Source organism: Phocoena sinus, chromosome 2 (assembly GCF_008692025.1).
Source record: "Phocoena sinus isolate mPhoSin1 chromosome 2, mPhoSin1.pri, whole genome shotgun sequence".
Classification (NCBI taxonomy): domain Eukaryota; kingdom Metazoa; phylum Chordata; class Mammalia; order Artiodactyla; family Phocoenidae; genus Phocoena; species Phocoena sinus.
Window position 1 is genome coordinate 95,414,301 of NC_045764.1, and position 115,293 is coordinate 95,529,593.

The following is a 115,293-nucleotide window of genomic DNA, read 5'->3' on the forward strand; positions in this document are numbered from 1 at the left end:
CCCATCTCACATATCAGCAAGTGCACAGCTATGCCAGGAGTTGGGGCCTGCCTCTGCTTTACTTGGCTCTGACCTCCTCCATCCGTGTTGGCTTCCTTTACATAGAAGCGCCAGGCAAACATCCAGACACCACAAGGTCCAGAGCAGGGAGAAGGGATATCTCTTCCTAAATGCCTCTTTTTCATCAATGAGGAAGGCTTCCCAAACTCCCACCCCCCACCGGCCAGGCTTCCCTCATACCTCACTGGCTTGAATGGTTCACATGACCACCTGTGACCCAGTCACTGGTGACAGAGGCCACGATTGGTTTAAAGTATTCAGCACTTACCCCTAGGCTGAGGGCGGAATCAGCTTCCCCAAAGACAGGATGATAGGAGGACAAAAACCTAAATAATAGCAGGACTTTGTGGACAAGGAAGAAGCAGTAGGTGGCTGATGTAGCAACCAATGACGTTTACTACACCACCCCATGAAACTCTTGTGATGAGCAGATGAGAGGGTGAATGAAAATGGCTCACGCAGTGCTTGGCACATGGTAATAATAACAGCTGACATTTTTGAGGACTTATAATTTGCCAGGCACTTTATATGAGTTCTCTGATTTAATTAGTGCCCTGTGAGGTAGGTGCCATTTTTATGCCCATTTTATGGATGAGGAGACTGGAGCACAGGTCAGTTAAGTAACTTGATCAAGGCAGAGTCTGAATTGAAACTCAGGCACTCTGATTTAAAGTCCTGCTCTCATGCATTCATTCTCTAAGATTTACTGCACTGAAATGGTAGTCAAATTCATTACCCCATCTCTGCCTTAATCTCAAGAAATGTGTAAATTTTGAGTTCAGTGGGATTCGCACACATGAAAAATCAGAGAGCAATACAATATAGCAGCTAGTGACAATCTCTGTGGTTTAAGAGAGGAAAGAGGTAACCAATGTACATAGGGAAGACAGTAGGGGGTGATGCCGCCAGGAAGACAACAGGGGATGGGCCTCCATGGAGGTGTGAGTTTGAGAGGCAGTGGAGAGCATTCCAGACTGCTGTAGCAGCTTGGAGTTTTCAGGAATAAAAGGCCACTCTTACATGACTTGGGCAAAGAGCAGTGGCTTTGGAATCCACTCTTCGGAGATGGAGAAGCAGAGCAGGGCTCCAGCCGCAGTTTCTGCTGTAGACTTGGGCTGGACCAAAGGTGGTGCTAGAGTTCAAACTTAAGGTAGTTGTGTACCTATCCTGGCCTCCACAGCCCCTCATCTCCCCAAGGATTAATCCCTGTGCCTGCATTTTGGGTACCTAAGCCTTCTGAGTGACTAGAGATCTACACCCAAACCTCACGTTCTTATGAAGAGTACCCTAAGTTTTCCAGGCAGAGAGGACATTAGAATGTTGATGGAATTCCATCCTCTAGATGGAATTTCCCAGAGAAATCTGACTTGAGGGAGAGGATTTCTCTCTATATCTTACACCACGTCCTGCAGCACCAACCTTCATGCCAAGAAATGCCCCCTCAAGGACATGTTCTGGGCAGGGTTTCAGGTCATGTTCTCCTAAGTCGATGTTTTTGAATCAAATCACTGTGTCTACATCCTATTTAGAGTCTTACCTATTATCATTTTCTGGTTTATCACCTTTTACCTTATTTAGTCTTAAAATTACTTCCCAAATTCCTCTGCAATCTGATATTTAGGCAACAGGTACCTTTCTAGGTTAATAAAATAGATCCAAGTTGGGAAAGGTTAGTCTTTGGAGTGAGAGATTGAGCTCAATTCGCAGCATGGTCACTTACCGCTGGGTGCCTCTGGACCCCAGGTCTTTGTGAAGCAAAGACCACACATGCACAACCCATCCCGACGGTAAGCAAAGTATAAGGAAGGCATCTAGATCATTGTCTGGCATATAATTGGTGTTTTAAATGTTAGTTTCTTCCTCCCTTCTGTCCTTTTCCCTTTATAGGGGGTAGGGAGGAATGTTCAAATGTAGTAAAAGCAAAAGAACCTGTGTGTAGTTTCTAGGATGCCTGATTATGCCACTAAGTTGCTGTGTGCCCTGGGGTGAGACCTTTACCTTCTCTGGTTCCATTTTCTCATCTACTAAAAGAGGAGGTTAGAGTCAATATTCAGAGTCACCTGTATGTTTAAGATGATATATTTATTATATACTGTGTACATTCCCCAAGTTCAGAGTCACAGGAATTCCCCTGATTCATCTGTCTCATCTAGGCTCCAGACTCATCTCCCCCAAGTGGGTGTGGCCCAGTTTCTTCCCATTCAGCTTGGCCTGCAGGGTCCTTCCTGCCTCATACCTGTTGTGAAATGGCTGTTATCTAAGACTAACAAGGACCTGCTGACCACTTAGGGAGCAGGCACGGCAGGCCCCAGCAATAGTGATCTCAGACCCGTCTAGACAGCCAGCAGTTCATTGACAGCAAAACACCTGATGGTGAGATGTCAGTGGGAGGGAATGTGAGGTCACCTCACCCTGTGGTTTGCAAACTGTGTGCTTCAGGGACCTGGAGGTTCCTCAGTGCTCCTGGCAGCTGAGGGCCAGGGAGGCAGCAACAGATGGGCCCCTTCTCACCAGAGTGGGTTCACCTCCGATTCATTCACTTCCCAGTTTTCGGCAGAGGGTTACCATGTAAATTTTAGGATTACTTGTTCTGGTTCTGTGAAAAATGTCATGGGTAATTTGATCGGGATCACATTAAATCTATAGATTGCTTTAAGTAGCGTGACCATTTTAACAATATTAATTCTTCTAATCCAAGAGCATGGGATATCTTTCCATTTCTTTCTCAGCATATAAGTCATTCACCTCCTTGGTGAGGTTTATTCTGAAGTATTTTTTCTATGTGATTATAAAAGGGATTGTTTTTTTTACATTCCCTTTCTGATATTTCATTGTTAGTGTAAAGAAATGCAATTGATTTCTGTGTGTTAATCTTGTATCCTGCCACCTTGCTGAATTCATTTATCAGTTCTAGTAGTTTTTGTGTGGAGTATTTAGGGTTTTATATATATAGCATCATGTCTTCTTCATCTAATGACAACTTTACCGCTTCCCTACCAATTTGAATACCTCTTATTTCTTTTTCTTCTCTGATTGCTGTGGCTAATACTTCCCATACTGTGTTGAAGAGAAGTGGTGAGAATGGGCATCCCTGTCTTGTTCCAGATTTTAGCAGGACGGCTTTCAGTTTTTCACCGTTGAGTATTACAGTGGCTGTGGGTTTGTCATAAATAGCTTTTATTATGTTGAGATATGTTCCCTCTATACCCACCTTGGTATGAGTTTTTTTATCGTGAATGGTTGTTGAATTTTATTGAATGCTTTTTCTGCATCTATTGAGATGATCATATAGTTTTTGTCTTTTCTTTTGTTGATGTGGTGTATCACATTGATTGATTTGTGTATGTTGAATCATGCTTGTGTCCCTGGCATGAATCCAGCTTGGTCGTGGTGTATGATCTTTTTTATGTGTTGTTGAATTCTCTTTGTTAATATTTTGTTGAGAATTTTTGCATCTATATTCATCAGAGATACTGGCCTGTAATTTTCTTTTTTGGTAGTGGCTTTGTCTGGTTTGGGTATCCTTTCAGACTTCTGACTTGCTGAACAGTGAGGTTATATATTTGTGTTGTGTTAAGTCACTAAATTCAGAGTAACCGTTATAGCAGAACTAGGAAACGAATAGAGGAGGGTGGGAATATTGCTGTTGTGCTCGGAGCAGCTGAACGATCCTATTGTATAATGGTTGGGGGGGGTAAGAATGTTTTTGCTTATCTATGTTTCTTATCTTTACCAAATTGAACACATATAACTTTTGTAATAAAAATGAGAAGTTATTATTTTCAAGAAGAGAAGTCTTCTTGAGTTTTAGGACATTTCATCAAAGTCCTAAAAGAGAGCCAGCTAGGAGTCAGGCATCTGCAGCTTAGTGGGAGGGGAAGGGTCAACGGGTGTCAACGGGAGATACAGTGTGTGGTCTGCAATGTCTCTAATACCCACTAATTTACCCAGGGTGATAATGTCCAGGGACTCTTGAGGGATGGGTAGAGTAGAACTCAGGAACACCGGGCTTCCCCCGAATTGAACTGAGAGAATGAATTGAGAAGTGAGTAGGCACAAGAAGAAGAAGGGAAAAAAATGAGAAAAAATTCTTTAGGCAAAAAAGGAAAAACCAAAATATTAACACGAAGGGGAATCCTCAGACACTTTACAAATCTGTATGAAGGAGGCAGACAGAGCAAAGCTCAACAGGCTGGCCCACACTGAGCAGACACATGACAGTGGAGGTTTATAGCAGCCTTCCAGCAGGTTCTTTAGGGTTCCTCCCAGGAAGCAGTCCTTCCTGCAGATTTTTTCCTAGCCCCCTTTTTTCCCACCAAAATATACCTGACTCATTCTAAAGATAACTGTCATATATGCTTAATCCAGTCAATGTCATGGGGGAAATAAGGAAGGAGGCTCTTTCTGGAATAGCTCTGTCTGGTAGACAATGCAAGCCGTGTCATTTTTAATCCTTGAGTGGTCACATTAACAAAAACAATAAAAAGAAACAGATGAAACTCATTTTTATAATATATTTTATTTAACTCAATATAGCCAAAGTATTATTTCAGCATGTAGTCAATATTAAAATTACACTAATGAGATATTTTTTGCTCTTTATTTCATGCTGAGTCTTCAGAATCTGACGTATATTTTGCACTTACAGCACATCTCAGTTTGGAGCAGCCACACTTCAAGTGCCCAAAAGCCACATCTGGCTCGTAGCTATGGCACAGGAGAGTGTGGTTCTCTATTAAAAGAAATTAAGGGACCCAATGACCAAAATCAGTGGGTGATTCTAATCTGGAATCTAGTTCTATAAAAGACATTCTTAGGGCAGTTGAGAACATTTGAATAGGGACTGGACAAATGGAAAAAAAATTGACTGTGGGCTAGTTATTAGATACTATTATAGAACTGTTATTAGTTATAAGTGAAATACTATGGGTATGTGAGAGAGTGTCTTTATACTTAGGAGTTTTAGGCTGAAGTGTTCAGGGATAAAATGTCATGATGTCTGAAAATTATTCTTGAAAAGAATGTTCTTGAAAGAAAGCAAATATGGCAAACTGTTAATCATTATTGAATCTAGGTTGAAGGCAGATGGATGTCCTATGTACTATTTTTTCAACTTCCCTCTATGTTTGAAATTGATAATAAAAACTTGGGTAAAAGACACACACACATACACACACACACATACACACACACACTCCCGCCCTAGACTCCATTCCAAACAGGGAAAATTTATCTGTTGAAGGCTCTTAATCTGCTGAACTAATTGTGTTAAAATAGTTTTTATGGTAGAATATTTTATAGAGGAAGCAACTTGGTTAGTAATAAGAACACAAAATTTGAAGACAAAAGATCAAGGTTCCATTTACTAGTTATGTAACTTGAGTAGCCCTTTCTTAGAAAGCTTCAATTTCCTTATTACATATAATTATATAAAATATTTTATATATAAATATTATATCACATATTAATAACACATAATATATGTAATATATATAAACTTATAATTATATGTATTTTATATAATTATTATTACTATATAATAATATTAAGATAGATAGATAATCAGACAGACTATAGCCTTAAATTGTTACACAAAGAACATCTAGTATGGCCTTTTAAAGGGAACTATGAAAGGTAAAGACTCTACAGGAATCTCAAGCTTAGGAGCCAGCGAGTGAAGAAGCTGTTTTTGTTGAACGAACCCTGATGATATCATTTTGTTATCTGTCCACCTGGAAAGAGGCTCTCCAAAGCCTCTGTCCCTGGCCACACACTCCTGAGCTGTGATGAGGAAGCCTTTGCTCTGTGCAGGTGTCAGCACCACTGCTCCAGAGTTGACAAACAGAACCACCAGCAAGGGACAGATGGGCAGGCTCGGTTGAGTGACAGCTGGAAATGACTTTGAAACCGTGAAATCCCAAATAATATCTGGAAGTAGAAAAATCCAAATTATGTGAGAAGGAGTCATCCCCATGGACGAAGAACACTTGACATACACAAAAATATTTGTTTTGTGGCTTCCCTGGTGGCGCAGTGGTTGAGAGTCCGCCTGCCGATGCAGGGGACACGGGTTCGTGCCCCGGTCCGGGAAGATCCCACGTGCCGAGGAGCGGCTGGGCCTGTGAGCCGTGGCCACTGAGCCTGCGTGTCCAGAGCCTGTGCTCCACAACGGGAGAGGCCACAACAGTGAGAGGCCTGCATACCGCAAAAAAAAAAAAAAAACCCAAAATGACATATTTAAGGTCAAGACTAAAACTGCTTTTAGGGATTGAGCTGAGTACTTGCTTTCCTAAACTACAGGACCAGGTGCAGCACAGAGCAAGTGTCGCAATGGAGATGATTTCAGGGACAATTTTGACATACCAGTTTATTGTTTTTATTACATAGATTTCTCCTCTTTTTAATGAAACAAAAGAACTCAACAGAGGGGGAGCATATAAAAATCAAATTGTATAGTATGAATCAATTATGAAGCTAACCAGACTCTTCAGGTAATACGTGCTAGACACCAGGAAACAGAAATGAGATGAAGAAAGACAAAGACAAATGCCTTACCACCTGTGACATAATCTTTTCTAGAAAGACTCGATGCTGTTTTGGTCAAGAGGCCAAGCTAGACTTTGAAGAAATGATGGAATTCTCAATTAGTTAATTGGTTCACCTTGTGGCCCAAACCGAGTCAGTTAGCTCTGTGCCACGGCACAGACTCGTGAACAATGAGCAAAGAACAGAGATGGAAAGCCCTCTGTGAACTAAGAGGAACCATCTGTCTACCAAAATCTCAGGAAAAACTCAGGAAGGTTTGCAGTTCCCCACCCCTCAGCCCTGAAAGTCTAGACTCTTTTACACAGCCCCCAGTCATGAAGTCTCAGTCTGGCATGTTTCCAGGGGACTCTCACAACCCTAACTCTCCCTCAGCAAACAAGTCCATCGTTAAGTGTCCATAAATAGGGTTCTTACAGGTCTCAGAGTTCTGGGTCCTCCTAGTCATGCCCAGAACAGGATTTGCTTTGTTCGACACCACAATTGATAAGACCTTCCTGAGTCCTCTAGATCAGCACTGGCTGAGATCTGAGTTAAACCTCCTTAGGGAACAACTAGACCTCAGCAGCTTTCAAGAAAAATGGGAGAAAAAAAAAATACATAGGGAAGAAGGAGCCTGGCAAACTGGCAACCATTTCCCTGAGTTCTTTTATCTGCTGGAATGATGGTGTTTTCTGTTTGATTCGTACCTGTAATGACAGCCATGCCCCTCATGAAATACAAGATGAGAATAAGTATAGGTAGGACAGGAGAGGGTTAGCTATTTCTTCCTCTTCCAGATGAAACTTAATGCCAAGCAATGAGCACTTCCTATCTGTAAATGGCGACTGACCTGCCAATCAAAGTGTGCTTGGATTCCAGACTGCACAGTTTCGTGTGCTTTCTCCCTGCAAAAATGAGCACCCTTGGTTCAGTCAGGGATGAAATCAGGAATACCAGGGACTGAAAGGACTTTTGTTTTAGACAATCTTTTTAAAGCCTAATTTCCTTTAGCTCTGGTCCTATTCATGTCACTCAACAATGACTTACTGTTCAGAAGGAGCTCCATCTGCCAAAAACATTGGGTCTTGAGAGTCTGAATCAAAAGCCATCCCTGACTCTCAGAAGCCTGTCTTAGGTTTGGGATATCCACAACCTTAGTAAAGTTATGGTGCAACAAATATTAAGACTGTTGTCAGTCTCAGGCAGCCCAACCCCCTGCCTCCAAGTGATAAGGGCAAAAAACACAAGACTGTTCAAAGGAAAAAAATCTTTCCCAGAGGATGAAATAGGACGGGACATAGTTAAGTTCTCAGGAACCTGAACCTATCATGCTTCTCTGTAGCAGAAGCTAGAAAGTAGGCAAGCCTTCCTGCTTACTGCATATCCATGTATTTCCTTATCTCTAGCCCCCCATTTTATAGGCATCTTGGATAGTTGGCCATCTTACCCTTCCTTCATGTATTCCAGTGTCTGTAAGGACAGGTTTTGTCATGCACTCTTGGGGCTGGCAGAGATGCCAGACATCACGTTAAACAGAAGATAAAATAAAAAGTGGTCCTCAAATGTCCTGGAAGAGAAAAAGGAAAGGCGAGACACTGACAGAAATAGCAAGAAATGGAAGTTGACGTGTCATCTGTGAGTCTTTTAGAGAGGCTGGGAACCAGGAAGAGAAGCAGCACCGCTGAGCCAGGAACTTCCCAGCATGTGATTTGCTCTGTGTTGAAAGCAAGGCACGTGAGGGACCCTTTTTCTTCAGTGCCCGGATCTGTTTCAGAAGCTGTAAGCACGTTGGGTGGGACCACAAGGTAGGGGGATACTGAGAACACTGGGTTTCTGGGATGTTCCAGGAAAGGATGGTCCAAATGGGAAATTGAGGGACTAGGCAAAATAAACACCAGAAGTCAAAATCAGACTTAACTCCTAATTTGACCAGGTTAGACCAAAAGACTGAACTTATATTGGCACCTCAGAAAAATATTCACACCTGTTGAGGGTAGATTTTAAGATTGGAGTACAGTCATGAGAATTTTTTTGAAGTATGATGAGCTAAAACTCTCTTCACACAAACGAATAAACACACAAACAAATCAACACTCTTGGGTTGTAGTAAAGAAGCCCTAAGGAATAATGCTGGAATCACTTGATATAATAATTCCCCATTTTTAAAGAGAAGACCAAAGCCCCTGAAAAAGGAGTCATGGAGAAGAAATTACAGTAGGAACTGCATTTTTAGCCCAATCTGCTAAGGAAACATTCACAGGTGTAGGCACACACACACACACACACACACACACACACAGACAGACACACACACACGAGAGGTATGATACGTGTTGTATGAGAAGTGACATAATAAGGTAACAAGGCCCCGACCAACGTATTAATAGCACATTGACAACAGTTATACTTTCACTTTTCAAATAACTGAAAGTGAAAACTTGGGCCTAAAGAAATCTTAAGTCAGTGGCTCTCCCTCCCCAAACCAATGGCCAAGTCTTTTCAGAGGCAATTCTAGTTTGAGCTGGGCCGACTATCAGCATAACTAGACCAAAATTCTGACCGTTTGATTCTCCGGCTGTGGTTGATAAGACAGCTAAAACCTCAGCACTTCATTGAGACCATCAACAATATGGTTAGCGCTGGTTTACTGATCCTCTTTACCTCACCCAGAATTTTCTAATAGGCTACAGCCAATGAGATCAACTGTTTTGGGTACAAAATCTAATATATTATGAGTGGGAGGTGTAACAAAATGGTGATAAGCTTGGGCTTCAGAATCACACTGAATTGAAACCCAGCTTCACATTTCACTAGCTGTGTGTCCTTGCATGAGTCACTTAACCTTTTTGAGCCTTAAACCCACCATCTATAAAGAGAGGACAACAAGGGTAAATCATAAATTCTCTTTGTAAGGGTGACATGAAATAATGTGTACTTATTTCTTGGCACAGTGCTTGACATGTAGGAAGTGCTCAATATGTCAGCTCATAGAATCATCGTGAGGAACCTAGGGTAAACAGAAAATACAGACAGAAAGTAAAAAGCATTCTGTTTGATCGTAGAATCTAGCTCAGCATAGCTTAACATGTAAGTCGGCCCTTTTCTGTTTGTTTGGTTGGTTGTTTTTGCTGCCTACCAACTGCGCCCAACAGTCTAGCCTACTTTCTGCAATAGCCCAGGGGCTGCCAGGTCTTTTCTGGCTAGGCCTCTGGGTACTATAGTTTCAAGTTCAAGTCTGACATGGTAGCAGTAGGTACTTACTCACTCCCTGGCACAGAGCTAGTATTCCTTATTCCCTATACCGACCGCCAGTTGGTCAGTAAGTACTGCTTTCTTAGCTCCTCCAAGCCGGGCCCTCTGGCCTTGAATGACCCTCCAGCGCCCCTAGTTTTATCTCGCCTCCCCAGGCAAACCTCCACTTTTCATGCAATTTCTCACCTCACTGCCCTCCAGGTCACCTTTCATATGCCTCCCTACTGGGTGTTCAAAAGGGACAGAGGGGGCCCCTCCTTGAAACTCACCTTTCCCCTTATATTTATACCAACATTTCTCAATAGCCAGAAGCCAGTACTCTCTCACAGCCAGAAAAGAGCACTTTGTCTTTCTTGAAGGAGACAGGCTCACTCTGAGGGCGGACTCAGGAGGCTTGGGGCCAAGAGCCCACAGTACCTAGAGGGGCCCACAAAGAGGTTCTAATTTCTTTTTAAAACCAAAGAAAAAAAATGAAGTTGATAAGAACATATGTATAATCATTGAATCCATTCCGGATTCTATTCATCTTTATGCCAACACAATCGTAAAATATACTTTAAAATATATTTTTACGGAGGAAGGGGCTCACAAATACACTGTGGCCCTGCCACTCCTGCTGAGTTGAGAGCGGTCCTATGTGGGGAGAACCGGAGGCAAACTCACCCACCTGGACCCTGCCTCCTATGTGACCCATTTATTTCCTCTGTCTGGTACAGGACAAAAAGTCACAGCGACTCAGATTTTTAAGAGGATTTTTTATATAGCACAGGGAACTGTACTGAGTATTTTGTAATAATCTGTAAGGGAAAAGAATCTGAAAAAAATATATATATATAACCGAATCATATATATGTATAACCGAATCACCTTGCTGTATACCTGAAACTAACACAATATTGTAAATCAACTATACTTCAGTTTTTTAAAAAAGAGGATGTTTTATTTTTTTTTATTCATTTTTTTTTTGGCGGTACGTGGGCCTCTCACTGTTGTGGCCTCTCCCGTTGCAGAGCGCAGGCTCCTGATGTGCAGGCTCAGCGGCCATGGCTCACGGGACCAGCCGCTCCGCGGCATGTGGGATCTTCCTGGACCGGGGCACGAACCCGTGTCCCCTGCATCGGCAGGCGGACTCTCAACCACTGCGCCACCAGGGAAGCCCTAGAAACATCATTCTTTGTCCTTTCATCCATCAATGGACACTAAGGTCGTTTCCATGTCTTGGCTACTGTAAATATTGCTGCAATGAACATGGGAGTATAGTTTTTTGGGGGGTTTTTTTGCGGTACGCGGGCCTCTCACTGTTGTGGCCTCTCCCGTTGCGGAGCACAGGCTCCGGACGCACAGGCTCAGCGGCCATGGCTCACGGGCCCAGCCGTTCTGCGGCATGTGGGATCTTCCCGGACCGGGGCACGAACCCGTGTCCCCTGCATTGGCAGGCGGACTCTCAACCACTGCACCACCAGGGAAGCCCAAAAGAGGATGTTTTAAACAACTGCCAACATTGATTATATAGAACTTGTCTGTTTCCATCATATGTCTAACCCAGACTTCTTCACACCTGCACCCAAATACAAACGATGCCAAAGCACTAACACAACATCAGGATCACACCTGCATGAGCCAGATTAAGAGGCAGCATGAGGTGACCTTCCTCAGGAAACAAAGCCTCATTTCTGGGGCACTTGAAAATCATACACAAATGGGCACTGATTGGATTTATCACAACATATGGCGATACTTTTCACTGATTGATTTAATTGAAAAATCAATTCAGCTGAACACTTGGTTGACAGGTTGGGTCTCCATCCATACTTATGAAGCCATCATGTAGACTACTCCAGCTGTACACTTTGTTCAGAGGCAAGTTTTCTCACACCCCTTTTAGTCGGGCTCACTTCCCACCTCCAAATCCAGAGGAACAGGCAAGACAGATTATTCCATCCCAATGTATACTTTCCTAAGCCTGCTATCTGCCCGTGAGAGTTTCACTCTCTATTCCCACCACAAAGAATCAGACTGAAGAAAAAGATACTTAACATCCCACGTGGGGTGGAAAACTGGGCTTTGGCACAGGGGAGTGGGCTGGGGTGTTAGAACTCCACTGTCAAATCAAGAAGTAAAATGCTGGAGGGGGACCTTGAAGATGGCGGAAGAGTAAGACGCGGAGATCGCCTTCCTCCCCACGGATACACCAGAAATACATCCACACGTGGAACAACTCCTACAGAACTCCTACTGAAGGCTGGCAGAAGACCTCAGACCTCCCAAAAGGCAAGAAACTCCCCACGTAACTGGGTAGGGCAAAAGAAAAAACAGAGACAAAAGAATAAGGACGGCACCTGCACCAGTGGGAGGGAGCTGTGAAGGAGGAAAAGTTTACACACACTAGGAAGCCCCTCCGCGGGCGGAGACTGCGGGAGGCAGAGGGGGGAGTTTCGGGACCGCGGAGTAGTGCACAGCGACGGGTGCGGAGGGCAAAGCGGGGAGATTCCTGCACAGACGATCGGTGCCGACCGGCACTCACCATCCCGAGAGGCTTGCTGCTCACCCACCGGGGCGGGCGGGGCTGCGAGCTGAGGCTCGGGTTTTGGTTTTGGACGGAGCTCAGGGAGAGGACTGGGGTTGGCGGCTTGAACATAGCCTGAAGGGGTTAGTGCACCACGACTAGCCGGGAGGGAGTTCGGGGAAAAGCCTGCACCGGCCGAAGAGGCAAGAGACTTTTTCTTCCCTCTTTGTTTCCTGGTGCGCGAGGAGAGGGGTTTAAGAGCGCTGCTTAAAGGAACTCCAGAGACGGGCGCGAGCCGCGGCTAAAAGCGCGAACCCCAGAGACGGGCGCGAGCCGCGGCTGAGGGCGCGAGCCCCCGAGACGGGCGCGAGCCGCGGCTGAAAGCGCAAACCCCAGAGACGGGCGCGAACCGCGGCTAAAACCGCGGACCCCAGAGACGGGCGGGAGACGCTAAGGCTGCTGCTGCCGCCACCAAGGGGCCTGTGTGCGAGCACAGGTCACTCTCCACACCCCTCTTCCGCGGAGCCTGTGCAGCCCGCCACTGCCAGGTTCCCGGGATCCAGGGACAACTTCCCCGGGAGTACGCACGGCGGGTCTCAGGCTGGTGCAACATCACGCCGGCCTCTGCCGCAACGTCACGCTGCCTCTGCAGCCGCAGGCCCGCCCCGCACGTAGTGCCCCTCCTACCCCCATCCCCCAACCCCCGGCCTGAGTGAGCCGGAGGCCCCGAATCAGCGGCTCCTTTAACCCAGTCCTGTCTGAGCGAAAAAACAGACGCCCTCCAGCGACCTACACGCAGAGGCAGGGCCAAATCCAAAGCTGAGCTCCTGTGAGCTGTGAGAACAAAGAAGAGAAAGGGAAATCTCTCCCAGCAGCCACAGAAGCAGCGGATTAAAGCTCCACAATCAACTTGATATACCCTGCATCTGTGGAATACCTGAATAGACAAGGAATGATCCCAAATTGAAGAGGTGGAATTTAGGAGCGAGATCTATGATTTTTTCCCTTTTCCTCTTTTTGTGAATGTGTACGTGTATGCTTCTGTGTGAGATCCTGTCTGTATACTCTTGCTTCCACCATTTGTCCTAGGGCTCTATCCGTCCATGACTTTTTTTTAAAAATTCTTTTTCTTAATAATTAAGTTTAATTGTAATAACTTTATTATACTTTACCTTCGTTCTTTCTTTCTTTCCTTCCTTCCTTCCCTCCTTTAGACAACGAATCACCCCAAATTGAGGAGGTGGTCTCAGGGAGCAGGATTTATGATTTTTCCCCCTTTACCTCTTTTTGTGAAGGTGTATGTGTATGCTTCTGTGTAAGATTTTCTCTGTATAGCTTTGCTTCCAACATTTGTCCTAAGGTTCTATCCGTCCCTTTTTTTTTTTTTCTAAATATTTTTTAATTCAATAACTATATTATACTTTATTTTTACTGTATCATCTTTCTTTCTGTCTTTTTTCCTTCTTTCCCTCCTTCCTTCCTTCCTCCCTCCCTCCCTCCCTCCTTTCCTTCTTTGCTTCTTTCTTCCTTCCTTCCTTTCCTCCTTTCCTTCTTTCTTTACTCATACTTCTACTAATTCTCCCTACTTTTTCTCCCTTTTATTCTGAGCTGTGTGGATGAAAGGCTCTTGGTGCTCCAGCCAGGAGTCAAGGCTCTGCCTCTGAGGTAGGAGAGCCAACTTCAGGACACTGGTCAACAAGAGACCTCCCAGCTCCACATAATATTAAACGGTGGAAATATCCCAGAGACCTCCATCTTAACACCAGCACCCAGCTTCACTCAACGACCAGCAAGCCACAGTGCTGGACAACCTATGCCAAACAACTAGCAAAACAGGAACACAACCCCACCCATTAGCAGAGAGGCTGCCTAAAATCATAATAAGGCCACAGACACCCCAAAACACACCACCAGACGTGAACCTGCCCACTAGAGAGACAAGATCCAGCCTCATCCAGCACAACACAGGCACTAGTCCCCTCCACCAGGAAGCCTACACAACCCACTGAAACAACCTTAGCCACTGGAGACAGACATCAAAAACAACGGGAACTACGAAAGTGCAGCCTGCAAAAAGGAGACCCCAAACACAGTAAGATAAGCAAAATGAGAAGACAGAAAAACACACAGCAGATGAAGGAGCAAGATAAAAACCCACCAGACCTAACAAATGAAGAGGAAATAGGCAATCTACCTGAAAAAGAATTCAGAATAATGATAGTAAGGATGATCCGAAATCTTGGAAGTAGAATGGACAAAATGCAAGAAACAGTTAACAAGGACCTACAAGAACTAAAGATGAAACAAGCAATGATGAACAATGCAATAAATGAAATTAAAATCACTCTAGATAGGATCAATAGCAGAATAACTGAGGCAGAAGAACGGATAAGTGACCTGGAAGATAAAGTAGTGGAAATAACTACTGCAGAGCAGAATAAAGAAAAAAGAATGAAAAGAACTGAGGACAGTCTCAGAGACCTCTGGGACAACATGAAACGCACCAACATTCGAATTATAGGGGTTCCAGAAGAAGAAGAAAGAAAGAAAGGGACTGAGAAAATATTTGAAGAGATTATAGTTGAAAACTTCCCTAATATGGGAAAGGAAATAGTTAATCAAGTCCAGGAAGCACAGAGGGTCCCATACAGGATAAATACAAGGAGAAACACGCCAAGACACATATTAATCAAACTGTCAAAAATTAAATACAAAGAAAGCATATTAAAAGCAGCAAGGGAAAAACAACAAATAACACACAAGGGAATCCCCATAAGGTTAACAGCTGATCTCTCAGCAGAAACCCTACAAGCCAGAAGGGAGTGGCAGGACATACTGAAAGTGATGAAGGAGAATAGCCTGCAACCAAGACTACTCTACCCAGCAAGGATCTCATTCACATTTGATGGAGAAATTAAAACCTTTACAGACAAGCAAAAGCTGAGAGAGTTCAGCACCACCAAACCAGCTTTACAACAAATGCTAAAGGAACTTCTCTAGACACGAAACACAAGAGAAGGAAATGACCTATAGTAGCGAACCCAAAACAATATATAAAATGGAAATAGGAACATACATATCGATAATTACCTTAAATGTAAATGGACTAAATGCTCCCACCAAAAGACACAGATTGGCTGAATGGATACAAAAACAAGACCCTTATATATGCTGTCTACAAGAGACCCACTTCAGAACTAGAGACACATACAGACTGAAAGTAAGGGGATGGAAAAAGATATTCCATGCAAATGGAAACCAAAAGAAAGCTGGAGTAGCAATTCTCATATCAGACAAAATAGACTTTAAAATAAGGACTATTAAAAGGGACAAAGAAGGACACTACATAATGATCAAGGGATCGATCCAAGAAGAAGATATAACAATTGTAAATATTTATGCACCCAACATAGGAGCACCTCAATACATAAGGCAAATACTAACAACCATAAAAGGGGAGATCAACAGTAACACATTCATAGTAGGGGACTTTAACACCCCACTTTCACCCATGGACAGATCATCCAAAATGAAAATAAATAAGGAAACACAAGCTTTAAATGATACATTAAACAAGATGGACTTAATTGATATTTATAGGACACTCCATCCAAAAACAACAGAATACACATTTTTCTCAAGTGCTCATGGAACATTCTCCAGGATAGATCATATCTTGGGTCACAAATCAAGCCTTGGTAAATTTAGAAAACTGAAATTGTATCAAGTATCTTTTCCGACCACAACGCCATGAGACTAGATATCAATTACAGGAAAAGATCTGTAAAAAATACAAACACATGGAGGCTAAACAATACACTACTTAATAATGAAGTGATCACTGAAGAAATCAAAGGGGAAATCAAAAAATACCTAGAAACAAATGACAATGGAGACACAACGACCCAAAACCTATGGGATGCAGCAAAAGCAGTTCTAAGGGGGAAGTTTATAGCAATACAAGCCCACCTTAAGAAGCAGGAAACATCTCGAATAAACAACCTAACCTTGCACCTCAAGCAATTAGAGAAAGAAGAACAAAAAAACCCCAAAGCTAGCAGAAGGAAAGAAATCATAAAAGTCAGATCAGAAATAAATGAAAAAGAAATGAAGGAAACAATAGCAAAGATCAATAAAACTAAAAGCTGGTTCTTTGAGAAGATAAACAAAATAGATAAACCACTAGCCAGACTCATCAAGAAAAAAAGGGAGAAGACTCAAATCAATAGAATTAGAAATGAAAAAGGAGAAGTAACAACTGACACTGCAGAAATAAAAAAAATCATGAGAGATTACTACAAGCAACTCTATGCCAATAAAATGGACAATCTGGAAGAAATGGACAAATTCTTAGAAATGCACAACCTGCCAAGACTGAATCAGGAAGAAATAGAAAATATGAACAGACCAATCACAAGCACTGAAATTGAAACTGTGATTAAAAACCTTCCAACAAACAAAAGCCCAGGACCAGATGGCTTCACAGGTGAATTCTATCAAACGTTTAGAGAAGAGCTAACACCTATCCTTCTCAAACTCTTCCAAAATATAGCAGAGGGAGGAACACTCCCAAATTCCTTCTACGAAGCCACCATCACCTTGATACCAAAACCAGACAAGGATGTCACAAAGAAAGAAAACTACAGGCCAATATCACTGATGAACATAGATGCAAAAATCCTCAACAAAATACTAGCAAACAGAATCCAACAGCACATTAAAAGGATCATACACCATGATCAAGTGGGGTTTATTCCAGGAATGCAAGGATTCTTCAATATACGCAAATCTATCAATGTGATAAACTATATTAACAAATTGAAGGAGAAAAACCATATGATCATCTCAATAGATGCAGAGAAAGCTTTCGACAAAATTCAACACCCATTTATGATAAAAACCCTCCAGAAAGTAGGCATAGAGGGAACTTTCCTAAACATAATAAAAGCCATATATGACAAGCCCACAGCAAACATCATCCTCAATGGTGAAAAACTGAAAGCATTTCCACTAAGATCAGGAACAAGACAAGGTTGCCCACTCTCACCACTCTTATTCAACATAGTTTTGGAAGTTTTAGCCACAGCAATCAGAGAAGAAAAGGAAATAAAAGGAATCCAAATCGGAAAAGAAGAAGTAAAGCTGTCACTGTTTGCAGATGACATGATACTATACATAGAGAATCCTAAAGATGCTACCAGAAAACTACTAGAGCTAATCAATGAATTTGGTAAAGTAGCAGGATACAAAATTAATGCACAGAAATCTCTGGCATTCCTATATACTAATGATGAAAAATCTGAAAGTGAAATCAAGAAAACACTCCCATTTACCATTGCAACAAAAAGAATAAAATATCTAGGAATAAACCTACCTAAGGATACGAAAGACCTGTATGCAGAAAATTATAAGACACTGATGAAAGAAATTAAAGATGATACAAATAGTTGGAGAGATATACCATGTTCTTGATGGGAAGAATCAACATTGTGAAAATGACTCTACTACCCAAAGCAATCTACAGATTCAATGCAATCCCTATCAAACTACCACTGGCATTTTTCACAGAACTAGAACAAAAAATTTCGCAATTTGTATGGAAACACAAAAGACCCCGAATAGCCAAAGCAATCTTGAGAACGAAAAAAGGAGCTGGAGGAATAAGGCTCCCTGACTTCAGACTATATTACAAAGCAACCGTAATCAAGACAGTATGGTACTGGCACAAAAACAGAAAGATAGATCAGTGGAACAGGATAGAAAGCCCAGAGATAAACCCACGCACATATGGACACCTTATCTTTGATAAAGGAGGCAGGAATGTACAGTGGAGAAAGGACAGCCTCTTCAATAAATGGTGCTGGGAAAACTGGACAGGTACATGTAAAAGTATGAGATTAGATCACTCCCTAACACCATACACAAAAATAAGCTCAAAATGGATTAAAGACCTAAATGTAAGGCCAGAAACTATCAACTCTTAGAAGAAAACATAGGAAGAACACTCTATGACATAAATCACAGCAAGATCCTTTCTGACCCACCTCCTAGAGTAATGGAAATAAAAACAAAAATAAACAAATGGGACCTAATGAAACTTCAAAGCTTTTGCACAGCAAAGGAAACCATAACCAAGACCAAAAGACAACCCTCAGAATGGGAGAAAACATTTGCAAATGAAGCAACTGACAAAGGATTAATCTCCAAAATTTACAAGCAGCTCATGCAGCTCAATAACAAAAAAACAAACAACCCCATCCAAAAATGGGCAGAAGACCTAAATAGACATTTCTCCAAAGAAGATATACAGAATGCCAACAAACACATGAAAGAAAGCTCAACATCATTAATCATTAGAGAAATGCAAATCAAAACTACAATGAGATATCATCTCACACCAGTCAGAATGGCCATCATCAAAAAATCTAGAAACAATAAATGCTGGAGAGGGTGTGGAGAAAAGGGGACACTCTTGCACTGCTGGTGGGAATGTGAATTGGTTCAGCCACTGTGGAGAACAGTATGGAGGTTCCTTAAAAAACTACAAATAGAATTACCATATGACCCAGCAATCCCACTACTTGGCATATACCCTGAGAAAACCAAAATTCAAAAAGAGTCATGTACCAAAATGTTCATTGCAGCTCTATTTACAATAGCCAGGACATGGAAACAACCTAAGCGCCCATCATCGGATGAATGGATAAAGAAGATGTGGCACATATACACAATGGAATATTACTCAGCCTTAAAAGAAATGAAATTGAGCTATTTGTAATGAGATGGATAGACCTAGAGTCTGTCATACAGAGTGAAGTAAGTCAGAAAGAAAAAGACAAATACCGTATGCTAACACATATATATGGAATTTAAGGGAAAAAAAGGTCATGAAGAACCTAGGGGTAAGATAGGAATAAAGACGCAGACCTACTGGAGAACGGACTTGAGGGTATGGGGAGGGGGAGGGGTGAGTTTTGACAGGGCGAGAGAGAGTCATGGACATATACACACTAACAAACGTAGTAAGGTAGATAGCTGGGGGGAAGCAGCCGCAAGGCACAGGGATATTAGCTCCGTGCTTTGTGACAGCCTGGAAGGGTGGGATGGGGAGAGTGGGAGGGAGGGAGACGCAAGAGGGAAGACATATGGTAACATATGTATATGTATAGCTGATTCACTTTGTTATAAAGCAGAGTGAATCACACCATTGTAAAGCAATTATATAACACACCATTGTAAAGCAATTATACCCCAATAAAGATGTTTAATAAAAAAAAAAAAAAAAAAAAAAAGAAGTAAAATGCTTGTGAGTTGTGTGTGAAATGGCCTACTTCAGTATTTCTTAAATATGAGTAAAATATGACCCCTTTTAAGGGGGAAAAATATTTCTTCTAGACCCTTAAGGATGTGTCTGCTGATGATACCCGTGTGAGAAGCACCTACCCATATTAATTTACAATGATTTTCTCCATCGCTCACCTGCGAGTGTCTTTATTAATACTCAGGAGTTTTCATTTTAATACTGTGCTTATCACAGTACTTTTTTGAATGCATATTAAACAGTTTTTGTACTCAGAAAACCACATCCTTTGACTGGTCCAGGCCACTTGAATCTTTCTATTAACTGGGTTTTTTTCAAGGTTTTGCCCGTGTCTTTGTAGGCGTTAAATGATTAAGTAGTATAGTGCTAGGGTGGTGCTGAGGTGCACAATGGGAGCTTTAAAAAGAGCAGTTGCATTACTAAACTAGTTTTAGCTTTTAAATGTTGCTGTTCTGACTGCAGCGCGGCCATTTGAAAAGCTCAGTGTTGGCTGGTAATTAACTCAGCCCTCTTTCCAGCAGCGCTCAACCCAAGCACCCAGAGGCTATCTTGGGAAGCGGCGTTAACTGAATCACATCTAAAGTGGAGCGAGGGACTCAAGGTGCTCATGGGGGACCCTTCAAAGTGAGAAGCCTCTCAGATTCTGCAAAGGCAATAAGATTAAGTCAGACTTGAGAACCTTGTTTATGTATTGGCAGGGGGTGGGGAGAATCAAAGTTCCTGTGTGTAGTTCAGCAAAGCACTCTGCCCTGCTTCTTCACCTCTGCATCTTCCTCATCTCTGAAACACGGGCCTCGCCTCTCCTCTTCCCTCACTTTTCTCTGGCTAGTGAGCTGTTCATGTCATCCTCTACATCTTAACCCCCGCCTCACTTCCTCTGAGAAGTCGGCTCCCCATCAACCAAGACTAGGGCAGGTGTCCCTTGGATGTGATTGCATAGCACTTACTAGGTTACCAAAACATTCACCTCAGCCTGGCACTCAAAACATTACTGTGTCCACAGTGGTTGCTACGTGCTAGGCATAGACCATGTCATATAATCATTAGCAAAGTTGCATGAGGTAGGCGTTGTTTGTACCCATTTTTACAGACATGGAAACTGAGGCTTAGAAAAGTTAACTTGCCTCAGGGTCACATTACTAGGAAGCATGAGGGCTGAAATTCAAAATCAGTCTAACTCCAGAGCTCACACTTTGAATTACTGTGCCATTCTGCCTCCCAAATATTTGTGAACAACATATTGTTTGATATTTTTTGATAAACTTGAACAAAGCAGATTCACCGACCACGTAACCTTTTCTGGCCCCAGCTTCTGTTTTTTTTAAGCTCTTTGGGCCAGAATCAGAAGGCAAGAAGTTCTATGCCAGAATGATTCAAAATAGGATTCATTGATGGACTGAATTCTTACACACGATACAAAAATAAAAGTTACAAAAGGGGAAACAATGAAAAGCAAGATTCCCCCTACTCAGAGCCACCTAGTTCCCCTTTTCCAGAGATAACTACTGAGATCTATTATCATCATGAGAGGTAGCCCTAGAGATGTATTTTGTAAACTATGATCCCAGCCTACTAATGGATCAATTTTGAGGGTCCTGACCAGCATTTGTTTTTTAATGTCATTGAAAAAAAAAAAAAAAAGATTTGAAAGGATCATGTTTCACACAGCTTGTGTTTCAGTTTGACGTGTAACACAAATGTACATCTGAGTCACAGAGTGTAAAATGTGATGTTACACTTCTCACCACGGAGTAATATTCAAAGCTGTTGGAAGGCCACCGACCGGGCAGACCCAGAAGTTGGACATTATGAAGGCCGCTTCCACAGAGAACCTCCCGCCCTTACTTCCCATGAGTCACTCTGGAACTCAGCAGCCGGACCCTGTAAAGCAGAAGTCAGATCCGCTCCCTCCTCTGTTCAAACTCTTCCAGGGACCCCCATCTCACTGAGAGCAAAAGCCATGAGACAACATATGTTTCTGTTTGTTTGTTAATATCCTAAAACAATTCCAAAATCAAATAAAACATATGGGCTCCATGATGTAAAGAAACATGACCTGTTGCGGGGAGAGGGTCCCTGAGAAGGGGCTTCAACAGAGACGAGCAGCATCCTTCAGCTGAAAACAGGAATGGATATCTTAAAATACCATTTATATGACATTCATCAAATTCCCTTTAGAGAATCCTGGGGGTACCTTAAGGAGGTAGAACGCTCTCCAGAAGAGCTGGCCCATGGACAGAGAGACTCCCAAAGAGGCGTGGGCTGCCTCCATAAGAAGATGCCGAGGACAAAGAAACATGCAGGGGTCCAACCATAAGCCCCCAAACTATAGGTCCGGAGCAAAAGTGGCTGCTTCTCACGTGGGCAGTTTCTCTAGCTTTGGTCCAAGGTGAGCAGCAGCAGGGATGTACAGTGTTCAGTGTGGGATGGCCAGTCACAATAATAAAATAATGAGGCCAATTCTCCCTGTCTCAGAAACAGAAGCAACACTCAGCAGGGGAGGAAAGGATGGTGCCACATCCCCTCCCTCCTTTTCTCTCTCCATCTCTCTTCACTCTCCCGTGGAGCTGTGTGTCCCTAAATGTGGCAGCTTTGTCCTCTTTGGTCCATATGGGTGCCTTAACCGGAATACCCCATGGTGTCCCCATGAGAGCGGGGGTAACCCAAACTCTGCAGTGGCAGCTCCTGGAAATCAGCGTATAACATCCTAGCATATTTGGACTTGTCTGTTTATTAGACACGTAAGCTCATGTGAACAAGGCTCTTGTCTGTCATGTTCTCTGTCAGATTCTCAATGCCAAGGACAACATCTGACACTAAGGAGGCACGCAGTGAATGCATCTCAAATGGATGAAAAAATGTTAGACCACAGAGTGGAAGCTGTGGTGGCCAGTAGGTACTCCAGGCATAACCAGTCATCAGGCAGATTCTGCAAGATGGGTTTGCACCCCCTGCCTCTGGAAGGCAGCCCTGCGTGTGCCCTCTGGGGCGACTTGCCAGTCTGCTATGCGTTTCGTATAACTGTGCCTTTGTGATCTAGGTGAAAAGAGATGGCAGGCGGAAGGAAATACACAAGCAAGAGCACTGAGGCTTGTGAGGGCACAGGGCACAGCAGTTACCAGCAGTGACCAAGTCACAACCTAAGAGGTCAGGTGCCTGGGAGGGTATGGCTGGAGGCCAGGCTGGACAGGTAAGGTTAGTTGTGAAGGTGAGCAGCATTAAGAAGTTTGTAGTCTATTCTGTAGGCAACTGGAGTTGGCAGTTTGGAAGCAAAGAAATGACATGATCAGGTAATTCTGAAAACAACATGAAGAAAGGATCAGAGAAGAGGAGGTTCTATAACTAGGGAGGCCATTTATGAGGCTATGACATATGTTCAGGTTCAGAGATAACTGGGGCCAAGACATGTGGCTGTGGAGATGGAGAGGAAGCCCTGGGGGACAATTTGGGGAGGCGACCAGTTGGAAATATGGTTTGGGATGTTAGATATCAAGGTTAGATATTCAGACATGGGAGTCATTTGGGTCCTGTTGAAGTCATGGAAGAAATTAAAAACACCTAATTTGAAAAAAACCCACCGGATTTGAGTAGTGGATCGTTTAGAAAATCTGATGAAAACAGGTGTTTTTAGTTTCAGAGGCTTCGCAGATACTCACCAAAAAGCCAAGTAAAAGGTCTGGGGATATCAGTTAAGAGCCCCTGGTTGAAAGAAGAAAGAATAACAGAGAAAAGGTCCCAAGGAATGACCTTACCCAAAGGGTGAGCAGAAGACAACAGTGGTCCCCAACCTTTCTCAACTGTTACAGAGACATTGACTACTGCCTATCAAAGAGTTTGGAGAAGCAGAAAAGAGGATAAGAGGACAGGAGAAAAGAAGGAGCACCTTGTTCCTGAGGTCAGAGGTGTCTCAGCACCATGGAGACTAACCACATGGCAGAAGATGAAGAAAGAGTTGGAGCTAACTTCTAATTTTTTAGGTGTTTGGAAAAGACAAATTGCTCAAGTAGGAACAGCCAGGAAAGCCTCTTCAAAGAGCTCAGCTGGCCCAGAAACCCAATCAGGTGCAAGTGGAATGCAGAGCTCTCAGGAAGCCCGGGCAGAAGAAGCCTCCTAGGTAGAAGCAGGCCTCTTTCTTTAGAAAACTCAGCAAGACTCACAAGACTTGTTTCTTGAATGAACTAATAGCTAATCATTTCTATACTTATTACGTAATGAACTGCAGGTGTATAGCTGCATACAACTGCCTGCAACTGTGTTCAGTAGTGTGTGTATACACCCAGTAGCCTATCTATCTAAACACATTTACATATATTTATATAAAGGTACGTGTTTATCCATTTGGCATGTATACATATGCATATACAGTGTAATTCTGGAAGAGTGTCATAATTTAATATTTCTTAAATATCCAAATGTTCCTTCTATGTGTATGGCTGTGACTGAGGACTTGGTTCTATTACACAATGTTCATGAGGATTCTCTGGAGAAATTTCTTACTGCTCAGGATCAAAAGAGTTGATCTTCTCTTGAGCAATTTTTTTTTTTTTTTTTTGTCTTGCATGTGACAGAAATTGAATTTTAGACAAGGCTTCCGTTTTGAACATGACTGCTAGAAATCCAGGAGACAAATCTTTGGTCCCACTTGTAGCAAGTGTTTTGGACTCCATGGGATGCATTAAAAAAAAAATTCATTTCTGGCTCCATTTTATGTACTTTAATTTTCACTTTTCATTTCATTTCATACACTTCTTTTGTGAGTTACACATCTTTGTAAGCTATCTTGAACTGTTTGTTGTGTTTAGGATAAGGTGGCACATACATATGAGGCTTTAAGGTCCAGAACATTATGGCTGGGAAGGGACTTATTAATGTGACTAGAGTTAGGGCATGTGACACTGATAATGGATATGTTATTAGGACAATCCCACAGCGATTACAGGGAGTCAGCCAGATCTCAGCCCAGGTCGTGGTTCTCTCTGCTGTGTACTAGTTGTGTGATAGGAAGCATATTATTCTCTAACCCTTCGTTTTTTTCATCTTTAAAACAGTGACCTCTTGGTATTTGGGGGAGACGGCGTACATGAGGAATGTACAGAAAGCACTTAGCACAAGGCACTTAGTCAACATTAGCTATTGCTGTCATCACTATCTTTTCGGCAAGCAGGGGTAGGCAGCCATTTTTGACCAGATCTGCCGTCAGAAAGTCCTCCCCAGCCCTGACCCCCTCTCTCCCACATCCACAGACGCCAAGCACCTGTGTCCCGCCTGACCTGCAGCGCACCTGCACACTCGCTGCCTCCCGCAGGGTGCCGAGCACGTATCTCCAGACCAGTCTTGTTAATTGCTACCAATAAAGACACCCAAAGGCACAGGCTAAGGCGGACCCACAACCGTGTGTTCGTTCTTTACCCCACCCCCAACTCTACGCTCTGATATATACCAGAGAGGCCTGCGAGGGGACGAGGGGTCTTCGGGAAACTGGACTGAAATTCGGGAAGGTGGGGGCGGGGGAGGGGGCGTTGCCCCGAGAGCCACCAGGTGAAGCCGGTTTCCCCCGGCTCCCAACCCCTCTCCTGGCGCTGGTTTGGTGATGTCGAGGGCACCTGGAGCCTCCCCGCCCTTCCAGCTCCGCTTCCGACTTCAGCCTCGGGCCGGGAGAAGCAGCCGCCAGGGGTAAAAGGCGAGATTGGAGGGAGGCGCAGGCCTCCGGGGACTACCGAGTAATGGGGGCAGTTTTCGGGGAAGAGCTGAACAGCGCCACACATTTCCTCGGCGATAACATCAGCGCTTGTCAGGTGGTTAGAGCGGGCGTGTGTGTGCGCGCGCGCGCGCAAGGAGGAGGACGAGGGGGCGCGCTCACACAAAGTTTGTGCCTGCGGGTTCGCTGCGGTCGGGCGTCCTGGGAGAGGAGGCCGGGGCGGAGGGGCCCGGCAGGGGGTGGTGGCGATGCGCCGCACCCCGCCGAGCCTGTCCCGCCGCGCTGGGTGAGGAGGCTCCTGGAGCGTGGCCGCGGCCATGGGCACCCTGGGCAAAGCGAGAGAAGCTCCGCGGTGAGTAGGGGCGCCCGTTTCCTTTCTTGGGGCGGGGGCCACAGCGCGCGCGGCCCCAGGACCTCGCCGGGATGGGAAGTGGGGTGGGGGGCCGGCACGGCGCCGCCTCCTCCGGGAAGTTGCGGGCCCGGGGTGCGGACGGCGGCAGCCGGTCGGGGTCTCGGCCGAAGTGTCGGCCGAAGTCGGGGGAGACGGGCTCGAGGGACGGACGAACCCGGAGCGCCCTGCGCGTCTCGCCCAATGGACTGGGGAGGGAGTCGGGTTGTGCGGACGCGCGGCCAGAGTTGGCCCGGCGAGCCCCGGAATCGCGCTTAGCGACCTGGTCCCCCGGCGCCGGGCCCCTGGAACTCCCACTCGCGGACTTTACGCGCCCCCTGCATCTGCCGCAGCTCCGGCAGCGCCACCTGGCGGCCCGCCCGGCCCTGCGGACGTGGGGCCGGACCCAGAAGGCCAACTAACTGCCTTTGCCAGGAGTGCACAGGGGTCAGTGAGCCACATAACCACCTGGGTGGAAACCTGCACTCCCCTCCACCCACCGTGATCCTAGAGACATGTTTTAGGAGTGTCTTGGGGGTGACAGAAGAAGAAGGAAAAGTGACCGTGAGTGAAAAAGCTATTGGCAGGAGAAGGAGGCCTGGAGGGGCCAGGCAATTTTGAGTTTGTCCCCCAAAGGGCCAGAACTAGACAACTGCCTGGCGACAGCCTGGGCTCAGCATAGGGCCGGGAAAGCTGTGCCCTTTCCACCTCCATCCACGCAGACTCTGTTGCTCCTGGCCGTGCCCAGTCGAGGCAGGAAGTGTTGCCCTGCTGGACCTTATGGATTTAAAAGTTCTTGGTCCTTTATGCCCTCCCCCACCCCGTCCTGTACCGTGAAGGTCCAGCGCTTTGCCTTGCACCGGACTGAGAGGAGGAGCTTCAGTACATTCAACTGCGTCTGTATCATGGGAATGGGGAGAGGACAGGACTGGAAGAAATCCTCACTAGACGCCAATCAAAGCCATCTTCCACTGCAAAGAAAGTTGTGGAAGCTTCCGTTCGTTCTCCTTGTCCATTTCATCCCTTACTCTTCTGGGCTGAATTTCATGAAAAGTTCAACCCGAAATTGTGACCTCCACTGAGATACCTGAGGCTGGAGTGGATTGCACCTGAACCACTTCAGAGTTTTGACAGTCTCCTTCAGCAAACTGGATGGGGCCTTAGCCAGTTTTAGCCTCAGGAAACACTTTCAAGTTGTTTCTCTAGGGCACTTTTTTTTTCTTTCTTTTTTTTTTTTTTTTTTTAATACTTGAGGGAGTTGGTGAGGAGACATTTGCCTACTTTCCTTTAAAAATACATATGCCTTTGCAGACTTAGAGGCGAATGCATTCTATGTCTAAAATAAAGCATTTTATAAATCCTTATCTACAGCCATTTCATCAGAAGAGAACACTTTGAAGGTTTGTCACATAGCAGTCAGTCAAGAGACTTCCACAGCAAAACTGCCCAGTTTCCTGGTTTATGGTACACATAACCCCATCTTCCTGACCTCTCAGGATGCCATTTGGGTTTTAGCAGTTTCTCTTCTCCCTGGTTTCTCCTGCCCAAGCCCTCTGAGTCTCAGCGGCCTCCCCCCCGACTGCGTCTCACCCTCCCTTCCCTGTCCCCTAAATACTCCCTTCAAGTTCATTCTTTCTGCTTGTATTTTACCAGTCCCTCCTAGTTCTGATAAAAGCATCTACCTCTGAGAATCACCTCCTGCACCAAAGTGGTTTCCCCTACAGGTGACACTAGGAAACATTGCCAGAATTAGAGCCAGGGCAGTTTTTGGAAGTCCTGAATTGTTGATGCTACCAACTGAGGGAGAAAATGGAATTTTCCCTGGACTGGCCAGATGAGAGACAGAGGTAGACACCCACATCCCGGCCCCAGCGGGAAGAGCTGTGTGTGGAGACAGCCTCCAGTTGCCATGGCCTCTTCTCTTGGGGCTAAGGAGAAGTAATATGGAAGGCCTAAGAGAAAAAGAGGCTTCTAACAAGAAGGACTTTGTTTTCATCTTTCCCAAGTCTGCCTTGGGTAGAGGTCTTAATGGTGAAGAGGCAGCAGCTAAGGCCAAAAGCTGACTTATCCCAACACTGGACAACAAGTGCCAGGTTTAGAGAGTCATCACTGCTTCTGCGGAGGGAAGGGAGCATGGCATGGACACAGGAGGCTTGGCTTCTGCCTGGCTCTGCACTGGTGCCCAGTCACATTGCCCTTCCGAGCCCAGACCTCCACATGTACGGGTGAAGGGCTTGGAGAATGACCATGGAAGGGCCGTCCAGCTCTGGGGTCTGAGGACTTTGGGGGACCTGAAAAAGAAGTAGGACCCAAGATTCAGCCTTTATGTTATCAGCTATGCTTTTGGAGGTTTTTACTTTTGTCTTAAGTTGAATTGACCCTTTCAGTTCCTCTTGCTAATTCTGATGTAGTAAAAGGTGCATAGTCCCAGGCACAGTAAATATTTATTAAACCAAACCAGAGAGGTGCCAAGTACAAATCCCAGATCAAGTACATATGAGTTCTACAACCTTGTGTATGTCATTCAGCCTCTTCTAGACTCAGTTTCAGCATCGTGAAATGGAGATAACGTCTCTCTGGGCTGTAAGCTTTGAAGACCATGTAAATCCCCAGCCCAGAGCCTGCCATATCAAAGGTACTCAATTCAGAGTGGCCATTATTTTCTTTCATTTTCAGTTGCTGATCTGATCTTGGGGCTATCACAGGGCCTGGGTAAAAATCAGTAATGGCCAGAAACTTAATCAAGTCCTGTAACACCAACCTGATCTTTCAGAAATCACTGCCTTGGCTTAGCAGATTCCCAAGCGCCAGTTTCTGATTGGATTTCACTGAGCCCATCCTAGGTTGGAACAGGTGGCAGCAGCCAATGCCAGACCAGCATTCTGGAGCTACTTTGAAAGGGAACTCGAAGGTCAGGGTGTTCCCTTCACGAGTCTGGCTTTGTACTGAGTGGTCCCACTGTCTTTTTAACAGGGTGGTTTCCCAAAATCCATGTGTGCCCCAGCATTTTATTTTTGTTTTTGTTTTTGCAGTGTGCGGGCCTCTCACTGTTGTGGCCTCTCCCATTGCGGAGCACAGGCTCCGGACGCGCAGGCTCAGCGGCCATGGCTCACGGGCCCAGCCGCTCCGCGCATGTGGGATCTTCTGAACCAGGGCACGAACCCGTGTCCTCTGCATCGGCAGGCAGACTCTCAACCACTGCGCCACCAGGGAAGCCCCAGCATTTTATTTTGATCTGAGTACTTCTTAAACCCCTTCTGGGTGAGGTTACATCTTATCGAGAAGCTTTCCTCAACACTCCACCTAGAACTGGTTTTCCCTCCTCTGAGAACATCACACTTCTTGCCCTTGACGCTCACAGGACAGTTATTTAAGATTTATAGAGTTATCTTTTCTTGGTCTGGTTCTGATTCTCCAACTAGATTTTTGTATTAAGGAACTTCCAGATCACCTTCATACTACAACAACTAACATATAATGAATGAATATGTTGTACAGTTTGCAAAGTACCTTCACAGACTATCTCACTGGTCCTCTCTGGCCTGTCATACATGTGTTGCTCATAGGATAAGTACTTATTGATTAATTAATGCCATCATGTGTTTATCAAATATATAGTGGTTAAAGTTATGGATCTCCGATATATTTCTTTTCTTCATCTTCTCTTTGGTAATAAACATGAAATAGCCAAAGCCACAGTAAGGAGAGGAGAATATACTCAAAGGAGTTATCAGCAACAACACGTATCACTAGTAAACCTTCAAAGATGATAGATATGTCTCTGTATGTTATGTTTATTTTTTTAATGGAAGGAAAAATAAAATGCTTAATTAACCTACTGATATCATTTTGCAAACAACTTGACTTATATTGTTGAGGTCATGACCAAAGATAAAGCTAAGTGAAAGTGGAGGAAGGTGACCTCTTGGGCTCTAAAGCCACTTCCAGATTCAGACTTGTCTTTTTGTATTCACTTCTGGAATAAAGCTCTCATAGTCAGTAAGGACTTGATAGAATAATGTTCAATGATAAAAAATGACTCAGAATGATTATCAGTAATGAAAAACAGAATCTTAGAACCAACCAAGATTTGTGAAAAAGGGCTAGATTAACATCTAAACACCACCGCCATAACCCTCACCCCCTGCACACGGGTCCCCGGTCTTTGCCTTCTCCCCCCAAATCCTTAAAGATGTTCCTGAGGCCACCTGACTTTCTACAGTAACTCTGGTGTTGCTCAAGACAAATGAATTTAGCTGAAGATGAGACCAAACTTAAATCTTAAGACCCAAGTCAGTGGTCTCAGGGCTAAAATAAAAATGTATTGCTAGGAGCTAAAAACTGCCAAGAACAGTCTTGCGTCTGCCTCTTCCTTTCAGGAGCTGGAGAAAGCAGGCCAAAGCAATCCTAACCCCAGGCTGAGGAGCCCTGTTTGTAACCTGAAGTCTCACCTTGCTATTAGTGTGAGAGATGTCTCTTTAACAGCTAACCAGTCCGTTTGGTGCCTTTACCAAGTGGGAGGGGTATGTCTTATCAGCCCAACTCCTGGGATTAATTGTCTTATCTCTACTCCTTTCCTCTTCAATCTGCCTGCAGAGCGCAGAGCTGTCGGTGTGGTCGTCCCCTGGCTGCTCTACTCTCCCTGCCTTTTCTCTTTCCCCAGGAAACCTTCTCATGGCTGCAGAGCAGCCCCTAAAGCAAGACTAGAGGGGAAGCCCTCCAGCAGCCCCCTCCCCTCCCATCCCAGCCTGGCCCAGATCACCCAGTTCCGAATGATGGTGTCTCTGGGACATTTAGCCAAAGGAGCCAGCCTGGACGATCTCATCGACAGCTGTGTTCAGTCTTTCGGTGAGTTGGCGAACTGCCCACATGCATAAAAATCGCTCTCTTACTTTGTTCTTCCTTAAAAAGTGCGTTATAGAATAGCAACCTAGATTGCATTTGGGGTTTAAAAATAGCTCTTGAGCCTTTGAAATGTTGGAGACTGTGCAGTGCCTATGGCACATGACTATGTGGGTGTAACAGGTCGTGATGAGAAGTGCGATTTAAAGCAAGAAAAGTTACTGAGGAGGAGTTTGCATTTCCAATTTTCTCAGGATGGAGGTTTTTCTTGTGATGAAAAATATGGTAAAATGCAGTGGTACATCTGGTGCTTTTCTGTCCTTGTGTTCTTGGGGCACACAAAGACTAGGTTACGTGAGCAAACGCTGTTATCAAATAGAAATTCGAAAGCCTTTGGATCATTTGGACAATAAAGTGTTAATAATTCCCCTCACAATCTTGAGGGTGGTTGTGGAGCAATAGGAAAGGACCAGGCAAAGCCAGGTGTCTGTGCCTGAAAGGTACTGGCAAATGAGCAGTTGTGATTGAGGATTGAGGATCTATAACATGAGCAGACACACGGGCAGGGAGTTATCTAGGCGTGCACTCTGTCATCACCCGTACTCACAGTGAGGGATGAGCAACTTAGTGCAGCTGACAAACGATTATCAACAAAGATGCCCTTTTTTTTTTTAATTTTGTAGGCACTTTCTTTCTTTTGATTGTTATATGTGAAGTAGTGATTGAAAAGTACTAAGTGTTTGTTCCCGTTCCCAAAAAGAAATGATGGAAGATTCATAGAGTTTCAATATCACCGGTCCCCCTCCTTGCCCCTTTAGAAAGCCCTCCATCTCCCACCGGGAAGCAGATGAGCATGTGTGTCTCAGCACGGAAGCACCACCAGCCGGCCCTGCCCTGGTGCCTCCCAGGGCGTATAGGGGAGGCTTGATCAGATCCCAGGTAGCAAAACGTGCAGGACTGTTAGAGCTCAGAGCTAGGGATTATTCATTGGCTGGACCTGTTTAGTGCTCAGTCAAACCTTATTTGTAGAATTCAGAAAAAATTGACATTTTGGAGATTCTCATTTAGTACAATTTAGCAAAACATTGAATAGTTTCGGTGGGGGATATATGTATATGTATAGCTGATTCACTTTGTTATACAGCAGAAGTTAACACACCATTGTAAAACAATTATACTCCAATAAAGATGTTAAAAAAAAAAAAGAATAGTTTTGGTGATTCCACCATTTGGTTTAAAGCAGCGGTTCTCAAATGTTCCTGCAAAATCACACAGAGGTTTTTGTAAAACAGGTTGCTGGGTCCCACACGCAGGCTGGCTGCTCTAGCAGGTCTGGGGTAGGGCCCAAGAATTTACATTTCTATCATTTTCCCAGGTGATGCTGCTGCAGCTGATCCAGGAACCTCACTTTGAGAATCACTGCTTTATTGTTTATTATAGATTTTTTAACTTGGAAAAGAGGGAGTATTTTTACTAGTTTAGCATTAAATTTTAATTAAATTTCTGTTTAGTTACACTTTAGTCTTTCAGCTGGGATGAATTTGGGAGCAGAATGAATGGTTTTCTATTTCAAAAATAATCTCTGTGGAAAATATCCATGCGAGGAGATAAGCTAGAAGATGGGGGGGGATGTGTGGAAGCATGGCTGTAATGAGCCATTATTCATCATGCACTTTACTTTCACCTGGTTCCCGACTTGATAAGCTGCAAAGTTCCTCATACAGTCGTGATAGTCTTATTTGCTGGTCTTTAGCAGGGCACTGTGACTATTTCATGAATAAGCATTTTTATTCTCTTTCCATTTCACTGTTGAGGAAACAAGGTCCAACAATATTTTTATCATGCCATCTTTCTTCCTCCCCTGCCAGTCATTTAGCTGCCCGCTCAGTTCAAGGCTGTTGCCCTAACCTTCAAATCATCATGACGTCAACCTGAAAAATACATGACCGATTCTGAGGTCCTGCAAAATAAAAAATGACCAAGCCTGACCCGCTCCCCTCAGTGAATCCTAGCAGGGCTAAAGATACTGTTTCCTGAATTATGTTGAACTGAAAAGTACCTTAAAATCCCAAAGCTATTTTTAAAAAAAGCCATTGAGTCTAACAGTCTTTTATCCATTATCATGACGTATCAATAGCCCCTAATTAAGCCCCTAACCGCATCTGGCACTCGGCTGGGCATTGCATGAGAGAATTACAGTGACCAGACCTCTATCCCATTATTCAAGCTTAGAATACCTGAGGAATGCACCGTTCGGGGAAAGAAAAAATGTACCAAAGCCAGGGCAATGATAAGGTAAGGTGTGCAGGAAGAATGAATTCTTTAAACCATGTAGACTCTGAGTGAGTTCACACCAAGGGTGAGGGCGTAGACTAGGGAGAGCAGCCATGGTCTGTTCAAACCCCTCTCGTGCAGGGCGTGGGAATGCTGCCAGAAGACAGCAAGGAGCCATCAGAGGCAAGGTTTTTGCACCTGAGGTCCTGCAGGGTTTCCTGCACAGAATTTACATCAAAGAGGCTAAAAAGAAAAGACACCCTATGTCTGGAGGGACTGGGAGATGACACTTTTGACTGTGAATTGGACTCTGGTTATCAGCGGACGTGTTAGTGGGGCAGGGGTGTGGAGCTAGAGCTGGGGCCGGGGAGCCAAAGCTGGATTGTGACAGGCAGCCATCCACGGTAGGACATTGCTTGCTGCTTCTGGAGGTCTCCTCAGAGATGATCCGAGAATAGCAGCGCGAGGCTGATGCTTCTCTTGAAACTTACCTTACTGGTTATTTCTCTGGTTAGTATAGAAGAGTTTTTGCTTAGAGTAAAACGATCTAGCTTAGTTTTTTGTTCCTGAGTTTAGAAGTCTTCTCATTTGAATACCCATGGAAAGAGAGGAAATAGCAACTACCAAAGTGTGGGGAAAGTTTTTTTTTATCAGGGGGAGTGGGGCGGGGTGGGGGGGGTCATCTCTCCCTTCAGACTCAGGTTTCAGCCACTCCTCCCAACAACTTGAAAAAAAAAAAAGGGAGGAAATAAAACCTCTTTTGAACACAAAGACTGACTAATAGTCCATTTACTTTTTACTACTGTCTCAACCTCACCTTGATGACAGATTCCTTGAAGAGGTTTGAACTGGCTACAGCTGTGCTGTCCAGTATGGCAGCCACTACCCACCTGTGGCTATTTATGTAGACATTTTAAGTAATTAAAATTAAATCAAATGTAAAATTTAGTTCCTAAGCTTCACCAGCCATAGTCCAAGTGCCTCAATAGCCACAAGTGGTGCCTGCTGCTGGACAGAGTAAGTAGAAAATATTCCCTTCTTTTGCAGAAAGTCCATGGGATAGCACTGGCCTGGGTAGATGGTTGACCGGAGAAGGGAAAAGCAGTGTGGGATTTGCGTTTTTCTAGCAGCTCCAGCTAATAGTCTGACTACTGTCTAAGGCATCCTGGGCATTTGGCAGTCTTGACTGATGGCTCTCTCTTTAGTATTATTAACCATTAATTTCAGAGGAAGGACTTATTACAAGGCTGTTAGGCATGGGCGGCCGGCGCGTACAAATTAAGGCCTCTAGCAAGCCTCCCGATGCCACATACGAGGTTTACAGGTCTCTGATTAGAAATTCAGAGCCTTGAGTCATAGTGTGTTGCTTTCACCATGAAACAACCCACTCCCACCTTCTGTTTTAACCAGAGGTTCATGCTTTACATTGTCACCATATCATTGCTTATTAATCCACTCTTCCACTGAGCATAATGAGGCAGATCATCGCAGCGCTGGTACGTTTATGTCAAATGTATGTGAATCACACCATCTGTTTCAGAGGTAGGAAAGACCTATGAGATCATCTGGGGCTTTTTATAATGTTTTCACTTGTAAGAGGGCTGCCAGCTCTGAGGGCCGAATGGAAGGCTTCAGATGTCCCAATTCTGGCCCCCTCTGAATGCAAGACAACTTCTGACAGCCTCAGAAAGTAAACTGCAAACATGTCCCAGCAAGGGACCCTCAGCAAGCAAGCTCTCCTGCTCCCAGGTCGAGTGTGGGAAGAAAACTCAACATCTTTGTCTTACCGACGGCGAGAAGGAAACACAGCTTAGCTAGTATCTTATTTATGGTGTGTTGTTTATTTCTTCCTCGGAGGGCTATATGTACCGATTTTCTTTGAAACTCAAAACAACTCTGAAATAGGTCAGGTATTAGTGTCTCTATGGACAGAGGAGACGATAAGTGGAGCCTGTGAGAACTGAAACAACTTGCCTCATGCCCCCAGCCCCCCAGCCCAGTCTAAAGAGGAAAACACGCTCCCAGAAGCCTCTGGAAAGCTGAGCTGGGCCATGCTTAGGTCCTTCTCCTAGGGCAAGCTCTCTTCACTCAGGGGGACCTGCATGCCCCACAGGACAAGTCTGCACTCTGTGCCCACAGTCTGCAGGCCTGGTGTCTCCCAGATTAGAAATTAAACTCCATTCAATGTAGGAAACATTTATTGGACCCCATCTATATACCAGACATCTGCTTGGAATTCTCAAACAAATTCTGAATTAATTTAAATTAGTGTGTGCATTGTATCTCCCAAACGAAAGAAACCTCCAGACTAATAGGTATATTTCCCGTACCACTAATAGATGTATTTCCTGCAGTTGGATGTTAAAAGCATTGTATAGACCTCAGCTTATTAAGGGTAAAACACTACATCTATTTTTAAAGTTAGATCCAAAAAAGGCAAACACACACTCGTTGGGACTGTTGTTCCCTCCGTGGCAGAGGGAAGATTCAGTGTTCCTCACCCCTCTGCAACTTAGTCTGTGCACCAAAGCCGAGTGCCCAGAGGCAACAAAAGCACATGACCAGGCACCAAGGGCCATGATGTTGAAGGACGGTCGGGACCCAGGAACCAGCAACTCCAAGGAACAAAGCCAAGTGTAGGGTCAGGAAAGCTGGCCATTGTGAAGACAGGCTCTTTGGGAAGAAGACCACAGCTGTCCCAGCAGCCTCCTCAGTGGAATATCCCATCTCTGGGAGTCATGGTTGAAAGATTTCATATGTATAGGATGGTCCTTTGGGCACCCACGTCCTGAGGCTCCTGGGCATCAGAGCAGCTCCCGGGCATGGCTGTTCTTAGCCCTCTGGAGTGAATTTGTATTCTCTGATTGGGATGCTGTATATTGGCAAGGAGCATCCTTGCTGCATCTTTGATAGACTGGCATGTCTGCCCTCTCCAGGTGTGAGGTACAGTGACTAGAGGGAATTTCCCATCTCCTCCTTTCTTAGGCCTGGCAGGCTGGGCCTTTACCTGAATTGGCCCCATTCATCTTCGCAACAACTCTGTGAGGTGGATGTTATTTTGCTCTTTTAATTAACAGGTAATTGAAGCTCAGGAATGTTAGTAACCTGTGGAAAGTGGCCAAACTCATTAGTGGGAGAGCCGCTGAGATCTGAACTCTGACATTCCTGTTCTCTCCACTCTACCAGAGGTTCTCCAGCTTCAGCATGAATAGTCATCATTGTGGGGTGTGTTCAACTTTCAGGTTCCTGAGGGTCAACTCCAGAGCTTTTCATTCAGTCGTGGTTTGAAGGAGGTGACCCCACAAACTGATTTTGAGAAATACCATCCTGTAGCACACTTGCTTCTTGGACATCCCAGAGCATTTTTCTCAGGCTTTCTAGGGAAACACGGAAAACTTAAAGAATACAAATCCTCTGAAAAACGATAGAGCAAATAGGTTTTCAACTATGTGAACTAGACAGTCATGAGGCGAAGCCAGTGTCCTGGCCATCTCTAAAGCGATCAGTTCGGATCTAACTAGAGAGAGGCCTGCCTTTGAGCAGATTTGCAGCTCTGCTCCCACTTCTGTCAGATTTTCCTGTATTTCTTTTTTTTTTTTTTTTTTTTTTTTTTTTTTTGCGGTACGCAGGCCTCTCCGTTGTGTCGCACAGGCTCCTGCCGCGCAGGCTCACGCGGCCATGGCTCACGGGCCCAGCCGCTCCGCGGCATGTGGGATCTTCCCAGACCGGGGCACGAACCCGTGTCCCCTGCATTGGCAGGCGGACTCTCAACCACTGCGCCACCAGGGAAGCCCAGAGTTTCCTGTATTTCTATCCCTTTTCAAATGCAGGAACTCTTTTGAAAACTTCCCGCCTGTCAGTCTTTGGCCGTGGAAATAAACGGAAAGTGGTGGTCTATTATTACTATGATTTGGTTCCTTGCACTCAAAGGCAGCATTCCCAATGTGCATTTCCACCTTTAAGCCACACTCAGACCTGTTTCCTGTGGTGCTGGGGGCCTGGCTACCTAGTGTATGCCAGTTCCCCATGGGTCAGAGACCCAGAAGTAGTGGTTTAGCTGAGGGAACTGGAGAGGTGCTCCTCTGAGCACTTCTTCAAAAGTGCTGCTTTTGCAGCAGACTTTTTTAAGGCCCTATATTGACATGACGGTTGTTAAGTCTGTGATGGAAACACATTAGGAAATAACGTGAAAGCAAAAATGGCTGTGTTCACTTGTTGGCTGTGGTTGGCAGTGAGACCACCAGGGAAGGTTATCTGAAGTGCAGACCCACCCCTGGCCCACCGCCTGTTGGTAGGACCTGCCTGCTTCTGCCTGGAGCTGTTACAGCTGCTGGACTTGGTGCCTTGGTCTGCAGGTAGTTTGGGCCACCAAGTTGGGGTTGTCCTAGAGTGGTTATGAGGAAGACAGCAGGGAAAGAGCGAGAGAAGAAGCAGGGTCAGCTACGCACGTCCTACACAGATGCACGGGGCACCACACTTGACGGGATGCTGTCACAACCTTGAAAGTCTTACTCTGTGAGAGCAGGCTGTTAGTTATCAGGAGTTTAGCAGGCCAATTGCTAAATACGGGCATCAATAAAAATTAAATTATATAAACTTACAGTTATATTAAAATAAAAATAAACCCTCAAAACTCATCATTTCCTAGTGTATTACCACATTTTTACTGTCATCCATCTTCTTGAGATGGCCATTGTGTCTGTATGGCACAAATGCTATATAGTGATATGCTATACACGTATAGCACATACATATCATACATATACACATAGTGGTGTGGAGATAGCTGCGTCTCTTCCCAGCTCCGTGGTCCGTGAAAGTCACGCCAGGAGCTTGACGTTCCCTGTGTTGGGAGTATTTATTCCAGGGAAATGGGCAAACACTACCAATCGGGTTTGTCTCGACCCCACCCCTGGAGAGGCCATCGTTCAGCTTTTAGCAGCACCTTCCCCCAGCTACAGAGGATGCTTACACGGCAAAGGGCAAAGGCGGGAAGCTGAAAACTGGAAATTTTACTCTGTGTTACCTGTTTAGGAGAAAGTATTATTTGCCATTGTTTTGCTACTTTCATCTAAGTATCTTATAAACAACTCTCCATGTGTTCTTCAAAGAAAAGGAACCATATCTCTTACAGATAAGGAGTCACATATCAGTGAAGTTGAGACATTTTTTTGAAGTGTCAGATCTGTGGTCACAAGAGGGGAAGGGGGCTGGGGGTGGGTGGGTGAAAGGTTGTGAAGAGGGTCAATTGTATGGTGACAGATGGTAAATAGACTTTTGGGGGTGATCACTGTGTAGTGTATATACAAATATTGAATTATAGTGTTGTACACCTGAAACTTACGTAACAGTAAAAGAAAAAAATGTCACAGTGGAAATTTAAGACTGAGAGATTCCCATTTTGGAGTCCGAAGTTATTCTGTGTTTTTGTTTTTTTTAATTTACCTCCTCTAAAAATTCTCCCTGATGAAACTTTCCCTTATTTCTGATCAACTAAACCTCAATTTTGTGACTTCTGTTCTTCATAAATGCTAACATTATACGCTGTCTCTCTTCGTTTCTGATTCCATCTGTTTAATCGTTTGCCTTCATTTCTCTCTATCTGGTAACAGGCACTATTGATACATAAAACCAAGCTTTTGTTGAGTGTGTTTTCATAAGTTTTGTTTGCTAACTATATTTCTAACTTTGTGAGCTGTCCATATCTTTGCCTATTTATCACTTGTTTAATGTTTTTATTAGAGGTTATGAAAGCTTTTTTATGGTTAAAAAAAAAAGCCTGTTAACCCTTTGATTGGCATTGCTACAGGCATGTTTTTTCCTCACTCTCATTTCAGTTTTTATGTTGTTTTGGGGACATTAATGAAATATTACATTTTTATGTAGTTAAATTGTCATGTTTTCTTTATCTTTTCCTTTATTAACTCTGAACTTGAAAAAAGAATCCCTATTCCAAAGACTTTGTGACTATTCCATCATCATTTTAATAGAAGTTTTATTAAATCTATTGTATGATATAATTCCATATTCCACTATCGTGGATGATCAGAAAAACTCTGTCAACAGTTTTTGCTGAAAAAAAAGCCTTCAGTCTTGTTTTTGAGGTTGTCATTGGCTTAAACCCAGAGCACTTGGACTGTCACTTTGTAACTCAGAGGCTCAATTTCCCCTCACTGTCAGACTCCTGAAATGATTTCTGAGACTGAAAATGTCTGGGAGAAGGCGTAATGGGGTCTCAATCATGATGTTGACTATGAACTTGTAAGTCCTTTGGAATTTGTCTTTTTTTAAAGCAAGTACTTTTTGACTATTAGAAGAGCCAGTATCCTTAGGGCGAAGACTTAAAAGACCAACCAAATTTAAATAGATTTTTTTCCCTAAATTATTAGTATAGACTGAATCTATATTGTACTTACATAGACTTTTTTATTGTGGTAAAATGTACATAACATAAAATATACCACGTACGTAGACTTTAAAATTTTTTCTAGTAATAGTTACCTTTTGAGTATTTACTATGAACAACAGTGTTTATATTAATATTTTATATACATATTCTCATTTAATTCCCACTACTTTATAAGTTCTTGTATTTACAAAGATCTAACTATAACTCAGCTCACATACTTACTTTTTTTCCAGTTTTTTTTGAGACATAATTGACATACATCACTGTATAAGTTTAAGGTGTACAGCATAATGGTTTGATTGACATATATTATGAAATGATTACCACAATAAGTTCAGCTAACATCCATCTTCTCATATTTGTATTTACAAAGATCTAATTGTAACTCAGCTCTCCTGTCTTACTTTTAAAATTTTAATAACTTTTTTTTAAACATCTTTATGGAGTATAATTGCTAACATTTTAATAACTTTTTAAATTATTTATGTTCACTATAGAAAGCTTAGACAATACAGACTAGCAAAAAGAAGAAAATTGCATTCATCCATTCTACCACCAAAAGCAAGATAAACACTGTCGACACAGTTGGGTATACTAGATTCTCTTCTATGCATGTTTATGTACTACAATCATATTAACTTTTATATGGTAGATTGATGACAATTACCTCTTTGCTTTTCATAATTCACATTTTAAACAATTGTGATCTTAAAATCAGTATTAGTATTTATAAAGAGGTGTGCTAGCACACAAAGTTGCTGTTCCATCCTAAAATTGATTTTAAAAAATAATTCTGGCATAATCTCTTCACATATGAGGCATAAAAGTGAAGGTTGCTTGGCAACTAAAGTGATTCTAATGAGGACTTAAAAACATTACAAGAAAAGAAAAGTAGTTACTCATTTCTTTCCAATGCTAAATGTGAATTATGATAAACATGATGATTATAGTTGTAATAAATGAAACAAAAATGCTCCCATTAACTTAAAAGTCTAGAGGTGAGCTTTTTTTTTTTTTTTCTTTTATGTATAGGGAAAGTCAGCAGGGTTTTGCTGAAGGGAAACAGAAACAGTGGAAAAATCTTGTGTCTCTGTTAACTTTCTAAGAGAATCTTAAGAAGTAGCAACCGGGAAAGATACATAGCAGAAGCACAAAGATGCTACAATTTGGTACGTTTGTGATTCTTCTGCGGAGATGGTGGGCAGTGGTGTGAGGGAGGATATGTTGTCTGCTTTGGTTTTTTCCAAAGAGTGGTCAGGGGCCCTGGGGAGACTGCTGAGGTTCTTATCAAAATCTTCAGGCTGAAGATGCTGCCAGGATGGAGCTTGGATTAGAGGGACACCAGCAATTAGTTGAAATGAACAAAGGGAGTAGGGACCAGAGGTACTGTTCTTGAGGGGGGAGGGGAAGCAGAGATGGGCAGTTTTAGAGTGAAGGAGAGAGTGGAATAACTGGAGTAGTAAGGCAGTCAAGGATGAAGTCACTTGGGAATTTCTGGGTTAGGGGAGCAAAGGTAGCTTTGGCTGGCTTCCCTTCATGGATGTCTGTGAACCGCTGTTTCCCCAGGACTTGTTTTTGTCATCTTGTGAAGAGCCCCATTTAAAGGAGGCACCCAGGACATTTAGGAAGCCAAGAAAAGTCCCAGCATTATGATTTATGAGTCTATCTTGTTAGAATGTAGTTACAGCCTACAGAGCATCCTTAAGTCTGGTGAGCAGTTAATCCTTTGGTTAATTTTGCATTCACTTATTTAATGCCAGGTGCATAGGGATGTTTTCATGCTCCCTTCCCCCCTTCTTCCTCCCCAGCTCACTTGCATCCTGGGTTCCAGATTTACTCCACCCAAACCTCCTTTGGTGGGTTCACCATTTCCCTCCACTCCCAGGTAGTTCAAGACACACAGTGAGTCACTCAGGCTTCTGATGTGTTGCTTTCCAGAAGACAGCTGTAGTTGCCACACTCCTGGCTGCTGGACTTTGTCTTCAGTTATTGCCAAGGATGAGCTGAGTGTGTGGTGACTGGGGTCCACCTGACTGTTTGGCACTGCTTTAAATAAACCCAGAAGGACCTATTCCCCACAATTATTGTGCCTGTGGTTCCCCCACCGTCTCTGCCCTCAGTGGCTTAGAGTCCTGTTATCTGGTCAGCAACCACCAACATCTGCCCGAGATGGACTTAACTTCAGTTAACTGAGAAAGTGTGCCCTGAAAATTGCAAGAAAGATAGAGGAGGATTCTCTGGACTAAAAGAGATTTAAGGGACATTTCAACCAGTCATAACATGTGAACCTTTTTTCTAAGTGTACACACACACATATTCGTAATTATTATATAATTATATGTACTTGGAAATTTGTATGCTGAATGGATATTTAATGATATTAAGGAATCACTATCAATTTTATTTGAGGCGTGTTAATGACACATTGGGTTTTTTTTTTCTTAGGAGTTCTTATTTTTTTAAATACATCCTGAAATAGTTACTGATGAAATACCATGTTTGGGATTTGCTTTTAAATAATACGGAGGGAAAAGTGAGTGGAGTATAGATGAATCGGCCATGTTCTGATCATTGTTGAAGCCAGATAGGTCCATAGAGGTCCCTTACATTGTTTTTGCCTACTATGGTATATGCTTATAATTTTCCATATTGAGATCTTAAAAAGAAAAGTATTCTCAAACCTAAGAAAAATAGATGATTAAGAATTCCAGAAAATTCAAAGGAATCTAGTCTAATTTTCTTGGGTGATGAAATAGAGTGCTATGTCTGTCTTAAAGAGGGAAGAGGAAAGTCAAGAATAAACATAGGGTACTTCGGTTGCACAGCACTGAAATACCTTATTCGTGTCCTGTACTTGACATCCCACATCACATTCAGCCCACTCCCTGTTTCAGCACTGAGATGTTGCATTCCCGGTATCCAGAAAGACCAAAACAAAACAAAAAAACCTGCAGACTTTAATCTTCAACCCTACTATCAGAGGCAGGACTTGGAGTTAAGTGACTGAGAGAATGTAATACTCTCCTCCCCACCCCACCTCATACACACACAAACACACACACAGTTTTGATTAGGGAAATGCCACAGTCGTGGTAGAGCCTAATCCCAAGAAGGCAGTGAGCAGATTACAGGGGAGGCCACACAGCATGGTAGTCTTTGGAATCCACTCCTGACTCTGCCATTTACCAAATGTTGGCCTTAGGCAAGTTATTTTACTGCAGTTTTCTCATCTGCAAAACAGATAATAATGGTGAAAGGTTTTAAAGGTCATTTTAGTTTGGGTGAAAATTAAATGTTTGTCTTAGGTAGGTTTCCTCAGAAGCACATCCTGAGACAAGGATTTGAATACAAATAGTTTACTCTGGAAAACGATCCTAGGAAAAAACTGGGAAGGCGGCTTATAAAAGGTGCATCGTCAAGTGGTTATTACTCTAGAATCAAGGTAGAAGACTTCAGAACTATCCTACCGAAGGCAAAGGAGCTGGGGTATTTATATGGCAAGTACTTCCAGTCATTGGTTAAGGGCTGCTTCTAGGGTGTTAATTCTCCAGCATGTTTTCTCCAGCATGTCCTGGGCTGCCGTGTGCACAGGTGGGGATGGGAAGGAGCTCCAAAGGAAGCCCTCAGGCAGGTTGAAGTTGGGTGGGCATACCCTATAATAGGAGGGCCTGAGAGTATGTGGGTGGGGGTACTGACGGCTCTGCTACAAAGTAGATGCTCAGTAAATGTTGGATGGGCAAATATAGGCTTCATCTAGGTCCAGATAGATTCAGAGCTGGTTAATAATCATACTCAAAGTGTATACATACAGACATGGGTATGGATGGATGTCGTGCTGCAGGTGTAAACACTTATGGGTGGTTCTGGACAGTTTCATCAGACTTAAACACAATTTATGTTTTTGTTAGACACACTGATGGAAATAAGTACATTAGATGAAAAGCAAAGTTCAGGGAGATCAATAAGGAAGAGCAGAGAACTTGGACAGCACTTCAATAGGAACTAAATGTCTTGCACTGAAATGTAATAATATTGCTTTATATACTAGATGGAGAAAAACTAGGGTAATTGTCATCTTATGAAAAATACCAAAGGCTATTAGTAGATTTTAAATTCAATATAAGCCTATAATGCCATGTGACTTCTCAAAAAGTTAAGTGATCTGGGATTGCCTTAATCGAAACAGACTTTCCAGGTTAAGGGACTAATACCCTGATTGAATTATAAGGTCTAGTCCTAATGCTAGAACTTTTTGCCCTTAGTGAGTTTCTTAACATTTCCGAGACTCAGTTTCTATCAACATGAAAGTTAATACATATTCTCTATACTGTTGTGAAGTGGAATCTTAGTAGAAAGAAATCATTTATGTCAAATTTTATCAAAATACCATTACAGTAGTTAATCAAAAATAGATAAATCAAAAATAGTAGATAATCAGAATGTTAGGGTTAGGATTTAGGGTTTAGGGTTAGGTTATAGACTTGAATGTTAGTGTTTCATCCTCCCAGATTAATAATGCAAACTGCCAAAGGGTGCATAATTGCATCTTGGAGATACAAGATGGAGATATCTGGTTGAAATGGCTGTGTCAAAAGAATTACCGGATGTTGTCATAATAGACACAGGCAGGTATGAAGCTGGTACATAGTACTATAATTTTAAATTTTACATGAATATGAGCTATATTAATAGGTGTTTAGTGGATAAGACCCCAAAACGTAATTCCCTCATTTTTCAAAATATTAGGACAATGACAGAAATCCAACATGAACTATCTTACAGAACTTATTGAAGGAATAAAGGTATTTCATATAACTGAAGCACAGAAGGAGTACAAGATACCTGTAGGCCTTGGAAACATCTGAAATTAGGAACTAGAACACCATCAGGAGATACCAGCATGTATTTCTGTCTCTGTCTCTTTCTTCTTTCTCTGACTTGCTTCTCTGCTTGTCAGCTAATCATTTTCTTTCACTGAAGATTTGTTTCCTCCCTGGACAGGGAATATGGCGCTAACAACTGCAAATCCTGTATCTCTAACCATTAGAGATTTACTATTTTTTTCCTCAAGTTCAGTGAAAAAATTGCCAGGGAAGAACTTTGGTTGGTTCAGTTTGGGGTAGATGGCTACTGCTTGACCCAATCAACTATGGCCACAGGGGTGGAGTAATTTAAGAATGGAGCATTTCTCTCTAGAACCACATGACTGAATTTGGGGAAGAAATTTTTCCCAAAGGAATGCAGATGTTCTGGGCACATTAAAACAACAGTGTCCCAGAGAAGACATACAGATGGCCAAGAGGCACATGAAAAGCTGCTCAACATCGCTAATTATTAGAGAAATGCAAGTCAAAACTACAATGAGGTATCACCTCACACCAGTTAGAATGGGCATCATCAGAAAATCTACAAACAACAAATGCTGGAGAGGGTGTGGAGAAAAATGAACCCTCTTGCACTATTGGTAGGAATGTAAATTGATATAGCTACTATGGGGAACAGTATGGAGGTTCCTTAAAAAACTAAAAATAGAATTACCATATGACCCAGCAATCCCACTACTGGGCATATACTCCAGAGGAAAACCATAATTCCAAAAAGATACATGCACCCAATGTTCATTGCAACACTATTTACAATACCCAGGTCATGGAAGCAGTGTAAATGCCCATCAACAGATGAATGGATAAGAAAATGTGGTACATTTATACAATGGAATATTACTCAGCCATAACAAGGAACGAAATTGGGTCATTTGTAGAGACGTGGATGGACCTAGAGACTGTCATACAGAGTGAAGTAAGTCAGAAAGAGAAAAACAAATATATATTAACGCATATATGTGGGATCTAGAAAACTGGTACAGATGAACTGGTTTGCAAGGCAGAAATAGAGACACAGATGTAGAGAACAAACGTATGGACACCAAGGTGGGGAAAGCAGGGTGGGAGGTGGTGGTGGTTGTGATGAAAGAAAAAAAAAAAAACAACGTCTGTCTATTACACCAAGATCAGACAGAGTACTAGAGTGCAGGGCATTATTAAGTTTTAGGTTTAGTCTTTGGGTTTTAAGACAGGAATAGAAGGCTAGAAAGAGTACAGAGGAGATAAATAGTTAAGGAATGATATAGAAATAAAATCTATGAGGATATAAGATGGCAGCACCTGAAAGACAAATTAGTGTTTTTTTCTGTCTTCTTAGTCTTAACAGTGTTAAGCGTATGTATGTCTTGATAATGTTATGCATAGAAGAGTTAGTATGTATATGTCCTCCCAGAGGACAGATACAGAGTAAATGGACTTCCCATTATACACATATTAAATATCAAAACACGAACTCCCAGTTCTGGCCATGATAGATTATTGGGTATTGGAATTATTTTTCTGCTGTAAACAACTATAAAACTGGACATAACATGTGAAGCAACTATTTTTTTTAACATGCATTTTTAAATTTTATTTATTTATTTATTTTGGTTAAGCCGGGCTTAGTTGCGGTGTGTGGGATCTTTAGTTGGGGCATGCGGACTTCTTAGTTGCAGTTTGCAGATTTCTTAGTTGCGGCACGTGGACTCTTAGTTGTGGCATGTGGACTTCTTAGTTGCAGCATGCATGTGGGATCTCGTTCCTCCACCAGGGATCAAACCCGGACCCCCTGCATTGGGAGTGCAGAGTCTTACCCACTGGACCACCAGGGAAGTCTGAAGCAACTATTTTTAGGTATTAGAAAACAGGACAGACTTGTGATTATGGACAAAATGAAAAGATATAAGGTAACCTCAAAACTTATCTTGGCTTTCTCCTGGCACTATACAAATTGTTGTACAGAGGACTAGAACTCAGAGAGCAGCATCTTGCCTGGCAGAGGAAACAGAGTTTGCGTTCAGGGCTTCTGGGATGGCTGGAATTTGTGGATTAGGGTATTGGAAAGAAGGGATCTCTTGTCTTTGGCCAAGTGCTAAACTGTGTACAAATATGGTAAGACTCCATGCCACCAAATTGTTACTGGGGGTCTGTGAGTCAGAGGAAGTCTTATAGTCTGGGAAATATTGCAGTTTGGAACCAGCCAGAATGGAAAGATAAAACACCTGAGGCATTCAGCTGAGACATGAAAAAGGCCACACCACAGGAATAGGAGTACTAGAGCCCTAGAATAAGAGCTACTCTTGAGCCACCCTAACAAAGCCTAAATCCAGGCCTTGACAGGATGAGTTTAAAGCTCCAGTAAATTAAATGTGCCTATAAATTAACATGATCCAAATTCTAAACATTGTATCCACAATGCCCAGCATGTAATATAAAATTACAAGACATTTTAAAAAGCAGGAAAATGTGACCCATAACCAGAAGGAAAAAAAGTTAAGAGAAATAGACTCAGAGTTGACACAGATGTTGGAATTAGTAACTAGGGAATTTAAAACAGCTATTATAAATATGTTGAAGGACTCAGAGGAAGGTAAACAGAAGAGTAACTCAACAGATAAATGGAAACAATAAAATCAGAAGACTGACAGCACCAGCTGTTGGTGAGGATGTGGAGCATCTCGAACTCTTAAACATTATGAGTGGGATTGTAAAATGATATGATCACTTCGGAAAACTGTTTAGCAGTTTCTTATAAATATACACCCACCCTGTGTCCCATCAATTGTACTCCTAGGCACTTAAACAGGAGGAAGGAAAACATGCCCATGATATGACTTATACAAGAATGTCCATAGCAGCTTTTGCCATACAGATCCCAAACTGGAAACAACCCAAACATCACTCAACATCAGAAAGAATAAACAATACGCTGTGTATACGGTGGAATACCTACTCATCAATAAAAAGGAAGGCACTGCTGATGTAGTCAACATTGGTTAATCTCAAAAGTGTTCTGCTTCATGAAAGAAGCATTACACACAAAAATACATACTGTATGATTCCAATATATGGAGTTCTAAAATAGGTAAAACTAACTTATTGAAAAAAAATAAGAAAAATGGCTTTATGGCGGGCTGAGTTGGAGGAACTGACTGGGAAGATAAGGGAACTTACTGGGTCATAGAAATATGCTAAATCTCGAGAGGGTTTGGGTTATAAGGATGTATGTATTTGTCAGAAGACATCAAACTATGTGTTAAAACTTGTGCTTTCCACTGTACCTCAGTACGATAGAAAATTTTTTTTCAAAAACCAAACACCAAAACTGGCTAGCAGAAAACTGGTAGAAATTTCTTCTGTATGAACTTTAAGTGAGAGGACATCTTTTCACAATCTATTCCCATGTGGTAGAGCTTGCTAGAAGGTAAAGCCAAGATTTTCAAGGCCTACCAGATAGCAAGTGAAGATGACTAACTTTTGTTTCATCTCTGGTTTAATCCTTTGGGTTCCTCTGTGATTCTGTGTGATCAAATATGTGAGGGCCAAGATCTGAGGGACACATGTCTAGTGACTCAGAAACCAGAGCCCCCTTCTGACGATCACTGGGCAGGGGTGGGGAGATAAATAAAACCCTGCCAAGAACATCCTTATTTAATCAGTTGACCTGCTGCTGGTGAAATACTCTTTGTAACACCCCACGAACTACAGAGGTGAAATGGCAGACTACTTGAAAGTTAATTCATGAGACCATTGTAGAAGAGGGGTTCATTGAAATTTACCAAGAACCCACACATTTCATTTTAATCATACTTGTGAGTCTGTTCCAGTTGTTTTACCAGAGTTGCTGAAATACTATAAAATGACTAATGTTCAATCCCCTTCTGGTTCTTCTCTCTGGCAGAAATACTGTGAGTGGTAAAAGGCCCAAGAGTTGGATGGTGGGAAAGGGAAAATGATATGTTTTCATATCCTGGATAAAATGCCCCTGGCCAGACAAAGTACAGCAGGGTCATCCCTGGGATTGAGCTTTCGGTGCCCCTTCATTAATGGCTGGAAAGTGATAGGCCCCGTGGACACTTCCCAGGGTTCCAGGGAAGAGGAGAGAGAGAAGACTTCCCAGACACCACAGGGCAAAGACCCTTAATCAGCAGAGCCTGTGAAGGCCCCGGGAGAACTGACATCTTTATGTTGGAGAGCATGAGGGACCCTGGTCACCAGCTTCAGGGATAAAATATCCCCTCAGAATATGGCTATGCAGGCCCGAGGGAGAGGGGAGCTTTACTAATGTACAACGGGAAACCCCCTGTGGCCCAGATCAGTTACCTTTGATCATGGTCCCCTGGCTCAGCCCACATTGCTTTCTGATGGGCTTCTGATTGTGCTCCATGAGTCCCCACCCAGGAGTCTGTAACGTTGGCACCAAATCACCTATTTGTTAAGTACTTCCCTTGGGTCTAGCCCTGAAAACGACTGAAAGACCTCACCACTGATTTCTGAAATTGGAGATGTCTTCATGAGGTCATTTAGTAGCTTATAGACCCACCCCAGGGCAAGGAATGAACTAAGCGGTCTAAAGCAGGCTAATCAAACTTGACTGACCATCATATCATTGGAGAGATTTTTTAAAAATACAAATTCCGTGTCCATCCTTGAATATTTTGATGCAATAGGTATGAGATAAAGCCTTGGGATCTGTTTGGGGGGAAGGTCGTTTGGTTTATTTTTTGTCTCGTCTTATTTTTAAGCTAACCAGCAGGTCTTGAAAAGTCAGTCAGGTTTAATATGTTCATTTACTTCTGGGTAAGCCTGAACATATGCACCCTAGGATAGAAAACCTTTGATTTTTTTTCTCCTGAAACTCTCCATTAAATTAAGACCACCTCACTAGAAAAAGAAAAAAAAAATCACCCACTAAAGCCCCCAAATTTACCAATTGTGAATTTTTTTTCATTATGTTATCTCCTCTCAGAGTGACAATTATTATACAAATATGACCAGAGGAATACTGAAGTCTCCAACACCTTAACACAGGAAGATCTTTCCTATGGTTTCCACAGGTGACCAGGTGTGTGGAAAGGTGAGAGGTAAAGGGGGAAAACACACTAAGTGGGGAAAGTATTGAAGTGCTTCCTACTACACAGCCTGCTCTATACCTATTCAGACTGGCTACAGCATTCTCATTTTACCTGAATCGCTAGCACGGATCAGGGAGGGACACATGTGCCAGCTGGTGCACACGAGAGGCCAAAGATGAAATAATGATATTGACCCACTGTGCCCAAACTCTGAGCAAGCAGATGAAGCATGAAGCCAAGGCCTTGCCAATGTTCAGCCCCATCCTTGCTGACTTCTTGTACATTTTGGGGTCTGAATTTTTTTGCAAGTGGATGATCCAGCATCCCTGTGACAGATCGGGGAAACCCTAGAGTCATTGCTCTCTTGTAATCATAGATGGCCATCTGTACGGCTCCTTGGCCTTTAAAGCAGTCGGGAAGGATGTTGACAGGGAAGGAAACTGAGAGTTAAGATACTAATGCTGACCAAGTGTGGGAGGAAAAATAATCAATTCAAGTAACTGAGCTTCCTGAATAACAGCAAACCTAGTCATGTTAGGCAAAAACCAACCTTTGTTTCATGCTCTGATATGATCTCACTGTAGCAGTAAGTGTACACACATGCCCACATACACACACACACTCACACACTCTGTAACCTTCCCTTAGTAGCTATGCAGTTAGGGAAAAGATGCAAGTAGAAATTAAAATAAGGTACTAGGTTCTTTAGAAATGATCCACCTTGAAAAGAGCCTTTAGGGCTCGGGTTGTAAGGTATAACCAGTTTTAAAAGATTGCTAGGTGAGAGGGTGCTGCTTTCCCCTTTCTGTAGACAGACCATCTGCTTTTGCAGCATTTTAAAGTAAAGATCTGAGTAAGGGCAACTCCCCAGTTTGGTATATGAGGTCCCCAACACTGTGACCCTTATCCGCATTTTCATACTTCCTGTCTGCAAATGCTTTCTAATTAAACCAAACTGGACTTCACATCCTTTCCTGAATATACTTTTTTTTTTTTTTTTTTTATGGTACGCGGGCCTCTCACTGTTGTGGCCTCTCCCGTTGCGGAGCACAGGCTCCGTCCTGATGCACAGGCTCGGCGGCCATGGCTCACGGGCCCAGCCGCTCCGTGGCATGTGGGATCTTCCCGGACCGGGGCACGAACCCGTGTCCCCTGCATCGGCAGGCGGACTCTCAACCGCTGCGCCACCGGGGAAGCCCCTGAATATACTTTTAACTCTGATCTCCAAGAGTAGAAACCATTTCTTCCCTCACCCAGAGTGTCTTTACCTCCATCTTAGTCTGTCAGTATTTGAGCCCTCCTTCAAGACCCACCTCATGCCACCTCTTCATAAAGGTTGAGCCATTTCTTCTAGTCAAATCTAGCCTTCCCCTTTCCCCACACTGCCTTAGTGTTTTGTTTGTACCTCCCTCCAGGCCCTTCTGTGTTCTGTACCATATTATAGCTGGCAGCTTTTGGACAGTTGCTGGGACAGGACCCTGGTTATCTCTGCATTCCCCACACTACGGGGCACAGCTCTCTTAGAATAAAGACCCTGGACTTGTTATGAGAACATCCAAGCCTGGAACACCATCCCTGCCACTGGTGGTGGTATTAACCATGGGCCAGTTGTTCATCCAGGGTGATATTCAAAATACTTAGTAACTGGCACGGCACAGGCCCCATCAGTCCACACAGATGCCACTTGGACAGACTGAACATCAGCCCTGTTTTTGTGCCTTTTTCATCTGCAAAGTGACTGTGTCCCTACCCACCTCACAAGGTGGATGTGATGGTCAAATGAGACCAAGCACGTGGAAGTACTGTGTAAGGTGAAAAGTGCTGTGCTCAGGCGTGTCCAGCTGTTTAGTGTTATTTTCAGTGTCACGTGGGGTTGGTGGCCCTGCCCTCGGCATCCCCTCCTACTCTGCTCTGCTCAGAGCAGGCTCCAGAGCTGACCAAGGACTTGCTGATCAGTTGAGGACATAAGTCGAAGAAATCTTGGCATCAACCTATTAGATCCCACAGAAACTCAGGATATCAGCTTCTTCAGGCATCTCCCTTTACCCTTTCAGTCCTGAAAATGTCAGTTTTTCAGTGGATATATTTTGGCAGTTCTTACCTAGATCGCAAGCCCAGGAAGCTTTTTGAACTGTAGTCTAAGCTTTTCTCACTTGAGGAGAATCGTTCTGTTGTACAATGACGTTAAATTTCAGGACCCTTAAAGATACCTGGGAATCTCTGATAGTCACCGTGTCAAGGGGATGCTCTGTCTAGATCTGTAAATGGAATTAAATGCCAGTGGCATTAACACAGATTGAAAGAAGAGCCTGAACATTAGGTCCTGCTTTATGTCCTTACAGTTTCTTGATTCGTCTTTTTACCCTTTCTTCTTAAAAACTGTGATTATTCCTTTACCATCATCTCCTTGCATCCCCTCACATCTCAGGCATAAAAATCCTTTCTACATACATCTTTCTTCCAAAGACATTTAACTCTTTCAATAAGTGCACAGCTACTGTTTTGTGTTTATCACTGGCTACTAGTCAGTATCTGTTCTTATACAGAGCAGTCTCCCCTTATCTGAGGCTTTGCTTTCTGAAGTTTGTTACCCATGGTCAACTGCAGTCTGAAAATATTAAATGGAAAATTCCAGAAGTAAATAATTCATAGGTTTCATTTTCTTATTTTTTATGGGATATTTTTAAATCTGTGTTTTTTTATTTTTATTTTTTTATTGAAGTAGAGTTGATTTACAATATCATGTTAGTTTCAGGTGTACAACAAAGTGATTCAGGTATATACATATGTATGTATGTATGTGTGTGTGTATATATATATATGTGTATATATATATGTGTGTGTGTGTATATATATATATATATATATATATATATATATACTTTCTCAGATTCTTTTCCCTTATAGGTTATTACAAAATATTCAGTACAGTTCCCTGTGCTATACAGTAAATCCTCATTGTTTATTTTATATATAGTGGTGTGTATCTGTTAATCCCAAATTCCTAATTTATCCCTCCTCCCCTTTCCCCTTTGGTAACCATAAGTTTGTTTTCTATGTCTGTGAGACTGTTTCTGTTTTGTAAATAAGTTCATTTGTACTAATTTTTAGATTCCACGTGTAAGTGATATCATAGGATATTTGTCTTTGTCTGACTTACTTCACTTAGTACGATAATCTCCAGGTCCATCCATGTTGCTGCAAATGGCATTATTTCATTCTTTTTATGGCCAAGTAATATTCCATTTGTGTGTGTGTACACACACACACACCCACACACCCCCCACATCTTCTTTATCCATTCATCTGTCAGTGGACATCTAGGTTGCTTCCATGTCTTGGCTGTTGTAAATGGTGCTGCTATGAACGGTGAGGTGCATGTACCTTTTCGAATTCGAGTTTTCTCTAGACATATGTAGTGGGATTGCAGGATCATATGGTAACTCTATTTTTAGTTTTTTAATTGCATGGCATTCCGAGTACGATGATGAAATCTCACACCGTCCTGCTTCATCCTGCCCAGGACATGAATCATCCCTTTGTCCAGCAGATCCACACTGTAGACTCTACCCACTCGTTGGTATAGGAAAAAACATACATGGTGTATATAGTATAGGGTTTGGTACTATCTTTGGTCGCAGGCATCCACTGGGGGTGTTGGAATGTACCCCAGAGACTACAGCCCTGGACTCAGAATGAGAAAATAACCAGCACAATAATTTGTAGTCCCTTCCTGCCACTTCCTAGCTGTGGGACTACAAATGAGTGGTAAGGATGAGTAATTTTACCTCCCTTGTGTCTGTTTCATCATGTGTGAAACAGCAACGTCTACCCTGCAGAGCTGTGGCGAAAATTAGAACGCCTATAGCAGGGCTCTTTTGTGCCCGTCTCAAAAGGAGATGGTTCTTATTATGATTACAAGACACTGTTCAGCAATAACCCTCAGGAAACTTTGAAAAAAATAAAAGTTTATTGCTTACAAGACGTGGAAATTACACAGCATACCTAGGGCCGCACAGCAAGGTTGGGGTGGGGGGAGGGAGAGAGGAGAGAAAGAAAGAAAGAGAAAGGGCACATGCAGGCCAGGGGTTCTGAGTATATCGGGGTCGAGGGTGGGTCTAATGTTTGATGGGCTCAGTCTTTATTGGTGAATTTAAAACATAAGGGCAGGAGTTTATAAATTATGAGGAGAGGAAAAAACAAGTAGCCCAATGGTCAGTTATTGAAATCAACCACAAAGTCTAAAACCAAGGAGCCTCAGTGCGGGGAGGTGGCCTGGCCCTTTATCTAGTCTTGTGGCTGGCAGTGTGTTTATTTGAGAGATAGCCGTCTTTGAAGGATGCCTCTTTGAAATGGATTGCCTCAAAGCAAAGTCAGGCACTTTTGCTACAAAACAGAAAAAACAAATACAACTATCACCACAATAGCCTAGCCCACCCAAGCACCAGGGATTCTCAGTACCGTCCCAGGTAGGCTGGCACCAGAAACCCTCCAGAGCTGAGATGGAAAGGATGTGCCTTTAATCTTCTCAACCCAGAACGAGCAGCAGTGGGATACAGTGGAAAGGGCCAGGCTTGAGTTGAAAGACCTGGACTCAGGTCAGGCACTCACCACGCACGTGACTTTAAGGAGCTCACCTGACCTTACTCCGTTTCCTTGTCTGTAAAATAATAAAAATAATACCCATCCTGCAGATTTGGTGTGAGGTTCAAATGAGCTAACGTGCGAGGAGAGAAGGCCCTAATAAATGCATGTTGTTGGTACTTCAGCAGTGGCGCGAGGTTTCGTGTGCTACGTGACTACTGTCGGGCAGCCTAGATATTTGGGACCCACCAGTCAACCAGATATCACAGTGGTTTGGACTTAGTGCAGGACCTTGTTCTCCCCAAAAGATATCAAAGTGCTCTCCTTATCTTGACTGATATCCTGATTATCTCTGTGCTGGGAGGGATGGAGGCAAGATAGTATCAAGCTTTTATTCTGCAAACGAGCAAATTGAGGCTTGGAAATGACAGAGCTATCCCAGGGCTTGGTAGCCTGGGTTCAGATCCCAGGACTGCCATTTACGAGCTAAATTTCGGCACGTTGCCTTACCCCCTTTTTAACCTCGGTTTCTTCATCTATCATGACCGATACCACCCACCTCGTAGAGTTAATACATGTGAAGACCCTCTTGGAACAGGGCCTGGTACTGCGCTCCATGTATGTTTAACAGCAGGAGAGCAACAGAGACCGCCAGTGGGAGAGGGAGAGGGAGAGAAAGTCAGGCCGGACTTTGAATGTAGTTCTCTTGTTCCGGTCAGATGCTGTATCTCCTCCGGCAGAACACCAGATAGTGCTCCCGGCCTTCCCATCTTCCGATTGGTATCCACTTTGTGAGTTTCAGTTGCATTTTGGCTATTTCTGTAAGATGGTGACCCAACACCAGTTCATGACTTGAGCTGTTTTGAAACCCCTTCTTATTTGCTCTTGGCTCCTGAGTAGAGGGCAGTTTTTTCTTTCCTTCAGTGAATAAGAGATTCCTCACCCACCTGTGAAGTTCTGTCTTTCAGAGTCATTCCTGGGTCCTCATGCAGATTCCTCTCTAGCACCTCAGTAAACCCTAAGAAATCCTTCTGTCTTGAGGGCCCGAGGGGCGGGTTGCACTTAGAACGTAGAACTGGAAAGAAGTTTGGAAGGCCCCTACTTACTCTGCCGTGGATTGGAACCATGCTTGCAGGAAACCACATCTGGTCTCACGGGCACGGACAGTGTGACAGACCAGCGTGGACAGCCCCTCTTTGGGTTGTGGTTAAAATGAAGTATTTCATGAAAAATCGTTGTTCCACTCTGGAATAACGAAAGCCTAGCAGGAGCAAAATAGTGTCCCAGATCCAGCAAGAGAAATCAGACCAGGTCGCCACCGTGACAGTGCTTCCCAGTTTACTAAGCGTTTCTCTGTCTTTAATCGAAGGTAATCTAATCCTAACCACAACCGAAGAAGGGGCGAGGAGGCTTTCAGAATAACTTCTGTCTGATTACAGAAGATTTTACTCAGTCCTTTGACCATACACGATGGTGTGATGATGTTTTTTGTCCAGGCCTGTTCGTTGCAGAGAATTATGAGTCGTGAAAGCACAGTTTGTGGTGAGACAGTGTTGGGGGCAGTGCCATTTTATGGCAACGTACACCAATTGCTTCAGCCCTGTCGTGCACCGGAACGAGATTAACTAGGCGTCTAGGTCTGTTAGGATCAAATCAATATTGAGAAAAGCTTTCTGAAGAAGGCTGAGTTCGTGGCTAACCAGTAAGTCTCAGACAGGCCTTGTGTTATTTCACTGGGTCAGTGTTTGGAAAGTTCCCTTCTTAATACCTATCCAGCCTGTCAACAAATATGCTAAAAAAGGCCCAGGATTTAACAGACAAGATTGAAGCGATAGGAACGCGCTCCAGCAAGCAAGGAGAGAGCAGAGGGAGGGCTGCCCCAGATTCCCTTCCCTGTTGTGTTGTGTCTTTGTCTTGCGTCCGCTGGCCTCCCTCCAGCCACCTGTGGGCAGCTCTCTGTGTCCTCGGGAAGCTGAGCCTCGGCCCTGCTGCCTGTCCGACCCCCGCCGGGCACATTCTTGTGGTGCTGTGCGGGGGACGGTCACTGTGTGAGCCAAGTAGGCTGCGTTGACAGCAGCTCACCAAGGACTCAAATCACAGCTTCTCTACCCAGCTGGACAATTCGATTGTTCCCAGGGACGTAGATGGGCCTCGAAGAAGCGGCCGCCTGCCCAGGGTGTTCAGTGGGTGCCGCCTTCCAACAACGGCTCTTAGAATTTGAGGTCATGACTTCGTCCCAGAGTCCATCACCGGGTCGCAGACTCCATCACCGGGTCGCAGACTCCATCACCGTGTCGCAGACCCCATCACCGGGCCTACCCCATACCCATCACGCCTCCTCCCTCCCCTTGTCTTTTAGTGCCGGCCCAGCCCCCTGACCTCCACACTCGGCACTGTGTCCAATTTGCAGAACTGAAGAGGACAGCTTCCCTCACGACTTCTCAGACCCCTGATTCTTGAGACGTGACAGGTCCGGATGGAGGCTGCAGTCCCCAAGGACGGCCACGGCCTCGCTCAGCAGAGGCAATAGAGCTGAAAGCTCTTTTTCACTTTAGGCGATTCGTACGCATGATTAGACATTTATAGATTGCAGTCGCTCATCCAAAAAATCTAGGTCATCCTTTACATAGAGCTTCACGCTTCGGAAGCAAAGCCGTGCGCGGGGAGGACCGTCCCCATTGCCGTCGTTTGGCTGAGGGAGTGGAGCTTCTGTTGCAGGAAGAGGGAGAGGTGGGCCACTCAGGGGCTGTGAGCTCTCAGGGCACTGGTGTTTTCACCCACGTGGCCACAGGCTCTCTGGGGTCTAGTCATCCTAGCTAAATGGTGCCAGTAACAGCCTTTGTGTTGATGTCATGAGAAGTGGTGGGTTTAAGGGTTCTGGTCTCCAGGAAGATTTTTAGTCTATACCGTGACTGCAGTGAGAAGGGCAGGGTTGGTATGTGGCTGTAGAGCTTTTGGGGGAGAAAAAGAGATATGGGTGTAAGAGGTTTAGCCTTGTAGCATGCACAGCTGGAAGTCAGAGCTCTTCCCAGTATACCTAGGCCTTACCCCGCTCACCTCCCAGCAATCCCCCGAGGAGAGGTAGATGCCAAGGAAGGAGCCCTGGGCTGGGGGCCAGAGGGCCAATCCTGTCCAGGACCTTCCACTCACCAGCCCTAGACCATGGCCAACGCACAACACCTCGGTGTCCTCCTCTTTAAAGCTGTGCCCACGGTGCCAGCTGCTCACAGAGCGGTGCGACTCAGGTGCTCAGCCCAGGTGGTTCTGTCCCTTGAGCCTCAATGCTGTGAAAACAAAGTCTTGCCCTCAGGCGTTGCCATCCAGGGAGAGCAGTGGCTCTCCCACTGCTGGGGGCTTCAAGGACAGCTGTGTGTGCACGCGCACGCTTTGTCTGGGTCTGATATACCAGGTTATCCCAGAGGGGACCAGAGCGGGGCTTAGACTTACGAGGGCTGGGAGCTTCCCTACTCCCGAATTCTCACCCTACGTTAAAATGTTCTTCCTTGGGTTAGAGCACCAAGTACTCCAAGAAGTCGCTGTTGCTATGCAGACATCTGAGAGGATCCACCCATGCGTCCTCCCCTCCTCCCCGAGGAACGTGCTCATCAGGGTTAACTGGTCAGCAGTCACCAGGCAAGGCCCAGAGGGCATGAGATCAGGAGTGAGGTGAGGAGGAAAGTGGGTTTGGGAGCACCTGGGAACGAGGTGCCAGGTAGGATGGAAGCTGAGCAGGCACCGCCCTTCCGACCCCGGGTCCGTGGATGAGAGCGGCAGCCCGTGGTGCTGAGAGCTGACTGCAAGCATCTCCTCCCAGCTCCACCGTCTGACTTCATATTGGTGGCTTGGAATCGGCCACAGTGGGGGTATTAATACCACAGAAATCTGCATGCACCACAAATCAGGGTCCCCCTCACCCCCCAGGAGAGCTGTTGTTTAAACTCTTACCAGTGCTCCCCCAGTGGCAGCCACGCGGGTTCTCACGCTTGCCCTGTGAAGCGAAGACTCCGTCCTTAGCAAACCACTTGCTTTCTCCTGGTTGGAAAAAAGATTAAGGTGCTGCCGATACATGTTGTAAGCTGCTCAGGTAGTAAAAGCTCTGAGGGTTCAAAGTATGTGTGCGTCACCACATTCTTTCTTCGCATGCACTTCCTACCCCAGCTGCAGCTGTTGGCCCTAAAAATCCAGACCAACAAACAAACAACAAACCAGTAAACTTATTTCCAGCTTGTCAATTTTTCTGCACTCTCCAAACAGGATCTAATGAGTGTAACAGTCTTGCTGTCAAGTAGAGTTTATTTCTTTGGAACATTTACCGTGTCATAATGCGTTCAGAACTCTGTGTGTATCTGTCAGGTTCTGCCTAGATCCAGTCTCTCCTGTTACTGGAGATACTGACCCGCATTGGCAGCTGCAGCCCTGCTCTAGGCTCTGGATCCAAACCTGCCCCATGGCTTTCTGATACTAGCTTTCCCGTTACCATTTTCTGGCCCCCGTTTTCAACACACCTGTTCTTTTGTGTGATTCCCTCCCAATGCTGATAGCTTGCTTACCCTCAATATACCAATTTCTGATATTCTGTCTTCGGTACATACAAAATCCCTTCGCACATCAAGGGATTTCCATGGAAACCGAAACATAGGGGAAGAAGGGACTTTGTACTGGAGTTTCTCTGGTGTTGGACAGGTTTTATGTCCATTTCGCAGCGAGTCATTGCTGCCTCATCCCCCAGACAAGCCTTCACTGTAGGAAAGTTGCCCCCACCCCTTGTCAGCAAGAAGCAGTGCCTCGAATGCAGCCGTTTGCAAGTTTGTTCTCACAGGAGTCACATCATCAGGGAGCAGGGCATCACTCTAGGAGGCAAGCAGCTTATTTAAGATTAAACCACAGAAAGGAAGAAAAGAGGCTATGGGCAGGTTGAGAGACAGAGGGCTGGACCAGATGGCCTCTTGAATCCGGAAGCTTTGGGTCACCTCACTGCAGATGGCAAGAGATGCTTCCTGAATCACCACGACTGGATAGGATCTCTCCTTCCCCTGAACTTCGCCACCATTCAGCATGATCTCCACGGGTTTCACTTCTAACATTGACTGCCTGATATCATGAAGTATGTTGGGTGTGTGTCTTATTCTCCAACTAGACAAGAGTTTTCTTATAGCTCTTCATATCTCCTTTCGTGCCTAGGACAGTGCCTTGCACAGAGTCGATTAATTATAAAATGTCTTTAATTGAAGTAGAATGAAAGTTGCTCTACAGAGTAGTTAGAGAGCCATGTCCTCTCGTTGGAAGGGTGTAAGTAGAGCCTAGTCAGCCAGTTACCTGTGATGCCTCTAGGAGGAAGTAATGCAACAGCTAGAAGGTTGAGGTGGAAGACAGCTGAAGTCTTTTCCACCGTGAGACTCTGTGATTCCATGAAGCATAGCTAACGCCAGCACTGAGTCTGATGATGGAAAACCAGTTGCTGGCTCACAGAGAAATGACTCTCCACATGGCTTTTCTGTTTGCTCTGTAGAGCAAATGGTCCACAGGTCGGGTGGATCTTTGACTAGCGTACTTCCCTAGCAGCACACATTGCTCCCCAGGTTGAGTGATGGAGTATGTAAGATGGGCAATTTATGTCCCACTGAGGTTTCAACCCTTTAAAGAAGTCTCCCCCTGAAGTAGAAGGAGAAGCAGATGGTAATGAGAAAATATGCACATTTTATTATGCATTGCACATTTTACTTATTAGAATTTTTGGTATGACACCCTGCATTTTTCAGAAGCCTAAAGCTGCAAACAAAATTAAATTATTCACTGAAATGTTTAAATCAGCTTACAGCAATTATATCAAATTATCAAAATAAAATCCAGCAGTCTAGAAGGTAGACTCCCCTTGACCAGCCACTTTGAAATCTGACTTTCAAAGGGTGGCTCTTCCCCTCAAGAAGAGAAGTGCTGCTCCGTGAGATGAGGGCGAGAGGGGAGTGCATCCTTGATGAGGTTGTAGGGAGGTCGATGGTCGAGTTGGGGAGAGATGGTGGCGGGAATGAGGGCAAGCGAACATGCCAAGAAGTTCTGTGGAAGCAGGGGCACCTACAAGGGGGTTGTGAAACAAGGTGCCGAGAGGTGCCCTCCTGGCCTTACCGTATGCCAGCCTGCCCTCCCACAGAGCATGTGGGGATTAACACGCTGTAGTGGGGGACCATCACAGGACTCTGTGGAAGAGGGGGTGTGAGGCAAAAGTGGAGAATGACTGTGACCGTGAATCTTAGGCACAGCACCCTTCTTATTTTAAAGCCAACTTGAATGATCACTATCAATCCGCCAAGGCACCTGAGAGTTTTTCAGAAATCATCAGATGCGAAAAGCTATCCTTTCAAATGTGCAGGAATTGGTTCCCATCCAATATTCCAGTGGCGTCTCTTAGACTTGTAGCCCTAGGGACTGGAAGAGATCTTAAAGCTCATCTACTCTAGCCCCCTTCCCCCATTTAATACTTGAATTCCCTCTCCTGACAAATGGCCATGCAGTGTCTTGGAGAGAGCTGGGGATCTGGAATCAAACAGCCCAGGAGCCAGATCCTGAGCTCCTCCACCCATTGTCTCTTTGGCCTGGAACAAACGACCTAATCTCTCTGTGCTTTCATTTCCTCAGCTGTACACTGTGAGCAGTATCAACACTGCAGAGGTGGTGTGAGAATTAGAAATAACCTCAAAGTGCTGAGCATAGCCCCCGGTATTGAGTAGGACTTCAGTAAATCATAGGTTCAATGCCAATTACAGTAATTGAAGAAAGTGTCCCTCCCCAGCCTCCTCTTGAATACACAGGTCTGTGATGCAAATGCTTCCACTGTTGGGCAGGCTTAATGGTTAGAATTTTCTGCCACGTGTTGTGCCCAGTTCTCTTTCCCATAACTTTTTCTATTCATCCTCTCTGGTTCTGCCACTTGTGGCCCCACAGAACAAGTCTAAACATTCTCCCACGGTTAACGTTACAAATATTTGAAGATAATTTTAATATCTCTACTGAGTCTTCTCCATGGTAAACCTATTTGGGTCGTTGAATCTTTCTGTATGTGACTTGGTTTTCATCTCACCCAGGATACGGCTAAGCCCCTTTCCCTAATATATGAGCACCCACGGAAGGATGCTAGCCAGCCACATAGAACAATTGAGATAGCAAGTCTTAGATTTTATTCATACCGAATAAGTCTGCGACTGTGTCCATAACTCCAGGAACATTCTAATGCATACCTTACAAATATATTTCAGTTTCTCCTGCTTTGTACCATAACGTACGGGAATAGAAGCACTACTATATAATTCTGTGAGGAAAGGTGCCCTATAAAAACTATATTGTCAGATGCTGACTTGAAAACTTACATCCGTATAATTGTGGTAGATTTGATTGTGTTATTACCTCCTCGCCCAATTTTACCTTCTCTGTGTCAGTGATCTTTTCCATATGACTTTGAGGTTCCTGCCCTTTGACTTGAGATTCAGCAGTGACTTTCTTCGGCCAACAGAATAAAGCAGAAGTGACAGCATGCCAGTTCTAAGCCTAGGCCTAAGAGGCCTTGGATATTTCCAGTTGTCCTACAGCACCCTGCCATCACCATGAGAAGAGCATACCCTGGCTAGCCCACTGGTCCAGGGAAGTTGGGGGGGGGGGGCATATAGGATAGGAGCCCTAGCAAAGCCCAGCCTATATCAGCCAACCCCTAGCCAACTTACAGACTCTTGAGGAAAAAAAAAAAAGATTACTGTTTTCAGGCACTGAATTTTGGGGTGTTTTGTTATGCAGAATTTTTGTGGCAGGAGATAAATATTACAGAAATTATGTGGGCCAGAAAAACAGATAGCAGTACTTACCCCACCTCACCAGAGTGTAAGCTTAGAATAAGTAATGAACGATTTATAAAACTATAACAGGCTAGATGAATACTTCTTAAAAATGATTTATCAAATTGTAACTTTGTTTCTTTTATAAACTGTGGCCAAGAAGAAAATGTGTATATATTATATATCATTAATGAAATAGCTAATGAAAAAAGCAAACTCCATATCCAAAGATACATGAAAAGTTAAGGGGTCTCCTATTTGGTGTAGTTCACTCATTTACTCAAGAAGTGTTTAATGAGTAACTGTCATGTATCAGCACTGTTGTAGACCCTAGAGATATGGTTGTGGAAAAAACAGACAAGGTCAGGTCTCATGAAGCTTATATTCTAGCAGAGACTCAGAAAATAAAAATCAAATAAAAAAAGAGAACTTCAGATCACTGGTAAGTATTGTGAAGAAACTCAGGCAGGACCATGGCTACCTTAAGTAGTTTAAGGAAGACCTTTCTGAGGATGTGACCTTGAAACTGAGACATAAATGACATGAATGGGCCAAGGGAAGAAAGGCCACACTGACGGAAATAACAAATGCAAAGTAGGAATAAGCTTGGAGCGTTCGAGGTATAAACAGTGGTATAGAGAGGAGTAATATGGTATGAAATGAAGCGGGAGGCTAACAGGGGCCAGAACATGTAGAGCTCTGTTGGCTGTAGCAAGGAGTCCATGTGTTATTACAAGTATAATGGAACCCATTGAAGCGTATTAAGCACATGACCTGATTTATGGGTTTTAGGAGCTCACTCCTGGCTGCTGTGTGAAGAGCAGTTTGTGGGTAAGTGGATAAGAGTGAAAACAGGGGGGTCAATTAGGTCATCGTGGTAATGGCTACACAGCATGATGGCAAGGATGGGGAAACATGGAGAGGTTTGAGGCATATTTTGAAAGTAGAATCAAGACTTGCTAATGTATTGGATGCGAGGAAAAATGAGAAATGAAGGATGACCACTAGGTTTTTTGTTTGGGTAACTGAGAGGATGGCTGGTGGTACCATTTCCTGAGATGAGGAAAAATGGAGGAGAAGTGAATTAGGGGACGGAGAGGTCATGAATTTTGTTTGTATGAGTTAAGTCAGAAATTACACATCTATGTGGATTCGCCAAGTAGGATGTGGGATGTAAGAATTCGGTACTCAGGGCTGAAGATGTCTGTTGGGCAGTCATGAGCATATCAATGGTATTTTCGCCAAACGACTAGATGAATTCCCCTACCTAGAAGAAAGAAGTTAAATTTTTTTAATTTAAAACTTAAAAAGTTTTAGACTCTAAAAATTGTTAGAAAAAAAAAGAAGTGGGAGGACTAAGCCACAGAGCACAGCAACATTTAAAAGCTCAGCAAACGAAGAGGAGACAGAACAAGAGCTGGAGAGGGAAGCTGAGAGAGTGTGATGTTGTGGAAGCCAAGCGAAGAAAATGCTCCAGGAAGGAGGAGAGAGTTGTCAGCTTGGGTTGGGTTGGGTTGAATGCAACTCAAGTCATAAAGTAAGATGAGGACAGAGGCATGAACCCTTGGATTTGGCAATGTGGACCTTGAAAATAAAAGATTGGAGACCTTGAAAATAAAAGATTTTGTGGAATAAGAGAGGTAGGAGAGGGCTTCCCTGGTGGCACAGTGGTTGAGAGTCCTCCTGCCGACGCAGGGGACACGGGTTCGTGCCCTGGTCCGGGAAGATTCCACATGCCACGGAGCGGCTGGGCCCGTGAGCCATGGCCTCTGAGCCTGCGTGTCTGGAGCCTGTGCTCCGCAACGGGAGAGGCCACAACAGTGAGAGGCCTGCGTACCGCAAAAAGACAACAAAAGAAAGAGAGGTAGGAGTCAAAAATGGTATGGATGAAAGGGAATGGGAGATGAGAAATTGATGACTGAGGTTTTGCTGAAAAGGGGAACAGAATGGAGAGGTGCCTAGAGTTTCAGGTTTTGTTTTATTTCATTTCGTTTTAAATAGGAGATTCTGGGGTGTGCTTCAATGCCAGTGGAAGTAAACCAGGTGAGAGAAAGAGGAAAGTTGATACTGGAGGAGAGAACGTGGACAAAGAGAGTGTCAGTGTCCTTGAGAAAAAGCAGACCCAGAGCTCAGTGGAAGCATTGACCTGTGAAGTGCCTTCCATGGTAATAGAGGAAGGCAGGCAGTAAGAGTAATAGAATGCGGGTAAATTGGTGGATTTGGCGGTGGGAAGGTGAGCGATCTTGTCGCGTTTGCTTATATTTTCTCAATGAGCTATGACTTTAACTCATCATTTGCGAGTGAGCCAGAACTTCTGAATCCTGAGCCCAAATGCACTGTGTCCTTCATTTACCATTTGGTCTACTTGGAAAGAATGAAAATGATAACCCCTCTTGTGTAATGTGCTTTAAAGAGCTAGCAAATGATCAAAGAATCCATGTATATTCTTTCATTAGATATTCTCCCCTGAATCATTCAAGTTCCCAGCAGGGAACAGAATTCACATGGTTTGTTTAAGTGAAGACACTTTAATGATGGGGGCCTACTTACAGAGATGAGAGTGGAATTAAGAGATGCTGCACCCAGAGACTATCAACAGCCAGAAGTCGTTACCACCCTCAGGAGCAAAGGGTCAAAAGGGAGATTAGTCTATAGTATTAGATCCCAGTGAGAGCTAGAGCCCTCAAAGAGGGACCAAGCAGCGTGATCACTCATTGAAGAGACCTGTAGCTACAGGCAAGTAGTGCCAAGCAGAGAGGGAAGGAGAAAGAAATACCTACTTCTCTCTCCTCCCATCTCTTGCCGATGCATCCCAATGGCTGAACCCAACTGGAAGCTGGCTAGCAAGGAGCCTGGTGATGCAGTCCATGGTGAAGGACAGAGACTGGATCTGCAGTGAATAACCAGCACAGCCCCTAACACTTCATGCCGTAAATGTTAAAAGATTTTGAAAACCACTCCAGGGGGAATCTTTGCACCCAATGCCATTGTATGGAATGCATCTTGTTATGTGGTACCAGCAGGATTTGCAAAACCCAAGTAAGGAGCTAACCATGATCTTTGATACAAATCATCATGGGTACTTGTAACCCACCCATAATCTCCAAAAGTCATGTTTGCCCATAGTCTTCCTCCTTCATTCCCATCCAGAGCGCACTGCCCGTAAAACTAGGGAAGCTTACATTTCAGGGCCCCTCGTTTGCATGAGCCCACTTCCAAGGCCATGGGGCAGCCCTAGAAATGTATTCATATGGTCATATGTTTTTGTAAAACTTGCAAGAATAAGGTATTTTAACTGTAATCTGGTAAAACTATAACTTTTTTCCCTCTGACCCCAGAAAGGACTTCCTCCTTCACCCGTTATATGCCTTTTAGGCATCACAAAGCCTGGATCTGCTTCTGCTTTCAACAGAGACTCGCATGTACCGGTGCAAATGTGATCCTTTCCCCACGATTCTACCACCTTTCTGGCAGCGTCGTTAAAGAGCCTCAAAATGGACACTTGGGGTTGGGGAGGATGCAGCTGGAGGATAAAGAAAAGCAAAGAACGGAGGGATGGATGTGTGGTGTCAGAGTCAGTGGGGGCAGGGCGCTGGGCCTGCAGAGCCCGCCCTCTGGGCCTTCCACCGGGAGTGATGGGGGGCTGGCAGGTGTCCCACCAGGTAACTAATTCCTCTCTGGGGCCTCGCTCAGAAGCTGCTCTTTATGTTTTCAGATGCAGACGGAAACCTGTGTCGAAGTAACCAACTGTTGCAAGTCATGCTGACCATGCACCGAATTCTCATTTCCTCTGCTGAACTGCTCCAAAAAGTTATCACTCTATATCCTTTAGCACAGTGCCTGGCGGTCCCCAAATGGGATTCGTTCAGCAGTGTCTTGAAATTTGAAGGATGCTTTCACTTTGGTTGGTTTGGCATAACCCTGAGTGGTTAATGGGTTCATACGTCCTTTCATGGAACGGTGTGCGTGTCTGTGTGCGTGTGTGTGTGTATGCATACGTATGTATGTGTATCTTCTGTTGGGCGAGGCAATGTTATTGATGCTGATTGCTCTGGGAAGAGGCCAAAGAAATCAACATGCAAACACAGTCTTCTTTGTTCTTGCTAGTGAAAAATAGTTTTCCTGTAGATTAATCAAAATTCATATTTATCCCATGCAAAATGACAAGGGTGCAAGCATGACTCAAGTGATAAACTGCATTGTGGCTTTCCTGTCCAATTCTTCAGCCTTCCTCAGGTTCTGAAGAGCGCTTTCTGATGCCGGAGCATCTGGAGAGTCTGCTGGTGCCTTTTTGCTAAGGCAGAGGCACTGGCTACGTGCCAAGCAAACCCTACCAGATTCTAACCTTCTTTTGGGGGTGTGAATGGAGTTGGGTGGAGAAAACGGCTGCCTTCTCCCTCTCCCTGATGACTGATGACACTGTGGGCTGTAGGTGGGCTGAGACTGTTTAGCACCTTGAAGCCCAGGTCCCTGGCACTGAGTCATGCTTTGTAGCTGTTCTAATCCTTTACCACTCTCCTCAGCCATCCCTTTTCATCTCATGGCACACAGAAAAAAACGTAAAAAGACTGAATCTCTTCTCTAAAGTGACTCATAAACCTTTACCTCTCATCTCAGAGGAGGTGTTTTCAGTGGCATTCCAAGGGTGCAACCTTGGGAGGGGTCCACGTGATGAGAGGTGCAGGTAATAATTGGATGTCTGGTCTGCAGAGAATTTGAAAACCGTAATAAAACAGACTCAGAGTTGGTCTACTTTTTATTAACTCCACGTACCAGCAATTCTAAACAATGTCAGTGATTAAATACTCCTCGCTGAAAAAATTTTGTTGCTCTAAGGGCTGAGCTGTACCTGGGGCACCTGTCTTGGTGCCCCGCCGGGTACCTGCCCCCACGGTGACAGCAGAGCTCTCTTCCTCCCCATCCTCCCTCCCACTCTCACAGAATCTTTCTCTATCAGTTATCTCCCCTCTCTCCTGTCCTTCTAAACCCTGCCTCTTCAGGGGCACCTGCCTCTCAGCCTAAAACACATTCAAGTCTCCCCAACCTAAAAATAAACTCTCAACCCTGACTCCCCTTCATTCCATTGATAGGGTTAGAAATGTGATGCACAGACTTCTTAAAATAGTCCGCACTCACTCTCTCCCATCGCTCAACTCCCACTCAGTCCTTAACCCGACTGTGGGCTCCACCCCTGTACTCAGACTTTCCTCTGATGTCACCAGTGACCTCCTAGCTGCCAAGCCTGGTGGCTTTTGTTTCCACCCTTGTTTACAGCGATGTCCGTGTAGAGGCCTTGTTGACACCCCCTGCCTCTCCAGACTCCCTCCAGGGCCCTGGGAACTGCACCTTCCCGGCTCTCCCTCCTCCTGGGCTGCCCTCCTCCACCTCTCCATCCAACCTCTTCTTTGCGTACCTCCTCGAGATGGGGATAACATCCTGGTTTCTTCTCACTGCACTTCCCCTGGGTGATTTCCCACCAGGATTTCCACCACCATTCCTCTGAGGTCTTTCAAGTCCATATTTCTCTAACCCAAACCATTTTTTTTTTAACGTTTGTACCACTTTATCCTGCAGACACTGCAATCTAATATGCTTAAAACTTAACTCATTAACTCACCACCTCAACTACTACTACTACGAGTTTTCCTTTGATACCTGTATTTTCAGTTTCAGTTCATGTTATTGCTGCCCATCCGATGGTCTTAAAGCGGCAACATCAAAGCACTCACAGTCCTCCCTGCCTTTCACCTACAGAGTCCGTCACCCAATCTCAGGGTTCCTGCATCAGAAGTGACTCTTTTCTCTCCATTCCCATGTCTCTGCCTTCGTTTGGGCCCTCACGGTCTCTCTCCCCAGCCTCTGTCCCATCCTGGGCTTCTCATCTTCACAGCCACCCTCTCCCTCGTTTATCCACCTCTGCAGTTACTTTCCTGAGAAGCGAATCAGGCAGGCCATGCTCCAGAGCCTCTGCAAATAGAGGGTAATGGCAGATTCTTGGTTGCCAGGAAATGGCCCTCCACAGGCTGGCCCAGTGTGCCCCTCCTGCTCTATCCTCAGCTCTCTCAGAAACCCTTTCCCCTCCACGGTGGACGTCTCAACATACCAGACTGGAGTGGCTCCTTTTACCTGTCAGTTAAAGAAGCTCGGATGGCTTCCTTTTGTTTCCTGTTTTTCCATTGTTAAAAGAGAGAGAGAGAAAAAATTTAACAACATGCTTTGAATAGTTCAGATGCCTGAGAGGTACAGCCAGAACTGCCCTGGTACTTCATGGCCACAGCACTGCCTATGAGGACGTGGAGCCTGAAGCTTGCAGCAAACAATGACGATTACCCCAGGTCAGCAGATGCCTGAGCCCCTGATTACTGGCCTGCGTGTGCTGCTGTTTGCTTCATCTCCTCACGTGAGAAAGCAGTGCCTGCCTTGCTCGAGGCTGCCTCCGCTGTGGCACCAGGGCTCTGCGACCTTGGGAGGCTCTGCCCTCCTGGATGGCACCTGGCAGTGTGCACTGGGGAACGGACGTGTGAAGAGAAGGGTAGGGAGCAAACAGAAGGAAGATAAACTCCACGATGAAAGGCACCATGTTGATTCTTATGTCCACCCAGTTGTCTTGAGAAAAGTGGGTTTTTTTTGTGTGTGTGTGCCTTCCTCATTAATGAGGAAGAAGTTAAATCTTTCAACAACTAGATCAAATAATAAAAATATAAACTCTAAGATGTATTTATCTAGAATGTGCCTTATGCTTGAATCTCTTTGCACCGAAGGGATGCATTTTCTTACCCATGTGGTATAAAGAAATGTAAAATGTCATTCTCACTCCTCCCTCTTATGTCCAAAGAAAGGCAAGCATTGGAGCCATTCACTTCATGAAATTTGCCAGTTGCCTGGGCTTATTTTTTGGATTACCTTTGTTCTTGGTGTGTGTGTGTGTGTGTGTGTGTGTGTGTGTGTGTGTGTGTGTGTGTGTGTGTGTTTTGTGTTTCTGTTTGATTTTGGTGCTCTCAGGGACAGATTTTATAACAGTAAATCTATCAAAATTTAGGTTTTTTAAGTTAAAGTCATTTTATGAAATGTACAAATTCCACAGCCATAGTTTTTCTTTAGGGGTTCAAGTTTAGCTTGCAAATCTTACTGTTCTTCCTATAAGTCTAGAATGTCCCACCGGGCACTTTTAAGGAACCTTGAAAAATGTTTGGTTAATTGGAATAATGGTTTTAAACTATAATTATGAATTTTATTTCTTCCAGTTTTATTGAGATATAACCGACATAAAATACTGTGTAAGTTTAAGGTGTGAAGCGTGATTCATGATAAGTTTAGTGAACATCTATCATCTCATAAAGATACAAAATTAAAGAAATTTAAATTTCTTCTCTTGTGATGAGAACTTAGAATTTTCCCTCTTAGCAACTTTCATGTATAACGTCGAGCAGTGTTCATTATATTTTTATCATGTTGTACATTACATCCCTTGTACTTATTCATCTTATAAGTTTGTATCTTTTGACTGCCTTCATACAATCCCCCTTTTTCCCATCCCCTGCCTCTGGTAACCACAGATCTGATCTATTTTTCTATGTTTGTTGTTTCTTTGTCCGTTTTTGAAGTATAATTGACCTACAACACTATGTTAGTTTCTGTTACGTAACAGTGATTTGATATGTCTATACATGTCAAACTGGTTACCACAATAAGTCTAGTTACGGATATGTCACCCTACAAAGATATTACATAGTTATTAACTGTATTCCCCATACGGTGCATTTCTTACCCATGTCTCATTTATTTTGCAAATGGAAGTTTGTACCTCTTAATCTTCCTCACTTATTTCTTTCTTCCCCCTACTTCCCTCCCCTCTGGCAAACACCTGTTTGTTCTCTGTACCTATAACTCTGTTTTGTTATGTTTGTGCATTTGTTTTTCCACATTCCACATATAAATCATACAGTATTTGTCTTTCTCTATCTGACTTATTTCACTTAGCATGTACCCTCTGAGTCTATCCATGTTGTCTCAAATGGCAAGATTTCATTCTTTTTTATGGCTGAGTAATATTCCAGTGTGTGTGTGTGTGTGTGTGTGTGTGTGTGTGTGTGTGTGTGTGTACGTACCATATCTTCTTTATACTTTCATCTCTTGATGGACACTTAGGTTGCTTCCATGTCTTAGCTATTGTGAATAATGCATTGAACACATGGCTGCATATACCTCTCCTAATTAATGTTTTTGTTTTCTTCAGATAAATACACAGGAGTGGAAATTCTGGACCATATGGTAGTTCTATTTTTAATTTTTTGAGGAACCTCCATACTGCTTTCCATAGTGGCTGCACCAATTTATGTTCCCAGCAACAGTGTGCAAGGATTCTGTTTCTCCACATCTTCACCAACATTTGTCATTTGTTGTCTTTTTGGTAACAGCCATTCTAACAAGTGTGAGATGACACCTCGTTGTGGTTTTGATTTGCATTTTCCTGATGATTAGTAATGTTGAGCATCTTCTCATGTGGCTTTTGGCCATTTGTCTTCCTTGGGGAAAATGTATATGCAGATCCTCTGCCAGTTTTTTAATCAGGTTGGTTTTTTGATGTTGAGTTGTATGAGTTCTCTGTATGTTTTGGATATTAACCCCTTATTGGATATATCACTTGCAAATATCTTCACCATTTAGTAGGTGGCCTTTTCATTTTGTTGGTGGTTTCTTTTCCTTCACTGTGCGAAAGCTTTAGTTTGATATAGTCCCATTTGGTTTTTTTTTAAATAAATTTATTTATTTATTTTTGGCTGTGTTGGGTCTTCGTTGCTGTGCACGGGCTTTCTCTAGTTGCAGCGAGCAGGGACTACTCTTCGTTGCAGTGTGCAGGCTTCTTATTACAGTGGCTTCTCTTGTTGCGGAGCATGGGCTCTAGGTGCGCAGACTTCAGTAGTTGTGGCATGCGGGCTCAGTAGTTGTGGCTTATGGGCTCTAGAGTGCAGGCTCAGTAGTTGTGGCGCACAGGCTTAGTTGCTCTGCAGCATGTGGGATCTTCCCAGCCCAGGGCTCGAATCTGTGTCCCCTGCACCGGCAAGAGAATTCTTAACCACTGTGCTATCAGGGAAGCCCTAGTCCCATTTGTTTATTTTTGCTTTTGTTTCCCTTGCCTGAGGGGACCTATCCAAAAACAATGTTATGAAGACTGATGTCAAAGATCATATACCTATGTTTTCTTTTTAGGATCATATACCTATGTTTTCTTCTATACGTTTTATGGTTTCAGGTCTTACTTTTTTTTTTTTTAACATCTTCATTGGAGTATAATTGCTTTACAGTGGTGTGTTAGTTGCTGCTTTATAACAAAGTGAATCAGTTATACATACACATGTGTTCCCATATCTCTTCCCTCTTGCGTCTCCCTCCCTCCCACCCTCCCTATCCCACGCCTCTAGGTGGTCACAAAGCACGGCGCTGATCTCCCTGTGCTATGCGGCTGCTTGCCACTAGCTATCTATTTTACGTTTGGTAGTGTATATATGTCCATGCCACTCTCTCGCTTTGTCACAGCTTACCCTTCCCGCTCCCCATATCCTCAAGTCCATTCTCTAGTAGGTCTGTGTCTTTATTCCTGTCTTACCCCTAGGTTCTTCGTGACATTTGTTTTTCTTAAATTCCATTTATATGTGTTAGTATACGGTATTTGTCTTTCTCTTTCTGACTTACTTCGCTCTGTATGACAGACACTAGGTCCATCCACCTCATTACAAATAGCTCAATTTCGTTTCTTTTATGGCTGAGTAATATTCCATTGTATATATGTGCCACATCTTCTTTATCTATTCATCCGATGATGGACACTTAGGTTGTTTCCATCTCCGGGCTATTGTAAATAGAGCTGCAGTGAACATTTTGGTACATGACTCTTTTTGAATTATGGTTTTCTCAGGGTATATGCCCAGTAGTGGGATTGCCGGGTCATATGGTAGTTCTATATTTACTTTTTTAAGGAATCTCCATACTGTTCTCCATAGTGGCTGTATCAGGTTACATTCCCACCAACAGTGTAAGAGGGTTCCCTTTGCTCCACACCCTCTCCAGCACTTATTGTTTCTAGATTTTTTGATGATGGCCATTCTAACTGCTGTGAGATGATATCTCATTGTAGTTTTGATTTGCATTTCTCTAATGATTAATGATGTTGAGCATTCTTTAATGTGTTTGTTGGCAGTCTGTATATCTTCTTTGGAGAAATGTCTATTTAGGTCTTCTGCCCATTTTTGGATTGGGCTGTTTGTTTTTTTGTTATTGAGCTGCATGAGCTGCTTGTAAATTTTGGAGATTAATCCTTTGTCAGTTGCTTCATTTGCAAATATTTTCTCCCATTCTGAGGGTTGTCTTTTGGTCTTGTTTATGGTTTCCTTTGCTGTGCAAAAGCTTTTAATTTTCATTAGGTCCCATTTGTTTATTTTTGTTTTTATTTCCATTTCTCTAGGAGGTGGGTCAAAAAGGATCTTGCTGTGATTTATGTCATAGAGTGTTCTGCCTATGTTTTCCTCTAAGAGTTTGATAGTTTCTGGCCATACATTTAGGTCTTTAATCCATTTGGAGCTTATTTTTGTGTATGGTGTTAGGGAGTGATCTAATCTCATACTTTTACATGTACCTGTCCAGTTTTCCCAGCACCATTTATCGAAGAGGCTGTCCTTTCTCCACTGTACATTGCTGCCTCCTTTTTCAAAGGTAAGGTGACCATATGTGCGTGGGTTTATCTCTGGGCTTTCTGTCCTTTTCCATTGATCTATATTTCTGTTTTTGTACCAGTACCATACTGTCTTGATTACTGTAGCTTTGTAGTATAGTCTGAAGTCAGGGAGCCTGATTCCTCCAGCTCTGTTTTTCGTTCTCAAGATTGCTTTGGCTATTCGGGGTCTTTTGTGTTTCCATACAAATTGTGAACTTTTTTGTTCTAGTTCTGTGAAAAATGCCAGTGGTAGTTTGATAGGGATTGCATTGAATCTGTAGATTGCTTTGGGTAGTAGAGTCATTTTCACAATGTTGATTCTTCCAATTCAAGAACATGGTATATCTCTCCATCTATTTATATCATCTTTAATTTCTTTCATCAGTGTCTTATATTTTTCTGCATACAGGTCTTTTGTCTCCTTAGGTAGGTTTATTCCTAGATATTTTATTATTTTTGTTGCAATAGTAAATGGGAGTGTTTTCTTGATTTCACTTTCAGATATTTCATCATTAGTGTATAGGAATGCCAGAGGTTTCTGTGCATTAATTTTGTATCCTGCTACTTTACCAAATTCATTGATTAGCTCTAGTAGTTTTCTGGTAGCATCTTTAGGATTCTCTATGTATAGTATCGTCATCTGCAAACAGTGACAGCTTTACTTCTTTTCCGATTTGGATTCCTTTTATTTCCTTTTCTTCTCTGATTGCTGTGGCTAAAACTTCCAAAACTATGTTGAATAAGATTGCTGAGAGTGGGCAACCTTGTCTTGTTCCTGATCTTAGTGGAAATGCTTTCAGTTTTTCACCATTGAGGACGATATTGGGCTGTGGGTTTGTCATATATGGCCTTTATTATGTTGAGGAAAGTTCCCTCTATGCCTACTTTCTGGAGGGTTTTTATCATAAATGGGTGTTGAATTTTGTCGAAAGCTTTCTCTGTATCTATTGAGATGATCATATGGCTTTTCTCCTTCAATTTGTTAATATGGTGTATCACGCTGATTGATTTGCGTATATTGAAGAATCCTTGCATTCCTGGAATAAACCCCACTTGATCATGGTGTATGATCCTTTTAATGTGCTTTTGGATTCTGTTTGCTAGTATTTTGTTGAGGATTTTTGCATCTATGTTCATCAATGATATTGGCCTGTAGTTTTCTTTCTTTGTGACATCCTTGTCTGGTTTTGGTATCAGGGTGATGGTGGCCTCATAGAATGAGTTTGGGAGTGTTCCTCCCTCTGCTATATTTTGGAAGACTTTGAGAAGGATAGGTGTTAGCTCTTCTCTAAATGTTTGATAGAATTCACCTGTGAAGCCATCTGGTCCTGGGCTTTTGTTTGTTGGAAGATTTTTAATCACAGTTTCAATTTCAGTGCTTGTGATTGGTCTGTTCATATTTTCTATTTCTTCCCGATTCAGTCCTGGCAGTTGGGCATTTCTAAGAATTTGTCCGTTTCTTCCAGGTTGTCCATTTTATTGGCATAGAGTTGCTTGTAGTAATCTCTCATGATCTTTTGTATTTCTGCACTGTCAGTTGTTACTTCTCCTTTTTCATTTCTAATTCTGTTGATTTGAGTCTTCTCCCTTTTTTTCTTGATGAGTCTGGCTACTGGTTTATCAACTTTATCTTCTCAAAGAACCAGCTTTTAGTTTTATTGATCTTTGCTATCGTTTCCTTCATTTCTTTTTCATTTATTTCTGATCTGATCTTTATGTTTTGTTTTTGTTTTGTTTTTTGCGGTACGCGGGCCTCTCGCTGCTGCGGCCTCTCCCGTTGCGGAGCACAGGCTCTGGATGTGCAGGCTCAGAGGCCATGGCTCACGGGCCCAGGCACTCCGCGGCATGTGGGATCTTCCCGGACTGGGGCACGAACCCGTGTCCCCTGCATCGGCAGGCGGACTCTTAACCACTGCGCCACCAGGGAAGCCTGATCTGATCTTTATTTCTTTCCTTCTGCTAACTTTGGAGTTTTTTTGTTCTTCTTTCTCTGATTGCTTTAGGTGCAAGGTTAGGTTGTTTATTCGAGATGTTTCCTGTTTCTTAAGGTAGGATTGTATTGCTATAAACTTCCCTCTTAGAACTGCTTTTGCTGCATCCCATAGGTCTTGAGTCATCATGTCTCCATTGTCATTTGTTTCTAGGTATTTTTTTATTTCCTCTTTGATTTCTTCAGTGATCACTTCCTTATTAAGTAGTGTATTGTTTAGCCTCCATGTGTTTGTATTTTTTTACAGATCTTTTCCTGTAATTGATATCTAGTCTCATAGCATTGTGGTCGGAAAAGATACTTGATACAATTTCAATTTTCTTAAATTTACCAAGGCTTGATTTGTGACCCAAGATATGATCTATCCTGGAGAATGTTCCATGAGCACTTTAGAGAAATTTGTATTCTGTTGTTTTTGGATGGAATGTCCTATAAATATCAATTAAGTCCATCTTGTTTAATGTATCATTTAAAATTTGTGTTTCCTTATTAATTTTCATTTTGGATGATCTGTCCATTGGTGAAAGTGGGGTGTTAAAGTCCCCTACTATGAATATGTTACTGTCTATTTCCCCTTTTATGGCTGTTAGCATTTGCCTTATGTATTGAGGTGATCCTATGTTGGGTGCATAAATATTTTCAATTGTTATATCTTCTTCTTGGGTCGATCCCTTGATCATTACGTAGTGTCCTTCTTTGTCTCTTCTTATAGTCTTTATCTTAAAGTCTATTTTGTCTGATATGAGAATTGCTACTCCAGCTTTCTTTTGGTTTCCATTTGCATGGAATATCCTTTTCCATCCCCTCACTTTCAGTCTGTATGTGTCTCTAGGTCTGAAGTGGGTCTCTTGTAGACAGCATATTTATGGGTCTTGTTTTTGTATCCATTCAGCCAGTCTGTGTCTTTTGGTGGGAGCATTTAATCCATTTACATTTAAGGTAATTATCGATAGGTATGTTCATATTCCCATTTTCATAACTGTTTTTGGTTTGTTATTGTAGGTCTTTTCCTTCTCTTGTGTTTCTTGCGTAGAGAAGTTCCTTTAGCATTTGTTGTAAAGCTGGTTTGGTGGTGCTGAACACTCAGCTTTTGCTTGTCTGTAAAGGTTTTAATTTCTCCATCAAATCTGAATGAGATCCTTGCTGGGTAGAGTAATCTTGGTTGTAGATTTTTCTCCTTCATCACTTTAAATATGTCCTGCCAGTCCCTCCTGGCTTGCAGAGTTTCTGCTGAAAGATCCGCTGTTAACCTTATGGGGATTCCCTTGTGTGTTATTTGTTGTTTATCCGTTGCTGCTTTTAATATGTTTTCTTTGTATTTAATTTTTGACAGTTTGATTAATATGTGTCTTGGTGTGTTTCTCCTTGGATTTATCCTGTATGGGACTCTCTGTGCTTCCTGGACTTGATTAACTATTTCCTTTCCCATGTTAGGGAAGTTTTCAAGTATAATCTCTTCAAATATTTTCTCAGATCCTTTCTTTTTCTCTTCTTCTTCTGGAATCCCTATAATTCGAATGTTGGTGCGTTTAATGTTGTCCCAGAGGTCTCTGAGACTGTCCGCAGTTCTTTTCATTCTTTTTCCTTTATTCTGCTCTGCAGTAGTTATTTCCACTATTTTATCTTCCAGGTAACTCATCCGTTCTTCTGCCTCAGTTATTCTGCTATTGATCCCATCTCTAGAGTATTTTTAATTTCATTTATTGTGTTGTTCATTGTTGCTTCTTTTATCTTTATTTCTTCTAGGTCCTTGTTAAATGTTTCTTGCATTTTCTCTATTCTATTTCCAAGATCTTGGATCATCTTTACTGTCATTATTCTGAATTCTTTTTCAGGTAGACTGCCTATTTCCTCTTCATTTTTTAGGTCTGGTGGGTTTTTATCTTGCTCTTTCATCTGCTGTGTGCTTTTCTGTCTTCTCATTTTGCTTATCTTACTGTGTTTGGGGTCTCCTTTTTGCAGGCTGCACGTTCGTAGTTCCCGTTGTTTTTGGTGTCTGTCCCCAGTGGCTAAAGTTGGTTCAGTGGGTTGTGCAGGCTTCCTGGTCAAGGGGACTAGTGCCTGTGTTCTGGTGGATGAGGCTGGATCTTGTCTTTCTGGTGGGCAGGTTCACGTCTGGTGGTGTGTTTTGGGGTGTCTGTGGCCTTATTATGATTTTAGGCAGCCTCTCTGCTAATGGGTGGGGTTGTATTCCTGTGTTGCTAGTTGTTTGGCATAGGGTGTCCAGCACTGTAGCTTGCTGGTCGTTGAGTGAAGCTTGGTGCTGGTGTTGAGATGGAGATCTCTGGGAGATTTTCACCATTTGATATTATGTGGAGCTGGGAGGTCTCTTGTGGACCAGTGTCCTGAAGTTGGCTCTCCCACCTCAGAGGCACAGCACTGACTCCTGGCTGCAGCACCAAGAGCCTTTCATCCACATGGCTCAGAATAAAAGGGAGAAAAAGTAGAAAGAAAGGAAGAGGAAGGAAGGAAGGAAGGAAAATAAATAGAAAGGGAGGGAGGAAGGAAGGGAGGAAGGGGATAAAATAAAATAAAATAATTAAAATAAAAAGTAATTAAGAAATTTTTTTTAGAAAAGAAAAAAAACAGATAGAACCCTAGGACAAATGGTGAAAGCAAAGCTATACAGAGAAAATCTCACACAGAAGCATACACATACACACTCACAAAGAGGAACAGGGGAAAAAAAATCATAAACCTTGCTCTTAAAGTCCACCCCCTCAATTTGGGATGATTCGTTGTCTATTCATGTATTCCACAGATGCAGGGTACATCGAGTTGATTCTGGAGCTTTAATCCGCTGCTTCTGAGGCTGCTGGGAGAGATTTCCCTTTCTCTTCTTTGTTCGCACAGCTCCCGCAGCTCAGCTTTGGATTTGGCCTTGCCTCTGCGTGTAGGTCACTGGAGGGTGTCTGTTTTTCGCTCAGACAGGACAGGGTTAAAGGAGCAGCTGCTTCAGGGGCTCTGGCTCACTCAGGCCAGGGGGAGGGAGGGGTATGGATGCAGGAAGAGCCTGCAGTGGCAGAGGCCGGCAGGACATTGCACCACCCTGAGGCATGCCACGTGTTCTCCCAGGGAAGTTGTCCCTGGATCCCGGGACCCTGGCAGTGACGGGCTGCACAGGCTCCCGGGAGGGCAGGTGTGGATAGTGACCTGTGCTCGCACACAGGCTTCTTGGCGGCGGCAGCAGCAGCCTTAGCATCCCATGCCTGTCTCTGGGGTCCGCACTTTTAGCTGCGGCTCACGCCCGTCTCTGGAGCTCCTTTAAGCAGAGCTCTTAATCCCCTCTCCTCACGCACCAGGAAACAAAGAGGGAAGAAAAAGTCTCTTGCATCTTCAGCAGGTCCATACTTTTCCCCAGACTCCCTCGGCTAGCCGTGGTGCACTAACACCCTGCAGGCTGTGTTCACGCCGTCAACCCCAGTCCTCTCCCTGCGCTCTGACCGAAGCCCGAGCCTCAACTCCCAGCGCCGCCCGCCCCGGCAGGTGAGCAGACAAGCCTCTCGGGCTGGTGAGTGCCGGTGGGCACCAATCCTCTGTGACGGAATCTCTTCGCTTTGCCCTCCGCACCCCTGTTGCTGTGCTCTCCTCCGCGGCTCTGAAGCTTTTCCCCTCCGCCACCTGCAGTCTCCGCCCGCAAAGGGGCTTCTAGTGTGTGGAAACCTTTCCTCCTTCACAGCTCCCTTCCAGAGGTGCAGGTCCCATCCCTATTCTTTTGTCTCTGTTTATTCTTTCTTCTTTTGCCCTCCCCAGGTATGTCTGGAGTTTCTTGCCTTTTGGGAGATCTGGTGTCTTCTGCCAGCGTTCAGTAGGTTTTCTGTAGGAGTTGTTCCACGTGTAGATATATTTCTGGTGTATCTGTGGGGAGGAAGGTGATCTCCGCCTCTTACTCTTCCACCATCTTCCTTATTCCCCTTTGAGAATGTCTGCCAAACCACAGAGAAAACACTTTGATGATTACACGTGATATGGGAGCATAAGGTGAAGTTCAGCACACTCTCAAGTTGACATCTCTTAGGTAAAACTGGGACCCCCAAAGGGCTCTCCAAACTCCTGAACTCCACACTATGGAGGCAGCCCTTTGGATATGCTGTCTCTCTGCTTCCAGGCAGCTCAGGTCTTACATTTCAGTTCATAATCAGTTTTGAATTCATTTTTGTGCATAGTGTCCAGTTTGCATAGTGTCCAGAATAGTCCAGTTTGATTCTTTTGCATGTAACTGTCCAATTTCCACAATACCATTTATTTAAGAGACTGTCTTTTCTCCATTGTATGTTCTTGCCTCCTTTGTTTTAGATTAGTTAACCACAAGTGTGTGGGTTAATTTCTGGGCTCTTTATTTTGTTCCATTGATCTACTTGTTTGTTTTTGTGCCTGTACCATACAGTTTTGATGACTGTAGCTTTGTAGTATAGTCTGAAGTCCGGGAGTGTGATACCTCCAGCTCTGTTCTTCTTTCTCAAGATTGTTTTGCTATTTGGGGACTTTTGTTTCCATAGAATTTTAGAATTATTTGTTTTAGTTCTGTGAAAAGTGCCATTGGTGTTTTGATAGGATTGCATTGAATCAGTAGGTTGCCTTGGGTAGTATGGTCATTTTAACAATATTCTTCTAATCCATGAATATGGTATGTCTTTCCATCTGTTCTGTCATCTTCAATTTTTTTCATCAGTGTCTTAAAGTTTTCTGACTGTGGGTCTTTTACTTACATAGTTGGATTTATTCCTGGATATTCTATCCTTTTCGATATGATTTAAATGGGATTATTTTCTTAATTTCTCTTTCTGATAGTTCCTTGTTAGTATATAGAAATGCAACAGATTTTTATATATTAATTTTGTACCCTGCAACTTTACTGAATTTTGATGAACTCTGGTAGTATTTTGGTGGTATATTTAGGATTTTCTATGTATAGTATCATGTCATCTTCAAACAGTAACAGTTTTACTTCTTCCTTTCCAATTTGGATTCATTTCTTTTTCTTGTCTGATTGCTCTGGCTAGGAATAAAAGTGTTGAGAGTGGGCATCGTTGTCTTGTTCCTGATCGTAGAAGAAATTCTTTCAGTTTTCACCATTGAGTATGATGTTAGCTGTGGGCTTATAATATATGGCATTTACTATGTTGAGGTATGTTCCCTCTATACATCTTCATGGAAAGTTTTTTTTAATCATAAATTGTTGAATTTTCTCAAATCCTTTTCTGTATCTATTGAGATGATCATATGATTTTTATTCTTTATTTATATATTCTTCAATTTGTCAATGAGGTATATCCCACTGACTGATTTGTGGATATTGAACTATCCTTGCATTCATTGGATAAATTCCACTTGATCATGGTGTATAATTCTTTTAATATATTGTTGTATTTGGTTTGCTAATACTTTGTTGAGAATTTTTGAATCTGTGTTCATCATATTTTTATCACTGATATTAGCCTGTAATTTTCTTTTTTTGTGATATCTTTGACTGGTTTTAGTATCAGGGTGATGCTGGCCTCGTAGAATGAGTTAGGAAGTGGTCCTTCTTCTGCAGTTTTTTGGAATAGTTTGATAGGTGTTTACTCTTTTCTAAATGTTTGGTAGAACTCACCTGTGAAGCCATCTGATCCTGGACTTTTGTTTGCTGCGAGTTTGTTTTGGTTTTGGTTTTTTTAAATTACTGATTCAATTTCATTATTGGTAATTGGTCTGCTCATATTTTCTATTTCTTCCCGGCTCAGTCTTGGAAGATTGTACACGTCTAGGAATTTGCACCTTTCTTCTAGGTTGTCCATTTTATTGGCATGTAACTGGTTGTAGTAATCTCTTACGTTCTTTTATATTTCTGCGGTATTGATTGTAACTTCTTTTTTATTTCTGATTTTATTGATTTGGGCCCTCCCATTTTTTTTCTTGAAGAGTCTAACTATTTAGATCTGAAGTGCATCTCTTGTAGGCAGCATACATATGGATCTTGGTTTTGTATCCATTCAGCCACTCCATGTCTTTTGACTGAAGCATTTAGTCCATTTACATTTAAAGTAATTATTGATAGGTATGTACTTGTAATTTTAAATCTTAGATTTTTAAAATACTTCAGAGGCTTTTCTGAATTCGAAATAGTTTTTATAACTTCAGTAAATTAAAATTATAAACAGTAAAGCTAACATTACCTTAGATGTTCCAAAGCTATGCATAAACTTAATAAGATTTGAATTTAAAATCACAAGTGTAAATCCCTTAATTGTATATTCCAGATTGAAGTTTCAAGACTCTCGTTCTAATATGCTCTTAAACATTACAGGTATATAAGATTTCAAAAGGCATAGATCCCTTCCTAATAAAAAAATCAGTAATATGATTTGGCCTGTTTTTTACTTTGCTATATTTAAGTCTGAGTTTTCCAAGGGTTAAAATATGCATAGCCACTGAAAGAAGACTGCACAGCCCCAGTTAATTGAGACATCTGCTGGCTGCTCAGTGGATTCCTCTCAGGGGCCCTGCTGGAATTCACGGAGCCCTGGATTGTGGTTAATTTGACATGGCTTTTAGAGGAGAAAGAGGGCAGTGTCTTGCGGGGCACACAGCCCACATAGCCTGATTCCTCAGTATGTTGATGGAAGAGGGTAGGACCACCCAGGTTCATCACTGGATTGGATTTTGCATTTCTATGACCTTTACAGTAAACACTTATTCTTTCCATATATCTCTAGAGATGCGTGAACTTGGTGGAACTTTGCTATTCTTTCTTGTTCTTAGAATGGCATCATTCTCGTGGAATATTCTGAATGGTACTGATCCTTAATGTGCTCTCCAGTTGTATTTGGATCATTCACATGGCTTTTTCTGACTTGCTATTACAACCTGTAAGATCAATCTACTGACATTTTCTAGGCATGTATTATCATTTTCCTATTATTGCCTTGATTATCATTACAATATATCTGAATATTTATTCCTTCCCTTTCTTCTAATTCAATGCACAGATTTTTTATCAGTTGCTGAAAAGATAAGAACAAGCTCTTCTTTTTAGCTTGTCTCCAGCAGACTCCTAGTCTTGGGCATGGGCAGAGGTCACTTGCCCCTTCTTTACTTCTTACAGGTCACCTGTGCGGGGACATTGCTGTGCTGTTGACTTCCTACTTCTGCAGAGGAGATGCTGTGGCCTTCTTCCTTAAGCGACTTCAGCATGGGCTAAAGTCACCATCTTTGCCCTTCATAAGCATACAGCTGCACACATTGAGTTGGTTTTATCCTATGGCCAGGGAGAGAAGAAACATTAAAAGAAACTATTTGTGGGGCTGGAGGGAGGGTAGTTTTAGCAATATTTGCAAAGATGAAAGGTTGTTTGGTTTCTATAACAGAGGCTTCCATTTCCCTTAACCACAGCCATACCTATAAGGATGCCTTGGCAAAGAATTCGCCAGGGCTTTGCCTGAAGATCTGCTATTTTGTAAGGTAACATTTCTGCATGCATTTGGGACTTTGTGGAGTGGGGTGAAATGAAAGAGCCAGAGACTCTAGCTCTTTCCTTTCCTCCCTGCCTTTCCCTTCCTGACCATCTATACAACACCTCTGGACAGACCAGAAAGGTCAATTGTTAGTACTGGAAATTCCTCAAAGAGCATAGTCGGTTTTTTCTGATGTGCCTGAGCTTAACATTTTATACCAATGTTTTTGTCAACCTTACAGCATTTTGGTATCAAGTGACATAAGGGAAAGGTTATTTTGTTTGTTTTTATTCCCAAGTATAAAAGTAATGTAGCTCGTATTAGAGCACTTTGAAAATATAGAGAAGAATATAACTATAGTAATAATCACTTATATCCAACTACCTATTTTGGTATATTTCCCTTGTCTCTTTCCAAGTAGGTTTTTTAACATAGTAGAGATCAAAATACATACAAAATTTTGTATCCTATAGTTTTCACTTAACTTTAAATCATAGGAATCTTCTCTAGTCATTAAAAAACTTCTTGTAAACATTATTTTTAATGGCCATGTAATATCCTGAGGTATAATAAAGTGTAATTTACAGATGCATTGTCCAATCTTTGGACGTTTGGTTTGTCTGCCATTGTCTTATTTGTCATTCTCTCTGATACACATGGTTGTGCCTAAATCTTTGCAGTGGCTTCCTTCATTATCATTCATCTTAGCATAGCATAGCATTTAATATGTGGGGCGCAGAGGATTGCCAGTGGGTGGTTTTCTTCTCTTCCCCCCACCCCTACTCCAGTTCCTTATATTCTGTGTAGAGAATATAGATTCTATATTCCCAGGAATATAGAACAAACCAGCCCCTGTCTCTTTCTGAATCCTTTTTGCGGGAAGAACCCACCACAGTGTGAGTCCTTGGCTTCAGGTTTGGCTTGTGTTTTTTAAATCCCACCATGTAGGTATTGGATAACAGAATTCTGGATCATGTTTAAAATAGATGCCAGCCTGGCAAGCACTATGGAAGAGTTTCAGGAACTGGTGAAAGCTAACGGCGAGGAGCTGCACTGCCACCTGATTGACACAACTCAAATGTGAGTGTCGTGGTTCTGACGCCTCTTTCGAAACCACCTCCCTCCTGTAATACAACCCAGGCCGCGCAGCAAGGCTCTGCGTCCCGCTGTGACGTCTGCTCTACCCACCCCAAGAAGCCCTCAGGCAGGTTCAGATGGCCTCATGGAAGAGAAAAGCTTGACATGTAGCAGGAAAGCATAGAAGCCCCCTGGTGATCACGGTGTACGTGACTAATATCCAAGAGCACGAAAAAAGAAGTCTCTGTGAGAAAGAAATCAGGAAGCCAGATATTGACTAAAATTTATATAAATCCCAATACACTGAAAGTATGGTGACTAAATCGGTGCCTCTCCAGCAGCTAACGCCTGGAGGGCCCCTGCGCTTATAAATGGGGAAGGGACTGCTGGAAAATGGATCGAGCAAAGGGTTTATAACACATTCGGTAGGCCAAGAAGTTCTGCAAGAGACACTTAGACCTATGCAGAGATGGAAAGGATCTCAGGAATACTGCATATTATTCCTTGGATTTCTTATTTATGAGATGGTCCCACTCTGGAAAAATGAATGCCTGTCCTAATCTGGGGAGAGGAGAGTACACTCATCATTTGCTAAGGTTTTCACAATGTGGCCCCTTTGTTTTGGAATAATACAGATCCCTAGGACATAGAATTCTAGGACTGAAACATATTTCCAAGATGATTTTATCCAACGTCCTGGGAAACAGGCTCAGCAAGGCTTGCTTGTCTGGAGTCACACAGCTAGCTGAGTTAATGGCAGAGCAGAATCTGGACTGTGAGAGCCCTCAGTGCCCTGTGCCGTGGCCGTGTGGAAATGATTTCCAAATCACGTCAGAGTCCCAATTAAATCTACATAGCGGGTTGGACTCTGTACTTCTTTGCTTAGAATTATAATAACTTGAGAGGTAAAAGAAGGTTTTGCAGTAACAGTGTCTTCATTTTTTAAATGCAGCACACAGGGCCCAGGGCAGTTCTCAAACCCTGATTTCCTTATCCCAATACACCCCTAGCTGACTTTCCTCTACCAATATTTTCCACGGTATATTCTTTAGAAATTAGTCAGTGGGATATTGCCCGACCAGATATACTTGAGAAAGAGAGAGTCGAACTTCCTTTTTGCAATGCATCTCAGAGTGGGTAATATGCTCTTTGGCTAAGGGGGCTGTAGAATTTGTAGCATTTCCCAAACTCATTTGACCACAGAACCCTTTTGTCAAGAGACAAGGTTCTCAGGAACACAGGTTTGGGAAACACAGATCTGCAACCTGCTACCTTCTCTTTGCTTCCTTAGTGTAGGAAATTGAAACTGAATAAGAAACACGTGGATTGATTACAAGAAAATGTGTGTGGGGCTAACTCTAGGGTTAGCTAGACTTCCTTGGTCATTTCAGTGGCTGGGGACATTTGAGGAAAATGCCACAAGTCTGCCCAGAGCGACCACCTGTTCCTACACATGATTACCCAGCATGGCATCTCCTCTCTGCGGTTCTCTGTGCTTTTCTGGCATGAAAACTGCCCCACTACCTTGAGATTTCCAACCACATAGAGTCCCCATCACCCTCATGAGATGAGGAAACACACAGAAGGCATGGAGAGAGCAGACCTGCCAGGGCTACACAGAGGAGCCAGGACACTGTGAACAATGCCCGAGACTCTGTCCTTCCCACAGACTTAAGACAAATGCATTTTACCCAGTTCCCATAGCACGTTCACAAGGCTCAAGGAAAACCATCAAAGCTTCCTGGTCGCCACCATAGGAAAAACTGATGTGGGGAAACTTAATGCATTGCTTTGACCAAGGAAAGTTAGGTAACGGTGCTTTGCATAGTCTTGTGGGAAGCATTACTGGATTTATTTGCATTAAAAAGCAATTTTGATTTATTCTTTTTCCCTGTCTTCTCCCTTTCATTTTTACCCACAAAAGCAATGCCCGTGACTGGTCCAGGAAACTGACTCAAAGGATAAAATCGAACACCAGCAAGAAACGAAAAGTCTCCCTGCTCTTTGACCATCTGGAACCAGAAGAGCTCTCCGAGCACCTTACCTACCTGGAGTTCAAGTCCTTCCGGAGGATATCTGTATGTACCCGAGGGGCCGGAGAAAAGCTTCCCTGGGATATCTCTGAAAATAAGCAGAGGAATTCAACAGGCCATCCACCTCCTAACCCTAGAGGCCCCCTCAGCGCTGGTAGGCTTTGCCATCACTCTGTGTCGTTGGGAAAATCAGGACACGCTGCCTTGTTTGTTGCTCCTGCTTTGCTGCACGCTCCCATCGTCCAAGCCCACCTCCCTCAGCCCACCACTCGCTCAAGTGGCAATACTGTGGGCACACATGGTACCCTGCACACGTGAGTGTACACACAGCAGGCATGCGCATACACACACACACATTTTATTCCTGATAATCATTAGGCTTCCAGAATGGATTTTTTAAATTTTCCTCCAAAAAAATGAGGCTAAGTCCTGTAAGAGGACTTGAATTCATTCTAGAATAGGCTTTGGACGGCTGTGGGAAATCTCAAAATAAATCAGATGCTACTGGTCTAGCCCAGAATTTACCTAAACCCTTGAGGTGGTGCTGACATGGCCCAGCAGTCTCCCCTGATTCTAGAGAGAAACTGTGCTGACACAAACCTTGCTCACTGAAACTCCATATGTGATACCAAAGAACACCAGCTCCATACAAGAGAACTTGCCAACAGAGCCTCACTGGCCGATATGATTTCCTGAGAAATGACTCCATTCAGCCCCCACCGCTATGGAAAGATACAGTTTTGAGCTTTGCTCTAAAAGTAGAGACTACCTAGTTGCTGGATGCATTTGTTAGATGTACCTGTTCCCTGCTGAGGTGATGGAGGCCCAGGGGCGGCTTGGACCAGGTCACACAGTTTATTAGAGTCAGAGCTGAGACCAGGATCACAAGCCTCTCTCGGTCACTCAGCGCCAATTAATTGAGGCTGCTTGTGTTTGGAAGGAGAGCTGCAAACCAGGTTACAGGGGTTATTATAGCTTTTCTCCCATAATGTTGACAGCCTCCCTGTTTTCACACAGCTATTTTGCCAATCAGTCAGGAACCTCCCCGCCCCCTCCAGCCCAATTTGGAAATACGTCTCCAAGCATTCATCTGCATGGGGACCTCCAGTCTCCTCACTGGCTCCCCTCAGACAGAACCACAGGCCCCAGTTGGAACGCTCCCCCTGGGGGGTTTCCATTTGGCAGTGCCTCTCCTGTCACGGGGGAAGGACACTGAAAAGAGCCATTTATCACACTGGAAATCTGAGCTGTACTGGGGCCCAATTGGTAGGACTGCTCTGTCAGGCCTGTGGGCTGTCTGCTCCCTGCCAGGGCTCAGATCAGTGGAGGTGGAAGGGAAGAGTCAGTGCAGAACAAGGCCTCTGCGCCAGTGCTCCCCCAGTGTCGGTGCAGGGTTCTAGCTGCAAATGAAGACATCAGCCTGAACCTTCATTTCTTTTGAATGTCACGGTTGCCTCGTAGAAGACTTTTGGGGGGATCTTTTTGTTTTACCTACACAGTTCTAAACAGTTTTCCCCACGTAGGGTGGGAGGGAAATTTATCTCTGCTATGAATTGAGTGACATTTGATATTTTCTGCTTATTATAATACTTTGGAGGGGGGAAGAATTATACTGAGATAACTTTTAAAAAACAAGTGGATTCAATATGTTACATTTCGAATGGGAGGGGTATATAAATGTATTCACTGGAATGAATCGGGGAACTTTTTCTTAGAACCGGTAAGATTTGTGCTGTATATGTCTCTCTTAAGGAGTAGGTTTGATCTACTCATCTTTTTCCACCCATCAGCAAACAGCACAGAAAAATGGGGCTCAGTTAATTTGCATTCATTTTATTCAGGTTATGAGATCTTCTCATCAGTGTATTACTAGTCAGGCAGGACTAAGGTATGTACACTGATAACAACCCCCTCAACCCTTCCCACCCAATCTCAGTGGCCTAACAAAGCAAAAGTTTATTTTTCACTCCTGCTACACAGGGGCCTCTGCTGACCACAGGTGCTCAGAGCCTGGGTGTGGGAGGCTTCATCTTGACATAGATCTCCACGATCTCTGCAGCCTGGAAAGGCAACATAGCCAATCATTCACTGGCTCTTCTATCTCAAAAGTCGTCACGTCTATCAGCAACTCCTAAATATCTAAAGATCTTTAGGGTATGAAATGATAGTGTGCTCAACTTCCTAAAAGAAGTTGCCTGAAAAGCATTCGTTCCAATACAATCCCAGCGAGAGGATTTTTCTTTATTTTTGGAATGTGCCTATTACTAATATAAACATCATTATTAAAACAGTTCCCTTGTTTCTGCCAAAAAAAAAAAAAAGTCATCATGTCACTTCCACTGACATTCTCCTGGCTAAACTGTCATGTGGTCACACCTGATCTCAAAGGGCAGAGTTGAGAAATGGAGAGCTGGAAATAGCTGGGGAACAGCACTGAAAACTCCCATGGGAGCACTGGAGCAGAGCAAACTCTCCTCTCTCTGTTATACTATTTGAGCAGAAGGATTGTTTGTGACAGGGACACAGTAGCTGCAGTCATGATTTATACACTGATCTTCTGGGACATTTCCAGCTTCACATCTGCTGTTTGTTTCAGCGTCAGCCATAGTGAATGCCATTGCCCAGGTGAATGGGAAGCTGTGGTCCCCAAATAGTAGCTAACCAGTGTCACGTACCCCACTCACTTCACCCCTGCTCGAGTTGGCGAATAGAGGGAAATCCAAACAGGTCTGTTTGATCATGAGGTTAATAATATCCTGTTAGCACCACCTCACACTTATGTAGTACTTTGAAAAGTTAAAGTGCTTTCACAGGTTATCATGTTTGATCTTATTAACAATTCCGTGTCCTAAATAGGACAGATGTTATCCCGGTTTTTTTTTTGTTGTTTTTGCGGTACGCGGGTCTCTCACGGTTGTGGCCTCTCCCCTTGCGGAGCACAGGCTCCGGATGCGCAGGCTCAATGGCCATGGCTCACGGGCCCAGCCGCTCCGCAGCATGTGGGATCTTCCCGGGCCGGGGCACAAACCCGTGTCCCCTGCATTGGCAGGTGGTCTCTCAACCACTGCGCCACCAGGGAAGCCCTATCCCATTTTTAAGTTAAGAAAACAGCTAGGAGAGAGAGAAAAAGAGTGTGTGACACAGTAGATTTTGTGAGATGATCTTTTTTTTTTCCCCTTACCTTCAGCAACATAGCTGGAACTAGTACTGAGATTTTTCTTGTATACTGTATTCTTTAGAATTGAAAAGGGGCACTATCCCTATCTACTCAACATAATATTGGGGTTAACTTGTATGTGTACCCATCCATTTAGGCCTAATGACGTTTGATGTAGAGGGACCATGCTGTGGGTAGAATAAGAAAGATGTCCTTCCTACCATCCTTGTCTGCAGGAGAGGAAAGCCAAGAGCTCCTCTGTCCCTTAGCAGATTCTAGCCATCAACTTAACAGAGGTAATATGCCCCTCGGGTCTCCCAGAATACTGGAGCGGCAGTCCTGATGAGTTTCTTTTTCCCCAGTTCTCCGATTATCAGAATTACCTCGTGAATAGCTGCGTGAAGGAGAACCCTACCATGGAGCGGTCCATTGCCCTGTGTAACGGCATCTCCCAGTGGGTACAACTGATGGTTCTCAGCCGCCCCACCCCCCAGCTCCGAGCTGAAGTCTTCATCAAGTTCATCCAGGTGGCTCAGGTGAGTGACTGGATTAAGACTAGCGCCTGGGCTAAGAGGTAAATTATCCCCTCTTCCCCCAGCCTAGTCCATCCATTAGAGCTGCCTTCTCATCATGAACCTCCTGGTGGGGTTTGTGCACTTTTACCTGTCCCCAGATCTAGATACGGTGACTCTTCTACATCCCACAAAAGGGCAGTATGGAGAGGGCCCTACAGGCCATCTTCAAGGTCAGGATATGGTTAGATCTGTTTAGATCTTTAACATTTTTCAGAAGATGCTTACCAGCCTAATATTGTTTTACCAAATGTGGCCCACATGGCAAAGGAAAGGGCAATTTCAGGTTTTAGTGGAGCTAGACCAGCCTGATTTAGGTCTGTGAGCCCATGTTGTGTTGAATGGCTGGGTTTAGTGTTTGAGGGGCAGAGTTTAGGCATCTGATAAGAGAAAAGCAGATACTGTGAACACATATTTGAAATTTCACAGAGATTCTAGCATCTCTGTCCCAGTTACTGTCCTATATAGGCATTGGCGTTGCCCTCAGAAATAAAGTCTGGTTACTTTGGGGTGAAGGATATAAAGGATTATGCTAAACGATATATTTTTTCATCTCTAGATGTTCTAGACCAGTGTTTCTTAAAGTGTGGTACATGGAACACCTGCTCTGATGTTAACTAAAGCACAGATCCCTAAGCTCAACCCCAGATCCGGGGAATCGGAACATCTGTACTTGAGTCCAGAAATCTTTGTGTTAAACAAGTACTTTGGGTGTTAGAAGCTACTGCTGTAGAGGGTGGTCCACAGACCAGCTGAAACTAAAGGAGGAAGACATGACGCTTTGCTAGATTTGGGACCTCCTGGTCTGGAATTAAGCCTTAGGAAAGAAATGGACAGAAAATTGCAATACCTGATTGCTAGCCTTTGGCCAGAATTAGGAAGACTTATAACACAGAGATGAGAGGCAGCGTCTAAGCGCCCATGTAACTGACATGTACAGTGACTCTGTTTTCTGTGTCACAGAAGCTCCACCAACTACAGAACTTCAATACGTTGATGGCTGTGATAGGAGGGCTCTGTCACAGCTCAATCTCCAGGCTCAAGGAGACAAGTTCACATGTCCCGCATGAAATCAATAAGGTCAGTGCTCCTGTCTCCTCCGGGGCCCCTTGGCAGCATTCCTAGGACTAGCGTCAGTGTTTCCTCCTTGAGGGGCAGCCCAGAGAGCATTTCCGAACCAAAGCATCCCTTTTCAACCAGGCAAAATACCAAGGAAGCAACCCCTAAAACCCACAGGACAGGAACAGGGATGTCACAGATTTGAGGGTGACTGTGACTCAGTCTGGCTGCAGTGTTACTGCACCCATTCCCGCTGGTGATTTGAAACAACATGTGTGTCCTTCCCATGTTCGTATGCCACTGAGTATCCGGAGTCACCATCTTTAGTGAGAACTCACTTGCTCTAGCAAGGAAGAGTGGTTCAGTGACCACAGTTCAGTCTGCATGTCAAGTGAGGTTATTTAGTGACATGTTAGAAACCTAGCTAGCTGGAACCCTTGGAGAGTGACATTATGGAGAGCTGAATTTTTCCAGATAGTTGGAAATGAGCTTTTCAGGTACCATTTTTTAATAGGTGGTATTTTATTGAGGAACATTTTTCTTAAGTGTCCGATGTACTTTCCTACATTATTAATTAGATTTTATAGAAAGGACTTTAATCCTTTATACCTACGGATGTTATCACACGTGTAAACCACTATGATATAGTACAGGTATAAATGCAGCTACTTATGGTATGGGTTTGATATAACAGCTGCTCTGGGTATTTCATCTCATTTGGCCTCCCTTACTAAACTCAAACCCCAGTCCCCTTGCGAGCTCTCTTCTTAGGGAGAGATGTATGACCCTCGTTGCCACATCTGTTTTCCCAGGTGTTCAGCCTCCTTTCAGAAAGCCTCTTATTAATCATCCTTGCTCTGACAATGCTGGGGTCTGGGGACACCGCTCCACCCCCACCTCCCAGTGGTCTGGTCACCTTATAATTCCTTCATAGTGCTGGCTGGGAGCAGGCAGAACAACTGAAGACTGCCTGTGTCTCAGAGGGAGAGAATCACAGAATTTCAAGTGCCTTCGTGTCATTTCGTTTACAAGATGTAGCTTGCTGCTCTGCAGCTTGGGGTCCCCCCATAGCAGTGCTTCCTGTCTGTAGCTGCTTGACCTTCAGGGTGGTCTGCATAGTGAATTCCTAAGTCCAGAATTAAAGCTAGTGTCCTGCAGTAGTTTATGTCACCTTCCAAGGGGAACAAAAATACCTCTGTCATCTTTGCTGCTAGTCTCTTGTCTTGTGAGCATTTCCCACACTCCACACTCGCACGCCCTGTTTCCTAGAGGTGTGTGAGGAGGCTCTCTTGGCAGCCACATGGCTGCCGGGGGCTGACTCCCAGACCTCAAGCTCTTCATCGGGAGAAAGGGTACTTCTTTAGGCCACGATTTTATTACAGGAATTTCCAGCACAGTGTTTAAAATGGTTGTTTTGTGTTGTGACGTGAGTCTCTCCTTCCTGTCTTTGCTTCTGAGAAGGCTGGTCACCACACACGGGGGTGGGGTTCTATGAACTGCGTTCTGACTTAAAGCAGATGCACTGGAAGGAACAGCAGACGACCTGGCTGTGCCCTTGCTGTGCTGGGAGTGGCCACGCGCCCTCTGGCCACGGCAGAGCACAGGCTCTAACGCAGAGCCCCCCACGGCCTCTGCCTCGTCCTCTCTCAGGTCCATTGCTGGGAATTGGTCTAGTCTGTTCAGTCTCCCTATCCAGGGTTTCGGTCCGTGGGTGGAATGTCGCCTGCTTCCTAGGCATAGGCCCATCTTGAGACTCACCGAGCCAAGGCCCACAGAGCGCAGCATAAGGAATAACAACACTTGACAGGTGACTGAAGCGCCACGCTGGAAACACGCTTCCCCGCGCCAGCTGCGTGGGCAGCACACTTGAAGTGTATGCGGTGCAGTGTCTTTGGAATCATTCGGAAGACACTAGGGAAGGGGACTGCGTGGCTTGGGGTAGAGGTCAGAGAGACACTTACTATGCACTGTATACTCTTGTACTTTTTAAATCTTTTTTATCGTGTGCTTACTTATTTTTTTAAAGAACAATTTTAGCATAAAAATGGTAAATAAAACCTCATCTAGAATTTTCCAGTTATGTAGTAAAGCACACCTTGCATTTTCTAAATCTACTCTGCGATGTTTGACATAAGCTGGAGTTTTAACTGGGGAGTCAGAATCTACACCTTTAGGTGGACCACCCCCTGCCTGACAACTCAGGGACGGGGTGAAATTATGGTAGGAGCTGAGAGTAAAAGGCAGCCGCTGCAGAAACGCAGCCTGCCTGGATGGTACCTGTGACTGGCTCCCTTCCTCTGCTTTGTAGGTCCTGGGTGAGATGACCGAGCTGCTGTCCTCCTGCAGAAACTATGACAACTACCGGCGTGCCTACGGGGAGTGCACCCACTTCAAGATCCCCATCCTGGGGGTACACCTCAAGGACCTCATCTCCCTGTATGAAGCCATGCCCGACTATCTGGAGGAGGGGAAGGTGAACGTCCACAAGCTGCTGGCCCTTTACAATCATATCAATGAACTGGTCCAGCTGCAAGAGGTGGCCCCACCCCTGGAGGCCAACAAGGACCTGGTGCACCTGCTGACGGTGAGGCTCCATGGGAGACAAATTACTGAGCGCTACCTCATCAAAGATCAGCTCAGTTAAGCCTCACAAGAACTCTATGAAGTGGATACTATCATTACCTCCATTTTATGGATGGGGATTCTGAGGCACAAAGACGTAACTTGCCAGAAGCCACACTTACTAAGCAGCAGATCCTGGGCTCAGACCCGGGTGGTGGGACTCCGGGGCTGTGCTCTTAAGCATCATGCCCTTTGGACCTCTAGGAACGTTCCCCTCCCCCTACAAAAGCCAGTCCTAAGCTCTCTGGGAGGAGCTGATAGCAAATCAGGATACAAGGCTTGGTAAGAGATTGGAGACAGTCGGTTTTCATTTAAAAAAAGGACAAGGCATTGAGTTTAAAAAGAAAGAAAAAAATAGGTTCATTATTTGGGTCCTGCTACCACTGGCTTGGATCCCAGAGACATTTAAGCCAAGGGCAGGCGAACACTTGTAGTGATGCAGGAGACCAGGATTTGCACTTTGGGTCGGGGGTGAGATCAGATGAACTCCCTTCCAGACCTGTGATTCTATAGTTCACCAGCTGTGTGACTGACAGTGGGCACATAACTGTTTCCTTCTCTGTAAAATCAGAGGGACTCATCTCTGCGATGACTTCTCCCTTCTCTTTCAGTTCTAAAATTAGACAATTTCTAATCTGCTTTTTTTGCAGAATGGAATAATCACTGTGGCCTCTTCCTACCTCACAGGATTATTCTGATAGTGCCTCAGGCTTTGCATCCAGCTGGTGTCTAATCCCAGCCCTTTTGCTAATTGTCCAGGTGACCTTGGCTAGTTTCCGCCTTAGACAGCATCATCTGAGGAAAGAGGCACTGAACCTTAACTTTCTTGGTTCACAAATTCTGTGAGGAAAACTAAGCATTTCCCTCCCAAAATATACGTAAGCCATATATACTCAAAAATATGGATGTTTTTGAGTTCTGAACCCCCTGAAGCCCATCCATAGAATCCAGATTAAGAACAAGATTATTTCTAAGACCTCTCTCCTCTAAAGTTTTTCTAAGATATATGAAACTCTTAATATTGTTTGATATTACCTGTTATCATTTAAACTGGGTTCTGTTGCTGGAATCAAATTTTAATGGTATCAGGCCATGCAAACTGTCCTTTCAGATCATCCGTCTGCTTTGGGAGAGAACACGTGAGGTGTGGACCATCTGACTAGATAGGGCCTTCGGCCTAAGCTCTGCCTAGAAGCTTAGCTATTAAACCATAGTTTAAAAGTGGGCATCTTGAGACTTCTCCAAAGTTTAAAAATATTTTAACAAAAACTAACGCTTGCCCTACTGCAATAGTAGATGTTATACCCCCAAAATTTTGTGAATTTTTAAAAACAAATGACTTACAGCCTAAAAGGGTAAACCACTAGAGAGGAAGAACCAAGAAACACATCGGCCCTGGGAAAGGCAAACAGCATCCTAGCAATTAACTCTGTTCTCCTTTGATCTGCAGTTATCCCTAGATCTCTACTACACTGAAGACGAAATCTACGAGCTTTCTTATGCCCGGGAACCCAGGAACCACAAAGCCCCAGTGAGTTTTTCATATTAAGACTCCCATGTGTAACAGGTGCTTTACAAGCCTCTCATCAAGGTCATCCATCTTGGAATGGACTTTAGTTCAGGTTAAAAAGCATATTATGTTTTTACTATGTGCCCAACATTGTGCTAGGAATAAGAAAAGCTTCAGCATATGTATTAGGAATAGTTCCTGACCATAAGGAGTTTGTACACAACTCGAGGGGATAAGACTAATATGTGAACAGTAAATAACTACATGCCATGAGTGTCAGAAGGAGTGGGGGAATCAGCCAGCGGTTTACTAGTTAGAGAAGGGATATAGCATGGTGGGCTGGAGTGACCTCTCCCTCCTATTAATTATAAAGTGTCCTCAAGGCAGTTGTTTCTCTTCATGATTTGTTGATGATAATGATATGTATATTAATCAGATGCTCAGCTTCAGAAGACTTTCAACTTGGTAGATAGAAAAGCCCCCACATCTTGTATTCACGTGGGTCAGAAAGAGCAGTCTGCTGGGTTTTTTGACCTCTTATGATGATAAGTCCTGTGCACAGTCCTGGCTGCACAGTAGGGACTTCACAGGTTATCTGGCCCTGGCTTCCTACAGGCAGGTGAAATAATTTCAGTCTTCCTTCTGAAGAACCAATAATTCCCACAGTCTCCTGGGCAGCTCCCCAGCTCCAAAGCAAGTGGTACTCAAGGGTAGAGAGTTGCCTGTACATGAGAAATTCAGCTTATCTGTTCAGATGGCTAAATTTCATTGTTTCTATACAGAAAGACCAAGTTCTAGCATACTATTGTAACCAAAGATGTTTACTGAACATATTCGGCAGGTTTCAGGGTGTTGGAGGGCATTCCAACAAAAGGGGGACCTTCTTTCATTTTTTGAAGAGATTTTAATTTGGGCCAAGTCTCAGATACTTAGGAATGGATTCCATCTCAGCTTGTCTAGGCCTCACTTCTTGTTTTTTTTTTCTTGCATGTCTTCCTGCCTTTTAGCTATTTTTCTCCTCATCCTTGTCTCTACTAAATAGTAAGTAGAGAACAGAGAGGAAAAATTTTTTTTAATGTTACTGGAGTGTACCTGCTGTTCAGGTGTACAGCAAAGTGATTCAGTTATACGTATACATATATTCATTCTTTTTCAGATTCTTTTCTCATATAGGTTATCACAGAATATTGAGTAAAGTTTCCTGTGCTATACAGTAGGTCCTTGTTGGTTATCTGTTTTATATATAGTAGTGTTATGTTAATCCCAAATTCCTGATTTATCCCTCCCCCCAACATTTCCCCTTTGGTAACCATAAGTTTGTTTTTGATATCTGTAAGTCTGTTTCTGTTTTGTAAATCAGTTCATTTGTATCATTTTTAAAATTAGATTCCACATATGAGTGATATATGATATTTGTCTGACTTACTTAGTATGATAATCTGTAGGTCTATCCACGTTGTTGCAAAGGGTATTATTTCATTCTTTTTTATGGCTAATATTCCATCATATATATGTACATCTTCTTTATCCTTTCCTCTGTCAACGGACATTTAGGTTGCTTCCATGTCCTGGCTATTGTAAATAGTGCTGCAGTGAACACTGGAGTGCATGTATCTTTTCGAATTATGGTTTTCTCCAGATATATGCCCAGGAGTGGGATTGCTGGATCATATGGTAGCTCTATTTTTAGCTTTTAACTGTTCTCCATAGTGGTTGTACCAATTTACATTCCCACCAACAGTGTAGGAGGGTTCCCTTTTCTCCACACCCTCTCCAGCATTTATTGTTTGTAGACATTTTGATGATGGCCATTCTGACCAGTGTGAGGTGATACCTCATGGTGGTTTTGATTTGCATTTCTCTGATAATTAGTGATGCTGACCATCTTTTCATGTGAATTTTGGCCATCTGTATGTCTTCGGAGAAATGTCTATTTAGATCTTCTGCCCATTTTTTGATTGGGTCGTTTGTGGCTTTGTTTGATATAGAGCTGCATGAGTTGTTTATTTTGGAGATTAATCCTTTGTCAGCCACTTCATTTGCAAATATTTTCTCCCATTCTGTGGGCTGTGTTTTTGTTTTTTATGGTTTCCTTTGCTGTGCAAAAGCCTTTAAGTTTAATTAGGTCCCAGTTGTTTATTTTTTTAATTTTCATTACTCTAGGAGGTGGATCAAAAAAGATCTTGCTGCGATTTATGTCAAAGAGTGTTCTGCCTATGTTTCCTTCTAAGAGTTTTATAGTGTCCAGCCTTACATTTAGATCTTGATCTGTTTTGAGTTTATTTTTGTGTATGGTATTAGAGAATGTTCTAATTTCATTCTCTTACACATAGCTGTCCAGTTTTCCCAGCACCACTTATTGAAGAGACTGTCTTTCCTCCACTGTATATTCTTGTCTCCTTTATCATAGATTAATTGACCATAGGTGTGTAGGTTTATTTCTGGGTTTTCTATCCTGTTCCATTGATCTATATTTCTGTTTTTGCACCAATACCATACTGTTTTGATTACTGTAGCTTTGTAGTATAGTCTGAAGTCAGGGGGCCTGATTCCTCCAGCTCCATTTTTCTTTCTCAGGATTGCTTTGGCTATTTGAGGTCTTCTGTGTTTCCATATAAATATTAAAATTTTTTGTTCTAGTTCTGTGAAAAATGCCATTGGTAATTTGATAGGGATTACATTGAATCTGTAGATTACTCTGGGTGGTATAGTCATTTTGACAATATTTATTCTTCCAATCCAAGAACATGGTATATCTTTCCATCTGTTTGTGTCATCCTCAGTTGCTTTCACCAGTGTCTTACAGTTTTCGGAGTACAGGTCTTTTGTCTCCTTAGGTAGGTTTATTCCTAGGTATTCTTTTGATTCAATAGTAAATTAGGTTGTCTCCTTTATTTCTCATTCTGATCTTTCATTGTTAGTGTGTAGGAATGCAAGAGATTTCTGTGTATTAATTTTGTATCCTGAAACTACCAAATGCACTGATGAGATCTAGTAGTTTTCTGGTAGAATCTTCAGGATGTTCTGTGTATAGTATCATGTCATCTGCAAACAGTGATAGTTTTACTTCTTTTCCAATTTGGATTCCTTTTATTTTTCTTCTCTGAGTCCCATGGCTAGAACTTCCAAAACTATGTTGAATAAAACTGGAGACAGTGGACATCCTTGTCTTGTTCCTGATCTTAGAGGGAATGCTTTCAGCTTTTCACCATTGAGAATGGTGTTAGCTGTGGGTTTGTCATATATGGCCTTTATTATGTTGAGGTAGGTCCCCTCTATGCCCACTTTCTGGAGAGTTTTTATCATAAATGGGTGTTGAATTTTGTCGACAGCTTTCTCTGCATCTATTGAGATGACCATATGGTTTTTCTCCTTTAATTTGCTAATATGGTGTATCACATCAATTGATTTGTGTATATTGAAGAACCCTTGCATTCCTGGGATAAACCCCTCTTGATCATGGTTTATGATCCTTTTAATGTGCTGTTGGATTCTGTTTGCTAGTATTTTCTTGAGGATTTTTGCATGTATATTCATCAGTGATATTGGTCTATAATTTTTTTGTAGTATCTTTGTCTGGTTTTGGTATCAGGGTGATGGTTGCCTCCTAGAATGAGCTTGGGAGTGTTCCTTCCACTGCAATATTTTGGAGGAGTTTGAGAAGGACAGGTGTTAACTCTTTTTTTTGTTTTTTTTTTTTTTTGTTTGATAGAATTCACCTGTGAAGCCATCCGGTCCTGGACTTTTGTTTGTTGGAAGTTTTTAAATCACTGTTTCAATTTCAGTACTTGAGATTGGTCTGTTCATATTTTCTATTTCTTCCTGGTTCAGTCTTGGAAGCTTGTATCTTTCTAAGAATTTGTCCATTTCTTCTAGGTTGTCCATTTTATTGGCACAGAGTTGTTTGTAGTAGTCTGTATTTCTGTGGTGTCAGTTGCAACTTCTTTTTCATTTCTAATTTTATTGATTTCAGCCCTCTCCCTCTTTTTCTTGATGAGTCTGGCTAAAGGTTTATCAATTTTATCTATCTTTTCAAAGAACCAGCTTTTAGTTTCATTGATCTTTGCTATTGTTTTCTTCATCTCTATTTCATTTATTTCTGCTCTCATCTTTATGATTTCTCTCCTTCTACTAACTGGGTTTTGTTTGTTCCTCTTTCTGTAGTTGCTTTAGAGAAAGAAAATTTAAATGATCTACTTTACTCTTTGTCGCTAGCTTCAACAAAAGCTTTAAGAGAGGAAAGTGAAACTCCAGGCATATTGAAAATTTTAAATTATCTTAGATGGAGACAATGTGAGGAGCTCTTTGTAAACTGTAAAGCACAACACTTGTGTTAGCCAAGGTTACTGTTCTAGATTTCCGTTACGTGCGGGCCCTCTGCTCCTTGCCACTGCACATAGTTGAGGGTTGTCCACAGCTGCAGCTACCAGGCAATGGGAAAGGAAGGAGCTTAAGGTTATAGCATTGCATTATAGTCATGGGGATTTCTCTGAATATTTCATTTTAGCCACTAACACCTTCAAAGCCACCAGTAGTTGTGGACTGGGCCTCTGGAGTATCTCCCAAACCTGATCCAAAGACCATAAGCAAACACGTCCAGAGGATGGTGGATGTAAGTACAGCTGTGTTTGCACAGATGAAAAGCAAGGCATTGCCTGGCTTAGTGTTGTGTGTGGGGAGAGGGGAGCACAGTGGTAGAAACACAAAGGTAAGAAACTTGAAACTCGTTCCTATGTGAGCACAGGGAACCAGTTACTTCTCATATTGTGGCTGCAGAACAGTTCAGAAGTTACATTTTGCCAACACACTTTGGCCTCTTCTGGGGGGAGGTGTACCTCTTAAAGGCCTAGCAAGAGATCATGTATTTAAAGGTTGTCAGTTGATTTGGGGGCAGAGAGAGGTTGGAAAAGATTTGAGTGTAAGTAAGGGTGATGAGAATCTAAAACTGAAAAGTGTGACACTGCTTGATTCAATTCACTGTGCTAAATGCTGAGGAGGGGTACATACCTTCATATTTTTACATTTACCCTGTGGACCATTCCAGTGTAACAAGAAAAGAACGAGCCAGCAAGTGACAGAACAATTGGTAGAGGATTAAGAGGGGGTAGGGAGCACTTCTGACTGGGCTGTTAGTAGAAGCTACACAGAGAAGGGGCAGTCTGAGCTGTGCAGTGAAGAAAGGGCAGAGTGAAGGGGGAACATCCCTCAGTGCAGTGAGCTAGGAGTACAGAGCAGCTGGGGTGAGGGCATATTGACATGCTAATGGAATTGAAAGCATCTGGCCACCCTCCAGATACTGGTACCTGCAGAGACCTGGGATGTGACCCACTGAATCTCAGCAGCAGCTTAAGGAGCAGGTTTCCTTGTTCCTCTCACTCAGACCGAGGTGTTCTGGCCCCTTTGTCATTTGGCTATGATTGGTTTCTCTTTCGTAATCACCAAAGAAACTCCTTTTTCACAGTCTGTATTCAAGAACTATGATCATGACCAGGATGGATACATTTCCCAGGAAGAATTTGAAAAGATTGCTGCGAGTTTTCCATTTTCCTTCTGTGTGATGGACAAAGACAGGTGAGGGTTTGTGTATGGGAACATGTGGCTGTGAACCTGTTGGTAAGAACGCTTTATGGGTGTGTCACTAGAAGAATTTGTAAACTCAGATGTGTTGCTGATGTGGTCACTTAATGAATCTCCGTGCTAAGAGAGCCATTATCAAGCAGATGCCTGTCCGGCTTCACCATGAAAAATGCATGTTTTAAATGCAAAGACTCCATAATTCTGCCAGTTTAGGAATAGTCTAGTCAACTGTAAGTAAGAAAAAGTTTAGTCTTCCTTCTCGCTTTGTCCTTACAGATTATGAGGAACAACTAATATTTTGCATATTTACTTTTCTCAAGAAGTTGGTTCTCTGTGTGAAACCAAATGTTTGGTTGGTGGGTTACAGTTATACAGTAGGTGCTGTCTAAAGTCAGAAACCTCAGCGTAAGATATTTCCCTATACCCACATTTCCATCACTTCTTTTTCAAGTCTTGTGGATAGTGGTTAAATTAGTTAGGAAAACCTGGTTTAGCCGAAGAGTGACTCTGTGGAAATGAGTAATGCCATCTCACCTCCTTACACATGCTACCCAGACATCCTTATTAAAAGGAGGGCTCATGGAAGTAAGTGTCAGGTAATACATACTGTACTACCCCTCAAGGATACAAAGAGAGTGAGTTTCTAAGGCTAGAAGCTGCCTTGCTACCCAGCCCCGCTCACATCCTTCTCTCTCATTTGCGGGCAGGGAAGGTCTCATCAGCAGAGAAGAGATCACTGCCTACTTCATGAGGGCCAGCTCCATCTACTCCAAGCTGGGCCTGGGCTTTCCTCACAACTTCCAAGAGACAACCTACCTGAAGCCCACTTTCTGTGACAACTGTGCTGGATTTGTGAGTTGTTCTCAGAGTGCTTTGGGGTTGAACGTGGGGAGGGGTATGAGACAGTTTAAAGTGATTAAGCCAGGTACAGACCTCATGCAGCTTTATCAACTCTTCCTGCCTAGAGCCTAAGCAAACACACACCTACAATAACCTCGTCCTCAAATGCATGGGTTTTACTTGCACTCATCTTTTCCCATTTCTTCCTGATTTATTTTCTCCTCTGGTAGAAAGGCCTGGGATAAATGGTGAGGAAATGTTGAATTTGGGATATACTTTTAAAGTATTATATCCATATGCTGTTAGAAAAGAGAAATATGAGACATCCTCAGCCCTTCAAAAGGAACTGCCTTTTAAGAAGTCACTTGGGCTCTGCCCCTCCCCGACCAACAGTTTCTTCCTAAACTCAGTTCGTGACCCCAGGATTCTGTATACTTGCTCTTTAGTTTGGAGTCTCAAGAAGCCTATTTGTCCTGTGATTCATCCACTTCAGGCCTGGGTCATAAGTCCACTGTAGTAAGCTTCTTGAGAACATTTACCTCTGATCAGCACACACTTTTCCTGTTTTCAGTTTAAGGCCAGGAGGGATTAAGACACATGAGAGATAAATGAGGCTTCCTTCCCACTTGAGGTAGAGTAGAATGAGGGAAAACAAAGAATGGATGTCTAGCCTCCTACCAGGTAGATGAAGGACCTGTGGTGCATTCTAACTGTCTCTTCTTTGTCCCACAGCTCTGGGGAGTGATCAAACAAGGGTATCGGTGTAAAGGTAAGGCCCAGCTTTGTCCAGTGTGTTGTCTCTCTACCCATAGTAGTTGTCCATTCAGTCCACAGCTTCTCAGCACACCTCACAACCTCATCTTCAAACTGGCTTCCCTAGAGCACCCCCTGAGAGTGATTGCCATCACAAAGAAGAGAGGAATCTGGGTGACTAGTTATGCAGCTCATTACAAGAGCCTCACTTTGTTTTGTTTGCCCTGGAAATAGGGATGACTGGTAGATTTTGCTCTCATATGGTCATGGGTCCCCAAAGACAGGCACAGAATCACTTCTGAAACAAAAGATAAGTGATTACCAAAGGCCCTTGTCAGCTTTCCTTTCATCAGCAGATATCCCAGGATAATTGTCCTTCCTTATGACTAGAAAAGTTCAGGAGTAAAGGAGAAAAGACCTTTTACTGCAAGGAAGAAAGAATAAGACCTAACAGCTGGGAGCCTCCAGAGGGTCTCCTTAGAGTAGGCAGTATGTGCAGGATGACCAAGAAAAACACCACTTCTGTCTAGGAGAGCAGGATGCCACTTCTGATTCCCAGACTCATAAGGGCTGTGACAAGGTTGTGAGATCCAGGGTTGACCCAGTGAGAAGAATGCTAAGTTCCATAGAAGTGTTAAGTGTCCTAGCTCCAGAAGACAGGACAGGCATGTGTGACGAGAGCACTGCATGCATGTGGTTTTGAGACCCTGGAGGAGAAAGTGAAAGAAAGACTTCCTGATCAGGGTGTCTTGTCCACAGACTGCGGGATGAACTGCCACAAACAATGCAAAGACCTGGTTGTGTTCGAGTGCAAGAAGCGAGCCAAGAACTCAACAGCTCCCACAGAGAACAGCACCTCTGTGGGGCCAACGTCCAACCTTTGCTCGTTAGGAGCCAAAGATCTGCACCATGGTAAGCAAGCACTGGGAATGTTCATCTTGGGAAGTGAAGGTAGAAGAATACGGTTTTCGGGGAGGAAAGATTACCTTTATCCTTCCTACTTGTAATAAAAACCACCACAAACATGCCTGTATATTATGCACCCTGTATTTTAAGAGTTCCATTTCACCTGTGGACACCACAATTCTGTCACACACAATGCAGACTTTCTTGGGAGAAAAGTGGCAGAGAGCACCATGAAGGTCTGCAGCCTCAGAGTGAAGCCTGGAAAGGGGCTGCACCTAGAGGTTTCTCTTCTCCAGACCATCTCTCCCCAGTCCCCAGAGCTTTGCCCAATAGTGACAAGAGGAGGACTGCCAGGAAGTAGACTAATAGGTAGGTTAAACATAGGTGTATCATGGGCAACAAATGAAAATTGCTGTAGAAGTGCTATTCGGCAAGGTCTGCTTGTAGTGAAAAAAACGACTACTGGTTATCACTGTTATCTATTAAATGGTAAATATAAACCCTAGACATACAGAAAGCCTGGGACGGAATCTTAGGTGCGCTACCTTTTGGGGAGCAAAAGAAAGCAAGCAAATAGAAAAAAGCAACAGAACAGGAGCCTTTAAGGATGGCCTTTCCTCAGGGTGGATGCAGCCTGACACCAGCGGCCATAGCTTGGCCAGCAAGGCCCCTGGATTTCAGCCCCGTTACCCCCTAAACTGCCTGCTTGAAAATGAGTCCACTTTGGGCCTATGGAACTCCTGTACCAATAAGAAAAGTCTCATTTGAAACTAATGTGTCAATATTGAGTCTCTGCTCTTCTGAGCCAAAGTACTAACATGTCACGTACCTTCCTACAGCACCAGAGGAAGGACCTTTCACATTCCCTAATGGGGAGGCTGTGGAACACAATGAGGAAAGTAAGGATCGGACCATCATGCTCATGGGAGTGTCCTCACAGAAGATTTCTGTTCGGTTGAAGAGGACTGTTGCCCACAAGGCCACCCAGACCGAAGCACTGTCTTGGCTTGGCAGTGAGGGCCCTTCCAGTCACTTTGTGCTAGCTTCCCCAAGGAAGACGGCCCAGGATACTCTGTATGTACTTCCCAGCACTACATCTCCATGCCCCAGCCCAGTCTTGGTCAGAAAGCGGGCTTTTGTCAAGTGGGAGAATAAAGAATCCCTCATAAAATCAAAGGAGGAGCTCCGTCACCTCAGACTCCCAACCTACCAAGAGCTGGAACAGGTACCCTCTTTTCCTTTTTTTCAGACTCTGAGAAAAGTGGGGCTAAACCAGGGAAGAACATGTAAACTGAAGATTCAGACCAGGTTGATTATTAGAAAGATAAAGGGGAAAAAAAAGGATTCTGCTTTGTCTCAAAGAAACCAGTGGGGGCCCTGGTTCACATTATGTAACTAGGACAGGATAGACAGGGCTCCTATTGCCATAAAGGTACAATCTCAAAGTGTTGGTACCAGGGCCCAAACCTCTGTTCACAGTAGGCTCCTTGAGAAAAAACACTTTCTTACTGTGGTGACACCACACCCTTTTTCTAGACTTAAAAGCAAGTTGCCTAAATCCTCCCTCCCTAGAGGTCTTTGGGGGCCTTCATGGTTGCCTGGACATCTTCCTAAAAGGAGGTGATCACCGTGCTAGCAAAAAAAAGGAAGGGAGTATTTAGCTCACTGCAGAAAAAGCCTCCTTCTTAATACAGAATGAGGGAACTCTTCTCTAACACATCAGGGGGTGTGCTGATTTTACATACACACACACAGCTAAATCAACAGTAGTTGGAAAATGCACCATTGATTATAATCTATAGCAATATAATGTAGTAAATGGTAACAGTTGTGGTAGCAGAATTGCTTTTTATCTGTTAGGTTCACAATGTCCTAATCATAAGTTATCTAATGGAGGTATCAGAAAAGACAAAATAAGGTTTACCAAGAAGAATATGATGCCAAGGTTTGATGAGAAGGGGAATAATAAGGTTAAGAATAGAAAAAAAGAAAGTAGGAGCTAGGACAACTGGGGACAACAGGCAGTTGTCCAAATACTCAATTCCATAGGGTCATCACTAATTACTTCTTTTTGTTTAGAGTACAAAGCTCAGGGTGAGAGCTGGTTTAGACAGACCTCTTGTCATGGGACAGTAGTTTCTTACCAAAGATAGGGTAAGGCCTGTCTGCGTTTTTTCCCCAAAACATCATTTGGAGGCCTATCGATCAGTACAAACACAAAACCAACATCTAGCTGGCTAGAATTCCTTACATAAGTCTACACACTACATACATAGTAAAACTGCCCAAGAGGTTCTCAGGATTCCCTACCTGGTCCTCCTCAGTGTTGCACCTTCCCTGTCAGACCCCCAGGAATTGAAGAAACAAGTTAGATAATGTACGTGAAACTCCTGGTTTGGTGCCTAGAACAAAAACATAATATTAGGAGGAACGTTTGAGAAAAGAACAGATTTTCTGGATTAAAAGTAGTCACTCAGACTATTTTAAGACATGCTTTAAGAATCAATCAGAACATCTTCCGATGCAGGTGACACAAAGCCCTCTCTAGGGGTAGAAGCAGCCAGAATCAACTTTCAAGAACAATGAAAGAAACCTTGAAAAGTGAACTTGATAGAGTAGAAAGAACTTCGGTCTTGGGGACAAAGATCTGTGCTTCTAGCCCCAGATATTTCTTACTCCTGCTGATAAACTCTGTGACCTGTTTGGTCCTCTGTAAAATATAGTCCATGCGCTCTACAGCTTGCTTCAGATCCTGACATTTGCTGCAAGAAGTGGGTGGTAGAAAGATTTCAGGTGACTGAGTTAGTTAGGTCCAGTATTCATTCCTACACCAGTAATACCAGAGCTGGTAAACCCTCTTTACTTTTATCCTTGTCATTGGGACCTAAGGACCAGAATTCACTATGCATGTTTTAGAGTATTTAAAATAATATGTAATATTCATATTATAATTAATAAATATTATACATTATTTTAAGTATGTGTATACCTCTAAGCCACCACAGGACAAAAGAAAACGCAAAGCCTCTTGGGTTCAAATCCCCAGTCTGATACTATATCCACCTCTATTAATCATGTAACACAGTACCTGGCACATAGCAAATACTCAATATTACACAGTAGCTACCAGACAGCTATCTAGGTAACTTATGTTGAGAAACAACTCATGTATCCCAAATTACCCCCCCCATATTTTGATCAGCTTGATCAAAGTCTTGAAGGCCAGTAATATCAGCATCACAGTGGCATGTGTTGCTCCTTTTTTCTCTCTCCTTTTATTTACAGCTAAACTGGACATTCATAAACAAACAAAAGTGACTCTACACCTTACACCAGACCACCCAGTAGATTTCTACCCACCTGTTCTTCAGAGAAGAGAATAGCTTCACAGGACCTCAGAGAGGTCCTGTGAAGCCAAGGGAGTTGGTGAGCCTGCCCCACGTCAACTTGCTGCTATCAGACTGGAAATAAATAAAATAGAGACCAGAAAAAAAAATAGAAAGGACTGACAAAAAAGATAAAATCGATTGTGAATAATCATTTAACAGTAACTGCCCCTAAAACAGCCAGTTGCGCCACAGCAAACCAAAGCTTCATGTACACTGACAAAAGATAGATAAACAAAATGGACAAACCTTTATTCACACTAAGAAAAAAGAGGGACTTCCCTGGTGGTCCAGTGGTAAAGAATCTGCCTTCCAATGCACAGGACGCAGGTTCAATCCCTGGTCGGGGAACTAAGATTCCCACAGGCCGTGGGGCAACTAAGCCCACGTGCTCTGGAGCCCATGCGCTGCAATGAAAGGTCCCACATGCCGCAACGAAGATCCCGCGTGTTGCAAATAAGACCTGACACAGCCAGAAAGAGAGGGGGAGGGAGAGAAAGAAAGGAAGGGAGGGAGAAGGCTCAAATATGTAAAATTAAAATGACAAAAGGAGATATTACAAGTGTTACTACACAAGAGACTATTATGAGTAATTATATGCCAACAAACTAGATAACCTAGAAGAAATGAATACGTTTACAGAAATACACAACCAAACAACTGTATCAAGAAAAAACCAAAATCTGAACAGACCAATAACAAACAAAGTCTTTGAATCAGTAATCAAAATCCTCCCAACACAGAAAACCCCAGGATCAGATGGCTTCACTGGCAAATTCTACCCAATACTCAAAGAATTAAACACCAGTCCTTCTTAAAACCTTCCAAAAAATAGAGGGAATATTTGCAAACTCATTCTGCGAGGGCAGTTTTACCCTGATACTGAAGCCAGATAAGGAAACTACAAGAAAACCAAACTACAGACCAGTATCACTGATGACTATACATGCAAAAATTCTCAACAAAATATTAGCATACTGAACTCAAGAACACATCAAAAAGATTTTATACACCATGAAAAGCAGGGTTTATCCCTAGCATGCAAAGACAGTTCAACATAGGCAAATCAATAAATGTAATCATCACATTAGTAAAATGAAAGATAAAAATCATGTGGTCATCTCAACAGATGCAGAAAAACATCTGACAAAATTTCATGATAAAAACCCTGCTCAGACTGGATAAAAGGAATATACCTCAACATAATAAGGGCCATATATGACAAACTCACAGCTAACATTATACTCAGTGGAGAAAATTTCAAAGCTTTTCCACCAAGATCAAGAACACTCTCACCACTAAGTGCCCATCAATAGATGAACGGATAAAGATATGGTATGGATTTAGTGGTATATATATACAATGCAATACTACTCAGCCATAAAAAAGAGTGAAATAATGCCACTTGCAGCAACATGGAGGGACCTAGAGTTTATCATACTAAGTGAAGTCAGTCAGAAAAATACCATATAATATCACTTACATGTGGAATCTAAAATATGACCTAAAGTACTGACAGTCTCAGCTACAGCGATTAGGCAAGACAAGAAAGTAAAAAAGCATCCAAATCAGGAAAGATGTAGCAAAACTGTTACTGTTTGCAGATGATGAGTCTGTATATAGAAAAACCTGAAGATTAAGCAAAAAAAAAACTGTTGAAACTAATAAACATTTTCTGTTAAACTGCAGTATACAAAGTCAACTTATAGAATCAGTTGCATTTGTATATACACTAAGGACAAAACATCTGAAAAAGAAATCTTTCCCATTCACAACAGCATCAGAAACAATAAAATAGGAATAAATTTAATCAAGGAAATGAAAGATTTCTACAATGAAAACTACAAGACTTTGCAGAAAGGCATCCTGTGTTCATGGATCAGAAGAATTAAGATTGCTAAAATGTCTGGCAGAAGACCTGAATTCTTTCCTTCCAAAGGAGACATACAGATGGCCAAAAGGCTCATGAAAAGATGCTCATCATCACTAATTATTAGAGAAATGAAAATCAGAACTACAATGAGGTACCACCTCACACTGGTCAGAATGGCCATCATTAAAAAGTCTACAAATAATAAACACTGGAGAGGGTGTGGAGAAAAGGGAACCCTCCTACACTGTTGGTGGGAATGTAAATTGGTGCAGCCACTATGGAAAACAGTATGGAGGTTCCTTAAAAAACTAAAAGTAGAACTACCATGTGATCCAGCAATCCCATTCCTGGGCATATATCTGGACAAAACTATAATTCAAAAAGATACATGAACCCCACTGTTCACAGCAGCACTATTTACAACAGCCAAGACACAGAAGCAACCTAAGTGCCCATCAACAGATGAATGGATAAAGATATAGTATGGATTTAGTGGTATATTTATATACAATGCAATACTCAGCCATAAAAAAGAATGAAATAATGCCACGTGCAGCAACATGGATGGACCCAGAGATTATCATACTAAGTGAAGTCAGTCAGAAAAATACTGTATGATATCACTTACCGTATGTGGAATCTAAAATATGACCTAAATGAACTTTATCCATGAAACAGAAACAGACTCACAGACACAGAGAACAGACTTGTGGTTGCCAAGGGGGAGGGGGTGGGGGAGGGGTCGATTGGGAATTTGGGATTAGCAGATGCAAACTATTAACATACAGAATGGATAAACAACAAGGTCTTACTGTATAGCACAGAGAACTATATTCAATATCCTGTGATAAACCATAATGGAAAAGAATATGAAAAAAGAATATGTATATGTGTATAACTGAATTACTTTGCTGTATAGCAGAAACTAACACAACATTGTAAATCAACTAGACTTCAACAAAATAAAATTTTTTAAAAGACTTAAAATATCCATACTATCCAAAGCAATCTATAGCTTCAATGCAATCCTCATCAAAATACCAATGGAATTCTTTACAGAAATAGAAAAAAAAAGTCCTAAAATTTATATGGAACCACAAAAGATCCTGAATAACCAAAGTAATCCTGATGCAAGAGCACAAAGCTGGAGGTACCACACTTAATTTCAAATTATACTACAAAGCTACAGTAATAAAAACAGTATGGTACTGGCACAAAAACAGACACATAAACCAATGGAACAGAAAAGAGCCCAGAATTAAACCCCTGCATATACAGTCAGCTAATATATTCAACAAGGGAGCCCAGAGCACCCAAGCAGAAAGGAAAGTCTCTTCACAAATGCTGTTGGGAAAACTGGATAAGCACATGCAGAGCAACGAAATTCGACCCCCATCTTACACAACTGATAAAAATTCACTCAAAATGGATCAAAGAGGTAAACATGAGGCCTGATACTATGAAACTCCTTGAGAAAAACGAAGGAAGAAGCTCCTTGTCACTGGTCTTTGGCAATAAATTTTTGGATACGACACCAAAAGCAAAAAATCATCAAATGGGACTACATTAACTAAAAAGCTTTTGCACAGCAAGGAAACCACCAACAAAATGAAAAGGCAATCAACTGAATGGGGGAAGATATTTGCAAATGATATATCTGGTAAGGAGTTATTTAAAATATGTAAAGAACTCATACAACTCAATAACAACAGAATCTGATTACAAAACAGAAGAACTATATAGACTTTTTTCCCAAAGGAAACATACAAATGGCCGACAGGTAATGAAAAGATGCTCCACATCACCCATCATCAGAGAAGTGCAATTCAAAACCACAATGAGATATCATCTCACACCTATTAGGATGGCTATCATCAAGAACACAAGATAACAAGGGAACCCTCGTGCACTGCTGGGGGGAATGAAAATTGGTGCAGCCAATATGGAAAACACTATGGAGATTTCTCAAAAGACTGAAAAAAACTACTATATGATCCAGCAATTCCACTCCTGGATATATATCCAAAGAAAATGAAAACACTTAATTCAAAAAGATACACACACCCCAATGTTCTTATTTACAATAGCCAAGATATAGAAGCAACTATAAGATATAGATATAGAAGCAACTTAAGATATAGATAAGACATAGAAGCAACTTAAGTGTCCATCAACAGATGAATTGATAAAGAAGACGTATAGATATAGATATAGAAGCAACTTAAGTGTCCATCAACAGATGAATTGATAAAGATGTATGTATATATATATATGCATATACATACATGCAATGGAATATTACTCAGCCATAAACAAAGAATGAAATTCTGCCACTTGCAACACTGGAAATCAACAGCTGCCTCTATAACTAAGTCACTGCAAATTAAATAAATCCCAGTTTACAGGGATGGGATAAAATTCTTAGCTTTCTCAAGAGTCTGTTAGTTTTCAATGACTTGGAGGAGAAAATATGTAATACGATTATATATGTAATATTGCATGTGAACTATAATACCACATATTATAGAATTCCAAGTCACTGCTTTCATACCTCAGACCTGACCAAGACTATTTCTGCCAAGTTTAGGTCTGTTACACAATATTCAAAGATTTTCTCATTATTCATCTATTGCCCAGGAATGGTTTATTCTGCCTGCTAGCTACTCTATCTTTGATGTAACAAAACGAATTGTTGTTTACACATGCTCATTTGATATTTAATGTGTTATTTTTTATTCAGGGCAAAATACGTGCCTTGAAAACACTTTTGAATTCTCAGCCACACTGAATAGATGCCAATCAAGTGTAGTACTCCCAGTACTGTAACTGATTTGCCATTCATTGCTGCTTTATTAACATACCTCATTCTTTTTTTTTTTTAAGGAAATAAACACCCTGAAAGCAGATAATAATGCTCTAAAGATCCAACTGAAATATGCACAGAAGAAGATAGAAACCCTCCAGCTTGCAAGAAGCAATCATGTCTTGGCTCAGATGGAGCAGGGTGACTGTTCTTAGCCCAGAAACTCAAGCAGCACAAACTGCAGAGTGTATCAGAGATCTCATTTCCTAAACCTCTTAACACAAAGACCTGGGAAACCTTAGACTGACTGGCTTTCAAAAGGGTACTTTAAAGAAGGAAAGCTGGTTACTCTTTTGTTACTTAAAAGATTCCAACTGTGCGGTATGGTTTTCTCTTCCAGCCAGTTGAATCAAAGGGAGGAAAGCTGAAGAATGCAAAGTATTTGCCATTCATACCAGAATTCCGCCCCCCCACCCCCCCCCCCCACTAATATCAAAAGCATGATAAAAAACATGAATATAGCTTTCTGACAAGATAGCTTCTATGTGGCCTGCCCAGCTGCTTCTTCCTTAGAACTAAAATCCCTGGAAAATGAATTTGTTTCCTTCCCGTTTTTTCCTGAGGCATTTATTTTGTTCCATCCAAAGCTTGCTTATAGTGGAAAAATACTCACATTCCAAAAGTAGAATCGCTTCCTCTATATTTCAGCATTCTTTACAAATCTGGTTCCCACTTCACTACCTCAGATCTAATCAATTTGCCTTTTCCCCTTCTTCCTCACTACGTTCTTACACACATGAGGATATCTACCTAGAAGAGAACTTCTAGAGATGTAGCCATAAATTTGGGGAGAGCAGGAAGGGACTATTAAACAACATGACATCATCCAATTACAGGTCAACTCATAGTTTTAGTCTGAGTCATAAAAGAAGTAGCCAAGTTAAGTACCTGGAAATGTGGCTATTAGCACCTCACACATGGCTGGCTAATTAGCTAAAACAAACATAACGCAAACATGATGTTTGTCCCTCATATAATCTACACTGGATAGAATGAAGAATTTATGGCTTTTTAAAAATGTTTAACTCTCACATGCCATCCTATTTTTTTTTTCTTGAAGTTTCTGAACTGAACTTGTGCTTGTACTGTCTTCACTATTAATACTATTTAGAAGTAAGCTAATTGGATCAGAGGCTTCAATAACAGCTGACAGCATGTACATATGTACATATTATGTATATACAACATCAGTCATGCATGTGGCTTGGAATTCTGTTTCTTCCTTAGTAAAATGTGAGTTAAACGACTTTTGGTCATGTACACAAATTCACGAAGTTCAGTTTGTTACAAGATCAAGAAATTGCTCAGAATGTAAATTGTACTGTTTGGCAAAATCACAAGAGTCCTGTGAGTCTTCTGTTAATGAAGGTTAATGATAAATGGGCTCATTTAATTATCTGGGCAACTATTCACAAACTTCTTTGTCAGACTCTTTATTTCTCTAAAAAAAAAATTCATATGATCATTTTCTTTTGGTGGGGAGAACTTACCTTCCATGCTTGGAAAGCCTGACACCAAGCTGACTTAAAGTTCATACACAAGTTGACCAAATGCCAAGCATATAATCTCAGCAACCAAAAGTTCCAAACCTAAAGCCAACAACACCAAGTCTTAATCAGAAACAAATTATATATATAGTATAAGCTTCCTTGGAGAATTCATATCATTTAAGAAGTTTCTTTGATGAAAGACCAGTTCCCATTTGCATACCTCCTTGTACTGAACTGAGCTTTAGTGAAAAAGCTAGTGACTAGCTTTCAGTTAGTGTTTTAAGGAATCACTTTACACACAAATCTACCTTTTTCTAAATCCAAACTCAGAAATCCCCATGGCAGGGCTGCTTAGGTCCACCACTTGGTATATAATCCTATAAGAAGTACTTTGCTACTTACTTACCTTATGTGGAACAAACATGAGTTCATAATCATCCTTAAAATTCACATTCTTCACCTATTCTTTTCCTCTGACCAAAGACGGTACAATGCAATTTCTTTAAGCATAGTTATGAAACACAATTAAATTTTTTTCATTCTTCTTACCCAGGATGCAAAATACAGAGCCCAGGTTAGTTTCTATGTAAATAATTTGTGATCTAGAGGAATTCAAAAGGTCAGAGTCTCCTTAATTAGTCAAATTAACATGGCTAGAAAGTCTCAAGCATTCCAGAATTTATCACTGAAATGGATCGGAAGCAGTAGTTTCACCACAAGTCTTTACAGTCCAGCAAGGGCCAAATAAGTATAGTGTATAAATTAATATTATCTGCTCTGAACTACATGGGATTAACGAAATCTACAGAAATAATATGAAACAAACTTTTTGTTCGTCAAGCCTAGGATACAAATTTGTGTCTTGTATCAACTTGAAATAAGTTTGGGCATATATTTATCTGCTGAAACAAGGACAAATCTTGTTAACAACAGTGTCATTTCTTATTTTCTTTGGTAATTGATTTGCTGTTTTACTGGCCAAATGTGAATTTCTGTTTAAAGATGTATAATGTAAAAGAACTGCAAGGAAAAAACAAATGTACAGATTGTAAAGGTGGGTTTTTTTTGATACCTAATGTAAGTTTTCTTTGTGTAATATTTGTATGATAAAAGACATTAGGATCCCTACGGCATAGATGTCCTGTGTTTCTTCTAGTTCATGAACATATAGAAGCCTCACCTGAATTTTTACTATAATCGACAGCTGAGACCACTCCCTACTTCTGTTAACCAAACCAAACTGAGTCTTCCTGAAAGGAAAAGCAAAGCAACTAATTACTCAGCATACATTTTTCTAAATCTTTCTATAACGTGGAGTAGTAACATATAGAAATATTCAACCTTTTCCCATCTTATTGCATAATGACTTACAGTGATCCCCAAATATTATATCTAAAAATACTTAACACTGAAGGAGACAAATCTGAGGTTGTCATTCCTGTGGCTTTCAGCTTTAATTCCAGTTCTATCTAAGAAAACAAGCAAGTAAAGAAGAGAAGCTTTGAAACTATGGATGGAATTGGTAGAGGATGGTTCAATCTAGTGGACAGATCACCCAGAGCAATTCATTTATGCTCACGATTATCTAGAGTGATTAGAGATAGCTGTGATTTTTCCTTAATGATCAGCCAACTTTTGTTTAACTAGACCAATGAAGGGGGGTGGGGGGAGGGGAGAACAGGGACATATTCCAATCACTCAAATTCCATGGTGGAATGTATTCTGGTACACTTGGATGTGGTATATTTATCATTTTGGCATTTCATAGTCCTTCATAAAAACAATGAAGTCACACTGACAACTTGGCCCTAGAAGAGAGATTAAACTACCTACCCTCTCCTCCACCCACAATTCCCACTCCAAATCTCTCTACCCTGTGCCCCTTACAAGGTATAGATTGTATCATTCCTCAGAACATTCTCCATCACAAATATTTTGGGAGTTATCATACCTTCTTTTGACACACATAAAGGTAATTAAATGTTTTTTGGTTTAAAATGTTTTTTTTCTGTTTAGTGAGGCAAGATTTCCCTGATCTACAGAACACAAGGGAACAGGTTAAAAGGAAATACTTCATCTCTTCTTTTACCGAGAGCTTATGTGTAATGTTGTGGTAATTATGTATGGATGGACAAATCCAGGTAAGAGGTCAGTTACTTCTTTAATCCAGAAACTCCCAGTAAGATCATGTCTATAGGTGCTATTAGATACCACAGGATAGACCAAGGCAGGGAGAAGAAAAAAGGGGAGGGAAAATGAGGTAGTAGGAAAAAATAAAATTAAGAACTAGGCAAAAAAGAATGATGAAGAGGTGGCACAGAAGAAGGTGTTAGATTTTAGGAAGCAGTGAAGTGCCATTCATCATACTCTGCATTTGTATTGCATTCAATTTATAAAAGCATTTTCACATTATGGCCTTTCACATTAAGGCCCCAAATTGCCTTATTGCTTAGCAAACTTTTCTATGAAAGAAATTTTTACTGAGAGAAGATTTTCATGAAAATCCTACCTCACAGGAAAGAATAAGATATTAGGTTCTAGACCACTCAGCTTTTCATTCAAGTGAAGTTTATAGGAATGTGTAAATAAGAGTGGTTCCGGCTCCAACAAGGTTCCAGGAGCAAGTGCTAAACTTGGATAAAATTTACAGTGAGTAGCAGATAACCCAACAGCACTCCTATGAAGGTACAAAGAAATCTTACAGAAATTAATAAACTAATGTTTCTACCATTATTAGCCATAAACCTTTAGTAATAAATGAAGCTGAAAGTAGTTGTAAACCCATCCTGTATCAGCAACTAAAGCTCCTGAAAAGAAATGAAGCAGAAATGTAAAGGTTTTAAATGAACAGTTTAAGTAATAACTTTTTTGAAATATTTTACTCCAGTGGTCTTTGCATATATATTTTTAAAAATTATTTATTTTTCAGAGTTCATAGCTACTGATAAAAGTGTTTCCTAATATGGAAAGGCTTTTCTTCAACTATCACAAATGAAATTAAGTCTCTTCATTACATGTAAAATTTTTTTAAAATCTAAGCTTAAGAATAACCAAAAAATTTATGTTTTCCTATCCTGAACAAATTTCCTCGAAGGGTTAGCTTGAAAAATACATGGCCAAGACTGCGGTGTACACAATATGTGAAGGTTTAACGTTATTTTAGATTTCTCCACAGGGTTTACTGTAAAACAAAACAACAACAAGAATAACACTGCCAAATATCAAATACCATTTGTCCACAGGTACTCAGCCTTCTATCTGTTGAGTTGGTTAGACCACAGAAAGTTGTTATGCATAAGAGTTGACCAGGAGCCTACAGATTTTAAAGTGGGGTTGAAAACATTTATGTGACTATCTTTTTCTCTCTCTACACTAAGAGAAAAATGCATTACTTGGGGCCACCTCTTAAACCATTCACAACAGGCCTTTATAAATTCTCAACAAATTGGACTTGTACTTAGGTCTTTATAAAACAACCTGAGAAGGCACAAGTATCACATTCCTTATTTGACAAATGAGGACAAATTAATCCTTGAGAGCTATGGCCATTTCAACCCACAGCACCCCTGGACTAGTGCCATGATGTGAATTCACAACTCCTGATTCCCAAGCCTTCGACTGCTCCAACCACCAAACCACATTTAATCATTCCCCAACCCTTTGTTTCCCAAATCTAGCTGAGACTCAGAATTACCACGGGATACCCTGGCCCTACCTCTGATCTACTGAAACTGGATATGAGTGTCCTAATCCTGTGGAGCACAGTGCAGCCTGCCTTTTAATATTCGGAGACCTAAAGTGATGGCACAAATGATGAAGAAA

General features: G+C 42.8%; 1 protein-coding gene across 4 annotated transcripts; it reads left to right on the forward strand.

Moving 5' to 3' along the window:
• The first annotated feature begins 25,523 nt into the window (after positions 1–25,523).
• Positions 25,524–112,599, forward strand: RASGRP1 (RAS guanyl releasing protein 1). 4 transcript variants are annotated; one of them, XM_032623960.1, is made up of 18 exons: positions 25,524–25,714; positions 30,414–30,598; positions 65,335–65,440; positions 81,698–81,760; positions 82,702–82,833; positions 84,755–84,908; positions 88,383–88,556; positions 89,556–89,672; positions 91,960–92,235; positions 93,724–93,804; positions 98,291–98,395; positions 99,245–99,354; positions 100,068–100,212; positions 100,933–100,969; positions 101,713–101,865; positions 102,058–102,228; positions 102,699–103,084; positions 110,002–112,599. In XM_032623960.1, exons 1-18 carry the CDS (start codon positions 25,680–25,682, stop codon positions 110,134–110,136), a joined length of 2,565 nt encoding a protein of 854 aa, XP_032479851.1. In that variant the 5' UTR covers positions 25,524–25,679; the 3' UTR covers positions 110,137–112,599. The 4 variants fall into 4 exon arrangements, with proteins under 4 accessions (XP_032479851.1, XP_032479853.1, XP_032479852.1 ...); XM_032623961.1 differs by lacking the exons at positions 25,524–25,714; positions 30,414–30,598 and adding exons at positions 40,424–40,444; positions 63,621–63,662; XM_032623962.1 differs by lacking the exon at positions 102,058–102,228.
• Positions 112,600–115,293: the final 2,694 nt, after the last annotated feature.

Excerpts from the sequence above, each read along its gene's own strand:
- RASGRP1 (XM_032623960.1), top strand. The coding sequence starts at position 25,680 with ATGGGCACCCTGGGCAAAGCGAGAGAAGCTCCGCG. Across the intron at positions 93,805-98,290 it reads CCAGGAACCACAAAGCCCCA|CCACTAACACCTTCAAAGCC; the intron begins GTGAGTTTTTCA and ends ATTTCATTTTAG. Across the intron at positions 100,213-100,932 it reads GTGACAACTGTGCTGGATTT|CTCTGGGGAGTGATCAAACA; the intron begins GTGAGTTGTTCT and ends TTTGTCCCACAG.